Genomic DNA, 144,179 nt, shown 5'->3' on the forward strand with positions numbered 1-144,179 from the left:
CTTATAAGAGGGCTGTGGGCCAGAAGCTAGAGGAGTCTCACTCTAGCCCTGGAGTGGAAAGGGCTAACTGTTTGAGAGCAAGGGACTTGAAGTAAAGCAGTGCTGGGGAAGGGCAAAGGGTGTTGGGAGCTCTAGCCTGGTAAACCCCCCCAAGCTGCAGGCCTTGTGCAAGGCCTATGAAAAGGTACTGGGGCTGCAGAGGGGCAGCTGGGGATAGGCAAAGGCTGCAGGTCCTAACCTTGCCAATGATGAGTGGTCATTGCAGTCTGCCCCAGTGAGCGGGGGCTAGATGGTGATGACTGGCTGTAGCCACTGAGGCAAGGTGGGGATAGAGAGTTGGGGGGTTCCTTTGGGTGGGGAAACCCAGATTTGTGGGTTACTGCAGTGGGCAGAACTCAAAGGGGCATTGCCAGGGGGCAGCACCCCAAGGTGAAGAGGCACCAAGTCTGGGAGGAACATGGGGGGGCCAGCAGCAGGTGAGATGCTGGCCTGCGGAGGGCGTTCTATATCCCAGATGACCAGCAGGAGATGCCGCACCGGTGAGTTGTTGCTTTGTTACAAGGTTTTTAAAAACAGAATTGGACAAACACCTTTCAGGGAAAGCCTAGGTTTATTAGATCCTGACTCGGTGCAGGGGGCTGGACTTCTTGAGGTCCTTTCCAGCCTGACATTGCTTTGATTCTGATTGTGGAGTCAATTGTTTTTAATGCTAATTTCAAATAGCAGTAGTAATACCAATAATTTACAGTTATGACCAAAAGTCTCACTCAAGATTGGGGCCTTATGGTGCTAGGGCCTATACGAACACAGATGGAGACTGTACCCAAGGGCAAAAATTCTCCTCCCTGAGCTCCAGAGCAGATCTCTGCTTCATCTTCTCCCACTGTCCATGCAGCAGGATCTCTGTGAGGCTTTGGACAAGTCACAGTGGGTCAAATTCTTCAGTCTTTCCTTACTTAAGCCAATATCCCAGTGAAGACCATAGAGGAGGAATTTGCAATGACCGAGTAGTCATTGCCAGATCGAGCCCCTGGCTTGGCTGGACCCAAATGCCATTATTGATACATAAGAATCCCTACAATGCCAAAATTTCTGGCTGAGCTAGAGCATCTCCTTTAGATACACCTGGGGGACTATGAAGGAGGAAATGGAGGTAGCCTGTCGCATAAGATCAGGGCTGGGGTGTGTGCCCAGGCACAGAGGGCAGCATGGGAATAAGTTTGCAGGCCCTTGTGGGAGAAGGGAAGTGGAACTGGCAGAGCATAGGGCCCGAGTTGGGGGAAGGGGCAAAGCTGGGCAGAGCCACACAGTTGAGAGTGATGAATTTGAAATATGGGTGCAAACTACCCTCGCAAACTTTGTGCAGGCAAAAGAAGTAATTGCCCAAGCAAACTGGGAACTTGTGGAAATTCACTAATATTTGTATAGTGTTTTGGGATCCACGGAGCAAACATGCTAGGGAAAAGCACAGCACTACATATAATGAATCAAATTTGTATTTTGGCAATTGGCAGCACCTGGGCCTGAGCTGAGACTGGGGCCCCCACGTGCGAGTTTCTGGCTCTTTCCTGCAGGAACAGGGTTTCTCCTACTTCCTCTCTATCCTTTCTCTCCACCCACACAACCTCAAAGCTGCGGCCGTCAGAGAGGCGTCAGCCAATATTGGGGTACCAGGATGCTAAGTGCAATGGATACAGATAATCAGACTATTTCTGCCCTCATGTGATCTAAACAAAGGGATGCAGCGGAAACAAATGCACAGAGACGTGAAGACTTGCCCAGGGTCACAGAGTAGGCCCACCGCAGAGCCAGGGTCCCTGCATCCTAGCCTAATTCTATGCCATATTTCTTCTCAAAGACCACATCTGACTATTCATTACCAATTCTCACAGGCCTGTTCAAAGCAGTGACTTGGCTTTGTTCTTTCTCTGTTTGTGTCCTCCTCTCTTCTTTCCCCGCTTTTCCTTTCAATCTTAATCCATAACACAAAGGTTTTGCCCATCCGTTTGCTGGTGTGAGGCAGGAGGGATCAAAGCAGTGGAGAGACTCATCACCTTAAATGTAATGGAAATATCTGCTAATGAATGAGCCCTCCTTATACCCGTTACAAGGAAATGCTTAATTGACAGCGGCCACCGGATAACAAGGTTTAATTAATAAATCTGGGTGGCGTCTCCTAAACCACAGGAAGGGATTACAGGGGTTAATGTGTCTGTCTGATGGACTTTTATGGAAGAGTTTTGCTGCCTGTCTTTAACCTGCTGGTCTCCCACCTGACATTTGTGAAGGGGAGAGTCAATTGGTTAGAAAAACACAGCGGACTTGTCTGAATGTTTGAACTGGGATTGGATGGCATCTGGGGATGGGGGATTGGACCAAGGGGATATTTGTTTCCCTGACGTGCCATCTAGCAACTGGGTTTCTATGGTGCTGTCTGTTTTAACCACTCACACATCACTGTGTGTTCCACAAACAGTCCTCTCTTGAACTTAACGTTTTAATTTATTGGCTTGTTAACTTCTCGGTGTTGCTCCTAGCATCGGTCACACCAATGCTATTGATGCTTTTGCTTTGGGAGCAATTCGTTAATAAACATGGGCCAGATCCTCAGCTGGTGTAAATTGACATAGACCCATTGACACCAATGATTTACACTAGCTGAGAATCAGATTCTATATTTAATTGCAAGCTGCTCTCTAGTATACTGGGAGAGCTGGAGCCAGATTCACTGAGAACAGGTTTCCATTGCTCCAGATTTCCAAGCTGCTTGGATGTTAGGTCCTTTCTTCTTCACACTGTCCCTTTCCCAGGGTTCTTGGTACAGTGTGAACAGCTAAGGAAAGCCCAAGAACTGGTGACCTGAGTCTGTCTATCTGATCACAGCCTCTTTTCTATATGCCCCAGATGCAACTACACCGGAGACCTGATTCTCCACCTCCTTATATTCTGGGGCATCATTTACACCTCTACAAAGTGGGGCTTATAAGCAAGCTCTTTGGGTCAGGACCATCTTTTTGCTTGGCATTTGTGCAGCTCCTAGCACAATGATGTCCTAGTTCATGCTTGGGGCTCCTAGGTGCTGCCACGATATAAAGAAATAATAATCATACTGAACCTGAAAGATCACATTTCCCACACACTTTGCAGATAATGGAACCAATGGTTTTCAGGTTCTCAGGACCCTTTAAAAGAGGAACAGAAGGCAGCACCAGCATTTGTCCCTCTAATACAAGCAGGTTTCATATGCACAGGTGTATCAGTATAAGGACCAAACCCTCAGCTAGTATAAATTGGCATGGCTTCATTGGAACCAACCTGATTTATACCAGCTGAGGATCTGGCCCATGTGCTTGTTTTCACACTGAAACAAAATGACAGCCAGGCGTTCAGCATGAAAATGAAAACACTAATCCAGTTTTAAGGAGTGCCTCTCTTCAAACAATCTCCCCTGTGACCACGAGAGAAACATTCGTACATACAAACAGGAATATCATGCGGCAATGTGGCATTACCAGTTCTGCTGAAAACAATTAGGCATATGAAACCGCACAGTCATCTCCTTGCCTTTCCTGAACAGCCATCTCTGGTTCACCACCAGAACTTTAATAAATCCATATCCTGACTATTTTGTGCTTTTTGGTTTGATCTAAAAATCTTTTAGCCTGGTGGCTGTGTAAATTAGGGTGACCAGATGTTCCAATATTTAGGGTTTTGTCTTGTATATGCAACTATCCTTCCTCCCCCTGCCCCCCAAACATCCAGGGGAAAAAAGTGTCCTGATTTTTCACACTTGTTTCCCTAGTGTAAATATCTGTTAAAATTTAGACATGGACAAATTCTGCTCCCAGTGACACTGACATAAATCTAGAGCAAGTCCACAGAAGCAGGGCTGTGGAGCAGCTCTGGAGCAGTGGAAATGCAGGTTTTTGTCCGGAGCTGGAGCAGAGCCGGAGCACAGCTCCAAAACCCTGCACAGAAGTCCATGGAGCTAATCTGTCATTTATACTAGTTCTACTCACAGCAGAATTTTGCCAAACAAATCTAGTTAGCTCTAATGATTCTCAAACTTCAGTCTGTTAGGCACTATAGGCCAGATCCTCAGGCGAGCTAAATCGATGGAGTTCTGTTGAAACCAATTTACACCAGCTGAAGATTTGGTCCCAGATCCTATCCTGAGCTTCTTGAAGTCGATGGGAGTTTTCCACTAACTTCAGTGGAAACAGCAGCTGACTGTCATCATTCCCACCTGTCTGAAGTGGGTGGGAAAACTCAGACTGCTGGTAGCATGTTACACCACTTTGCAAACGATGACACAAGGTGCAAGGTACAAAAGAATCTTGCCTCATAACATAAATGTCCTAATTTATGTTACCCATATTCAAAATCAATGGACCATCTTGCACCTTCCCTGTAGTAACTACACATTTGTGAAGTGTGTTCTGTCCTGCCCTAGTCCACATAGGGGATAAAAGCTTACTACTGCTGTCAACTAATAGTTCCTTCTTTGGCTGAAATGAGAGCAGTCTGAGCTTTAGGGCTGAAAGGTCTGGATTCAAACCTTGCTGATTGCCAGAGGGGCAGGAGGTTGAGGAAGTTGTTACACTTCTTAACAACACAATATTGAGCGGGAAATAAATTTGCTTTAGCATGATGATTTTGCCTACTCTGTTTCCCTGCCACCCCCACACAACATCCTGTGTGGCTTCTGGTTTCTTTCCACTTTCCAGGTGCTGGTCTTTCCTTTTATTAGGACTGAATTGCTCTGATCTGACCTAGTCACTTTGCAATCTGCTTCTGTTCTCTTGTGCATTTGTGGCTACCTTCTGGTTTTGGTGCTGTGTGCAAATTTGATTGCCCCTGGACTTCTCCATGAGGAAAAAGACATGAAGCAGCTGGGCAACGTAAAGAGAGGGACTGGCAGAAGTGGTTGTGGTGGAGGCTTAGTCTATTGGGTCAAAAGAGCCGCTGGGAACCCTTTGAGATCCCTGCAATAGGCTATGACTAATAGGAAATGTCATTCCTTGGAGGGGGAGAGAGATTCTTCTCTATTTGACAGAAGTGGCTCCTTGTTTCACCTAGAAATGGCCCTTAAACCTCACCTTGAGAACCCCCATCCCAAAGCTAGTGGAGAAGTATTGTATTTATCTACTGGCAGGGCAAAGAAGAGTGCCGAATAGCAAAGCAAAGAGATGGAAGTGCCAGATTTTAGCCCTTGGATTGGTGATGGTCCTTGCAATGACAGGACCTTAAGTTCTCGCTCTTGCTTTCTGCCTCCCTTCCAGTACAGAATAGTATGTTGTCACTTTGCTTCCACTTTCCTAGATTGTAACCTCTTTGGGGTAGGGACCACTTGTTTGTTCTGTTTGTACAGTGCCTCGCAAAATGAGGTCCTAGTCCAATCTGTGGCTCCTAGGTGCCACCGCTAGACAAATTGTTATTGGTCATAATGGTTAATATCCTCAAATTCCTTTACAGAGTTAAAAAAAATACAGTGATGGGTTAAGCACAGATTGTAGGTATTGTGAGCTATTGTATTGGACTGTCAGCCTCTTTGGGACAGGAACTGTCCTAGCTCAATGGGGCCCAATCCCTGATCAGTGCCTCCATGGGCATAAGTAAGGAGTAGCAAGGGAGAATTCTGCTTCTCCTCCTCTCCTAAAAGTAGGATGGAGTTCCCATTCCTATCCCTGCACACCCCCAGGCTCCCCTCCTCCTTGGCTGAAAGCATCTCTTCCTGTTTCAATTTGCTTTAACCACTGTGCTAGAAATATTGGCAAATTTAGGAATCGGTAGCAGAGAGGGAGAGGAATGGAAGAGGCTCAGGCAAAGGAGGAGACGCATATGCTCGGATGGATTTGAACTTACTGGTAGACTAGGCAGGTATAGGGAGTTCTGGCTACCAAGAGCTGCTCTCGCCCCAGTGACGTGGGGACTGTGGGAAGGAAGGAAGGGGAGGCTGGGGCTACATGAGAGGATAGGAGAAAGATCAAGATGGAGCAGGTCCATGGAGGGTTTCAAAAGCGAAGAGTAACTGCTGATAGGACCAGGTCCGATTTGTAGCTAACCCATGCTGGAAATTGGTTGCTGGCTCCTATTGGCTGGAATCGGGGTTAATCCCCAGCCTAGGTATGCCTGAGACCCATGGTGGCAATAGGAAAGGATGTTGCAATGGCCCAGGCATGAAGAGATGGAAGCCGAGATGAGGCTTTCACGAGAGGGGGTGCAGAGACAGCATAGCCATATTTCAGTGATGACCGTAGGCAGGTCTGCAGGCCCAGGAAAGGTGGAGAAGAGGAAAAGTTCAGGGTCAAGGGTAATGCCAAGGTTATGGACAGTGGAGACCAATGGGAAATCAAGGAGACAGGGCAGTTATGTTTGAGGATGCTCCTTAAGCACATGGGGCTTGGAATTGCCTACCAGTTTAGTGTAATACACCATCCCTTAGCTCAATATAACACAGTGAAAGCTCCTGGGCTTAACCAATGGCACCAGGGCTCAAACCAGGATCGTAACAGCTACATGTATTTTAATGTCCTAATTATGTTCAGTGGCAATTGAGTTGTCTGACCTGTACCTAATTGATACTGAATGCTCTTTCTGAGGAGGTGGGGTTATCCCCACATGGTACGGGACTAGACTCTTGATGTAAACACTTTTCACTAAATGAAACAGGAATGAGCCATATCTGCCAGAGTTGAAAAGATTTCCAGATTCCTGCATTATGCCTTGGGTCCTAGTAAGCAATAGCATCCCATTTAAAGTTGGGAGCCATAGATTTTTCTCCCCTGTCTGACCTTTCTCTTCCCTTCTCAGATGCACCTCCTGACCAGCAGCCTGACCTCCCCTGGACCATGAGTCGCTACACCCAGCCCTTCCAAGGAGCTTCATGCCTCAAGGGAATATCTACCATACCTTCTGCTCCTTACCCCACCCTACCTTGTCCCTCTAATATCCTGGGACCAACCCAGCTACAACAACACTGATATAAAATAAACACACAACCAGCTCCTTCATGTACAGCAGAACCTGGATTTCACAAGCTTACAAACAACCAGGTATATGAACCTTTTTTCCCTGAACAGAAAAACAAAATCGTGCACCATGCAAGTGATGCTGATGAAGAACAAGCTGATATTCCTTTGTGTTCCACTGCCCTCAGTGCACTGGAAATTGCTTTTCAGTGGCTTGAAGGACAAGTAGTACAGAGCACTGCATCATTTAATGAAACTTATGCTCCACCCTACCTGTCATTTTGGGATGTTTTGATTTTTATGAACTCTTCAATCCCCAGTTTGTAAAATAGGCGGTATTACAGTAGAAGCCCTATCTCCTGGGTGCTGGAGACCCAGAGTTTGTACAATAACTTCTGCTGTGTTTTTATTATTTATCTAATCCCAGGGCCTGACTCTCCCCTCTCACACAGGTGTAAATCAGGAGTAACTGCAGTGAAGTGAGTGAATTGAACCAATGTGAGACTTGTGTAAGTGAGGTGAGAAGCAGGACCTTGGCTTTTATACTGCACCATGGAATAAAAAAATCCATAGAGAAATCTATCTCCTATGCACGGTCTGCACAGCAGATGGTCCCTGAGCTGTCAGTGTGGGCAATATGGCACACTCAGTGTATCTTGGGGCAGCTGACTGACTCTCCCTTGGAATGGTTGCAGTGAGATACCTTCTGGCCACAGATCTGGAAGCCTGCAGAACTATAGGGCCTAGAAATGAAGGAGCCTGTCTAGAAACTGGTTATAAATATTGACACTTGATGGCATCAGTAAGTCCCTCTTGGCTTCTTCTCTAAGGAATTTACAATCTGCCATTCTCTTAACCTGAAAGTTCCTGAACCACCACCCACTCCAGTATGAATACACTCCCTGGGGAAAGCCCACACAATTGCAATGTTTTGCAGGTGTGTCTATGGTGATTTGAGACATACTCTTGGTCTATTGGTCTGGATTTTTTCCCCCCTTCTCCCCATTCAGGTAAATCATCCCAAGAAAAACCAGGCAGGTATGATCCCTGTGGACCATGGATGCAGCAGCAGTTACTGAATGTCAAAGGATTCCTATTCCTCACTGCAAAGGAATTGAAAGCACTATCTCTTTAGGCTACCACTCATCTTGGCAGAGATCCACCCAGAGCCAGGCAAAAATTATTAGTCTTGAGCACAGCTGGCCCCAGCTGTGAAACTCTGATCAGTTTTAGGCCATGGCAGAGGTTAAAGGCCAAACCACGGCTAGGGTTTGCCATCTCTGGTGCCAAAATCAGGTAAGCTGTTCTCAGGACATTTCAGCCCCAAACTGTGAGGTTCTAATGATATCAGGTGACTTCTACCACATCGTCATCAAATCTGCATAGACTGCTGCGGAACACGGTGCTGGCCCGTGTGACCATGGTTGATGTCATCACAGCAGGGATGTTCTCCCTGTGTGGCACCTGGTAAGGTCAGGGCAGGCACCCTTTTGCGCATTGATGGAGAGTTTAAGAGCATGGTGTGCCAGGTTTGTCCATCTTGGTGACAAGGCTGAAAAAAGTGCAAGGCCACTCTGGAATATAACGAGTGAAGGAAGGAGGGCCACCACCTCAAGCGCAAATCTCTCCAGAACAGCTCTTTGGATAAGATTTTCATCATCTTATCCATGTCAAAATAAACTCCTGTAGGCTTTGATGTGACCTGGGACCAAATCCCCTCAGAGCATAGCATGAGGGGATGTTCTGGCCATCATATTTGGGAAACAGTACATGAAATCCAGCATGAATGGAGGAGTGCACTAGTAGGCCGTGTTCTTTCTGTGCAAGAGTCCCTGATAAACCAAGTCCCTGTGAGATCCAAAGACATTTGCTTAATATTCATATCACATAGAGGGGGTGGAACCCTAACCAGAGGTTGGCGCGGGACTAAATTTAAAGCCTGACTTGCTGCCTAACTAACCCATGGCTGACCTAACCCGAGCTCAAGAGTCTCACGTCATTGTCAGACCTGACCCAAATCCAACACTCCTCCCCAGATCTGCATCAGTGCCACTGCCTCATCCTTGGGGCTCAGCTTGGTGGGGGCTTCCTGCACCTCATGCCTGTGATCTGCCGCTGGCCCCTGCCTGCCTGGCAGGGTTGGCATAGGGGTGGCTGCATGCCCCACTCCTGCCAGCTGTCACCACCTCACCGAGGAGGGTGCTGTGGAGTGAGAGATGCTGCGACTTGTTGGCACGGTCATCCCACCCCACACCCACAACAGCCAGGCAGGAGCTGGGCACACAGCCACCATCTCACTGACCCCGCCTGCAGTAGGAGGCGATCAGAGCCTACCTGATCAGAGTCTGAGACTGTTGGGTGGTTGCAGGACCTGACCTAACCTGACACTTGTAGCAGGGTCCCAGCGGGCTGGGGTTGGGTTGCAAGGCTCTAACCTGAACCCCTGCACAAAGCATGAGTGAAGGGCCTCTGGCAGGAGGTTCTCTGCTGGGTTGCAAGGATGGAATCCTCACCACCCAGACTGTGGACCCTCCCAGGAGCTCCCCGCGGCTCTTAGTACTCTGCCTCCATGAGGATGTGTTGCTCAGTAGATCCACATAGTTGTGGAGAAACCGGCCATGCTCCTGACCCATCCCAAGCCCACTAGCTCCCGGCCCTCTCCACCTTTCTGCGTGGTGGCACCGAGAAAGTCACCACAAAGCAGGGTTCTATACTATAGTGGGGCCCTCCCTCAATGGGATGGCTGTGGAATCACGGTCATCATCTTTGAGATCTCCTATCTTTCCTTTTCCAGGCTACAGGGTCTGGCCCAAGATACTGTAAGACGCTGCAATGAGGGAAGCAGTAGAAAGGACTGGGCAGAGTTGCTACTGTTTGCGCTCACCTGCTTTGCTAACTCCAGTAAGGCTGCGGTTTCCAGTTCCTCTTTCACAGATTAGCACAGTCCCTGGACTAAACTGGCTGCAGAATGTTATTGTTCAAAATTCAGCTGTTTTACTGGATTTTTTTTTTTTTTTTACTCTAGCGCTGCATAGAAGGCCCCTGAACTCCATCAAATATGTTACGCTCTCTGAGCCTCTCGAAATCTAGCCACAGCCAGAGTGAGAGTCTGTGGGCCAAGTTTCCAGCTAGTCTGATTTCAGATGCACCATCTTTCTATACCTTCTCCCACTCCCAAACAAACTTTACAGTGTTTCAAATTGAAGCTCATTTGAATGATTACCCAGAGCAGAATGCAATGGCTCAGTGCTTGTGCTGCCCCAACTCCCATTGGCTTCACTAGGAAGTGAATTCACAAGGTATACAGGAATGGGCCTGAAGGCCGCAGCACAGATATTATATCATTAGACCAGGCCTGAGATAATGACAGCTACTTAAACGGAGTGGCTAGATAAGCCAAGGCTTAAGTTATTTTCTTCACTTTTATTGCTGTGAGATTGGAGCTGGGGAGGACTCTGGGGTTCTGTTTCCTGGCCTGCCACTGACTTTGGCCACGTCACTTAGCCTTTCTGTGATTCAGGTTAATCATCTAAAACTTGTGGATAATAACTTACCTACCTGACAGTTGTGAAGAGATGCTTAATTATGTGCTGTTCCCAAAGGCCATTAATATCTTTCTGTTTAAAGCACTAATATAATTTCAAAGTATTCATTATTATTATTATTATTAGAGCTCATGGCACATTTCTTTATAGATGTGTCACTGGCTTCAACTTTGTGATATGATGGGAAGAAAACCTTCAGAAGGAGAACCTGATTCTAATCTCACAATCATTTAATTCCACTCTGCATTTTCACTGATGTAACATCAGAATGAGGCCCTGAATGTGTAAACTGGGCGGGATCACCCTAACAGCACCATGCTCTTACATAGAGCTCTTCATGCACAGATCTCAAGGCACTTTACAAAGGAAGTTCAAAGCACTGGCCACTTTCCTCACATGGAGAAACTGAGGCACAGACAGGGGAAATGACTTGCCTAAGGTCACACGCACACCCCAGGTCTCCTGGCTCCTAGTGCATTGCTTGGGCCCCTGGACTATGCTGCCTCCAAGTAGGGATGTGTAAACCACACAATCTTGTTCTTCCTGCAATACATTGTGGGCTCATGACTCCAAGCCTATCTCCAATTTAACTGATCTATTTTTATAACAGGCCAATTTTGGGCCAACTGTAATGTGATCAATTCTGCATGGTTTAGTTCCTTTCCAGGTAGCACATAGTCCGTTCCAGTAGGATCACAGACACGCTAACTTAACAGCTTCCCTTGCTTTAGGGCCCGCTCCCATTGAAATCAAAGGGAGTTTTGCCTTTGGCTTCAGCAGTGGCCAGACTGGACCCTTCAGAGTGCAAGTGCTCTCCTAGACTGCATTATTTTGTACTTCACAAGCTCAGCAGTGGGTGTGCCCTGCCATTATATAGGACACCAAGAAACACACCAAACCGGATAGAATATATCTATACCAGGCGTGTGGCAGGATCACTGGCAGAATTTGAGATGTTTAGAGAGATGTTTATGTGGTGGTGCAGATTTTCCAGTGGGTGTTGTATAGATACCATGTACACCTGAGTATATGCCAAGAAATGTAGGCCTCCTTTTGGCAGGTAAACATTTGTGTATTTTTTTTTCTTGCAGCTGCTATGAGCCCAGAATCAGGATGCATAAGCCAGGGCTGGGGAAGGTGGGATGTACAGGAAAAAAAGTGTATCGGCCTAGACATCCAAACATAGAAATAGGATTTGACATGCAGAATAGCTACAACTGGCACTTTGCACCTGTCTTAGGACAGCAAGGAAAGCAGAAATTGTGAAGAACGTCATGTAAGGCAAATCCTCCTCCTGATCTCTCTGGGCACAGTGTGAGGTGGAGTGAGTGAAGCCAACAGATGTGCTAAATCCACAGCCAGGTGCCAGTGCAGCAATTTCCAGTGGTTTGCCTGCCCAGCCGTTTGCCTCACCAATCATATATTGAGAGAACCTTCTTCCTCCTTCTCCTCTTCTCTCTACCCCTCATCCAGGTTTTAATGAAAAGACTGAAAATAGAGCATCCCTGAAATCATAATCCTCCAAACTGATGCGTCTGACACTTTCCCCACAAAAGGAATTGAACTGGAAATAGAGGGAAATAAATTCAGAGACTTAAAAAGAGCAGCATGGGGTCTTCTGAAGATGCCCTTGGAACAGCAAAGAGTGCAGGGCAAGAAGTGATGTGTTTTAAGGCTCAGAATCAGGCGTAGTCAATGGGTAGACTTGGGGCCAAATATGGCCCACCAGATGCTTTTGAATGGACCCCCAAATCTTTTTATCTACTTATTGTTATCTTTATTGTTATTTTTTTAATTATTATTTTCTCTGGAATCTGGACCTTGACTAGACCTTGCTCAAGAAATTTGGACTTTGCCAAAAATAATTGACTACCCCTGGCTCAGGTGCTTTTGAGGTGAACCAGACAGGTGGCAAAATGGTATTTGCCTTTCAGATCGTTCTCTCTCTGTGTGGATTTTGTGCTGGTGAAGGGAGCTGCTTAGACAGGTCCTTTGGGACTGAATTCCCCTCACTAGCCATGGCAGGGGCAGGGAGAAAGCAACCTTTTCCTCTGTGCTGCTGCACCAGCGTTAGCAAATAGGAGAAGTCCTAGAGTAGACAGGATGCAGCATCTAACCCTTCTCAGAGCTCCTGTGCACTGTCTAAAATGAACAGTCCAGCAGTGCTGGAGTTACTCAAGGTTCTCAGGCCCTGCACCTCCTGCAGTCATTCACAGCAGTGCAAAGCCAGTGCATTATGACTAGATAGCATTTGTAAAATCCACCTGTAAAATGGGGCTAAGAATTCTGACTTACTTTGCCAACTGCTGTGAGATCTACTGATGACAAGTGCTATCTAAGAGCTTGGTATTATTATTTGATACCTGCTCTGCACAGGTGTAAATGAAGGCACAGGGCAACAGTGAGTCAGGCCATTGGTTTTGTCCAAAAAGTCCTACAACTGGACTGAGGTCAGACAACAAGCCGGCACCAGAGCTGGAGACAGAACCCGTGACTGCTGCAGCCCGCAGCACAAGGCCACTCATCCTCTCTCCATTAAAAGTGTCTTTCCGGAGGTGGGTGACTGTTATTTGCACAATTTGCTTGTGCTGCCCTGTCACAGGGATTAGCTCTCTTGTCTTCATCATGAAAGCATATGGACTTGCTTAGCTTCTCGCCAATTTCTTCCCTGATTCTGTCCTTGCACAAACAAAATTCCCATTGGAGACAAGGGGCTGCAGGATCCAGTCCCTGGATTTTTATACACCCACACTGTCCCCAAGTCCTTTCTCCCCCCAGTAAAAGGGCACATGCAGAAGTCCCAACCAGTTGCTGTTATACCTCAGGCTGATCTGCCCTTTGTAGAGTACAGGTATCCATCCTGCCCCCCCTCAAATTACAGCCAATTCCCTCCCCTCTCACACACACACCATGGCATGCATTTCACCTTCCTTCTCCTCCCCCTCCATCCCCATTTCTTGGGAGTGAAGCAATAATAGGGGAGAAGGAGTTACCAGACAGGCAGCCCTGTTTCAGGAGACGCTTGGTGGCTCCAACAGCTGTGCGGGGTTTGAGTCTCTTTGGCAGATGTTTGCTTTTCCAGCCACTTCATTAATGTTGGAAACAAAACCCCTGATTATTCCTGACCAAAGCACTCCTTTTATGATTGACAGCCAGCCTGTGTTTCATTCCACATAACCCATCTTATTGCTCTAACCTTTTTTTCTTTTCTTTTTAAAAAAAATTCTCATTATTAACAAAGTTCGTTTGGGCACTTCAGAGAACTGATCCCATCTGCCAATTCAGCTCGCCCTGGGATCTAGCAGGGGAGTTTGCGGCTCCTGGAGTGGCTGATAAGAACCTGCTGAAGACCCAAGTGTCAGCTCCAGATCTACCAGGAACCAGACTTTCAGATGCAGGAGTGAAATAAACCAGACAATAAAGGACCCAAGTCCTTGAATCAGCTGGGTGTAAAGAGGGACAGCTCCACTGAAATAGATTTCTGCTTTGCAGCTTGTCAATTTCATGAAAGGCTGTTTCACTCCCAGCATCTGTCCTGCACCCTAAAATTAGCAGATGTCATAGATTTCTCTGCTGTGTCTTGTCAGCTTCCCTTAAAGCTATTTCTCTCCAGCAATGCACTCCGAAATGCAAGGGGAAATTGCCCGTCTCCAGCTACTAGCCACAAACACAGAACGCACAGCAAACGCAAGGAAGTGTCATGACGCCATTTCCTTTCATATATTATGGGGTTTTCCCGTTTCAGGATTCAAACCCTGACTTCTTTAGGACTTTATTTATTTATTTATGATCAGCAAACGTTCGCTATTTATTATGACACTTTAAGTCATCGTGAGATATTTTATTTCCATTATTTGTGTTACCTGTTGCATTGAAAATGTAAAAAGAAGAGGAGGACTTGTGGCACCTTAGAGACTAACCAATTTATTCGAGCATAAGCTTTCGTGAGCTACAGCTCACTTCATCGAATGTAGCTCACGAAAGCTTATGCTCAAATAAATTTGTTAGTCTCTAAGGTGTCACAAGTCCTCCTTTTCTTTTTGCAAATACAGACTAACACGGCTGCTACTCTGATACCTCTCATGTAAAAGGTGACTGCTCTCATTCCTGCTTTATCTCTCTGCTAGGTTTTTCTCCTTTCCTAGCCCCCTCTCTGTTCCGAGAACAAGGCTGCTACATTAAAATCAGACATTAGGGCAGAGTGTGATTGCAGAAGCATCTCCGGCCGCAGCTTAAATAAGTGAGGGGGGCTGGGAAAGACAACATGCTTTAGGTTAAAAGAAAAGGAGGACTTGTGGCACCTTAGCGACTAACAAATTTATTTGAGCATAAGCTTTCGTGAGCTACAGCTCACTTCATCGGATGCATCAGTAGCTCACGAAAGCTTATGCTCAAATAAATTTGTTAGTCTCTAAGGTGCCACAAGTCCTCCTTTTCTTTTTGCGGATACAGACTAACACGGCGGCTACTCTGAAACCTGTCATTGAAAATGTAGTTATTAAAATCTGTTTGTTTTCGAATTACAAACTGAGTATTGCTATTATTACTATAAAATAATCTAATCTCTCGAGGTTTGGGGCGGGGGTGGTTTAGCAATTTAAACCACAGTTCTTCAATTTAAAAATACACTTTTTTTTAACTCATCCCTTCCCATTTTAGTTAAATTCCTGTTTACTGTAATCACCTTTAATTTCTCAGCAGCAAAAAAAAAAAAAGTATGTTCCAAGCATAGTAAATAAAATACTATTTATTTTAATTATTGATGCGTTCCTAATCATTTTTAATGAACAAGATTAATGATGTTCTCTCTCTGATTTATAAAAATTGCTGATTGGGGTTTTTAAAAACAGGTATCTTTCCATATATTTTAAAAAATTGCTCTGTATTTGAAGAAAACATCAAAATTAGGTCGTCTGTTTCCCTGAGCTTGCTGTTCCAATTTTTGACAGTGTTTAGAAAGGATATACATGTTATTTTTATGGTTCTCAAAACAGACCGTAAAACCAAACTATTTGCAATGGAAAAAGAAATATTGATCAAACGGAAGACAGTCTTAATAGGATTCCAATATACGTTTTTTAACTGGAACCACAGCAAACAAAAAGTTACCAAAACAAACTCCATGCTAAAGACTCTGAACAGATTGTTTTTTCTCTTTCAAACACAAACAAACACGAAATCTATAATTTCTCAACTTTCTAAAAATTAAAATATATGGTTTGTTACCTTAGAGGTCAACGTTACTTTGAAAATAAAAAAGGGAGCAATACGGTTTTGTAGAATATATTAATGTATTTATTACATCTAATAATACATCTATACTTAGAAAAATTCAGTATATAGCTACTTTCTTAATTAATTTAACAATTGTTTGCATCATTTCGTCGATTCACGCAATTTAGTTAATGAGGGACAGACCAGAATCAACCAACAATTGATGTCAAAAGTAATTCAAATAATTCTTGTGCTGAAAAATTCCTGTTCAAAACGAGGCGTGGGATCATTTCTAAAAGCAATACAAATCCCTATCTCAAGAATGATTCTCCCTGCAAATCGGGAAGAATTGACACAGTGTGAACATAACTGACACAGTGTGAACATAAACCAGAGAAATAAAAATCAGAGCTAAGTCATCAGGAAAGGTTTGGCTTCTGCAAGCCGCAGGAAAATTGCACGAAAGCCCAGAAGGATTTGAAATTAAACAACAAAGAAAAATTAATAATCTTTAGAATTAAGCGAATTGACACGATTGCTTAAAAGGAGACGAGAAAATGAGGAGCAGCTCTTAAGAAGAACAATTATGGAACCCTAAAAAATAGTTTCTGCAAAACACTTGCAAGCAATGAAAGTGACACTATTTGCCAAGAATCTCTTTCCATTTTAATCTGTGTGAGCTTTATACTCCGGAGCGAGGTGTTCAGTACTACTCGTTAGGGGGGAAACCTCTATTTCCAAAGATCACAAAGTTATCCAATAAACAGCGGAGAGAAAACGGCCAGGCAGAAACTCATCTGAAAACAACCCAACAGCAACTAATGCTGCATTAGTGAAGAAAGTGTTTCCAATACAGAACACCTATAGTTTTCTCTGTGTAATACTCCAAGCCCTTGGCTGCAAAAACAGCAAACTCCTTAATTGTTTAGCCATTTTTAAAGCTCTATTAGCTTCAGAACACTTAATTACTTTCTATTTTTTCTCCCTGTACACGGACTGTCGGTAAAGAAATACTCATTTGTGGGTTGGTGGGTGCACAAATATAAACCCACAAGTACATTCCCCCAAACGAGTATTTCTTAGACAGTTCGTGCAAAGGCGGAAAAGTCGGTAGTTAATTGTTCTGAAGCTAAGGAAGCTTCTCTCTCTCTCTCTCTCTGCAACACATTTCAGAGCGCCGGTGTGTATTTGCTCTCGGTATACAATTGTTCCAAAGTGCTTAATAACTTCCTGATGGACCACATTGCTACTTGAATTTTCAAGCCTCAAACTAATTGCAGGGAGGAGTGGTGGTGGGGGGGGGGAGTCACTCTGGCACCTTTCCAGCGTAAGAAGGCAAAGCCGAATTAAAAGCACACTCCGGTCCCTTAAAATAGAGCGCGCGCGCCCGTGCGCCCGGGACCCTCCCAGCCGCGAGCTGGGGGAAGCATGGAGCGCAGGGGATGAGCGCAGGAGAAGCCGCAGGCTGCCCTGATTGACAGCTGAAGTGTCCTAAAAAGGGCTCGGCGAGATGCTTATCGGGAGGTTTATATAGCAGCCGAGCGAGCGCACGCTGGAGAGCGCTCACTCACCCCTGCAAAGCCAGGCGAGCCGCAGAGACCGCGACTGGGGTGGGCCCCCCCCCGGTGGCAGCCCTGCTCCGCTCCCCGGGACCCTCCCCGCTCCCCAGAGAGAGAGAGAGAGAGCTCGCTCCTTTCCCTGGCGTCCTCCAGCCTGGGCCGCTCTTCGGGGAAGGAGGCTGAGCCAGCGGCGGCTTCCACCATGCACTGCCATGGCGAGCTCAGGCTCGCGTCCCCGGGGCAGCTCAAGGCAGCCAGGAGGCGCTACAAGACTTTCATGATCGATGAGATCCTAGCCAAGGAGACCTGCGATTACTTTGAGAAACTTTCCCTTTACTCTGTCTGCCCTTCCCTCATCGTCAGACCCAAACCTCTGCACTCCTGTACGGGTAAGAGCTTGAATTTTCTCATCTCTTCCCCGCGCCCTTCCCCTTCTGCATCTACCTCCCAGGAAGGCTGGATCTGGGGGGGTGTGTGTGTGTGTGTGTCTGACCCTGGCACCAAGCTCCCTGAGATTTTGCAGCACCCAGCCACCACAAGGGAAGGGATTTTTGTCTCTGCAAGAACCCTGGGCACTAGGGTTTCGCCTGGGATTGGAACAAGCAAGTGTGTGGTGGGGAGCTGAGAGGGCACAGAAAAGATTTGCAAGCAAAGCCCTTTTTTTGTGTGTGTGGTGGTGGGGCAATAAAGTAGCTCTATTTCCCAGTGTGGACTCTGCGTGCACAATGACATATTTGTAGCAGGGAAGCTAAGGGAAACCCTTTCCCCTAAACTATCTCCTCTCAGGCCAAAACAGTCACAAATTCCTCAGCCAGTCCATGCATCTTTCCTCTGCGCTCTGTATTTTTCTGTGGTTTGCTAAATATCTAGTGACGCCCTATTTACTTCCCTCTGCAACAGACCCAGCTTCAGCTCTCTCTGGAACATCCACAAATAAATGGTTGGGGGGGACGGGGAAATCCAGAACATATATACCCCCTAGGAAATGGATTAAAGCCCTGATCAAGGCTCATAAAGTCACTTATAAAATTGTCAGTGACATCAGTGGGAACACGAATAAATAATAATAATAATAAAATAATAATAATAGCCCTAGTAATAATAGTTCCACTGTTGTTCAATGGCCTGATCTTGCATTATTTGGATACCCAAATCTCCCATTAGCTTTGGAATAAGTTAGGACATACCAAATGGGAAAATGGAAAACATTCTGTTCATGTTACAAACACAGGGCTAGATCCTATATACAGATTTGCACCAGTAGACCCCTGAACGGTTGTGGAGCCCACTCACTTCAACTGATGGATGCCTTCAGTGGAAGTGATTTGCAGAATCAGAGCCATATGTGCTTTTGAAAACAAATTAGTCTGATGCAGTTTGTTGGGCGTGCACCCAAAATAAATGTCACTCTTCTGATACATTATAGGCAGAAAAGTTTTCTCCTCGCTAAGACACTGTGAAGTTTGCAAGACCGCTAAGCAGTTAGATGGCTCATTGGACTTTTATTCTCCCCAAAAATCTGTGTCCTCCCCACATGCTTTTAGTAGAAACATTTATAACTTTGGAGAATCTAATGATAAAACTGATAATTAAAAAAAAATCCAAGTTATTTCAAAAAATGTTTCTAAAGGACCAATTCCTGGTGATGCAGATGTGAAAAATACATGGCATGTTCTGAACCTGAAAATACAAGAAGTTTCTGCTGAAATCAGTGAAGAGTGGTGCCTACAGATTGATGCCCCACAGTTTGGCTCCTGATTCCTCTCTCAATTACTTGGGAGTAAATGAAGAGGAACCTCACTGATATGAATGAAATTATACTGGTGTAAAACTTGATTTAAGTGATATCAGTCTGACACACAGATTTTTATTTTTTTTAAAAAATAGGGATTTATTTCGTTCATGCAAGGTCTACAGCTCCCCCGCCTCAATACCCCAATTTGAAAATATTATTAATTAAATGTCAGGAAAGGTGCTGGAGACCAATACCATAGAAAATGTCAATTATATCTCCCTTTTGGAGGGAGGGTGATTATAGTGCAGTTCCTATTCATAATAAATTTCCTCGTATTGATTCCTGCTTGATTTTTAACCAACCACTGACATACTTTTGGTGGAAGGGATAGTTATTAATCAAGATCCCACTGGCAAGGGATTTTTTGCAGCTAATCCTCTGCTACAGTTTAGCCAGTGAAACTCCGTCAATAGCGAAAGTGGAATGAAAGTCCCCAATGGCTCCAGTGCACAGCAGAGTACAGGCTTCAAATCCTTACGGAGAGCCAATCCTGCCCATGTTGGTGTTAATGGCAAAACACCCATTAACTCCAGTCATGCAGGAATTGGACTAGACAAACTTTCCACTCAGAGTAAAGATTTTTCTATTTTCACTGTAGGAAAATTCTATTTTACATAGAGGGGAAGTACCATAAAAGACAGTAGGTTTCCAAAAATCCTCCAAGACTTTCAGAGGGGCAATAACCCAGTAATTTACAGGGCTGTAAAAATAGCTCAGCATTATAAAACAATACTTAGCTGCTTATCTGGGGTAAACACTTCTGATTTAATTTTGATGGATGAATAAAGGGTCATTAGCTGTTACGTTATCATCAAGCCCCTGGGAAGGTTGAGTGTATTTTTATGGGTGATTCCATGCCAGCTATGGAAAACATTGGTTTTGCAAGGCTGAGATAATAATTCATAGTCAAATGAACTAACTTAGCCGCTGATCATGGATGATGCTATCATGACACATATGTTCTAATTATTTAAACCCTGTTACTTTTTGTGTTTAGTAGTTCATTGAATTTCCACTAGGGATTCTGCTAATAGCCCCAAATCCATCTGATTTATGCCATGACTAGGTTGATTGAAGATTCTGGTTTCTACTGGAATATGCTTCATAAAGTTTCATTGGTTGAGAAGCACTGGGAGGGATTTGTTGGTGGGATTAAAACCATAAGAGAAGTGGCTACAATAGTCCACACTTTCAAACTGTAAGCCACCGATGGGTTTATAGCTACAGTTAAAAACTTAGGTCATGTGAATCCTTTTAGTATAAGAGAGAGGAAATTCTGTCATTGGCCAAGAAATGGCGTTAAACCCATAAATAAAATAAAGATGAAAGGAAAAAAAACCATAAAGCAAATCAAATAATCACCTACAGTCCACACCAAACATTTCAAAAGAAAAGGTAGCACTGTGGCATTTGCCTTACTGCTTGGCTATCTTTTTACATTTTGATGCATTTACTCTCCAAGCTAGCTAAGGGAGATAGGCCTATAAAATTTGTTTGAGGTCCCCTCTCAGGTTGATGATATAAAATGTCTTGTATCTAAGCAGCGCAGGTATCCAACATCGCCCCTTTCTGATCAGAAGAGAGCTCTTAGAAGCACTGGAAACCAAAGGGAAAACATTTTTCTTTTGCCTACGGTCAAGAGTTAAATATTTAACATGTGCAGAAGAGTTAGCATAGAATGAACTCACCCTGCAGAGTGTGCTAGAGAAGGAAAATGAAAGTTCTGAATCGATTCAACGTATCCAAAAGGGGCAGACTGAAGTTCTGGTTGAGGGGGATTAAGCCTGTTAAAGTCAATGGAAAGACTCCTGTTGGGTTTGGATCATGCCCAGCGTAAAATTGGGAGGGGCAGGGGGGAATAACTTCACTATAAAAGAGACCCATTATGGTATACATAAATTTTCTGCAGAAGTGTAAATGCCTGACATTTGTTGACAAAAAGCAAAGAGAAGGCCCTACAAGTGTATAACTTAGCACAAAATAGTTAGCCAGGTTCAACTATATGTGATGGTTAAGATCCACCATAATCAGATGCCAAAAATGATATATTCCTAATAAAGAGGAATATTTTTTCAGATGGTTGTTAATAGCTCTCTGATGCTAGCTTCTTGGACTCTAATATCTCGGACCGTAAGAATATCCCTGTTCGTTCATTTAATGGCCTTTGCATATTATATAGCAACTAACTAATTAACCTGACTTATTAATTGCTTTAGTTCTATTGTTTAAAGTTTTCTATTTTGGGGGTTTTGTTATTGTATGATTTTGAAGGTCAGAGAAACCTTCAGATATCATTCCCAACTGAGTAGGAATCCATTATCAAAATGCATAATATTTAAAAATCTAAGTAAACAAAAATATGCTTGAATGAGCCTGTATTAATTCTATCCTGTTTATTGGCTTTTTTTTTTAATCTTGATTTCAATCATTAAACTTGATACCTGGTTAGCTCTTGGGGTGATCAATACTGTAAATGTTTGGAAATTAAAGATGTATCAGTTTCTAGGGCCAACCTGTAACTTCATCGTGTTTTCCTGGAATTGGTCCCTTCAAAATAAGTTGGATCCTTTCAAAAATAAAAGCCAGGGCGTTAGATACTTAAAAGCAAAATGTTATCCCTGGAGTCCCTGATATTAAATAGTAATAAAAACAAATAGTATTTACTCTACGCAGCCTCTAAACTATTTACATTCACTGGGTTTGTTGAATATAAAAGAACCCCAAGAGCCTTGTGTCAGGCCTCCATTTCAGTTCATCAAAGCTGACTTTGCAGGGCATTCATTGTGTTTGCCTACTCTATGTATTCCATCTCCCATAACATCTGTACTGTTGCTCATCAGAACTTGAGTAAAGTTTTCGAAATGCCCTGATGACTTAGAAGCTTGGTCTACACACAGTTTTTGTATTAGGATAACTATTTCAGTTAGGGGTACGCTTTTATTTTTTTTTAATTGAAGTAGTTACACTGATACAATCCCTAGCGTGGACGCAGGTTATATTGGTAACAAGGTGCCTTTCGCTGGTATCGTTTATTTGCCTGCCTGTATGGGAATGCTATTCTAGTATAAGCACTTCTATAACTGCATCCACATTGATGGGAGTTGTACCATTTTAGCTATATTGGAATAGTAAAAGTGCTACAACTTTTGTGTATAGACAAGGCCTTAAACTCCTAAATCTCCTTCGGCCCTTTTGAAAATGTCAATCCTCTCCTAGTTATCCTCCTTGATAGATATCAATGGGACAGCATGCCTCCAAAGGTGACTTTCCCAGCTTTATTCTGCTCCCACTGAACTGATACTTTCCGTTGATTTCAGTAGAAACATGACTCAGTTCTATATATATATATATTTTTACCAGAGACTTGAGAATTATGACTCTCTAATGTAAAACCTATTGGAAACTTGAATAGTTGTTTGACATCTTTCCCTAAGGGAGATAGGGAGAGGCCCAGGTTAAAGCTTTCTGGGCTTCTGTTTTCTTTTCTCTCTTTTTGGTATGTGGATTAAACTACAGGGCATCTGTAAATGTTGGATCCTATGGGAAGTTGTGGGCTTATGTAGCAAAGCATGAACTTTGATATTCCTGAACTTCTGTCAGGCTTGTCAACTTTTAAGAAACCACACAGTGAAAGTAGATTTCTTCTGTCTTAACACAGCTCAGGTTATGACCAATGATAGCAGAGCAATATGAAATACCATGTGGTCTGGGTTGAAAAAGCCTAGGAAGGGACAAGCTAACTCCACTTTGAATTTGATCTGGGACACTATTTAAAATCAGGGTGGAAACCAATTGTGTTGGGCTAATGTTTAGCCAGACCTTTTCCTTTTAATTGAAGGGATACTGTTACGGAGTTCCTGAGGGAGAGCAGGGAACTGTGGGAAAGGAAAGGGGAATGGATACAGCATGTGTATCAAAGTGTGGAGAAAAATGAGATCCCCTTCCATCCAAAGCCTATTATCTGAAACATAACAGCTGTATTAATCTAGTTAAATAAAACAAATGTAAAGCTGTGGGTAATACCTTCTATCAGTCTAATTTACACCTGAGTACACCAAAGCTCCTGCCAGTCATGCATCTTCAACAGGGATTGAATTGCCATCATAGGAGTATAACACAACTCTGTCTGTCCAGAACTAAAAACCAGAGAGAGAGGCCAAAATCATCAATTTTGTTAATATAGCCCCAAAACAGCAGCAGGAGCAGACTTCATCAGATTGTCTCGAGTTCAACATCTATAAAAGATTCTGCGAACAGGAACTGATATTGCTGTCACTTTCTTCTTGTACAGTGATGCAAACAAGAAAACAAGTCTCTCTTTTTAAAAAACATTTTATCTGTCAGTTTCAGTTACAACGGCAAATAAAATCCTATTGATTGATGTCAAACAGTAAAGACAAAATTCAAAAGAAAACAGTAACCCTGGAAAAAATATGAATAATTATTTCTCAAGTCTCCAGATCACTCTGGATCTTTTATTAAGATAATCCTAAAAATCGTTCCTAAATATTCCTAATATTAGTAAGGCACTTGAAGAAATACTTTACAATGTAGGGAGGACTGTATGATACATCCATGTTAATATACAGTGAGATATATCAGCATATCCAAACATTGTAATTTTTCTTGAGAAAATCATAAAGGCTAGACTTTGCCATAAGACTCTTTTCCGAACCATCCATGCACACATTGTTTTGCCTTTCAGTAATAACCTAAGAAAAGCTTGAGCTTTGTCAGAATCTCAAAAGACAAACATCTTCCTGTCGAGCATAAATCAAAGTTTGGCAGGAAAAAGTACTGATGCAATTATTATACCAAAGAGAAGCCAGATCCTCAGCTAGTGTAAATCGGCATAACTCTGTAGACTTCAGTGGAGTTGTGTCAACCTATAACGACTGAGGATCAGTCCCTAACAATAATTTTAAAGAGCTTGGCGTGCTTCAGGGTGCCTAGACATATATGTTCTGTATATCTGCAGCAGAAAAAATAATTTATAAAGTGGCAAATGCCAAAATATGACACATGAAAGAAAATAATGAGTTGGCTAATGATAACAATAATTAAATATTTAGAGAAGGGCCTGAGCCAATGTTTCAGATCTGAATACACTCAGCCTTTGACAGTGTCTGAGATTCAAAGCTGAATAGGGGGTCTGCATATTGCAAATGGCCCTTCTCTTTCTGCTGAAACTGAACAGAAAATCCCAGATCTGAACAACTCCAAATTTTGAGGTGTCTAAAATTTGAATCCAAACCTGAATTTTGTAGCTTTAGCCCATTGCTAATAATAATGAATAAAGTAACTAACAAAAGGGAAAACTGCCTGGAATAAAACAGTGCCAAACACATCAAGGGAAGAGGAAATAGGACGACAACATGGGAAGCAATCAAAGTTCAATCCAGTTGTGGTTAAGTATGATTCAGCATTACAAAGGAGCCCTATACTATGTCACTTTTGTGTCACTGTGTGAAAAATAAGCACAGACATAAGTAAGCCAAGATTTTCACTTGGCCAACACGTTTGCTTAAAAACTTGACTGAGTACTACCTGAGCCCACCCAAGGGTATTTTCAGTGTATTACCTTAGAGTCATGTGCCAGTAGGGTGACCAGATGTCCTGATATTAGGGGCTTTGTCTTATATATGCAACTATAACCCCCTGTCCCCCCGAAAAAGTGCCCCTCTTTTTTCACATTTGCTATCTGGTGACCCTATGTACCAGGGATTTTTAAATAGAACATCCCATTGGACTCAATGGAGCACTCTGTTTGAAAACTGATGGTGTGATATGGCACATAGTATTTTATTAATTTTTATTGGTGGTGTTTTGTGGGCGTCTGTAAAATGCAGGCACCACAGAATGAACATCTCAAAAGTTTTGAATTCAGGAAGGACGCGGCCATCAGCCGCGGTGAGGGTTAATTTAGGGGGCTTGAATGGTGGAGAAGGGTTCTGGAATCTGTGATGACTTTCAGATACCTTTGTGTCTTTTGTCCTCATTGAAAACTGTATAAGTGAGGTATGGTTATATGCTATTGCAGGCAATATACAGTAGAAATATAATGTGTAGAATGGGCCCTTGACAATTAGCAGCTGAATACTGCAAACAGATTACTAGATGTATTCATTGTACATGTTTATTAACCAGTGCTGATGCGTGTTGAGAGGGGGGCCACACTCTGCTCATGGTTACTAACTGTGCAGCCTCCTTGATTTCTGTACATTTAGATACAAGCATTCGGCTCTACTCAGAGGGGCTGCATGGGTGAAACTGAGAGCTGAATCTGGCCCACAAAGGGACTGGACTCTGATTTCCTTGCACAGCCCCAAGAGTTCCCTGATTTCCATGAGCGTCTGGGCTGCACGCTGGGTCGGGCCAGGGGTCTTCAAAAACAACCTTCCCATCAAAGTGAAAACATGAAGAGTCCCTCCAGCTGGGTTGTGGAGGCTGGTAGCATATACAAGTGTAGGGAGGTACTGGTTTCACTGAGGGCTGTCGATCTTTACCTGTTTCAACTGAATTAGCTAGAAACAGGACATAGGGCCTGATTCTGCTAACATGTACACCAGAGGAAAGCGGGTCTAAATCGATGGAATACACTACAATACAGTGGTATAAGGGAGAGCAGGATAAGGTCCCATGGAAATGACCTCAACTGATATCCACCCATACCGTTCAACATCGATACAGATGACTGTCCCTCGTGTGCTTTGCTTTTAGTTTCCAGGCCTGATAGGAATGTTTTCATAGAACCGTGTGCTTCATCGTTCACACATGTTGTCTGAGTGTGAAGAATGTGTTTCAGAGCAGGCTTAAGTATAGAACATTATCCTGAGGTCTTGTAAGTGTTTGCATTCAGGAAAACACCAGAGGTGGATTCCTATTGTGTATTTCTGCCTCCGGGTGGCTTTTATTCTGAGCGTGCTTCAGTTCCTAGCAACTGAGCAGGGTCTAGCTGAGAAGCTTCTTGTGGGTCAATGTGAAATTGACTAAAAAGTTTTGTTTTAGTGGCATCTTTGAAAAATTCTAGTATTACGATCTGGGCTCACAAAGTAAATATTTAATATTTTTCTTCTTCCCCTCATTTTACCGTCCATTTTCATTTATTAACTGAATCCTTTCCACCATCCCTAATGGACAGAATGCAGCTCTAAGGAACGCTGGGTAATCAAAAACATGGTATGGTGAGGAGGCCATTTAAGTATTTAGGTGGATATTGAGTTTAATATAGACCAGGGGTCACACAAAGGGTTTGATTTTGCTCTCCGCTTCCCTTGTGTAAATCAGGAGCAACTCCAATAAAGTCAGTGAAGTTACACCAGTGTAAAGTGTAAGCTGTAGCAGCAGGAGGGCCAAGCTCTTTATTTTTGAAGAAATATAGTTGCTTCTTGTGACGATTCCCCTCTCCCTCCAACATGAGATGACAATTCAGAATCTTGCTAAGTTATCTACCCCAAATTATTTTCTTTTAGACCATAACAACATTTATTCTATATGTACCTCCGCATAGCTGTGTGGTGTATGTATATATATATATTGCAATAAGGGAATTTGCTCTCAGTGAAGTCAATGACAGTTTTTCCGGGATACCAGGATTGTGTCCATTATTAGAGATGGCTGGGAAATGATTTGTATTTTCTCCTCTGGAAAAACCTTGATTGAAAAAAATGTTTGTCAGCTTTTCTTTGAAATGTTATGGGTCTAAAAACCACAATCCGCAAATTAACAAAAAGGCTTATTTTCGGGTTTCAAGGTTTTTTTATGAAAGCCCATTTTGGGGGGACAAAAATGGACATTTTCAGCAAAACTTTTGTTTCATTGAAAAAGAGACATTTTTTCACGAAAAAAGTTTTGATGGAAAAATTTCAAATGTTTTTGTCTCTGAGGCTTGGAAAACACCCTAACAATAACTCTGCATCCGATGAAGTGAGCTGTAGCTCACGAAAGCTTATGCTCTAATAAATTTGTTAGTCTCTAAGGTGCCACAAGTACTCCTTTTCTTTTTGCGAATACAGACTAACACGGCTGCTACTCTGAAATCTGAGTGTGTGAGTGTGTGTGTTCTAGTTTGCAGAACTTTACCACATTTGTATTTTTTACTCATGTAATTAGTTGACAGTTTTTACTTGGATGAGCAGTCCCATTAAAATCAATCAGCTCCTACATTTTCTGGGTATGTCATGTAGTGTTGTTACACTATTTACAGATTTCTTTAAAAATAAGAGAGCTTTCAATATAAACCTAGTCCAAGTACAGTACTTCACTCACACTGCTGTGTTGGGGAAGAAGCCCTGCATTTTTAGGGATCCATATATTAATAGAACATTTTATATTCCAGATTACGCATGGCAAAAATAATATGATACTCAGGGCCATATCTTCAAATGATGAAATTCCTTGATTTCAATGGATTCATCCAAAAAATCCTGATCATCTTTAATCTTCACTATTAAAGCAGAAGAGGGAACAGGATTCTATTTCTTTAGGCATACGGGAGCCTATTCCTTGTATACTACACATATATATAATAAAACCTCTTTTAAGTAAACACACAAGGATGGGTTGCTTGAGAGAGGTGTTCTGCAAGGCAAAGAAATGTTTGTGATTACTTAGGAGATCTTTTAAGACTAATAAGGTTGATCCCTGGATACGATTCATTGTACTAACGTACTTATATGGAAGAGCTTAAAATGTAGCCACAAAGCTATATTGAAATATATTAGGAAGATTGTATGTCAGAGTTTGCCCTTATTCACAAGCAATAAAAGATGAGAAAAATCTCATTGAAACCTAGAATAATAATGAATAATCTCCTGTTTTATTGCCGAGCATTTCCATGAATATTTTACAAACACACCTGTCTTTATCCTTCCATCTGTTTTTGTTCAAAACTCCCATTTTACCTTAACACTTGCAATACTTTTTATTTTCTGAGGACTGAATGCTGGAATACTTGATATTTGCAATATTCTATAAAGCAGGAGGGTCATAGAAGGAACTGTAGATAATTGCAGACTGATGTCCTTTTTACTTGCTTTTCACTAGCAGATTTGTTTTAGATCACTTGATAACAGTGAAGCTTGCAGTGTTGGTGTAGCTGTGTTGGTCCCAGGATATTACAGAGAGAAGGTGGGTGAGGTAATATCTATTATTGGACCAACTTCTGTTGGTGAGAGACAACTTCTGTTTGGAGTTTACACAGATCTGAAGAAGAGCTCTGTGCAAGATCAAAAGCTTGCCCGACTCACCAAAAAGAAGTAAGATATTGTCTCACCCACCTGCTCTCTCTAATAGCAAATTTGGCCATTGAGTAGTAGGGGACTGTGTTAGAATTGGAATAGCTGGTTTTGCTTCATTGCAATACATTATAGAACAATAATTAATGACGGAACAGAGTTTGGGATGAGGGTGAAGAACAACTGATGGATTGTTTTATTAAGAATGACTCAATTCCACGCCTACTGAAGTCAATAAAATATGAGTTGGATCAGTGCCTCAATGAGTCAATTTGAATCACGCTTTCATTGTAAACACTTAAGTCACATTATAAGGTAGTTTCACACCTATATTTAAGTCATGTTACAACAAAAGTTTTTATGAAGACTCAGACTGATAGATTAATTTTTTTAAATTTTAATGGACCCATTTTGTTGTTCAGATTTAGACATCTCTTACAGTGCTTGAAACCCAAATGTTGCAGCACTTGGCTGTTGTTAAACAATGTTATAACAAGAAATATTATAACTATGTTTCTATCTATCAAAGCCTATATTGTTGAAAATCACATGAGAACAAGCAAGTGAAGTTGACTAGAGAATAATTTAGAAAGGGCCCAACCCTGCACACCTACTTGCATGTGACTTTACTCACGTAAGGCCATTGAGTTTAAGGGACTACTCATGTGAGTAAAGTTATGCTTAAGCATTTGCAGATCAGGTTCCAGCATGATAAGGATTATATTTTGTTTCCGTTGTCTGAGCTGAGTGAAGTACAAAGTACAAAAGGTATACAACATACATGATAAAAAATGAGGTAGGCTTGTAAATTCTTTCAGGTCTAATAATATAGGTTTAATTGGTTCTACCTTGGGATGGGGGAATAGACTAAATGACCTTTCAAGTTCCCTTCAAACCCTACATTTCTACGATTCTTGTAAGGAGTTATCAGCAACAAAGGTCAGGGCATTTGCTTTGTAAATTATGACTTTTAACCCTGACTTTCTCCATTTCATGTTATGTGCCTTTAAGTAGGAGAGAGAGTTCCTGTTTTTTTTTAATCCAAAATATTGATCCTTTTTATATTCAGTGCTTCCCAAGATTTCTCCGAATGCAATTATTTTCTGCAGAATTCAAAGTATGTTCCCAAATGTGTCTATTTATAGCACTTGAATGCTGACAAGTCTAGTGTCTCCATGCTTGTGTTTGTTCTGAGGGACAGGCCGTGCTCATGGGGTTGTGGTTCCTAGTGCTGTCTCTGTCGATCTGTCAAAAATGTTGGATATTGTGGATTGTGACTGTATAAGTGGGAATGAGTAAGGCTCATTCTTATCTCTCTGAGTGGACTATATTTGTCCTTCCAAAGACAGGAGTCCTTTTACTCTATGCCAAACATTGAAAGGAATTCTGCAGGGTTTGGTGTTGAGGCCTGTTTTATTGTCACGCTTTGTAAACAGCTGTGTCAAAGTGAAAGATGAAGGGCCCGATTCCCATTTTCACTAAGGTCGCTTTACATTGCTCCGGCTGTGTAAAAGGGTCTTAAAGTGGATGAAAATTCCAGAGCAGTGCAAAGGAGCCTTAGTGTAAATGGGATTCTGGTCCAGAATGTTTCCAATGGCTGTGTTCACCTTGTACTACTGCCCCCTAGGAGCAGGTGCAAATGACAAGCAGAAGTTAGATTTTGATTATATTTTGCAAACATTCCCAGATATTTCCATTCCCTTTCATAAAAAGGAAAAAACCCAATGGATAGAGGGAATAATTATGGCCTGATTTTCAGAAATACTGAGCCACCCACAACTCCTAGCAAATTTAGTAGGAGCTCAGCACCTCTGAAGATCAGGCTATCTAACTCTGTAGTCATTGTGGCCTTCTGCTCCATTTTAAAATACAACTAAGGATGTGAGTAAAAATGCTGACAAAAGGGATTGAGGTTCTTTTAGGACCATCTCAGGTCTTTTATTTTCTTTTTAAATGAGACTTTCCACTGAAATAAATGGGAAGCTGCTTATAAATTGAGAGCCCAATTAGCACAATAGCCTTTAAGTTCTGCAACATTGTTTAGCCAGGTAAATTGGCTGTATTATGGGTTTGGCTATTTAGGAAACTGCTTCTTATGAGATCACATTTCTTCTTCTTTTGCTCTATCAGACAGTTGAATTGTGATTTCATCTTTCCTTTTACACCTGCATTCTGTTTTCAGTGCAGTTCCATAAGGGACAAGCCCACTTAAGTGGTCTCACAAGTGTTTTACAAAACACTCATTGCAATTTTATAAACACATGCATAACAGTGCAAAAAAGACACACTCCTGTCTCCCTTTGTCAAGAAGAATGGAATTCCAGACCACCTGGAGAGTTAATGCAGTGATAAGTGCTTTTCATGTTACACATTCCAACTTAAAAATATTTTGCATTTTAATTCTCTATATGTACACTGTCATTACACCAAAAGCAGTCCATATTGTATGGCTTTGTACCACATGTAAGAAGACCTGGGTTCTATTCCTGTAATAGGTCTCTCTGTGTTCTTTTGCTCTCTGTGCCTCAGTTTCCCCTCTGTAATGTGGGCATGATTATACTTATCCTTGGTTTGTAAAATGCTTTGAGATCTGCTGATTAAAAGAATATATAAAACTGAATGTTACTACGTATTTATACATACTGAACTTGTAGACATGACTGGTGTTAACTCACTGGTCATGTTAACCTTGATGCCAGGTTAAAAAAATAGATAAATATAATGTTTTAGCTGTTCGTTCATATTCTCTCACACACACACACACGTAATGGAACCTGGTTATGGTGAATTCACATACAGAAAAACTCCACTGACCATGGCGAACAATGAAAGCCCCAAAATGTTTCCATGCATTGCAATGTACCAGTTGTAATTTGAATTACACAAAACCTCTGCTTAGAGGGAAGTTTTTCTATGAAAAAAATGACATTGCTATAAGAGGCTTCACTTGTGTAGTTTTTATAAATGAAAAAAGCTGCAGTTGAATAGCTTCTCTTGGCACTGAATTATTCTCTTTATTTTATTACTTAGTTAAAAAAAATACCAGAAGAAGCCTAGATTTAATTTTTGGCTTCTGGTGTGTAGGACAGTTTAAGGTGCAATGTGGTGTTATATATATATTTTTCTCAAAATGTTGGCTTTTTCACCTGTGCTCAGGGAAGGATAGTCCAGAGCTTAGGGTATTTGCTTAGGATATGAACAATCCAGGTTCAATTCTCTGCTCTGCCATGGTTTTCCTGTGTGACCTGGGGCATGTCACTCAGCCTCTGGGTCTCAGTTCCTTATCTGTGGATGCTTCCCTAGCTCAGGGGGTGTTGTCAGGTTAAAAAATGTGAAGTGCTATAAGAAATAGGCACGATTATTTAGCTATTCTTAACCCATCACAGATCATTCACCTCCAACAACTGGTACTAAAACTGGAAACACTTGTCCATCTTATGATCAACTAAGGCCATGTCTACATTAGGGGACTATACCAGCATAGCTACAGTACCTACATGGAGGGAAGGTTTTTTTTTTTTTTTTTTCCCCCCATCAGTGTAGTAACACCTTCTTCCCGTGTGATGGTAGGTAGGTCGAAGGAAGCATTCTTCCATTGACCTAGCTGCATCTACACTGGGGGCTGGGCCAGCATAGCTACATTGCTCAGGATGCCCTGAGTGAGGTAGCTATATAGACGTAAATCTTAAGTGTAGACCAGGCCTTAATGTATGTGTCTGGAGAGCTACTACTCCAGTTAGAGCGGGAGCATTTTGTGCTTTGAGACTTGATTCAAAAGTATACAATGATCGCTCTGTCTCCTCATTCGTTTACTTAATCTATTTTTGCTCTACACAAGCATTCTCCACCCAAGCTTCTGGCACCTTACAACAACAAGTCAATCAAAACAAAGACTTAGTTAGCACAGATACTTGAAGGGTCAATTCAACTCATTGGATGCTGTAGACTGTGCACCCTAATTCTTCTTGACTCAACTCTCTGCCCCATTACTCACTGAAGTCAATGGGAGTTTTGGGTGGGTAAGGAGAGAAGGAATTGTGCCAGATATAGGTATACTGAAAGATCCTGCTAAGCTGGAAGCTTGGAACATGCCGCTCTTGTGAATGGAGATCAGTGAACTTCACGGAGTTTTGAGAACTATATAAGAGAGAGCTGAAGGTTTGGAGCTCTGAACTCTTTCCTCAATTCTGCCACTGACTCATTGTGTGATCTTCAGCAAATTACTTCCTTCACCATGCCTCAGTTTCCCCATCAATAAAATGAGACCAGCACTTACCCACCTTTATAAAGGATTTTGAAGTGAAGTGCTAGAGCAGTGGTTCCCAAACTTGTTCCGCTGCTTGTGCAGGGAAAGCCCCTGGCAGGCCGGGCCAATTTGTTTACCTGCCGTGTCCACAGGTTCGGCCGATCGCGGCTCCCAGCGGCCGAGGTTCACTGCTCCAGACCAATGGGAGGTCCTGGAAGTGGTGGCCAGTACATCCCTCGGCCCGCGTTGCTTCTAGCAGCTCCCATTGGCCTGGAGCAGCGAACCGCAGTCACTGGGAGCAGCGATCGGCCGAACCCGCAGAAGCGGCAGGTAAACAAACCGGCCCGGCCCACCAGGGGCTTGTCCCGCACAAGCAGCGGAACAAGTTTGGGAACCTCTGTGCTAGAGAAATACTATCTGGGTTTGTAACGTTTGTTCAAGTTAATGTCCCCATTTTCTTCGCAAAGGTGATTTCAACTAAACTAACTAATTTAATAGCTGGAGAGGCACCTGTGTCATGTAGAAAGGATAGACCAGCCCTCTCCAAAAGTTATGCTGATGCACACAGACAGTATGTACGCTGTATTTATTCTTTCACTGAGTTTCTCATTCCTCTCCTCGGCCCTTTTTTCCTGTTAACCTTTCATTTTCTTTTCACTCTGTCCACTCTCTGCTACCTATTACAAGATATCTTTTTGCTGCATTCTCTCTCTCTCTCTCTCTCTCACCCTTTTTTTCAGTCTCCTAAGGGGAACGTTAACCCGATGACATTCGAGTTCAAGTCAAACTTTCGAACCCATGACGTCGAGTGGATTTGAAATTAGGCAAAACCAGTTTGCCCATCCCTCATTGTAAAAGGGTTAATCCTCTTAAACTATTGAGAGAGAAGGGCAGGGAATTATGAAAGGCGCCCCTGTTTTATAAGCATTTATATTACTTGTGGTTGGATACCAGTAATAAGTAGGTTGCTCCTGTGATTAATGACTGCTCTGCAACATGTTGATGAAGGGTGATATGGTTTATTGTTGTAGAAGCCATTTAAGGGTACAGGCTTCTTATCATGGCAGTGCTGGAAATTAGATCTTAATATCACACAGAGTTATTTGTTTCCTGTGTAAATAATTTAATTAAAGGTAATTTTCTAAAGAGAAGGACATAATTGATTATGTGCACTGTTTTCCTTCCTTACATTTTCTTAAGACTTCCAATAATTTATTTTTTAACGTAGGCTTGTTTTTAAATTAGAAATTCAGCTTGTTTCCACTCTAGAAATCTATATGGACCACTGGAGAACTAGTAAGATTATGACATCATGAATGAAATTTGATTTAGAAGAGAAATCATTCGTTAAAGCTTATTGCTCGTTTTATTTTTTTTGCTAAGACCATGTTAGGGAAGAGCTGGAACCAAAATCACTAATATGTGATTTGTAACATTAGTAATTTCAGAGCAAGACTCTTATTTTGGATTAGGAGTGTTTTATTTTGATTTATTTTAAATTGATCTTTTGCTGACTTGAGTTAAATTGAAATAGGACACTCTTAATCTGAAATAAGTGTATTCCCACATAAATTTGCACTGAAATAACTGAGGAGGTGAATCATAACTGATTTATTTAGTTCAGTTCCGACTTGGGTGTAGACAAGCTCTGGGAGGAAAGACTGCTTTTTAAGAGTTTTACATCCTCATCCCTTCAATGAATGACTGTGTGAGAGCTCCCAGAATACATTTGAACCTTTGGGTAAAATCCTGGCCTCATTGCAATCAATGGCAAAGTTCCCAGGATTTCACCCTGTCTATATTCAATGTTGCGCCAACTTAACTAAAGATATATTTTTAAATTAAGGCTGTCGATTAATTGCAGTTAACTCATGTGATTAACTCAAATTAATTGCGATTAAAAAAATTAATCGTGATTAATCGCAGTTTTAATTGCATTGTTAAGCATTAGAATAGCAATTGAAATTTATTAAATTTTGGATTTTCTACATTTTCAAATATATTGAGTTCAATTACAACACAGAATATAAAGTGTACAGTGCTCAGTTTATATTATTTTGATTACAAATATTTGCACTCTAAAAATTATAAACAAACAAAATAGAATTTTTTCGATTCACCTCGTACAGGTAATGTAGTGCAATCTCTTTATCGTGAAAGTGCAACTTACAAATGTAGATTTTGTTGTTACATAACCGCACTCAAAAACAAAACAATGTAAAAATTTAGAGCCTACAAGTCAACCCAGTCCTACTTCTTGTTCAGCCAATTGTGAAGACAAACAAGTTTGATTACATTTACGGGATATAATGCTGCCCACTTCTTATTTACAATGTCACCTGAAAGTGAGAACCGGCATTCGCATGGCACTTTTGTAGCTGGCATTGCAAGGTATTTAAGTGCCAGATATGCTAAACATTCGTATGCCCCTTCATGCTTCAGCCACCATTCCAAAGGACATACTTCCATGCTGATGACGCTCGTTAAAAAATGATTAATTAAATTTGTGATTGAACTCCTTGGGTGAGAATTGTATGTCCCCTGCTCTGTTTTACCCACATTCTGTCATATGTTTCATGTTATAGAGGTCTCGGATGATGAGCCCATGTTGTTTGATTTTAAGAACACTTTTACTGCAGCTTTGACAAAATGCAGGGAACCAATGTGAAATTTCTAAAGATAGCTACAGCACTCGACCCAAGGTTTAAGTATCTGAAGTGCCTTCCAAAATCTGAGAGGGACTACGTGTGGAGCATGCTTTCAGAAGTCTTAACAGAGCAACACTCTGATGTGGAAACTACAGAACCCAAACCACCAAAAAAGAAAATCAACCTTCTGCTGGTGGCATCTAACTAAGATAATGAAAACGAACATGTTTCGGTCCGCACTGCTTTGGATCGTTATCGAGCAGAACCCGTCATCAGCATGGATGCATGTCCTCTGGAATGGTGGTTGAAGCATAAAGGAACATATGAATCTTTAGCACACCTGGCACGTAAATATCTTGCAACGCCGGTTAGAACAGTGCCATGTGAACATCTGTTCTCACTTTCAGGTGACATTGTGAACAAGAATTGGGCAGCATTATCTCCAGCAAATGTAAACAAACTTATTTGTCTGAGCAATTGGCTGATCAAGAAATAGGACTGAGTGAACATGTAGGTTCTAAAGTTTTACAAATTTTATTTTTGAATGCAGGTTTTTTTTAAAATCTACATTTGTAAATTCAAGTTTTATGATAAAGAGATTGCACTATAGTATTTGTATTAGGTGAATTGAAAAATACTATGCTTTTTGTTTTTTACAGTGCAAATATTTGTAATAAATATAAACTGAGCACTGTACACTTTGTATTCTGTGTTGTGATTGAAAATAAATATATTTGAAAATGTAGAAAAAATCCAAAAATATTTAAATGTATTCTGTTGTTTAACAGTGCAATTAATTGGGTGATTAATTGTGATTAATTTTTTTAATTGTGCGATTAATGGCAATTAAATTTTTTAATTGCTTGACAGCCCTATTTTAAACTGATTTAGTTATACCAATGGAAGAATCCTGTGTGGACACTCTTAAATCAAATGATGCAAAATGCATTTGGAAACTCTTAAATCAATTTGAGCCTCCACACGAGCGCTTTGAACAATTTTAACTAAACTGATTTAAAAACTGTTTTTTAGCTAAGCTGGTGCATCAAATTATTAGCTTCCCGAAGTCATCTAGGAAAGATATGGTGGGAGGATTAGACATATTATGGCTGATATTTCTCGAGGCAATTGAAATGTAAGAGTCCGCAAACCAACAGCAACAAATCCACATTTCAGACCAACTTTGTGCATCACAAAGAACCCATGAAAAGCTCACAATTTACTAACTTGGTATTTTTTCCATGTGCAGGTTGACTTCCAGGGTTTAATTTTCCTTTCATTTGTGCCAGTATAAATATGAAGCAGCCCCATTAATGGAGTTACAATGGTGCAAAACTGGTGTAAATGAGAGGGTAATCAGCTCCTCCGTAGGCAGAACCTGCCTCTCAATGGAGCCTGATCTAAAACCCATTGAAATCAACAGAAATAATCCCATTGACTTCCGTGGTGTCTGGATCAGGCTCTGAATGAAATGCTTGGTTATCACAGACATGCAAAAGGCAAGCCAAGAATACCTGGAAATTCCACATAATTTGCTGTCAAACTGAGAGGATGTATCTAGTGGGGTTCCACAGGAATGTATTCTGCGTCATGGACTATTCCATATTTTCATTAATGACTTGGATAATGGAGTGGAGGTTATGCTTATAAAATCTGCGGATGACACTAAACTGGGAGGGGTTGCAAGCGCTTTGGAGGACAGGATTAGAATTCTAAAGGACCTTGACAAATTGGAGAATTGGTCTGAAATCAACAAGATGAAATTCAATAAAGACAAGTGCAAAATATTTTACTTAGGAAAAAAAATCAAATGAACAACTACAAAATGGGGAATAACTGGTTAGGTGGCAGTACAGCTAGAAAGGATTTTAGTCCTGGGGGTTATAGCAGATCACAGATTGAATGAGCTAATGCTGCGGTGCAGTTGCAAAAACAGCTAATATCATTCTGGGGCATATTAGAAGGAATGCCAAATGTAAGACATAGGTGGTAATTGTCCCGCTGTATTTGGCACTGGTGGGGCCTCAGCTGGAGTACTGAGTCCAATTCTGGGTGCCACACTTTGGAAAAGTTGTGGATCAAATTGGAGAGTCCAAAGGAGAGCAATAAAAATGATGATAGGTTTAGAAAACCTAATCTGTGAGGAAAGGTTAAAAAACTGGGGATGTTTAGTCTTGAGAAAAGAAGACTGAGGGGGGAACCTGATAAGTCTTCAACTATGTTGAGGGCTCTTATGAAGAGGATGGTGATCAGTTATTCCTTGTGTCCACTGAATTTAGAAGAGGCTTAAACTGCAGCAAGGGAGATTTAAATTAGATATTAGGAAAAACTTTGTAACTAGAAGGGTAGTTAAGCTCTACAATAGAATCCCAAGGGAGGTTGTGGAATCCCCATCACTAGAGGTTTTTAAGAACAGGTTAAACAATCATCTGTCAAGGATGGTCTATAGATATACTTGGTCTTGTAGCAGTGCAGCGGATAGACTAGATGACCTCTCAAGGTCCCTTCCAACCCTACATTTCTATGCTTCTATGATTATTGTCTAATAATATATCAGCTGTTCTCAAGACATAACAAACTCCGAGGAGTTGTCTGACCTGGTCAGTGACTGAAATTACAAGCGGGTCATATCACCCGTTAAGCTGAATCTTTGAAAGAGTAGTAAGGGCTCCGGCAATGCAAAGGAATTCCCAATTTTCAGAGTACAGGAGGAAACTGCCAGAACACCAGATCTTTCAGAGTTCCATCCAGACCTGAGATCTGTTTGAGAAGTGTCAAAATATTTGCTTTGGATTTATGCCTTGAAAAAATGATCATGCCATAGAATATGGGAGAGGTGGTTGATGCTTGGCTAAGTATGCTGCTTTCTTTCTCAATTTGAAAATTATAGATATGCACAAAGTGTTTGAAAATTTTGCACAGTGTAAGTGCCTATTATTGGAGGTGGAATTATTATTTCCATAACGCACTGTCAGTTTTGCAATAGCAGCATACAGAGATTGCTTGATTATTAGCATATATATTAATGGGACACTAAGGAATTTCATAATCATATGACACACGAGAATTCTCAGTGTGGTGTTCATGCAATTTACTTATGCAGAAATGGGCGTAGCAAACTGTGGAATAAGAATATCTTTCCTTAGTGCCTTCCATTTGAGGATCTCACAGGGTTTTTACGAGCACTCTGGTGTAGTAGGTACCATCCTTATTTTACACATGGAGAATGTAGAGGCACAGGGAGGTTTAGTGACTTGGTTGAGGTCACACAGGGAAATCTGTGGCATAGACAGGAATACCACCAGGTCTTTCTCTTTCCAAACCTGTATCTGAACTACCAGACCATCCTAGTCTATCATGGGGCTTCTCAGAACCAGAGCAAACTATATAGCTACAGTAATACGCTGTTTTCTATTTCTTTTTTGCTTATACACTTTGTCATTAATATTTAGTTCTCTATAGAGCCATAGGTTTACCTACTGCTTCACAGAACAGCACAATATTAAATTCCACAGTGATTGATGCTTTTGAAAAACTTTAGATAAGTAGATATACAGATGAAAACTAGAAATGGGCAAAAAATGGATGCTTGAATCCAAACCCCTTCAATCATTGAGATGGGGGAAAGTCTCAAGTTTGGATCATGTCCCAGATAGATACAAAACTGCAAGCAACTTATTTTATAGTTCAAGTGTTAATGCAGATGTGACTGAAACAGATGTCCTTGCAAGACTTCAATCCGACATGGCATGAATCTGGTGAGATCAGCCCACAGTATGAGTTTGCAGGACTTCAGCACCACAGATGTCAAATTCAAACCCTAGAGCTAATTAGGACTGAAATCTACTCCAAATCTCATCTGGATCTGGAAAGAGATATTAATACTGTGTCCCCGTCAATTAAAATAGGGGGAAAAGTAATGCATCAAAATCTAACACGAGTGGTGGGTCATGTTCTCTGGAAGTCCTGGATTTCTAAGGCTCACTGACTGGAATTTCTGGCTTCTAACTGATCCGTGGACTGGTGCCAGTCCCTGACACAGGTTAGGAAGGCAGCAAGCTGGTCCCTGGTATCAAAAGATTGATAAATGCTGCTCTAACAGACGTGTGGTGTATGCAGCTATGTAACTGAAGGGAGAGGTTGTTGTAGTGTTTTCTGACTCAGGCGGCATGGCATATTTCTATAGTGCTTTCTAAACATCAAAACTGACATTTTCAAAAGGAGCCACTAATGTGGGGTCCTTTAATTTTTGGGGGACACCTTGACGGCTGATATTTCAGAGTGGCTGAGCCACAATGGGAACTGCAGCGGCTCAGCTGGTTTTGAAAATATTGACCTAATAGTTATATCAAAATGAGCATAGAGCTTGTAAGAGTCTGCACCAACTTAAAAGAAAGATTCCCTAATATTACTAGTCAGGACCCTGGGGCATCTCCTCAAAGGACAGGTAATTTTCTGTTGTTGTTGTTTTGCCGCCTTCTGCATTGTATTTTATACCTTTTTCCTTCTGCACCCTTGAGGATGGTGATGCTCCATCTGTACTGACTTGCTTTTGCAACGTCTTTCCCCCAAGAGAGCATTTGTAGTGGAGAATTCTGGGCAGTGGGAGCTGAACATGTTCCCTTTTTGGGGAAAGGAAAGCAAAACATTTAGGGCCAAATTCTATCTTTTAGGATGTGCACATGGCTGTGATGTAGGAGGGAGTGGGACATGTGCAACTGCGGGCAGAATCTGGACCTTTAAGTTGGAAATCTAAGCTTATGGGGAGCAAACGCCATTCTCTGTTACATCCGGAGTAACCCATTGACTTCTATATGGCACCAAAGTGGCTGTATCTTCTCTAACCTTGGATGCATGGAGTGAATGGTAGCTCATGAGGACTCCTGCACCACAATTCTGTTTCAATATAACCTCGGTGGGAATCCTCTAACCTCCGCCATGGATCAACCCCCTCTGCCTCTGAGAAAGCCTTCAAACTGAAAACAAGCCTCATCCCTATTGCCGAAGCCTCATCCCTTAGGGAAGAAACATGCAAGTCCTGGCCTCCAAAGCTTGGAATCCTGCCATCGCCTCATTTTCACAGGAAAGACCAAAGCCGTCACATGCTAATGTTTTGGGAAGTATTAAGGATGTAGTCCATGTTGTTCAAATGCAGATGGCAAGAGGGTTTGTTCCATGTGAGCACTCTCAAAGTGGCCATCGCTCGTGGCATAGGTCCATCTGCATATGGAGGACCTTGTTCTAATCTCCCATGAGTTTCGATACAGAAGTAACTCCACCAGCTTCAACAGAGCTGCTACTCCTAGTTTCCAAGGTGTGCATGAGAGTAGAATTCGGCCAAGAGGATGCAAACCCGTGGCTATTTTTTACTGTATTAGACGTGCCTGGCCTTATTTTGCTCTCACACCAGAAAAGCTGAGGAATCATTGGGTTGAAATCAGTGGATCCATCAGATCCTCAGCTGGTATAAGTTAGCATAGTGCAGACTTCAATGGATCAACACCAGGTTCCACCAGCCAAGGATCTGGCTCACAACGCGTTTATACCAGAGCAAAATTTGTATAGGTGCGATCAGCCTCGGTGTATTTGTCTATTTATACAGTAGCTAATTATTTTGCCTATTGCTTAACTGATGTTTCCCTTCTGCAGATTAACTCTGTCACAGCTTCTTCTATTATCCTCATCTATCTGCCTTGTTTTGGAGATAAAGGAAATATTCAGTAGCATGGTTTGACATACCCTCAACAGCAGGTCTGCAGAATGAATGCAGCATGTCCTTTCCTTTGCTTCTGGGCCATGGCGCAGGCCAGCGAAATGGATGTGTTGGAACAAGCAGAATGAGAAATTCTGCCTGTAGATTGCAGGTATAACAGTCCTGGGTGTCCTGCCTCTTATGGGACACTCGCATTTCAGTGTTCTTCAGGACAGAAGGAAGGGTCAGTGATAGTGCAACATGCTAGCTAAGACCCTGATTCTGCAAAGACTTTTATGCACACGCCTAATTTTGTGCATTGTGAATAGTCCCATTGAAGTCAATGGAACTACTTACACTGAGTATAAGAATGTTGGTCTGACCCACTGTAGCCAGTCAATCTAGCCCAGGATCCTGTCTTCCGACAGTGGCTGGTGCCAGATGCTTCAGAGGAAATGAACAGAACTGGGCAATTGTCAAGTGATCCATTCTCCGTCATCCCGTCCCACCTTCTGGCAATTATACATATGTTTTTCAGGATCAGGGCCTATGTCTGTCATGTGCCCTTTACTGGCTGGTCTACATAGAGGATAATAGCCTGCTACTGCTACAAACAATGTTACCCCCTTTCACTGAAATGGTACAGGCCTGTGTTTTGGTGCTAAAATTTTCATCAGTGCTAAAAGCCATGTTGCAGCAGATTTTGATGAATTTGATATTAATAAATTTTAGCCATCTGAAAAATGAGATTGTTTTATATGTCTTAAGTCTATTTTGTTGCTGTACGATTAAAACGAGCATGTACATGTGTGTACTACTGCTCTTAATGGATTAAATGAAAATAGCTCATCCATATGTCATAGGTCTTATACTGCTGACAGGTAGGGGAGCGTCTCTTTTCGTTCAAATAGCTGGGTTTGAAGCTTCCTGGGTAGTCATGGACTTGTTACAGTAGAATCTACAGCTTGAATCTATTTGTTCTGAACACATCACATAACATTTAAAGGAAACACAAAACTGACATCATCAACAACAAATGTCAGGACTGGATGAAATCCCTGAGCTAATGGAGTCTGGCCCCAGTCTATACTCCACGTGACTATGGATTCCAGCATGCATGCTCTGGACTTCTTTGAATAACACTGCTGTTGGCAGTATGAGTATCTTTATCCCTGCTGTATGTTGTTCCTTCATTACCCAGCCATGAGGGATTTGTCTCTGTTCTAATTGTCAAACACAAAGGATGAGAAGGTTGGACAAAGCTCACTCATGTATTATTTGCATCCTTCTAAATTGCATTTGTGTGCAGCTGTCCAGTCAAATTGCCCATCGAGTTTATTTTTGTCCCAGATAGGAAATGGAGACGGGTGTTCTCTCTATTAGGGCAGATCCGAGATCAAAGAATCACATATGCAGCTCAGGAGACACCTTTGCTTGGAGTTTTTGGGTTGGCGTGAGATTATAACAGGACAACATTTGAGATTATAACAGGCAAAGTTTTAACCAAAACTCAGCACATCTCTACCAGATTTATACTGGCACCTGTTGAAATGCTCCTTTCATTTCATTCACAGAAAGTGGGGTTTCTTCCAAGAAAGAAAGAATTAAAAACTGGTCACTGGCCCAGGAGATAAAAGCATTTTCCACAAGGCCTGTCAAGCCAATATTAAACGGATCTCTGTTTAGCAATAATTAAACTCTATTTCTTCTCTTGTGTCACTCACCAATTTGGTTTATGCCTCTGAAGCAGGAAGAGGCAGTGACATTTATGGCCAGCTTTGTGTTGGCACGAAAGACAAGGGTGGGCTTGTGAAACCTGAAGAGTGCTTTTGTGTGAGCTGCTAGTCAGCTGTCCAAAGTTAGTGTTTGCTTATGGCTGTTGTGATAACAATTAACAGAACAGGAAATAAAGGACTGATTGATTTACGCACACACAGCATGATGCATGTATTTTAGATACAAACAATGCCATCCAAAGTGGGAGCTGACCTGCCTTTCAAACATGTGTTTCTAGGGGCACTTCAGAGTGTTGCTTTTCAATCAGTAAACCCCTACCAGACTACTTTCCGCCTCACCTAGGGACAATGGGCCCGTGCAAGGGAGAACTCAGCACAGGATGTGCTCCCCTTGCAGCTGGGCATGGCCTAGCAGTCTCTCCTCCTCTAGCACCTTCTGTTGATGGTCGCTTCTTCCCTGCAGCAGTCTGCTTCTTCTTGTGACTCAGCCCTCCAGCCTGAATCCCACCTCTCTCAGGGTAAAAAAAAGTCCAAGCAAATAATTGTCCCAATTCTTATGTCCCGTCTTCAGCCCTCAACTCTGGGGTCACTGTACCCCTCCTCTCAGGACTTTCAGCTGCCCTTTATCCCCTTCTCAGGGCCTCCCACCACACTTGGGTTCCAGTCTAGGGACCCTATAAACCAGCAGCCCAGGCCTGCTCCATCAGACCCCGTGCTGCTACCCCCATACCACAGCTTGTCAGCAGGCCTCTCCCACAACCCCTTGAAGTTTCATCCTTTTTTCAGGGCCACAGCTCACAGGCTCTCCCCTGGAATCCCCCAATAAACCCCCAAACCAAAAGTATAAACTTAACCCAACTTCTGCCCTCCCTAGGTTTGAACTTTTCTGCCTCTGAAGTTCCCCTTGCTCTGTTCCTCAGTTGAACACCTCACAGGGCTCTCTCCCTAAGAGTCCAGATCCTGCCATTTTATCAGGGATCCTCATCACTGGAGCTTGTTCTACTTCCCATGGCTGCTCCATGTCTCTCCTGGCCTTTTGTCAGACTTTGCTATTCAAGAGAGGGTCCCCAGGGCTTCTTCTATGACTCTGCTGCTCTCTCAAATGCCTGGAAAGGGACTGTAGCTCCTTTCCCTCTGTCCTTAGCCTCCTTCTAATCTGTGCTTCTGTTCATTATAGTCACTGCCCAGCTCCATCTTTAATTAGGCCGGGCTCACCCAGCTGGGTTAACTGGCCACTCAGGCCCAACTTAACCCTCTCAGATCTAGTATATAAACTATTACAAGGCCACGGTTATGTCAGAATAAAAGAGCCTCACCGACTCAAGCTAAATCAAAAGGGGCACTTTATTCCAAAGTAAAATCATCTGCACACAGACTTGAACTGAAGGAACAAAAGGTACAGATTCAAACCCTTATTATGGTGCAAGTGAGCATGTCTGTAGACCAGTCCTTGTTTTGATGGCCTCGCGCGGGTGCACTGGCATATCCCTGAGTCTGAACAAAGGGATAGAAAGATTAAGTGACTTGCCCAGCCTCATCCAGACAGTCTGTGGCAGAGCAGGAGGATTGAACCTGGGTTTCCAAATTCTTCCTCAATGCCCTGAGATTTCTTTTCATCTAACTGTCATCTGTGTAAGACAGATGGTTGCTGTGGGCTAATTTTGAGTACATTGAGAGCTGTATCTCCTCCATGTAATATTCCCTTCCTCACCCCCAATAAACAAGACCAGATGCCGTTTGCAAATCATTTCCCCAATTATAAGCATTTGATTCTGTAATCTTTTGGCTACTTTGATTTACTGAACTTGGTCCATAAAACTCTGAAAGCTAGAGCAGGATTTTATTATTGGTAATGGAGGAAATAGTTGGCCAGAACATTTAGCATGACTTAGTTCAAAAGAATGATCTTTAAATTGAAGTTAACTTGCTGGAGCTAAAAGGTCCCTCGATGCAGACATATAGAGCCCTGCAAATCTGTGGATATCCATGACCACGTTTGCATATTGGGGATCGGATGTGGATACAAATTTTATATCTGTGCAGGGCTCAACAGACACAGTAAATGGACTGATGCCTTGTATCCCAGTAACTTTCCTGCGTTGTCCAAATGCTGTGGTTTACAGAGATGTGCTTATATGTATTTCTCTGGGACTGACATACCCTGGCCTTAAAACTCCCTCAGAGTCCAAATGCAAAAGGTCTGGTATAGGAGCTCATACCTAAACCCACCACTCATTTGGAACTGGTTCCAAATGACATGGCTTTAGGCCCATTCTTCTTTCTAGGGGACATAATGGGTGACTCTCTTAGGGTAGTGAGCACCCCCCCCATTCCCAAATAAGTCAATGGGATTTGAAAGTGCCATGTGCCAATTGTAAAGAATCCCGGAAAGAGTCATTTTCTTCAACAAAAAAACTTCAAAAACAGACTCCAATGAGAGACTGCAGAATTGGAATTAATTTGCAAACTGGATACAATTAACTTAGGCTTGAATAGATACTGGGAGTGGATGGGTCATTACACAAAGTAAAACTTTTACCACCGAATGCATCCGATGAAGTGAGCTGTAGCTCATGAAAGCTTATGCTCAAATAAATTCGTTAGTCTCTAAGGTCCCGCACGTACTCCTTCTCACTTTCTTCTAACACTGATCAAGAGACTTTATTAGAATAAAGAAAAGTTTCACCTTTAAAACTATTCTGCCTCTCTCTCTCTCACTGCTTTACTGTATAGCTTCTGCCTAGAACCTTTCCCCACCCACCTCACCTCTGCTGCCTCCTGCTACAGATTTAAAGAAACAGCACACACCTCCTCTAAGATGGCGCTCAGCGCTTTTCAGGATTGGACCCATACGCAGCTATGGAGTATAGATTATTATAAAGGGGCATGTCCTTCCAAGGCAGAGATTGTGGCTTGAATATATGAAGTGGAGTAGATTAATTAGGAAAGCAGTGTGTATTTTTCTTAGAAATGGTTAGTCCAGAGTCGCTCATGCGGTAACATTTGCTACACAGGATTTTTTGAGAGCCAACCTGATGGTTTTCTAAAAAGCTACTTTGAAAAAAAATCCACCTTTATTTATAAATGCTCTTCTCCAATGAGGGTAGAACAGGGCTCTGGAACGCTCTCCAACTTGACAGGGAGCCTGGGATAGAAGATGCTATACATAGCAATAACAATATTTAGCACCTACATCATGCTTTTTCTATCCTTAGACCTTAAAACACTTTAAAAATGTGACTAAGCACTATCATCCTCTGAGATTGGGAAACTGAGGCACAGAGCAGTTAAATGAGTTGCCCAAGGTCAATGGCAAAGGTGGGTCTTCTGACCCCCTCCACCTTCCGTTTAGTGCCACACCCATACTGCTTCCTGAATAGCATAGAAGTACAAAGCATAATTATTATTATAGGCAAGAGTTACTGGCATCCATCAGGGCTCTGCATTCAAGACCTTTATGGATTTTGGACTGTGTATATTAAAGGAGAGTTAGATGCAGGGGGATTAGCTATCTAATGCAGCGTTTTATACTGAGTTACCTTTGCTGCAGTCACCTAGCTGAGCTCTTGCTCTGGGAGTTTCTTAGACTTGTCCCATGTTCTAGGTTAATTAGTTAATGTCTGTGCAGTGCCTTGAAGATGTAAAAAGCATGGCATAAATATTAAATGTAATTATTAGCAAATAAGTATTACTTATCCTTCTGGTTAGTTTTTGTTAAGGCCTCCAAAGCCCTTCAGGCATGGGTGCCTCAATACATTCACACTTATTAATTAGTATTATTATGTAACCATGATACAGAAACATTGAGTTGACAAGTTGCTAATGGGGATGGGCCTGAATCAAAGCCCTGGCTCTCAACAGCTCCGAACTTTGTCCTTCATGTGTGGGTTAACTCCTAAATTGGGCCAAACCCTCCAGAACTTTGGGAAGGTTCAGCTATGGAACTGGATCTGAATTTGTCATTAAGTCCTATGCCTAGTAGATAAATGTATATGCAGTTGATTTTTATGGGTTTATTTACTTGCTTTTAATCTCTGTGAAGCACGTTGATGAAAAGTGATGTTTAATTGCTAGGTATTATTATGATAACAACAACAACAACAACAACAATTAATATTTACACAAATTAGGATAGGTTTCAGAGTAGCAGCCGTGTTAGTCTGTATTCGCAAAAAGAAAAGGAGTACTTGTGGCACCTTAGAGACTTTTACTTTGCGTACTCTGGCATGTACATTGGTCAAACTGGACAGTCTCTACGTAAAAGAATAAATGGACACAAATCAGATGTCAAGAAATATAACATTCAAAAACCAGTCGGAGAACACTTCAGTCTCTCTGGTCACTCAATTACAGACCTAAGAGTGGCAATTCTTCAACAAAAAAACTTCAAAAACAGACTCCAACGAGAGACTGCTGAATTGGAATTAATTTGCAAACTGGATACAATTAACTTAGGCTTGAATAGAGACTGGGAGTGGATGTGTCATTACACAAAGTAAAACTATTTCCCCATGTTTATTCCTCCCCCCCCCCCACACACTGTTCCTCAGACCTTCTTGTCAACTGCTGGAAATGGCCCACTTTGATGATCACTACAGAAGGTTTTCTCCCCCTGCCCCTTGCTGGTAATAGCTCATCTGAAGTGATCACTCTCCTTACAGTGTGTATGGTAACACCCATTGTTTCACGTTCTCTGTGTATATAAAATCTCCCCACTGTATTTTCCACTGAATGCATCCGATGAAGTGAGCTGTAGCTCATGAAAGCTTATTGTCAAATAAAATTGTTAGTCTCTGAGGTGCCACAAGTCCTCCTTTTCTTTTCACTGGTTACTGAGAAGCCCTTTGATGCTTGATTGGATTGCATTTAACTTTGGCAACACTTATCTTCCTTGTCAGGCTAGTAAAGCTCAATGGACTGAAACTGAAACTGAATACGGTGCAAGCTGTCCCTGTGAACTCCAATGGGGGAGCTGTTGGACTGTGCACCCAGTGAGGAACCTTGATGAAAATGATTCTCTGGCACCGGCAGGAATGATTCTATGCTTCTCTCTGAGCACTGACTGCTGCACGTTTCCCTCCAGCCTCCATGAGACTGATGATTCCCATGGCTCTGTGACCTCGGGCTGAGTCTTGGGGTTATTTTTGGAACCTTTCAGAATGTTCCAGGCGTGCCCTTTGCCACTGCACATGTACAGAATCTTCAGCTTAGCTACAGCAGGCCTTGGTGTGCAACCAGAAAGCAGAGAGCCAATTAAAAATCCTGGCTATGAGACCTCTCTTTGATCATCCAAGTGCCTGTGCTCCCATGGACTGATCCCGAGTATAGGAATTGTAACGAGGTGCAGGCCTGCAACAAAGTAGACTCATCTTCAGAATCCCTGTTTAATACATAATGACTAGAGATGGCCCTGAGCTGTAAAGCTGAGATCTGGTTCCAAAATCTGGGTCGGAGGATTTGGATCCAGAGTTTCAGTTCAGCCCATTATACAGATGGGAGTCAGCTGAAAAATGCAGGTCTGGATCAAAATCCAGACTGTTCCTAAGTTCTGGGTTATTAAGATCTCAAACCTTGATCGCTCATCATTAATATTAACTGTCTCATGGCTGACTTCTGAACCAAGTAACTGTACACCCAGCAAGTGTGATTTACCCATCATGAGCCCCGTCTTCACTAGATTTTGTTTGGCCCTCTAATTCCCAACAGGTGCAGCTCCACTGGCAGAAACAGTACTGTGCTGGAGATGAGACACACACAGATTCAGGTACGTCTACCATTGTATCATCTAACCCTGTTAGGTGAAACAATGGTAACAACAGCTGCACCCTCTCTACACCACAGATGCAACCATTGGAGTGAGTTCATCCCTGATGTAAATCCACTCAGGCTCATGGTTTGAAACTTGGGATAGACTTGACTCTTTGTTTCTGTGCTGCGCTGTGCAATGTTTGGGCCAGATCCTCAGCCGGTCCAATTACTTCAATTGACCTACACTGACTTACCCCAGCTGAGAATCTGGCCCCCTATCTTCAGTTATTGTAATCTCCTGGTTCATACTGGTGAATATTTTGAGGGATCCAGTTAGCCCCAGAAAAGCTTGAATATCTCAGGTTTCAGAGTAGCAGCCGTGTTAGTCTGTATTCACAAAAAGAAAAGGAGGACTTGTGGCACCTCTAAGGTGCCACAAGTCCTCCTTTTCTTTTTTGAATATCTTAATTATTCCTCATGTTAGTTGGAATCTCTGTGTGTAACATTGTTGCTGTTATTAAAAAAACCTGATGGGAACTCTTTAACTCTGCCTGGTTTTGGCACAAATATCTGCTTGCTGAAACTAAGGGGGAAAGATATGGCATCCTGGGGAAAACTTAAAATAATTACTGAGAGTTTTTGGACGCAGCAGCAGCAGCTGCTGCTGCCTGATCAAGCATCTGTGAGAGTCTGTTCTGAACATGACAGAAGATACAGCAGGTTTGGTCAATGGTAGCAACTGCCTGAAGACCTGATCCTCCTCTTAGGCCACATGTACACTATGAGTTATGACAGGTTTCAGAGTAGCAGCCGTGTTAGTCTGTATTCGCAAAAAGAAAAGGAGTACTTGTGGCACCTTAGAGACTAACAAATTTATTAGAGCATAAGCTTTTGTGAGCTACAGCTCACTTCATCGGATGCATTTGGTGGGAAAAAAAAATTTTTCCACCAAATGCATCCGATGAAGTGAGCTGTAGCTCACGAAAGCTTACACTATGAGTTATGAGAGTATAGATATGTTGCTGTAGGGTGGCTGCTTTCTATATTGTCAGAAGGAATTTTTCCATTGCTGTAGGTAATCCGCCTCCCTGAGCAGCAGTAGCTAGGTCGACAGAAGCATTCTTCTGTCAGCTGAGCAGTGTATATACTGGGGGTTAGGTCTCTCAGGCATGTGACTTTTTCACATCCCTGAGCAACCTAGCAATTTCAATCTAAATTTTAACTGTAGACAGGCTGGATTTACACTACTGCCCCGCCATGACAATCGTCTGATACTCCAGTAGAACCAGAATGAGTGAGAGGAGAGTCAGTGTCTTAAGTCATCACCTTAAAGCATCCCCTAAAAGTTTTCTTCCAGTACAATTTTGTGCAGACTTTGGTTGCCGAGCAGGGTGACAGGTACCTTGAAAATACTTATGTAGACACAGTCACTATGGCTATGTCAGGACCAGATTCCCATCTGGTTTGCACAATGGCACACGGGTAGCAGATCATGGGTTACAGCTGCCCAGAGTGGGAGGAGAGTAGCCTTCATGGGGCTGTTCTGTTCTATCCTCACACAACTGGGTAGGAGTGGATGGGGAATGGGGAGAGTCTGGGCTCTGCTCACACAATGCACTGGCTAGAGAAGCTAGGTTGGTTTGCTGTGGGAAGTAGCTCCACCAGGTATTGGACCTGGCAGGAAGTACCTCCCCCTGGCAGGGGGTAGCTCTGATTCTTCCTTGGGGCTTTTGGCAAAGCCATGGAGGAGTCTTAAATTTGTCCCTGTGCTGTGCGCGGGTAGAAGAGACTGGAATCATAGAATATCAGGGGTGGAAGAGACCTCAGGAGGTCATCTAGTCCAATCCCCTGCTCAAAGCAAGACCAACCCCAACTAAATCATCCCAGCCAGGGCTTTGTCAAGCTGGGACTTACAAACCTCTAAGGATGAAGATTCTACCACCTCCATCAAAAGCTTTGTTAAAGTCAAGGTATATCATGTCCACCGCTTTCCCCACATCCACGGAGCCAGTTATCTCATCATAGAAGGCAATCAGTTTGGTCAGGCATGACTTGCCCTTGGTGAATCCATGTTGACTGTTCCTGATCACCTTCCTCTCCTCTAAGTGCTTAAAAATGGATTCCTTGAGGATCTGCTCCATGATTTTTCCAGTAACTGAGGTGAGGCTGACCGGTCTGTACTTCCCCGGATTCTCCTTCTTCCCTTTTTAAAAGATGGGCACTATATTTTCCTTTGTCCAATGGTCTGGGATCTTCCCTGATTGCTCACAGTTTTCAAAGATAATGGCCAATGGCTCTGCAATCATATCAGCCAACTCCCTCAGCACCCTTGGATGCATTGCATCCAACCCCATGGAATCCAGTATTGCTAATCCAAAGGTTCAAAAAGCATGAACCTGGACCCCCCTCAAATAATGAAATTTGTCTTAAAAATCAGGAGATATTTTAAAAAGAAATAATACATGCTGTATTCTTTTTATTTGCCCTTTGAATTTTGAGACTTTCGGGTGCATTTGGTTCACTTTTTATAGCTTTTCTCTTCAACCATAAGAGTTCAAAACATACCTTTAAAAAAAACCCGAAAGCTGAGATTCCCATGCCGTCCCACAACTCCAGGAGCTGGGTCTTTAAGTAAAATGCCAAATATCCTGAGACTTGTGATAAAATTGTGTGAACTGGCAAAACTGGGAATACCCATTGCAATTCATGGCTGTACAAGCAACCTAACAACGACACCTGGGTAGCAGGTGTTTGTTTGCTTCGCTTTATGAATCAAGAGGTGCCGATCTGAGCCCCTCTGACAATCATCTAAAATATACTGACAGGTTTCAGAGTAGCTGCCATGTTAGTCTGTATCCGCAAAAAGAGCAGGAGAACTTGTGGCACCTTAGGGACTAACAAATGTATTACAGCATAAATTTTAAAAACAGACTCCAATGAGAAACTGCTGAGCTTGAATTAATATGCAAACTAGATACCATTAACTTGGGTTTGAATAGAGACTGGGAATGGCTGGGTCATTACACATATTGCATCTATTTCCCCATGTTAAGTATCCTGACACCTTCTTGTCATCTGTCTAAATGAGCCACCTTGATTGTCACTACAAAAGTTTTTTTTCTCCTGCTGATAATAGCTCATCTTAATTAATTAGCCTCTTACAGTTTGTATGGCAACTTGCACCTTCTGTGTGTGTGTGTGTGTGTATATATATATATTCTTAACTATATGTTCCATTCTATGCATCCGATGAAGTGAGCTGTAGCCCACGAAAGCTTATGCTTTAATAAATTTGTTAGTCTCTAAGGTGCCACAAGTACTCCTGTTCTTTTTTCTAAAATATACTAATCCCCAAAGAAACAGACAGTATCTCCATATCCTAGAATAACAAATAACCAGCAACACAGCCATAAACCAAATCCCCCTATAGATCACCCCCAACAGTTCCTACTTCTTGAGCAGCACTTCTAAAAAGATGAGCATTCTGCTATGCCCTGAAGATTGACAGATACATGCTATCTCAGACCACTGTGGGAAATACATCCCCAAAAAAAGGGGCCTGACAAGGAATGCTCTCTGCAGGAAGCCCCTTCATATTTATACTGAGTGGGGGACCCAGTTCTTGTATTCCTGCTAATCTGTTGTGGCAGTATGGCACAGTGAGAGAGGTGCTGCTGCAGGTAGGAAGGTCTGAAGACAATTAGAGCTTTCTAGTTCAATACCAATGGCTTACCCTCCGCCCCGAAATGCATAGGCAGCCAGTGCAGATCTTGGAGCACCAGTTGCCTATGCTCCCGGCAAGAAATTCTGCACCCTTAGCAGCCTGCTGTGTCCTGCACTAACTTTAACTTCCAAATGAATTTTCACCTCAATGCCTCCTTCTGTGATGGGAGTGCTCTGTGTCTATATATGTGGAAATAGGTCGTTAATAGACAAGGTCCTAATAGTTGGTGCTCCAGAATCTGTAGCATATTGTGAGGCTGGGAACTATCAAGAGATTTTAAAAAAATAGACAGTACATTTTGGGATCTTTTTATTTGCCTTCCATTGTCAGAGCATTTAGGGTACACGTTTTCCAGCTTTTCTCTGCCACCACAAGGGCTGACACCTTAAGTTTTATTTCTAAATGAAAGCTGAAATTCCAAGGTAGTAACCAAACCAAGACAGTGGGAGCTCGAGCTCTAAGAGAAACAGCGCATGTAGTGAGACTTGCGATAAGTTTGCATGAATTGGCAACACTGTTGTTCACATTCAGACTCCTCTTAAACACCTGCTTCTCCCATGCTCCTTACTGTGAACTAAGCTTATTTGTGAGTATGTGTATTGACTTGTAGTATCATTATACTCCACACTTGAACATAGCCATTATATGAACAACATACCCCCATATCTCAATGTCTGTACTTTGACTCGTTAAACTTTTACCCCCAATCGGGGAGATTGCAGATTATGTATTCCTTACTCCACCCATTCCTAAAACGAATTTCGGACCCCTTGATAATCTGTACCTTATTCCCTGATAACCAGAATCTTCTATGCTTAAACTCTGTACCGTTTTCTTTTTACTTCAACATCATCTTAATAAAATTATTGAATCTGTTGCCTATTTGGTGCAACAGGTGATCTGGGCCAGAGAGCCAGACAACAGGCAATTATATATATTATTGTCATTCCTCTTTCTCCTTGCCTCTGAATATGTGTCTGTGCGTAGATTGTGACCCCTTCTGAACACCATCTTTCTCCAGCATTTGGAAATCACTTGGCAAATATTGGATGCTACCTTGATTACATAATACATAATTATAGAGTGTGCTGGTCCTAATATGAGAACTTGGGTTTCCTTGTACATTTGAATATGGGTCATGAGGGAGAGCTCCTATAAAAATGTAACATAAGAGCTGGGAGTAGATAAGACAGTATTCAGGGGGGCTAGACCAAACAGCTTGAGATTTCTGCTGTCGGCAGGAAGATAGTAGTTCCGTGAGCTGTGCCTGCACGCTGCCCAGCTGTTGCTGCCTGACTGCCATCCTGCCCTGACACACAGCGTTATTGCCATTGTGACAGGTGCATTTGGACAGAGAGAACCAGCCATGGGTGCCTATGAAAAGGCTGATGAAGGACGAGATGAGCCCTGCCTGGTGCTATAGGAAATGTCCTCCTGGGGAAGTGGGACATCATGTGCCTGCCGAAGCCTTGGGCTGCCGAAGCACACCACAAGAGAGGAGAATGCACACAAGGGCTCTCTGAAAGAAAGAGGCATCTACGGATAGTTCTGCAGCTAGCTCCAGTGTGGCTGGAGCAGGGAGGGATACATGCCTGCTCCCCATGCCAATGAAGCTGAAGGGAGAAGGTCAGCACGAGGGACGGTGTTACCATTGCTGCCCTCCATCTTGATTTCTGCTGGGGGGGGGAAGCGGGTGCTTTAGGTTATGTCTGTGGTTCCATAGAAGGCCTGTTGGCAGAGGCTGCTAAGAGTGATGGTGAAGCTGCAAGTCCTATGCTGCCTTGATCATACTACCTCCCTCCCGAGTACTGACCAGTTCTTGGACAACACTAGCCCCTGCAGTGCAAAAGAGAAACTGTGCTATGACATCCTCTCCTCCTGGGGGTTTGCTCTTCAGGGACCCTGCACTAAGGCTTGCACTAGCTTTCCGGCTGCTGGAGCAAATCAGGGTTACTACTCCTGTTGGGCCAGATCCTTACCTCTCACTTCAACAGAGCTTCATTAATTTACACCAGCTGAGGGTCTGGCCTGTGAATAATAAATGCCCTTGCAGTGAAATTCACCTTTATGCAAAGAGCAGGCATAAGGACTATGTACCACCTAAATCTCACTTAAAGGCCAGATCCTTACCTGGTGTAAAATGACTTGGATGCTGATGTGCATGAGCTGAGGATCTGGCCTGAGGAGTGACATAACTAGATCACAGGCTTTGTGCTGATCCTCTGCCCCAGGGTGAATTTCACCCACTACCTGTTTGCTCCAGCACTAACAGCCTCAGTGGGATTTTCAGAAGCACTCAGCACTGGCGTAATCCTGCTCCCATTGAAGCCAGGTGTGCAACTCTGATTTCAGTGGGAGCAGAATTAGGCAACCCCTGAGCAATTATGCAAATGATTTCTATCCTTATTTCTAAGCAAGCCTGGTCCAAAAAAATTACCAGCAATTTTTTTAACAGAAAATTGGATTTTTGATTAAACAGACATTTTTGTGGAAAGTATTGGCTTTCTTAGAACATTTTCAATATTTTTGTTAGAAAAATGAAAAATGACAGCCAAAATTTTTGGTTGCTGAAAACTAATTTTGTTCTCTTTTCATTTTTTTTTTTTTGATGAAAATTCCCCATTTTCTGCTCAGCTCCATATTTAAGGTTTCTTTTCTTCTCTTCGAGGCTAGATCTTTTCTTCCTTCAGGCTGCCTTCACTTTCACCACAGTCTGAAGCTGACATTTCATTTGGAAAATGAACTAAACTCCTCTTTGGTTTCCTTTTGTTTTGACACTTAGGACTGTGCAGATTTATAGACTTTCCTGTGTTGTAAGTTCATTTTCTTCTTTTATTTACCTTTTTGCTGCAGTGTGTTCTGAGTGAGATCACATTCTGCCTCCGAGCTGAGCTGACCTGCCAAAGGGAGCTGATCCATAAATCTTTCCTTCCTTCTTCTTTCTTTCCAAAACAGAATTAGCTGACTTTGCCCAGGAGGAGAAACTGTTCTGCCATTGCTGGAAGTCACAGTGCAATTAATTAGTGCTTTCCCTTTTCTCCCCTAGTTTGTATTTGTCTATGTCAAAGGTATGCAGCATAGATTGCACAGATCCCAGAGGTGGAAGGAAGAAGTTTAAAAAAAAAAAAAAGATTAGTTTGAAGTATTTAATTTTCATGAAACTTTTGAAATGTGATCCGGTGGGGATTGTGGTGGTATATATTGTGTCATGTCCAGTGGTCATAAGAAGTTTAATCAAAACCTTCCAACAGATGGTTGGAGCTGACTTCAGGTCGGTCTCATGAAAAGCAAGTGTTTTCAGTTCCTGTTAGCACATCTGGGCTCAGAAATGGCTCAGGGGAACTTGATTCTCCATTGACTTGCACTTTGTGTTCACGTCCGTGGGAAGTGGATGTAACATGCTGCCATATGAATTTGAGTTATGCCTGAGAAATGAGCCTGCTTTGACTGGTAAAAATTCTCATTCTGGATTAAATCCTTTTGGGAAAATGGGATGATTTTCCTGGTGTTTTCTTGGTGTTCATGATGAAAACCCCCACAAAATATCCTTTTGAATTCTGAGTCTTTTTATATTTTGTTATGAATATTTTACATGCCTCAAACTTGGAACCAGGACTCCTGGGTTCTATTCCGGGCCCTGCCGTAGAGGCAGTATGTAGCTTTGAGCAAGTCAGTTAACATCACTCTGGCTCATTTATTCACCAGTAAAGTGGTCACAGTATTAGTCATTCATCTCATAGGGACATTGTGAGGCTTGACTGATTTCTTTTAAAAACACTTGGAGATGCTCAGACTAAAAGTGCTATAGAAATTCAAAGTATTATTATTATATGACAGCCCGTGGATAAATCGGCTTTAATATCTGGTCACGTCAGGGATAGATACAACTGGACAGTCCAACTATTGCTGGTGTTGGGTACAGTGATATGGGAAAGTCTATAGTCTGTATCCAACTGAAACTGTTCAGTAAGACAGAGTTACCGAGTGGAAAAACAGCTGTCTCAGCTCCTTTATGTTTGAGACCGAACAAGTCATGACAGCACTGAGCAGACGGAGCCATTTGCCAATATTTAATTTGTTGTAGATTAAGAAATTGCTTCATTTCCACAATTACTGTGTCTGTCTAGAGAAGGATCCAAACGCTGTTGAACTCTGGGATGTTCAGAATCTATATTTGGATCCAAACTTAGGGGTGTTTGAAATCCAGAACTGTGTTTGGATTTGAATTGTGCAAATGGCATCTAGATACAATAGTGACTGAAACATTATCAATGGTATATCTAGATAGAACAGGAAAGGCTTTGTATCCAAACACCCCCAATCTTTGAGGTATCTAGATTCAGATCAGTTTGTACCCTAGCTTTTTACTTTATGATCTAGAGCCTAGATTCCTCAGTGATCAATGCTCTATAAATTTATCTAGCTAGTCAGTCCCATGGGGCCTCATCAATGCCTCACTTATACCTGTATGGCTGGGATTTTGGGAGTTGGGTGCCTAACTCTCTAAGGCTCCTTTGAAAGTCTCAACCATGTCACTCTGCTGGCTACAATGCTGCTATTCCTGATTTAAGCCAGTGAAAGAGGAGACCAAGGATCATAGACTTTGGCCCATTTCTGTAACTGTAACCTTCCCTCAGACAGTGCAAGGTAGTTTCAGTTCCCAAGTATCTTTCTGAGTGCTCTCCTTGCTGTATCTCTCAACCATCCTGCATGGTAAATTTTCCTTATTCCTTCAGAACTAGGGATGAGAAATCTGAGAAACCTTGTCAGGTGCTGGAGTGAAGATGAGGCATCTTCACTGAATTATAGAAATGATAGGGCTGGAAAGGACTTCAAGAGATCATCTAGCCCATTCCCCATGCCAAGACAGGACTGAATATACCTAGAAAGAAGCTTAAACATGAAACTTTCATTGGGGCAGAGACCGCTATGTGCTATGTTTTTGTGCTATGTTTGTACAGCGCCTAGCACAATGATCTATGAATAGGACCCCTAGAGGCTATGGAAATACAAATAATTTATTATTTACTATTATTATTAATAATGGTCTGTTAAAGAGATGCTCCTATAATTGTTTGGCCCAATATTTGACCTACAGTTTTTTAAAATATTCCTAAATAATAAATGAATAGAAAATAGTTAGAGCCAACAGCTCTAACAAGCTGCTTACTGCCTAGCACTCATGAGCAGCCTGACAATAGCAAATCCTGAATTGCGACCCAGCACTCATGGGTAACAGACCAGATTTTCCAAAGTAAGTGCATGCTCCTGTATAGAGACCAAAATAAAAAGGTGCTGAGCTCTTTTGAAAATCTGGCTAGAGGTGTCACAACAGGATCTGCTGGGTGCTGAGCACTTTGGAAAATACATCTCTTATTTAGGGGCTTAAATGGGAGTTAAGCACTTAGAAATATGGTCCCACTTGAGGGGACTGAATACTTGAAGATCTGGACCCATACTCTCGTGAAATCTGGTTCCTTGTGCTTCCCAGCATTCGTCAGTTGTCATACATTGTGTCTTATCCTGCACTCCTAACACTACAATAATAAACATACACGTATAGACCAGTGATCATGGTACAAGGAAGGAGATTCCCTTTTCCCCTCTACATATTCCTCTTACATAAGTAGCTTTCGGCAGTCTAAAGAACAATCCCTGATGTCTGAGTTTTTCAGATGTGGCTGCACAGTGGGAGAGCTAGAACAGACATGTGCCACCCCAACCCAAAGAAGAATGCTGATTGCTCTGCTATAAAATACCCTTTGCTAAGCTCCCTACAGGCCACTCCCTTGTAAAAATGCTTCCCCCTCAAGGTTTCAATCAGCTGGAGCCCTTCAGAAGTTTCTGAGCTTGGGTGATTTATTGCTCTTTAACAATTTTGCGGTTTCTTCCCTACTACACTGGAAACATGCAGGGGTGTAAGGGAGAAAGTATCAGTGAGATGTCTGGCTGTGGTCAAAAGTCACCTATGTGCAAGAATAGGAATGGCATTTTGGGCTCTGAGAAAAGATTTGGAGTGTGAGCCCTGAAGTAGAGCAGGGAGGTCTTGGGCTCTGTACCAGGGTTGGGAAGCTGTTAACCAAGACCTCCTGATATTGGAGTAGGAGATGGAGTGGGCCATATCCATTCCTGTGTTGGCAAAAGGGATGGTGCTTGCCCTCTCCCTATCCTGGGCCTGCTGGGGGCTGGTAGGGGACCTTGAGGCTGCCCTATTATAGCCCAGCTGCTATGGCCCCCATTGATCATAGCAGCAGGACAAGGCTTAGGACTGCCACCCAGCCACTCCACCAACATGTCTTTGGTCCCACCCAATATCATCCCTTGTGCCAGGACTTCCTGCCAGGCAGGGAGGGGTAGAGTTGGCCCCATTGTTCCTGCAGAGGGCCTCCTGCATTGGGGGTATTCTCCAAGTGGGGGGCCCTGCAGCTTGTTTGCCCTGGTGTAGCTGGCACAAAGGAGGCTGCAGGCTAGGGACGAGCACATCGCCATTTATAAACCAGTGGCAGAGAAAGATATGGCAGTGGCCTCCTGGCGAGATGGTTCCAATGCAGTGGGCAAGGTTCTGCCCTCAGTTACTCCCATACAACCCACCTGGTGTTAATGAGGCTGCGGAAGTATCAGTGAAGGCAGAATTCAAGACTCTGGGCACTGGAAAGTGAAGGCTGAGTTGTACCTCAACTTACCCTCTTTGTACAGCGATTGGAGGGTAAATTGGGGCAGAATTTGGCCCAGAGAGCTGGTGGATTTGTAAATCACCGTTGTCACGAGGTGCCAAAGGATCCATAGAAACAAAACATCACTGTTTTTCCCTATTATACCAGTTAACGGTTGTTGGTAAATTCTTGCCTTGTCTTCTCTTGGATTTCAGGTTTTGTTTTTGTTTGAAATTGAATAAAGTTTTGATGTGAAGAGAAAAAATAGTGGTAGAGATCACAGCAATCAGCTGGGTTTTGTAGATCGCTGCAGCTTCTGGAGGGGTTTGGATAGCACTGCAATCATTTAGTCAGATATGACTAAATTCTGCCATCTTTCTTAGCACTGCCCTTTTTTAAGACTTCACCACTGAATGCATCCGATGAAGTGAGCTGTAGCTCACGAAAGCTTATGCTCAAATAAATTTGTTAGTCTCTAAGGTGCCACAAATACTCCTTTTCTTTTTGCGAATATAGACTAACACGGCTGCTACTCTGAAACCCACAATGATTATGTAATTTTTGATTATCAAGTTGCTAAGTGCAGGCTTATTCTTTGGCTTGCTCTGCGCTACTCACCATGGGGAGCATGACTGATTACGTCTGACACCCCTGTCCTCTAGCTCAGAGGACAATAATAGAATCTAATCCTGGTTGCATGAACAATGAGATTCTGAAAGGATAATTTATCCAGAAAGAGAGAAACTCACAGGCTTTTAACAGCATTTGTAACGTGATTGCTCATTCTCTGAGCCAGATGGTCAACCCCTTACTTTCAACGGTGAACAGTTGCTCATACTAGGCCCAATGAGATCCACAGAACTGCTTGTGTAAACAGGCGCTCATCAGTAGGAGTAAGAGATTCACAATCTGGCCCAATGATGGTATTCATACCTGGCCTTTCTAGAGCACCATTTGTCTAAAGATCTCAAAGCACTTTACAATCATTAATTAAACCTTAACTCCCTAGGTAAGTCTTAGCTCTGAGGTAAGGATTATTATTCCAGTGTTACTAATGGGGAAACTGAGGCACAGGAAAGTGATGTGACTTGCCCAAGATCACACAGCAAGTCAGCTGTAAAACAGTGAATCGAATCCAGGAGTCCTGACCCAACATTTCTTGTTCCTATCACACCACAATGAAACATAACATTCCCCACAAATTGGTCCAGTTTCACTGTACAAAGGTGTAAGAGGATGCCCTATTTACAGGGCTTAGGACCTGGGATGCTGCTGAAGTAGACTCAAGCCTGGGTTGGGAAGCCTGGATTGGAATCAGAACTTCCACGAGCGTTTGGGCATGTTTGGATTTGATGTTCCAGAATGGCCTCCAAGCCACAAAGATTGGTGCTTGAGCCAGAGCTGAACTGCTGCCTAGTTCTGAGGGTTAGTACAACCCTGATGGTTCAGTGTGGGCCCATTTCTAGGGATTCATTCGGTGCTGACAGAGAAGGAAAGTTCCACAGGTTAAATGACTGACGGGCATAAAGTTTGGTTTGATTTCATCTCTCAGTGAAATTACATGGTAAACTGAACCACCTCTACTGCGTACATCACTCATGACTAGAACTGAGCAAACAATTGTTGTTTTCGGTTTGGTGGCTGAACCTAACAATCCAAAAAAATCAACATATTGGGTTGACCCAAGACAATATTTTGTTTTTTTAAGTTTAGTTTTGGAATTATTTTTTAACCTTTTTATTTACATTTAGAAATTAAATCTTGTTTTGAAATGAAAAATCAAAATGTTTCATTTTTGAAAGTGTCTAAATGAAATGTTTCAGATGTTTTTTAAAAAAACAACCCTGATTGTTTTGGCTAAATCTATTTGCTCAATTTGATCTGAATTTGCAAATAGTTTTGAGTCATCCCCAACTGCATTTTTTTTGGGCTAATAGACTACTCATCTGAAACGTTTGGCCCAGCTCTATTCATGACTGAATAGATTATTTATTAGTTTTATTACAGTCGGACTTAGAAAAGGCAACTAGGCAAAAAAACAGTAGAAGACACCCCTTGCCTCATGGATCTTACAATGTGAATAGATGAGACAGACAAAGCAGGGGGCAGAGGGGAGGTGCGAGGCGGGAGTGGGGGAAGGGAAGGAAACAGAAGCCCAAAGAGGGGAAATGTCTTGCTAAGAAAGTCACACAGAAGGTTAGCAGCAGAGCCAGGAATGAAAACCAGGTCTCCTGACTCCCAGTCCAGGGCACTATCCACTGGACAATTATGCCACTGAACTGTACTTCCCTTCTCTGCTTCCTCCCTCCTAGGGTCCCCATCTCTGAGGGCATATCCTCTCATCTCCGTCATCACCCAGCAGCCCTCTGTGGTCCCTCATCTTGTCCCTGCAGCTCCCAGCTCCCGAGCACTGTCACCCCACTCCTCCTTGGGAGCCACCAGCGCGGAAACACCAGCCAGCGAAACCCATGCCAGCAGCGAGTCAGAAGGGGAGCAGCCCACCCCACGGTTGAAAAAGCCTCGCCGAAGCCGGACCATCTTCACAGAAGTCCAGCTGATGGGGCTGGAGAAGAAATTCCAAAAGCAGAAGTATCTGTCCACACCAGACAGGTCAGAGGAACGGGATTGGGGTGTGACTGGGGGTGAGGCTGGGAAAGTGGCTGCAAGGCCATGACCTTTAGGGAAGAAGCCTGCAACTGTGAGTTGCAAACCCAGGCTCATGCTACAGCACTAAAAATATCTGTGTGAGTGTTTGGACTGGAGTCTGAGCTCTAGGAACGGGGGTAGGCTTCAGAGCTGGAGCCCGAATGTCTACCCAGCTATTTTTTGTGCTGTATTGTAAACCTGAGTCTGTAAACCTGGGCTCTGAGACTTGCTGCTGCAGAATCTTGCTTGCTGTGTAAGTGTACCCTATGACACCGAGCCATCTACAGGGGATTCACATACATGACTCTCAGAAAACCAGAGGAAAGGTAGGTAAAACTCTGAGCTCACAGATGAGAATATAGGGCCCAGTGCAGCCTTGAGCAGGGGGGTGGGGGGGGAGGCTGGAAGCGGCGTGGGCCGAGGGACGTACTGGCCGCCACTTCCAGCAGCTGCCATTGGCATGGAGCAGTGAAGCGCAGCCGCTGGGAGCGGCGATCGGCTGAACCTGTGGATGCTGCAGGTAAACAAACTGGCCTGGCCCGCCAGGGGCTTTCCCTGCACAAGCAGCAGAACAAGTTTGGGAACCACTGATCTAGACCATCCCTGACAGGTGTTTGTCCAACCTGCTCTTAAAAATCTCCAATGATGGAGATTCCACAACCTCTCTAGGCAATTTATTCCAGTGCTTCACCACCCTGACACTTAGGAAGTTTTTCCTAATGTCCAACCTAAACCTCCTTTGCTGCCATTTAAGTCCATTGCTTCTTGTCCTATCCTCAGAGGTTAAGAAAAATAATTCTTCTCCCTCCCCTTGTATCAACTTTTTATGTACCTGAAAACTGTTATCATGTCCTCTCTGTCTTCTCTTCTCCAGACTAAAAAAACCCAATTTTTTCAATCTTCCCTCATAGATCATGTTTCCTAGACCTTTAATCATTTTTGTTGCTCTTCCCTGGACTTTTTCCAATTTGTCCACATCTTTCCAGAAATGTGATGCCCAGAACTGGACACAATATTCCAGTTGAGGCTAATCAACATGGAGTAGAGCGGAAGAATTACTTCTCGTGTTTTGCTTACAACACTCCTGCTAATACATCCCAGAATGATGTTCACTTTTTTTGCAACACTGTTTCACTGTTGACTCATTAAGTTTGTGATCCACTATGATCCCCAGTTCCCTTTCCGAAGTACTCCTTCCTAGGCAGTCAATTCCCATTTTATACGTGTGCAATTGATTTGTTCCTTCCTAAATGAAGTACTTTGCATTTGTCCTTATTGCATTTCATCCTATTTACTTCAGACCATTTCTCAAGTCTGTCCAGATCATTTTGAATTTTAATCCTATCTTCCAAATCACTTGCAACCCCTCCCAGCTTGGTATCATCCACAAACATTATAAGTGTACTCTTTACGCCATTATCTAAATCATTGATGAAGATATTGAACAGAACTGGACCCAGAACCAATCCCTGCGGGACCCCACTCATTATGCCCTTCCAGCATGACTGTGAACCACTGATAACTACTCTCTGGGAATGGTTTTCCAACAAGTGTTTTACCCATCTTATAGTAGCTCCATCTAGGTTGCATTTCCCTAGTTTGTTTATGAACAAATTCCCAGACCTCAAGGCTGAACTGTTAGCAGTGATGTATATGGTCATGTAAATTGCACATCGGAGGCCTGATTCTCCAGTGGCTAGCACTGGGTGCAGTCATTGACCCCAGTGCAAAGTGCATGTGTGACTCCCGTAAAGAAATGTGATCTCCATTTACACACTGCTTCATCGGGTACCTTTAACATTGTCTTTAAATACTAAAGACTGTCTCTGAACTACAGTAGCTTTTCCAAGGCGAGGGGACAGCCAGCATCCTGAAAACTATATCTGGCTCCTCCCCAGTTTACTTCTATTCATTTCGAATGGATCACGGCACAGTGATGCATGGCAAGGGCTGGTTGGAGGGCACTTTGGCCATGACTAGCAAGGGCTTTCTGCACTGAGGGGAAAGTCTCTCCCATGGCATTGTTTATCACGACTACTTTAAAAAGACACAGGACAAAAATGTTCCTTAAAGTGGAAAAAGCAGAGGTAGCAGAAGGGCTGCTCAGCTGTTGCAGTGCTGAGCTCTCTCTAGTTGAACTGTGACGTCTTCTGGACTGAGAGAGATGACTCTGCCATTGGTGGAAGACTTGGGCAGAAGACCGGATTCGATTTCAAGACTAACTTTTCCCAGGATCAAAGGTGACCTGAATAGAATGAATGAATGGAAACCACATACCACGAGTATTATATAAAGAGAGGGCTCAATACATGTGCATAGCAGCATGCATCTATGCAGAGAGATACATGCAAGGAATAGAGAGCAAAGCTTTTCCCCCTGCTTCACCCTTTGAAAGGGCACAGCATGTTTTCCCTCTCCCATGCTGGCTCAGTTCCACTGGCTAGTGCAGGTGTAGGTGTGGGTGTGTAGGCAGAAACCTGCCCATCACCCAACCCCTCTAGAGAAGCTAGTTCCACTATGAGCACTAGACTGGAGCAGTCTTTGCCCTCAGGGAACATAGAGGACTGTGACTGTGACTAGCCCATAAACAAGAGGTGTTATGGGGAGCTGGGTTTGTTGAGCAACAGCCTCACTGCAGCCGCAAGTAGGAAAGGTCACAATCTCTCCCTGAAAAAAGAAAATGAGTACTTGTGGCACCTTAGCGACTAACAAATTGATTAGAGCATAAGCTTTCGTGAGCTACAGCTCACTTCATCGGATGCATTCATTGGATGAGCTGTAGCTCACGAAAGCTTATGCTCTAATAAATTTGTTAGTCTCTAAGGTGCCACAAGTACTCATTTTCTTTTTGCGAATACAGACTAACACGGCTGCTACTCTGAAATCTCTCCCTGAGTGTCTCTTGACCAATAACTGTTTATGTTTGTATTTGGAGCTGGTTGAGATGTTTATACCTTACAATTTTCCCTTTGGAAAATATGGTTTTGGTGAAACTGAAATTTTCCACAGGGAAGTTTTAATTAAATGTTCTGATTTCTGACTGGAAAACGTAACCCCCAAATATTCATTTTGAAATCAGTGTGTTTAGTTTTCCAAAAACTAAAACAAAAACGACATAAGGATATGTGTCAGACCATAGGTCCATCTAGCCCAGTGTCCTGTCTTCCAACAGTGGCCAATGCCAGGTGCCCAGAGGGAATGAACAGAACAGGTAATCATCAAGTGATCCCTGCCCTGTTGCCCATTCCCAACTTCTAGCAAACAGAGGCTAGGGACACCATCCCTGCCCATCCTGGCTAATAGCCATTGATGGACCTAACCTCCATGAACTTATCTAGTTCTTTTTTGAACCCTGTTATAGTCTTGGCCTTCACAAAATCCTCTGGCAAAAAGTTCTACAGTTTGATCATGTGTTGTATGAAGAAACACTTCCTTTTGTTTGTTTTAAACTTGCTGCCTATTCATTTCATTTGGTGACCCCTAAAACGGTAACATTTTAAGTTGAATGAAAATTTTTGTTTCATTTTGAATCGATGTATGTCTAAATGACATGTTTGTTTTCACTTAAAATGTAGTTTCCTTTCAGGTTTGGGAAATAAAACATTTCAGCTGTTCATTTTCAGCTTTTGGATTGGGGGAGTTTTACCTATTTCTCTCTTTTTTTACACTAGAAAAAGGGGGCAAAGGTAAAAAAAAAAGCACATGAAAGTGAGGAAAAACCCACTTTTTACATTTTTAACTGTTTTCCAAAATGTTCACGTACTTTTTTACTATTGTCCAATTGTTTTTCAGTTGGAAAAAAGTGTGAAATTTGTTTATTCCCATTTCACATACTTTTTACTCCACTCCCCCAATTTTCTCAGTGGAAAAAAGGTAGAAAAAGTAATAACAAAAAAAGGGGGGGAGAAGTGTCTGGGTTCCTGATCAGCTCTAGTTATACTGAATTAGGCTTGTTTGACTGTCGTTTGTCTAGAACCCTCACAAAGGAGATCTGAGACTACCCTTTGAGGCAACATGGCTCTGTGAAGTGTTTTCCAATGGACACCTCATTGGTGTGGAAGCCAGGACACTTGAATTCTTTTTCAGGCTCTGTTTCTAGCCTGTTGTATGGTAATCTTGGACAAATTGCCACACTGCTCTGTGCCTCAGTTTCCCTTTTTGTATCTACTGACCTACCTCATGTAAGGAGTTCTGAGGCTTAGTGTATTACTATTTACAAAGTGATTTGAGATTCACATATCATGTCAGCCTAACTTTTCGGGTTTATTCTGTGCCAAATGCGTTACACGTGCCTCTCGTTAGCTAAAAAAGAAAAGGAGGGTTTTTTGGTTTGTTTTAAAGCACTTGAATCACCCATGTGTCGGGGTGTGTGGGGAGAATATTGTTGGTTTAAATTACAGGAGAAAAGGTTGCCAACTCAGATTAATTTTGCAAACCTAAAGAAAGTGTTTGAGAGGTTCACAAAATCTTAAACCCCATGTGTCACCAACCCCTAGTTTAAACTATTTTTAAGGCCCAAGGTTGGAAGGATTAGATTTTTATAAGTCAGTGAATGTTGTTTTCACTGTACACACACAAGCTGACTAAATCCCCACCCTCGCCATAGATAGTAAACAAAATTTACAGACAGGCAAAGTAAGAAAAATGCTGCTTGAGAACTTTTTATGGTTTGATTCAGGACATTTTACTTTGTATATTTTGACGTGATCTTGGCATTTATAAAGCTTTAACTTTTTGAATCTTGACAACATCTGTCATTTAAATTATTATTGTCTGACTGCCCCCTTTTGCCTGACCCTCCCCCCATAATTTCCTGCAACTGTGAAAATTTAAATTGATTAACAATACAAAAAGCTTACAAATAAATATCTGTCAAAACTAAAAAAAATACATATGGAATTCTGCCAAGCCTGCCTCTAATCTATATGCTTATTTTTTTCATTTGATGAATCATGTCACCAAAGCACAGGTTACATTGGGCCAGATTTTCAAACACTTAGCACCCACAATCAAGGACAGGTTTTCAAATGAGTGCAACTCCCATCTAAGCATCTAAATGGGGTCAAATTTTAACTAGCTCCCATTGTGACTCCTACGCCATGGTTTTTGAAAGACCCGAGTACCCAGCATGCTGGGCTCTTTTGATATCTGGCCCATTTGGCATGATTCTATATCCTTAAGGCTCAGGTGTTGTGCTGACTGGCTCAGCACTGCCTCATGTGACTAGTTGAGTGACACCATCAATCAAATCAGCCCTGGCTGCTGAATTAGAGACATGAAGGTTTCTTGACTTTGTACATGACCAAGGCTGACGAGCAATCTCTGCTCCCCTAGCTCTTCCTTTCTCTCTCTCTCTATTTGTTTCTTTGGTTTCTAGGCAATGCCAGTTATGCTAATGCACATGGAGAGAGGTTGTAAAGGTTACAGGTAATCTAGGTGTGACAAGACAGAGGCTTCCTGGCAGGAGTTCGTCAAGCGGACATATTTCCCATGTGAGCTCATGAGCTGGTAACGCAGTGGCAAGGGCCTGGATTGAGATCTGCACTCAGTCTTGTGTCCTTTAATGGGGGCTACATTGAGGAGCATGGTGAGCTACTTAGTTGCATGGCTAATTAGAAGTCAAGGAGTGCAGAAGGGATAATGTCTGGAACCTGTGGGCTTGATTCTGATCTCCCAAACTCATCCATGTAGCTCCTTTGACTTCAATACCCCAGCTATTCAATACGGTGAGTGGTATGAGGAGACGGAAAATCAGCCCCTTTAACTGCAAAGGGGACCCAAAGTGGGGAAAGCATGTGTGGGTTTGTTTGTTAAGGTGTTTGAATATAGGTGTGCGTGACTGTCCCCACTATCTATCCAGTTGGATCACAACTTTTGTTATGAAAAAATCAGCTTTGGAAAATGTGTTTCCAAAGCTGTTTCAGGGACATACAACATGTTGTTTCAGGGGCTACAAAAAGGTCAAAAGAAAGTTCACAGGACCTAAAACACGTTTAGATGCAACTCCATGTTTGCACCTGAACCCATCTGAGTTTTGCATGGCTTCACATTGTTGCAGAACATTTGCCCAGCTCTACTTAGAATTTCTGAATCACACAAGGCCAAATTCATCCTGAATGCAGCTCCATTGCACCACTAGGTCTAGATTTGTTCTCTCTTAAGTGACAAATAAAGGAATTTCATCAGGGATGAATTTGGCCCAGGATCTCCAGATCTCAGGCTTTGTAAAGAAATAAATAGATTAACAGTCATAAAGGAACCACTACAGATTTGGAGGTTTGGCCCGGATAAGTTAGGATAAGCATTTATGCTGCCTACTGTAGCTCCCCAGAAGGCCCAACACACAAATTTATGTATAGGCATTTCTAGAGCTCTCATCGCTGTAATATCAGCAAATTAATAAATTCAGACACACCACACCTTTTTGAGGTTAAAAAGCATCCTTATCTCCAGCCTATATATAGGGAAAGTGAAGCACAATAAAGACAGCCAAAATTTTCAAAGGTGGCCTCTGATTTTGGGTGTCAGTTCTTGGGTGCTGTCTTGAGACACCTAAGGCCTGATTTTCAGAGGTGCTGAATATCAGGGTCAAGTTGACTCCAGCTGGATGACTGAACTTTTGTCCTCATTCACTTGCCCAACAAAACACATAGGAAGAGATGGAAACAGACCAGCTATCCTATCTCCCTATTCTGCGCCACAACCACAAGACCATTATTGCTTCCTCCGTAAGACCATACTTCTTTGGATCCTAAATTTGGATCATGACTTTTTACACTGATTTGTAATTCTCCTCTGAACTGGAGAGAAAAGACAAGTTAGGAGAAGCTGATAGCTATCTTTTTCTGGAATTTACTTCACTGTATGTGAGCCCCCCATTCTCTCTGCAGGATATAATCAGGGATTGGCTACTGCAGTGCATCTGGACTCTACGTTTCCTTTGTCAAGTCTCTGTATCCTTGTCTTCTAGGCTTGACCTTGCCCAGTCACTGGGGCTGACTCAGCTCCAGGTGAAGACTTGGTACCAGAATCGCAGGATGAAGTGGAAGAAAATGGTAAGAGATCAAAAGGTTCCCAACCAGGCCTCCAATCTAATGTCAGAGAGACGAATCCTGAGCTGGAGTAAATCTGGGTGTACATTTGGAAGTCTTTGGCATAAATTCTACCAATGAAGCTATGCTGATTTACACCAGCTGAGGATCTGATCCAGAATTTTAAAGTTCAGTTTGTTACTACTAACTGGTTGCTCAAAAGGCTCACATGGCTGAATGTATGTTGGGTGAGACTGGCCATGGATAACAATGCAGATTCAAAGCAAAGGGATGAAAGGGGGAGGAGCAGAAATGTCTCTCTTTTCATTTTTTGGCAACCCTGGGATCTTTATTGCTAGTGGGAATTGGGGGTGCACCTGGACCATAAAGAGACTTCAACTCAATGAAACTAAGTCCAGCTTTGATAAGTGATGTCCCTGCTTCTCACTTTTAAAGCTGTCTTTAACTCTGACCCTGCCTCCAACTCTTCCTTGTACACCTGCTCCTGCTCCCTAAGGTCTGCCCACATTTCTCTCCTGACCTTTCCCTTTATCTCCTTCATGCACTCCCAACTTCAAGCCTTTTTACCTGCAGTTTCTCAGTTAGTATACATCAAGCCTCCTCCTTGTCCTTCAAAAAACATCTAGAATGCCCACTTTGTCCAATACATCACTCCAGCTACAATAATGACAACACTCTGTGTCTGTCCTGTATTGTATTAGAGGAAAGGAAGGGCAGTCAGGTCCCATTAGTTCCATTTTGGTTCTGTCACTGACTCACTGCATGACCTTAGGCAAGTTGCTTCCTCTCTTTGCCCCAGTTCTCCTGTGTGCAAAATGGAGATAACAGAGGTGGCAGAGATATTTTGCTGACTCATCCTGGTAGGAAGACCAGGTGGGTCTCATTAGTTCCAAAGCAGGAGTAAAAAGGATTGAGTCTCTAAGAGACAAGAGAGAGCTGACGGGAGGAGGAAAAACTCACTTTGGAAGCTCAGGCTGAGGCTGAGGTTTGATTGTTGTTACTTAAGCTAAGAATGAAAAGAATCGCAGTAAGGGAGCTGAATTTTGGAAAATTCAGTACGTGAGCTGTACTGAGAGTTGGGTCTCTCCCAAGTCCTCCCCAGCCAGGTGAAAATGAGCGAGTGAGTGAGGGTGCAGGAGAGCGAGCGACAGAGGGAGGGGGGAAGATGGACTGAGCAGGGCAGGGCCTTGGAGAAGGGGCAGTGCAAGGGTGTTTGGTTTTGTTCGGTCAGGAAGTTGGCAACCCTGTACTGAGACTCCTTTATAACCCACCTTGAACTCAGGACCCTACATAAAGTCTGAGATATTAGTGTTTTCTGGATTTGTGCTTGCCTCCATTTAAATTAATTAAACCCCATTTAAGTCCCACAAGGCCTATGCATCACTTAAGTTCTACTTGAGTCCGGAGTAGGAGGTAAGGGTGCCTAAACCTTGGGCCAGCTCTTTGAACAGGGATAGATTTCATCCTGATGTTAAAAGTACCATCAGGAACTTGGATGGCAGACACCAGTGCAGTTCAGAATGGTCCAAACACTTATTATCTTTGTTCCAGGTACTGAAAGGTGGACAGGAAGCTCCGACAAAGCCCAAAGGCCGCCCAAAGAAAAACTCCATCCCCACCTCAGAAGAGATTGAGGCAGAGGAAAAGATGAACAGCCAAGTTCAGAGGCAGATATTCGAGACATCTCAGGCCCCAGAAGAGCCTGAATTGACAGAGGAGAAGCCTGAAGTCTCCTTGGAGACGGGAAAGTCTCCAGAGCACACAGTGGAGCCCTCCCCAGAGGAGACGACGCCCTCAAGTTAAAAGAAGAAAAACAGGGAAAAAAAAAACAGAAAAAAAAACAGAAAAAGGAAAGAAGAAAAAAAATATAAATAAATAAAAACAAAAAGACCTTGTGTATAAGTCAAGAGCTTGTGCACTTTGTGCCTTTGGGAATCAACCAGCATGGGCCACCGTGGAACAAAGAAACCCAATGCATATGGTGATAGTCTTTCCCTTCCCAACAGCATGTGTAAGTCCTCCTTGTGGATAACAAGGGGGCCTGAGTACTTTAGAGCTATCTTCCAGAAGAGACTGTGTCTAGAAACGCGAGACAGCCTGGAGAATCAGGAAAAGCCCAGGGTTCCTTTCATGGCGCGGGAGGTGGTTGTGTAGTGATATGACCATCTTGGAGGGTTCGGTGTGTTCGCTTGACCGTATCTTTGCCTCTTAAGGTAGAAATGGACAGAGTACTTAGTAAAAAGAAAAGGAGTACTGGTGGCACCTTAGAGACTAACAAATTTATTAGAGCATAAGCTTTCGTGAGCTGCTGTAGCTCACGAAAGCTTATGCTCTAATAAATTTGTTAGTCTCTAAGGTGCCACCAGTACTCCTTTTCTTTTTGCGAATACAGACTAACACGGCTGCTACTCTGAAACCTGTGAGAGTACTTAGTCTGGCCTCAAGGCAGTGACTGCCAGGAACAGGGGAACTTTTACAGCACGATTTCTCATTTAACCAGCACTTATTTCTGTTAGGCATGGGCCCAAGTGAAACAGTTTTTTGGAGGATGCACAGACCCAGGGTTTTGGTTCAACCCATTATAAAGATAGGTGCAAGATTCAGACCCGGGTCATGGTTCAGATTTCAGATCTCTCCTGGAGGTTTGAGGTGATCAGATCTGGGTTGCGGGCAAACCTTTATAAAGATAAAGGCCATTGAGTAAAATCTGGATTGAGATCACGGTTTGGATTTCAAGATGCTCCAGAACTGGGATTTTTGCTTCAGACCCATTTCTAATTATTGTAGGGTTTGTATTTTTTTCCCCCAAGAAGCATTTAAATGTTTTCAGGGTTAGGGGAGAGTAATGGAGTTAAGAAGCGGCTGAAAAAAGTTCGCATTTGTTTTTAAGATCTGTGTGCCAAGACTAGATATGCATCATGTTTCTTAAAGTCTTGTTGAGGGTGCATTTTGCCCGAAGGCTGAAAGATATGTATTAAAATAACCTTTATTTTTTAATTAAAAATTAAATATATAAATAAGACTCTGTGTCATTTCTCTTCCAAATCCTAGACAAAGGATTTCTTCTGTGCATCGCACTAGCACAGGCAGAGTCAGGACCAAGGTGGTCCTCAGGGAGTGAGGGGGAAGCTTTACAGCTGTCTTCACGTTCCTGTGCTGGGAGGATCCTCCACCAGACAGATGCGGCATTTAGGGCCCCATTACACCTCTCCTGCCCTTTTATATGGCAGAAAAGGATGAGGATTTTACTTTTGATCTCCTAACTTGTAACCTTGTGTCCTAATCACAGATATCCTTCCTACTTTAGGGGATGTGCTGAAATTTTTCAAAATTTTTGAACAGGTGCCCATTCCACAAGGTCACCAAACACTCCGAGATGCAAAATAAAAGGAATTGACTATAAGGGTAGAAGGCCAGAAATCTGGTATCTGTCCTATCAGCTAGAATGTAGGCACAATATGTTGTGACGAATTCCTGGAAGTTAAATCAAGACTAGGTGTTTTTCAAACATATGTTCTAATTCAATCACAAGTAATGACTTGTTCTGGTGTTCTTACTACATGGAAGTCTTATGACATGTGTTATGCAGGAGGTCAGACTAGATTATCACACTGGTCCCTTCTGGCCTTAAAAATCTATGACTTCCTAGTAGTCATAGATTCAAAATTTTGTAAATGAAATGTATTCAGATGTCTCAAATCCAATCGTTTTCAGTGAGGACTAGAATTAGGAACATAATTTGCTATAAATAGTTTACCTGATGAATTTCACCTTTCTATTTGCAAAGTGTCTGTACATGTCTAGCAGTTTGTCAAGTTTATTTGGAATTCAAAATCTTTTGCTTAATTATTTTTGATGTGCAAATCATTTGTGGAGCTGATAAAAATAACTTCACAAAAATGTCAGTTATTTCCATTTTGCAAGGTTGAAAATAGAACAATTTTTCCTTTTTTCAAAACTTTTTAAAAATATTTTTGAAAATGCTGAATTTCTAAAATTTTGAAATTTCATTGTCCATCCTTTTTCTGCCACTCAGTGCCATGCAATGAAAAAATGTTCAGGGTGTTTTGTTTTTAAAATTTTCCTCTCCTCAGTCTAACTTCTCAAAGTTGAGGATGGTTTTTAAATGTTAGTGGAAAAAGGAAAATTGAAAGAAAAAAATGACCCCCTCAAAAAAATAAAAATAAAAGGAGAGGGGAACAAAAATATCAAATCTGAAGTTTCAAAAAAAATTTCAGTTTTCAAAAATGTACAACAAAACTAAAACGTCAATTTAAAACAAAACAAAAATTTGTTTGGCTTTGAAATTTCCGATTGAAAAATTGAGTGTAGAAAATGACATTCCTTGCCCCCTTCTAAATTGTTTTGACAAAATGACATTTTTCAATGGGAAAAATCTTAATCTAGCTCTAATCACTGTGAATTATTTGCTGTGAGTATTTAATATTTAACTGCACTGGTTATTTTTGAATGCATCCATAAGTCACTCAAAGTTTCTGTTCTTCTTTTGGATGACCATCATTCTTTGTATCTAGCTTTCCAGTGTGATTTATATTTATGAGTTCAACATTGACTCTACAAATATTTTGAAATTCACTTAAAATCAGTCATTTCCACCATCCTTCCTGCCAGCGAACTCGACCTCTAGAAAGTTCACAGAAAACAAACTCAAAAGAGGAGAGAACACTGTCAAAGCCAGTTAGGCAAAAGTAGTTTAAAGTTTATAAACTAAAGTACTGTTCAGTATTTGTTCAGCTGGTACAAAACCCATGAAAATTGATGGGAGTCTTTCTATTGATTTCAATGGGCTTCGATCAGACACTAATATTCAGAGATTCCACCTTCATCAAGACCCAGTATGAGAGGCAGTGTGGCCTACTGGATAGACTGGAACTCAGGAGACGTGAGCTCTATTCCTCACTCTGCCAGTGGCCTGCTGGGTAACATTGGTCAAGTCATTTCAGATCTAGATCAGATTTAGGTTAGAATTCAGGATTTGGGTTCAAGGCTGAATCAAGTCTGTGTGGGTACAACACTGCCAAAAATCTCATAGAATCGTAGATGTCAAAGGGAGAAGGAGACCTCTTAGAACACCCACTCCATCATCCTGCCAATGCAGGATCACTCCTCACTGAACATGCTTGCCCAGTCTCCCGTCTCCCTCTTGCCCCAGAATATTTCCATCCCTTTCCCCCCCATGCTTTCCCCTCTCTGCCACCACCCTGTTCCATTGCACTCCCTCAGTGTGCCTCATTTCCCTGCACTCTCCTCAGTCTGCCTCGTGCTGTCTACGTTTCTTGGACTTCCTATAGTTTCCTGTTGCATTCCCCCTCCTTGCTGATCCAACAGCTCCATTCCTGACACCTCCACATTATCGTGCCCCTTGCCTGACTCTCTCACAGGGTGTTAAGGGGCCATCATCTTCCTTGAAGGCAACTTGGTGTTAGCCCTATTAGAAGGGCTGGATGGAGGTGGTATCCATTTTTTTGCCCAGGGCAGCCTCAAGCTCAAAGGGACGTGGCAGCCATCTTACTAAGGGAAGAGTCCCACTGGCAGTAATGGAAATAGCAGCCATTTTGGATAAGGGCAAAACGTGATGAGATTGAAAGGCATAAATCAGAAATTAATTAGAACACCCCAGACTTCAAAAGAGAGTTGGCATCACTATATAGTCACACCATAGTCTAGTAGAAGTGAAAATTCGGGGGGGAGGCAGGTTTCAACGTGGAGATTTGAAACCTAACCCAGGATGTTTTGGGGCATCTCCAGAAGATATTTCTTACTAAACCAACAGGAATCCTTCTTTCCTCTCAAGAAGGTGCCTGCTATGAGCAGGAATGCTATCCCAAGCCCCTGCCACACTGCTACTGCAACATGCTTATCTGAATCATTGGAACAATAATGTGGTAGCATAGCAGTACTTGCTACAAAGGAGGCCTTCTGCGGCTGCTGTGATCTGTCCATACCAAGATAGAAAGGAATGCTGATAGGTTGTTGCCAGTCGAACGAAATGAGCTAATCCCCATCCAGTCTGTTCCAGCACATCCATTATCTGCTGGAAACACTGTTTTTGTTTTTTTTTTTTTGTCAAACAACCTAGGGCAGGAGGAGGGTGAGTTGCTCCATAAATACTAGGGAGCTACTCCCAACCTCAGGTGGTCTGGGGCTGACTCAGCTTTTTGTTTTGCTTCCTGTGGTTAGCAAGAATGTTTTAAAAAATTCATTAGACAAAGGAGTTTCCTAGAGAAGAAGGCTGGTGGGAATGCCAGAGTGCAGGCACTGGCAGCAGCAACCTTTGGGTGAATGCTTCCCTTATGTCCATAAAGTAAAAGAAACCAACACACCAGAGACAAAATAGCACCCCCACTTTCCAGATCTACTAAAGTCCTTCCCAAATATTAGCTAACACTCATGTCCAGTAGGAAGGGTAGTAATGAGTTCATGGCCATTTATGCTCTCATAGCTGTCAACCCAATGTTACATGCACTGGGAACTTCATGGCGGCACCGACAGAACTGTCATCTTCCTGTTCCAAAATGCAGGCCCCTGACATTTGAGCTAAAGGAAAATCTTCAATAGCAGTATAAGGCCTGTGACACACAGATGAGCAATTCTGAGTCAGTGGATGTGCACCTGTACCCCCCCGTGCTTTAGGTTGCAGTATTTGACTTTGTTTCTCCAGGGGAGGGGGAGAGAAACAGTGGGGAGGAAACATGGATGTTAGCTGGATATTCTCTCTCTCTGCAGAGAGTAGCACAGCAACTTCGAGAACAGGAATTAAAGACAGGCAGCCCTGTGGACTCATCAGCTGATCAACACAGGACCAAGCGATGTGACGGCTAGATCCCACTCTCTGCCCCACTTTGGATACAGGTCAGCGTTCTTCCAGGTTTATTTACTAGGGGAGCTCTCCATTAGAATAATGTTTGTCCACCATGGAGTATTTTATGGACCTATAGGAAGAGCTGGGGGAGAAGCATTTGTCTTCTCTAGAGGCAACAGAACCTGTGGAACTCACATTGAGCTATCCACTAAGGGTTCTAAAGTGGGATTCTGCCTCAGAGAGAGAGAGAGAATGAGGCAGCACTTAATGAGGGGAGGATTTGTGAATTCTTGTCTGACTTGGCTGGGCTTATGGGGGAGAAGATGGTGCCCTACAGGGTGAGAGCCTTATAGAGATCCAGAAGTGGACCTTTTATATGCTCATCCCAATCTGTGCATCGCTTTGAATACTGGCACAGATTCTGTTTCACTAGCAATTGTGAGGACTAGTCAGCTATTGACCCCAGGGCTGGAATGCTGCTAGCTATGAGGATCCCCAGCCTGTTTGTTTGCTGACGGGGTTCTGGGGTGTGTGAAAGGACTTCAAGCAGTGGCGGGTCCAGGTGACACACCCTAGGTACTATGGACTGGCCATAAAGACTGAGCAGTCACCTCTGAGAGAAGATCAAAGGGGATGTGTTTGGAGGTGTGTGCTGAAGCATAGAACATGTGATGCTGAAACCTTACATTTGAATGTTTGTAACAGAATCAAAAGGGGGAACATCTGCACAAGGCACACCAGAGATTTACTGGTTTTGCTGCTTTTGTTGAAAAGTTATTCGTAGGATTCCAAACGTTGTTTACAATATCTTATACGATTTACCGTGTGTTTTGGGTGCACTATATGTTTGTTTACTGAGGAAGTATATGATGTCTCTCTTTGAAATTGTGTGGGGGCTATTAACATCTATTTGTCGGGGGTTTACATACAATAGCTCTGTGCAATGTTTTCTGAACAGTGCAGGAGGAAGGAGAGTTGATAGTTACACAGAATGTTGCCAGAGCATCCCCTGTCTCCATTACACACAGAGCCAATTCATTGTAATAGTTACCTCATTAACAAATGGAGGCCTGGAGAGGTGAAGTGACTTGTCTACCATCACACAGCAAGTCAGTAGCACTAGGGATAGAACCTAGGAGCCCTGGGGCCTCATTCATCCTCCAGGATTGTCCTGGAGTCTCCAAGAATAAAAGATTAATCTTTAAGTAAGATTCTGTCGTGTGATGAAACCTCCAGGAAACCTCTAGGAATATGTCCAACTAAAGTTGGCAACCCTATATCATTGTTGACCCGTGGCCTCTTTGCGCAGACAGGCTGAAACAAATGGGCCAGTCTGCAGGCCTAGGCCACTGCTTGGAATTCCCCTGGTGCATTCCCCTGGGATCTCTATGACGGGCAAAGAGAGGGCACGCTCAGCTCCACCCTCCGAGCAAGGCGCATTCTGGGGTATTGTGGGCTGGGGGTGGGGCAGGGTTTGGGTCGGCTAGCCCTGTACCTTGGAGAGTCTGCTCCCCTCCAAAGCCTCAGAGGGGCCTTTACAGCAGGTGCACAAGTGAGGGCAGCCCAGGCCCAGAACACAAAGACGGTCCCTATTCCAAGGAACCTACAATCTGAGTAGCCCAAGGATAAGCCTGGCTCCTTGTACCCTTCTCAATCCCCAGGACCATTCTGCCTGCTGAACACCATGTTTACTGTTCATCAGTTTGGTCTCTTTCCTTTTTGTGGGTATACTCGTGAGGTGTTCTAAGCAGCCAGGGGTGGGGATGGGACGACAAAAATGTTTGGTATTTGGATGATTAGTCTATCTAAACTCAGCCAGGCCTCTATCTTCAAATCTCATAAGAGCAAGCTTTCTTGTGGGATTACCTGGTACATCCCGGTTCCACACTCAGAGTCAGAAAAAGACCAAGAACACACTTTCTCGTTGTTTCTGGTTCCAGACTAATCTAAACCCACGGAATGTAAAGCAGTGCAAGAATTACAATAGAAATCGAACGCTTTTCCAAACTTGGAAAATAAAGTTTTGGTTCATATAATTGGTGATGGCTCAAGTTTGCTTTTACCTTATTTCACCCAGTTAGTTAGTCCAGCCCTGTTTAAATATGAAAGGGGTTGAATATTTGCATAGATGTCCATTCAATGGGAAAAAAATTCTAATCTGAGCCCTTTCCCATGACAGCCAGAAGTAGAGTGACGGGTCAGCGGACCTTTCCAGAAATGTGATCTGCATTATTACCCATGAGATACTTTCTAACAAAGTGTAATATAATGGCAATACTGTAGTGTCTCTTGCAGCAGAAAACATCCCATCTTGACTTAAAAATAGTCAGTGATGGAGAATCCACCATGACCCTTAGTAAATTGTTTCAATGGTTAATTACTGTCACCATTAAAAATCTATGCTTTATTTCCAGTCTGAATTTGTCTAGCTACAACTTCCAGCCATTGCATTGGGTTATATGTTTCTCTGCTTGACTGAAGAGGCCATTATTAAATATTTGTTCCCCATGCAGATAATTATAAACTGCAATAAAGTCACCCCTTAACCTTCTCTGTGTCAAGATAAATAGATTGAGTTCCTTGAGTCTATTACTAGAAGTCACGTTTTCTAATCCTCTAATCATTCTCCTGGCTCTTCTCTGAACCCTCTCCAAGTTATCAATATCCTTCAAAGGCGCCTAGAGCTCTGGATGGTTTGGATACTCTTTTAGATTGAAATCTAACTAACTAACTAATTCAAACCCTTGTTTTTCAAGGTAAAATTAAGATTTTTTTTTTTTTAAAAATTCCTAACTAGAACTGGTTGAGAAATGAAAACCCATTTCTCACACAAAATGTTCAAAGATGTTATTAAGAGTTTGAAAGGAACCCATGTTTTGCTTTTTCAAAATGTATCATGATTTTAAATAAAAATCCCTCACTTTTTATTGAAAGCATTATGGAAAGAGTTTTCCAAATGGGTTATTGAACATTTTTGTTTACCAAACCCCCAGCTTTTTGGGTTTTTTATAATGTTTTCAACAGTGATTTTATTTCGGAAAAGATATTGAAAAGAGGGGTTTTATTTATTTAACAAAAATAGAAGCAAAAATTCCAAATGTCAACAATTTTTGACAAAAAAAAAATATTTTAATGGGTCATTTTTCAACAAAGAAAACTTTTGCTCAAAAATTTGCAACTAGTTCTATTCCTAACTATGGTCCCAATCCTGCAATTTCTGTGTGGCTGGAGTCTGGCACTCGTGCAGAGCACCATTCATATTAAGATGGCTTTTAATAAACAAAAACACCCCAACCAACCAAAAACTGCATCTGTGCATGTGACAGGTGCTGTCTCAATGTTTAATCCTTTGTATCAAAACAAGCTTACTAATCTAATAGAAACAATTCTCTCTCTCCTGCAAAGGATTTGCCCCATCGTGAGTTCTCCAAATACTTGCTTAATTTGTCTCAGCATTTTAAAACTAAAACATAATATTTGCCCCTCTGGAACATATCGGGGTTCTATGTATCCCTTGCCCCACCATACCATTGCCCACTTCTCCCGCTGTGGAAGGGTGGACTCACCACTCTTGTACCCCTCGTGGCTGGACATGATGTGGCAGCTCTTTGCTGTCTGGCATCCCCTGCCAACAGTCACTCCAGTCCTCTGGTGGCCTGCCTCTTCTTGCAACTCAGCCCCTCGGCCAGGTCACGTTTTATTTCCACAACTCTTCTGGGTAACTGAGAGGCCAACAAACAAGAGTTCAGTGAATAATTCCAAGACCTTTTGTTGGGACTACCACTGCTGACTTGAGGCCCAGTGGTTCTTACACTCTTCCCTCCGGGCTCTGAATTGTGCTTGTCCTCTCAGGTCAGGGGGCCTTGAGCCACCTTCCCCAGTGGCTGGTTGGGAAACCCAGGCTCTCCCACCACACAGGTTCCAGCCCAGAGACCCTAGGATGAGTGTCAAGGTCTGTTCAGCCAGACACCTTGCCACTGCCTCCTTAACATTAGCCTTTCTTCAGGCCTTTTCCCAAGCCCGTTCCTGGGCTCTTTGTAATGAGCAACACCGTCTGGGCTTCTCCCCACAGGGTTAATCACAGCAGCTTGTTCCAGTCATGTGTCTGTCAGGGATCTTCACTTTCTAGTGCCCTGATAGTGACTGCAAAGTTTTTCCCTCTTCCCTGCAGACCCTCCAAGCTCAATCTGAACGCCCCTTAGGCTTTACCATCACTGCCTCTTGACTTCGCTGCCTCCAACTTCCTCCCGCCTGAGGACAACCAGCCTCTAGCCCCAAGCTGGGGGTAGCCTCCCCTGAGGTAAAAAGACAGAACATGCAGGATGGTCCTGGGCCTTTAAGATTGGACAGCTGGCTGTGTGTTTTGAGCACCTTACAGATTTACTGGACAGCTACCTCAGAAAAGGGATGATCCTGGGAAAGCCTGGACAGGGTGGCAACCCTACTCCAAGCTTCATCACCCCTGGCCTCCTGCTGACTCGGGACCCTCTGGTTCTAGCTCCAGACCACTCTCAGCCCTGCTACCTCTCACACAGGTCTCCCCATAGGCTTCCTCAAGCAGCTTTTCCCCTCCCCTGTGCTTCTTCCCTCATGAACACCCAGCTTCACCCCAACTGGGTTTGATCACCAATTATGCCTGACACCCCTCCAGGTGCTACCCAGTAGCCTAATTAGACTCAGGGTCCTGTTAACCCATGGTTACCTAGAGTGGGGTTTATACACCCTACCACACACCCCCATGCCAGGGCTCTTTGGGCCTCCCATTCCCACCTTTCTCCCCATTCTCCCATATAAGGACCCCCCCATCTTCCCCATTAGGGGTTCTGAATGCCCCTCTTTCCCCCATGGAAGGGGTCTGTGTGGCCTCCCATTTCACTCATGTCCTCCATTCCCCCTTTCCTTTCATGGCCAAGGCTCTGTGTGCCCCATTCCTCCATTCCCCTAATGCCCTCTTTTCCTCCATGCACCCAATTCCCCCTCTCCCCCCCCCCCTCCGCATACCGGATTCCCCCATTCTTCCTCCTGCCAAGGATTCTGTGTCACCCATTCCCTGTTCCTCCCGTTCCAGGGTCTTTATGTGCCTCTCCAATCCTTCTCCCATCATAACAGCTTCCCCTATTCTCCCCCACCCCATGCCAAGTGACCTGTATGCACCTCCATTCAACTCATGGGCCCCACTCTTCACCCTACCATTCTTATTTCTTTTCTTTCTGTCAGGCAAATATGTCATTCATGATGTCAACATTTTAAATCTGTATTGGAGGAAGAGCAGAACTGAATGGGGAGGAGGTATTGTTGTGCTTGAAACTTTTAATGGCTGCCATCCTCTCCTTTTTTGATCTACAGAAAGCAACCAGATGCCAGGGGATCTATGTGTCCCTCATTTCCCCCTCCCAGTTCCAATTTTAACCAAAATCAATATGGTTCAGTCCACTGATGCCTAGAACGGTCCCTGAAATTTTGGAATTGATGGGGTGCGGCATTCAAACATTATTGCATTGCAGACAGATAGACAGAGAAATGCCATTGAGTTGAGTGTAAAACCTCACGTCACTTGGCAAATTAGCCTGTGAAACTTAATGCCACATGATATTATTGGAGGCAAGGATTTAATAGGATTCAGCAGTGGATCACGTATTCATAAGAACAATGGGAGGATCCATGGTTACATCAGACAGGATGAAAAATGCTCTCCTGAGCATTAGGAAGAAACGTTGGTCGGCTATTGGGAAAGAGACATAAGGATCCATCATTATGTTATCTCAACAGCAAGCCAGCACTGCACAAGCTCCAACTCTGTGAATGTAGTTTTGGCAATTCAACAGGGTTGTTTGTGATTCTTCAGGACACAAGGAAGTACAAAGTATGTTATGCCCCACTTATCTCAGTAACCTTCCAAGCAGCTGGCTCTAATCCTTAATGAACAAAATATGAACTTGCAGACATGACTGCAATCCACAAACAGATACCTTGGGCCAATTTTGAGCTCAGTTACATCATTGCAAATCAGACACAATGGAAATGGGTACCTAGACAAGAACCCAGCTAGAGAGAGAGCTATTGGAGCAATGGAGTTACTCCAAATTTACACAAAGTATAATTGACAGCAAAATTCCAAGTATCAACCCAACCCTTTCCCTTTTGAAGCCAAAGGTCAGCCAAGAAGGGACAGGAAGTTGCAGTAATTCTGCACAACACTATTGCAGTCAGTTTAAATGACAATCTCCTTGCATACCTACAAATGATTTTTTTTTTTTTTTTTAGCTCTCTGGCTTTGTTAATTTTTTTCCTCTTCCCCTCTGTTTATTTTTGTTGCAGATTTATTAGGTGCACAGACAAGTGCCATTTAGCTTTGCAGAACTGTCATCGCCAGCACTTTATGAATGGGATCATTCACTGACAAACTATTTAAACACTAAAAGGGGGAAAAATTTACTGCCACAGGTCAACGAGGAGGCCAAGATCAACCGAAACTCGGCTGTATTTCTCCTTGAATATAGGAATGTGAGGAGGACGCTGAGAGTTTTCTTTAATTTATCCTCAAACATAAAATGTAATGTCACTTTGTCTGCAGTGATACTCTGTCTAGAGCACATGCCTTGTTTTTTAGCTGCTAGCAAGCATGGGATCTAAAAATATCAACAGACAGGGAATCATGCATCTGCTAATAAGGGCTGTAAAAATATATTTTCAGTCATGCAATCATGCTCTCAAATAAAGCATGATGCCTGCACCCCTATTCATCCCATTGCTGCTGCCACCAACAATCAGTTCAAGGCAGTGAAGTTGTTAGAAAATGACACACAGTCTGGCGAGTAAAGCAATAAGCCTGCCTGCAAGAGATCTGAGTTCTGGTCTTACATCTGCCCCAGCATTTATATTTGACCTTGCACAGATCATTTAACCCCTTTGTGCCACAGTTCCTCACCTATCGAAAGGAGATAATAATATTTCCTTTCTCCTACCTATTGTCTAGTTGGATTGTAAGCTTTTTGGGGTCAGTGACTGCCTCAACTACTTTTGTACAGTGCCAAGCAGAATGGGGCCCAGTGTCAGTTGGGCCTCTGGGCATTACCATCATACTTCTACTAATAATAATTTCCATAAAATGCCCTAGAATGATGATCTTATGTGGCTGTTCTGGAGAAGTGTTAACAGAAGCCATGTATATTCTCCATGGGCATAAAACACTTGCAATTTTCATTAGAGCAGAAGTTTACCCCAGTGTCTTTGGCCACCATTTCTCCTCCTTGACTGTTGTGCAAGGTAGCAGAAACATAGGAATTAAGGTACTGGATCAACGCAGTGCTCCTTCTCGCCCAGTATCTGGTCTCCAGTGGTAGTCAGCACCAGCTGCTTCAGAGGAAGATGCAAGAAACCCTGCAGCAGAAAGTTATGGGGTAACTTTAGGGAAAGTTTCCTTCTAACCCCCAATATTTAGGGCAGGGGTCTCAAACACACGGCCCGCAGAGTTATTTCCTGTGCCCACCCCCTGCTCCCCTCCGCCTCTGCCCCCAAGCACGCTGTGTCCCCGCTCCTCTGCCTACCTTCCAGCACTTCCCATCACCAAACAGCTATTTGGCAGCGCTTAGGACTTTCCAGGAGGGAGCGGGGAGAAGCGGGTACACGGCGTGCTCAGGGGAGGAGGCAGAGAAGAGGTGGGGCTGGGCTGGGGATTTGGGGAAGGGGTTGGAATAGGGGCAGGGAGGGGGTAGAGTTGGGGCGGGGACTTTGGGGAAGGGGTTGGAATGGGGGCAGGGCAGGGGTGGGAAAAGGTGGGGCAGGGTGGGGCCTCGTGGAAGGGGTGGAGTGGGGGTGGGGGTAGAGGGGCGGCTTTTGTATCTTTGTATGAAAAGGCATCAGTGATGTGGCCCTCGGGCCAATGTACTAGTCCTCATATAGCCCTCGTGGTGATTTGAGTTTGAGATTCCTGATTTAGAGGTTGGCTTATGTCCTGAAGCATGAGAGTTTGCATGCCTTCCAGAACTTTTGCTTTTTGTTTTAATATTTACTATTATAACCTGGAATGTTCTTGTCATCCATGGAAATGTCCAATCCTTTTTATGAATCCTGGTAAACTCTTGGCTTCAATAATATCTTGTGGTTGTGAGTTCCATAGGCTAATTAACCATTGTGTGAAATAGTATTTCCTTTTATTCATTTTAAATTTTGTCCCTTTCAACTTGTTCTTGTATTATAAGAGGCGGATGAGAAGATCCTCATTATTATACCATCCATTATTCTGTACACTTTTATCATATCCTGTTTTATTCATCTCTTCTCTTAGGTAAATAATCCCAATTTTTGCAATCTCTCTTCCTAGGAGAGCTTTTCCAGACCTCGAATGATTCCTGTTGCCTATTTCTCCTATATACTGTTTGAGATGGTGTGACCAGAAGTGAACACAATATTCCAGTGAAGGTTTATTGTTAATTTACATAATGGTGTTCTAATTCAGCACCCGGATACCCCAGAGGTAGCAGCATTTTAACAGTGGGATATACATACCAGCTGAGATTTTGATGGGAATTGGGTGAGCAAATCTCTTTGACAGTTTTGAAACGCTCCGCTATAATTTGTACAGTACTTTGGGACCCCAAAGGATGAAAACAGCTGTGGAAATGCAACATTTCTTGCCGGAAGCCCATTTAAAAAGGACTTGGCAGAGCCCTCGGGAACAGTCTGTAAGGAACAACCCTGAATTGGCCAAGTGGTGAGTAAAGGAGATGGCCTAAGATTTCCCATCTCCAACTTCTATTATGCTATGACCCTATGAATTCCACTGCTTTTTTCCCTAGTGAAAGTTTTCTCTTTACCTGATCCTGGGATATTGCCAGGCTTACAGCTCATTATACATGGAGGATCAAGTTGTATTGTAAAGTTGACAAAAATAACAATTTTATATTTTTTTCTCTCCCAGCAATTCCAAATCACCATGCAAAGCCTCTTGACTAATATGGTCAGATTTAGGGTTAATCCTTGCCTGTTTGGTATATTTGTATGTAGGTATTTGAGAGATTTAAATGGACACCATTAGTTCCCATGGGGCCTCATTTCATAACATACCTTAGAAACACAATCTGATGGAGGAAGATAAGACACAAGGGCTTCTCAGTAGCAATCAGCTTTAATTCTGCTCTCCTTACAGTATGAAATCAATGAAAACAAGGCCTCCATGCCCTTGGCTAATGAAGTGCTTTACAGACATTAATTAAGTTGCACCACACCCTTGTGAGGTAGGTGAAACATCCATTTTACAGCTGGAGAAACTGAGGCACAGAGACATTAATTGACTTGCCTAAAATCACTGAGAAACTCAGTGGTAGAGCTTGTCATAGAACGCAGGAGCTCTGACTCCCAGTTTCCTTCTCTGACCACTGGACAACATACTGTTAGGATAGAGGCAAATTTTTAAAAAATAGTTCAAGTGCTCATATTATATTAATTTGATTGAAAGTCTTTGGCGTGAGAACCAGGCTAGAAATCCCACCAACTCAGGCCTGCTCATAAGTTTTCCTGAATGTCTATGGTTTTGATGTGAGTGGAAGTATGACAACAACCTTTCTGGTAGTATTTTACCACCTGCAATTCCAGGCAAAATCAGCAGGTGCAGAGGAGAGTAAAATTTAGAGATTGGGAACAAGCTACAGAATTCAGATCTGGATCTGGATTTTGAATGTGCAACCGTTTGGGGGTAGTTGGAGTTTGTGGTTTTGGCTCAACCTACTGTAAAGGTAAGGGGTGACATTTTCAAAGGAACCTATGTCACTTAGGCCCATAGCCTCAAAAGTATTTAGGTGCCTAATGCCCACTGACTTCTCTTTAATGAGAATTAGGCACCTAAATATCTTTGAAGATCTGGGTCTTAGCACATTAAGTGCCATTGAAAGTCTTTGTTACTTGGGCTCCTAAGTCACTTAGATTCTTTTGAAAATGTTACCCCAGGGCCATTCATGAGATTTGGATATGGATTCTGGGTTTGATTTCAAAGTCCTGGATGTTTGGGGGTGTTTTGATTCAAGCACTTTTCCAGGGTACCAAACTCTTTTCGGCTCAGACCTACTCACTGTTTTAATCTCAGTTATCACAGGTCAGGCCCTCCCACTACTGTTTTATTGGACTGGTTCACTAGCACCACAAGAGTGTGATCCAAAGACTATTGAAGTCAATGGGTGTCTTTCTGTTGACTTCAGTGGCTTTTTCCTATGTGAACTGGCACTGGCATCTGGTGGTCCCAGCAGAAAATGACTGTATAATCGCAAGTGCTCATTTTTGAATAGTGCACACCTGTGTATCAATGAGCCATGTGCAAACAGAGCTCACTCCTCTTGCACGGAAGCTGCATTTTGGTGTGGCCACACCAATAAGAAGGTCAGAGCAAGGCCATTGTTCAAGGTCATTGTTAAAAACACACTGGCAATAAAATTAGCCAATGAGCAGAACTGCAAATTGTGATTGGAGGCACTGTGTGTGTGTGTGTGTGTGTGTGTGTGTGTGTGAGAGAGAGAGAGAGAGACTAATTTATCCCTCACCAGAAACAGAGGCTGTGACCCTGGAATAAGATGACAATAGTTTTACCAGGTGAGCCAAAGGAAGGCTTCCTATTTCCTGAACCCCAGATTCATCCTTGGTGTAACTCCACTGAGATTACCGCCAGGATGAATTTGGCCCTGAGTCAGTAGACGCCGTGCCATGGTTTCTTAGCTGAAAGTTGCTACAGTTTACATGCTAGATGACTCCATCCCCAGCACCTTCCTCTGGTTTTGGTTGCTAGATGCATCCCTTTCTCTATCTGATTTTTTATTGTTTTTATGGTATGTAAAAAATGAGGCTTGCCAGAACTGACAGTTTTGCTTTAAGTGGCAAGTAAAGAAACCATGTGACCTTTATATTCCCTTAATGCATTCAGACAAACAGATTTTATCCTCAGTTTTTGTTTGTAGATGTACACCATTAGGCTGAGATCTCATCAGAGCTTATAAACTACTAAAATAGAGTTCAGATGGGTGGTGCTTGGGTGGGAGACCAAGATAAACCCAAGAGGTACTGCACAAGGTGGTGTCTGTGAAAGTGGGTGGCATTCTTCCCTTTGAGCCAGACTGAATCAATGTCCTTGAATGTTAAGGGGAGCTGTGCTGCCTTTTGGGTGGGGTCTGAAGCCAAAGTCCTGAGAGTTCACAGTAGTTAATGATCTCATGGCACTTTTAGCACAAGTAGGTATGTTTCTCCAGGCCAAATTCTAACTCTCATTCATTCCACCTATCTAAATTCCAGCTGGTGCTTAGAATGGAAGTGGGATTCTTCACTTCTTGCCCAAAAATACTGTGCAATTTAGGAACAGAGAAATTGCCAGACTGGATCAGTCCTAGGGTCCTTCACCATCTAATATCCTCCTTGTGACAGGAGCCACTACCAGATACCTCAGAGGACGGTGCAAGAAACTTCACAGTAGGCAGATGTGGAATAAATTCCCTTCTTGAAGGCTTCAGCCTAACCTCTAGTAGTTGGCTTAACTCAGAAGCAGAAAGTTTTGTATTCCTTAAAAAAAAAATCTTAGCATTCACTATAACAACCCTGGATATTCTTGTGATCCCTGTAAATATCCAATTACTCTTTGGATCTTGCTAAAGGTTTGGCATCCAGTGGCAATGAGTTCCACAGTCTATTGCTTCTACTTGGCCCAAATGTGTTGCTTCTTTGTTGCTGTGTTCTACCCTGGAGATTTCTACATTTCAAAGATGGGTGACACGATCCTCGTATGGATAGCTTCTTGAGAGCCTTTGGATGCTATAGATGCCTCTCTTACACAGGTGTAATACCATTGTAACTCCTGATTGAGACCTCTGTAACTGATAGCAGACTCAGACCCTAAATGCTGTCAGATTGCTGGGGTGATTATTATGAATAAGGTTCTAATTTTATCCTGGCTTTTGCAAGAGCTACAGATTGGCACAATAACAGGCTGCATATTAAAAATAGAAGAGATTGTTAATGAGATTGTTAATAGTCCTGTTATGTTCAGTTCCATGAGTGGAAGAGGAGAGAAATCTATGTTTGCCTAATGAATTAATAATAATAAATCATTGTTACTGTTATTATTCCATTTGGCAAACAGAAATATTCCCCCTTCCCTTACTGGGTTTCTGATCCATTTGGCAAACAGAAATATTCCCCCTTCCCTTACTGGGTTTCTGATCCATTTGGCAAACAGAAATATTCCCCCTTCCCTTACTGGGTTTCTGAATGGAGCTGAAATTAATATGGTTGTGTCTGTATAACAGCTTCTATTTATAGGGCACAATCCCTTCTTGTGTCAAAATAACTTTATATGTGCACCAGTGCCATTCTCAATGGAGTTAATTAACTTTTGGTACAGAAACAGAAGAGGCAACAAAAAATGAAGTTTGGCAAGATCTGGAGAAGCAATGGCTGGGGCTTTTTTAAATTAAATTATTTTTTTTTTAATTCTGTGTAATGGATGAAGAAATGGAAATATTTTTTTTAAATGATTTCAAACCCCAGATGACTTTCTCCATTGATCAGAGTGGAAGAGTGATGACTGCATGTCTTCAGACTAGAAATAAGGCCCCGTTTTTTTTTTAAACAGGGATGTTAATTTAACAGTGGAACATTTTACCAAGAACTGTGGTACATTCTCCATTACTAGCAATTTTGAAAATCAAAGATAGGCTGTAGTTCAAACAGGAATTAATTCAGGGAAGTTCTCTGGCCTATGATAAGCAGGAGGTCAAAATAGATGATCACAATGGTCCCTTCTGGCTTTAAAATCTATGAAAATCAAATAATGCTCTTGGGAACACAGTGACCCGTTAATCCAGAGTTTACAAACTGGAGGTCGGGACCCCTCAGGGGGTCACGTGGTTATTACATGGGGGGTCGTGAGCTGTCAACCTCCACCCCAAACCCCGCTTTGCCTTTATAATGGTGTTAAATATATTAAAAAGTGTTTTTAATTTATAAGGGGGATCGCACTCAGATGCTTGCTATGTGAAAGGGGTCACCAGTAAATAAATTTGAGAACCACTGTTAATCTGAGGTTCTAGGACTTTGCCTATAATCCCTGGAGTTGACAAATTCTTTACACTGAGTTTGGTTGGAAGGTAGGATGACTTTAGCAGCACACAGCAGGGAGGAAATGTTTAAGTGCTTGACTAGGGATTGCCAGCCCAGTTCTGCTCAGCATGGCCCTGGCATGCCACACGTAAAAGTTCTCAACTGGCAGCATTTGGAATTGTTGCAATGCAACGTTAGTCTTAATCTGGACTTGGCAATATGTGCATGCAGTTACCCAGCATTCCTTGCCAACAATTTTGCGTTATAAATAGAGGTAGCAGAATGCAAAAATTAAAGTGAGGAGGATTTAAGGTCCTTTACATGGTATCATCGTGCATGAATTTATAGTGCATGAGGCATGGATAACATTCAACTTCAGAGTGCTGTCTAATCAGAGGTCCCAGTACCAATCTTTCTCCTGTCTTTCTGCTCCTTCATACCCTTCTGTCTCTATTAGCAGGCATTCAATAATAAGATGAATTCTTTGGGAAAAGAGCTGAGAGATGAAGAGAGAGAGTGAAAGCGCACACACACTATTCTACTTCCATAGCATCAGTTGGAATAACAGAAAATGATGCATCAATTTATCTAGTGATCAAAACAAAATTATTCCATACCGTACGTTTTCTGATGTTTTGTCTAGTCTACTTTTAAAATGATCTATCTTTGCACCTAGTTTCTAAGCATTTCTAGTGATCGCATCACATCACTGTTATACTGAGATGCCACATATCCAGTTAGAATACAATGAGGAGTATCGTTTGCTGGCTAATTCTCAGGTGACTTGCACTTCCTGCAGTCCCCTGCCTTGTTCTCTATTAATATTATTATTTATTCTTTGTACTAATGTCGCACGTACGAGCCCTATTCATGGATCGGGATTCTATTCTACAATCACTGTACAAATGCAGACCCTTCCAAATTCTAGCGCAAATGAGGCAGTGATGCTACTAACAGCTTCATTCACCACACAACACTGATTCATTCCTTAAACACCTGTGCACTGAATGAGGCAGATGTCCTGTGAGAAAAAATAGTATGTATAGTTAAAGACCGGGGACCAGATTTTTAAAGGTATTTAGGTGCCTAACTCCCATTGATTTTGTTCACCTAGTGTAAAACCCCATGTGGGCCCTCAAACCAATTTATACCTGATTTATTTTAATTTAGCTGAACTCAGTTCTTTGCCTACTTAAGCTTAACCAACAAAAAACCAGAATCAGAGTTCCAGGATGAAATTCTGTGGGCTGCACCATGCAAGAGGAAAGACTGGATGATCATAATGGTCCCTTCTGGCCTTAAAATCAATTACATAGATTAAAGAATGTCTGCACCGATGTATGCTCTGTTTAACGAAATCAGACATTAATTAAACCAGTGCAACTTTTGTGTGAAGACAAGCTCTTAGACTGCAAGAGGCTGCTTCTAAATTACACTATGCTCACTATTGCTGTGAAAAGTGGGGATCTTGTTAATGTACATGAGAATCAGGTTCTAAGAACCTGGGCCCAGGGTCTGCCTTTATAGCCACACCTTGCACAGCACACCCTTGGTGCTTAACATATACATAATTATTATGGAAGTGCGAGTCACGCTTCATAGTTAAGGCTGAGTTCCACTTTGCACATAAAGCAAGGATTCAACCTCTTTGTTGTGTGTGAAAAGTACAGCATATCCTCCCCAAATGTACAGCATTCATTCATAGAATGCAGACTGAGTTTTCTTAGATCTAACGAGTAACCCCATTAATTAATTTATGAGTTAAACTGATTTAAAAGATAATATGCGGCGTGCTCTCCAAAGGCATCACGTAAAGAGGACAATAATAATCTGATGCAATCTTTGAAGGATTTCTTTTATCCTGAAAGTGCTTTACAAGTAATTTAACTTTAACTATTATTTTATTTTAGTTATTATTTGAATAGCTATTATCGATATTTTGATTGAATTCAATCTGAATACTCCTCTTTCTGTTGATACCAACTCCAGGGATACTATCCCCAGTGCAGTCTTGTCTTACATGTGCAGTATTATCCGCACAGTGCAGTGTTGCTACCTGCCTAGCATGAAGAATAAGGACAGGACGGTGATACAGTGCAAACCACTCCAGGAAACACTTGTTCTGTCGAGCACCTGACAGAGATATTTTCTCACTTAAAAAAAAAAAGGAAAAAAATGACAGGTTTTTTTGGTGGGGGTGAAAAGAAAACAGCCATCACTCTTCTCACCTGTCATACTAGATAATTTGAAATTTGCTCTCAGGTAAAACAGCTGGGTTCAAATGACGGTCACATACACAGCATTATCCCCTGCAAAGTATATATTAGGGTCCTATGTTCGCCTGCTGTCAATCAGCATGGATCCATTTACAGAAGCTGAGAATCTGGCCCTAAGTGATCCAAGATTTACAGACAATATGGAGTCTTTCCCCTTTAGAACACAGGGCGAGATCTGCAGTCTTTGGAAGGCTACTTGGTGTTGGGTCAGCTTCTGTGAAGCAGCTGAAGAGCTGTCTTATTCAGCTAGTGGAGGATATCACTCTGTGCAGGGGTGGAAGGGCATTGTAGCATCTCCTGCATCTCTCCCCTTTTGCCCTCCAGAGCCAGCGATCTGACCAGGAGAAAGGGAGGCCTTATCCTGGCTGCTGGAGGCTGTGGGCAGCTGGCATAATTTAGAGCAGCCTGAGGCCTGTTCTAAGCTATGTCAGGGACAAGTCTAACCCCTGGCAAGCCCCACGATCTGGAGGGGATGCACAAAGGTAGTTTATCTTGGGCATAGTTGGGGATCTATCCCACATTTTACAAATGGTTCCTGTTACTACTGTTTCCAACACGGTTTCCATTGCTTCCCTTCCTAGGGGAACAGAGAGGCTTGGAGAGCAAGACTGCCCACAGTCCCAGGGAGCAGGCAGGCAGGGAGAGCCCCATGTCCACTCTCTCTGCCCCTTGCTTGACTGGCTCTTAGCCACTTTCCTTCACTGGCTCTCTCTTCTTCTCTAAACCTAGGAGCACTGTTTTAAAGCTCTGGCTCTGCTCTCTGTTAAAGGGCCAGTGTTAGCCTGTGACAGAGGGGTGGCTGGGTCGACATACAGCAAAAGACAGACCCTGCCATAAAGGACTTACAAGCTAAATGCAGTGGTATGTCTGCCATCTTTTGATAGGGAACATTGTGTGTTCCTCTGCTGACTCATTGTATGGAGGGTGGGGGCAAGCAGGCCATGGTGTCTTCTTCATCTCACCTCCTTTGGGTAACACTAGTCTGGAAATGTGTATGCACTCACGCACTGCAAGGGCTGCCTGAAGCTGCGGATGGTCCCTGTTCAGAGATGTACGTTTGGGTAGCAAAGGGTTCTTTGCACTGGGTCATCTGCAGCCTGGCTTGCTCCCTGGTACAATTACACTGTGAGGATACCTACACAGAGGGGCTGACACTGGGGAATCATGGGAGCCTTTGATTACAAGTAGACACGTGGGAAAGCCAAACCAGATTCTTAACCAGTGCAGCAACTTGTTCCATAAACTCTGGAGGGGAGAGAGGAGAGAGGAATAGCTCAGCCACTACCATGGGCTTTTTCACACCAGCCCTGATCAGACCTGGCAGTGCCAATGCAGGCCTCTCCCACCTGCTGTCTATCAGACCACACAAAAAGAGATGAGAAAGAAAGGAAAAGGTGGAGAGCACATATACAAATTAATTAATGCTCTCCAGGCTCCTTCCTCTTGGTAATCTTAAACCTTTATGCCCAGGGATTAAACACCATGGCATTTTATTTGCCCCTGTAAAACAAGTGAGGAAAGGAGTCAGGAAAACAATTACATCCAAATCCTTACCCTCTGGGCTAGAGATGCAAGCCAAAGGCTGCATCTAACACAAGCTGTTAGATTCTGCTGAGGTTGGATAACACTCATCCCACATTATAGTGTAGTACCCTGTTGCCGCATACATAGAGACACAACTGTAGTCAGCAAGGATTGAATTGGGACCCTTCAACACCAAAGCCATAAGCTCCCGTCACTTGTGCTCAATGAGAACTCTGGCAGCTCTTGGTAAATGGTAGCTGTAGTCTCCCTGGGTGCGTCTACACAGCCCATGGCAGCGTGCCTCCCAGACAGACCCAGGCTGGTGAAGCTCATGCTAGCAATCTGAAAAAGCTGTGTAGGCAGGGCTTTGAAGTCACATTTCAGGCTGGAGCTTGAGCTCTGAAACCCTCTCCCCTTTCTAGGCTTCAGAGCCTGAGTTCCAGCCTGAAATGTGACTTCAAAGCCCTGCCTACAGAACTATTGTTAGTGCACTAGTGCCCTACTAATCCAAGTCTGTTGACCCAGGCTGCCACGAGCTGTGTGGATATTGTAGACACTGCAACCAGCCACTACCAGAAGAAATGCTTAAGGTCACCAAGACAGTGTATTACAACATTACCCTAGAGCCAGGATTCTCCTTATGTATAGGCCACCTCTTTGTGCATCCACCTGATTTCACTGGGAGATTGTGTCAAGAAATGCAAGACTGGACCCTATGAATGCTCAGATGCAGTATTATCTCATGGATAGAGCAGACGACAGACGTGACTGTGCTCTGTTGACTAGTCACCCTGCAACCTAGGGCAGGTCACTTCTGTTCAAAGAGTCATAGAAATGTAGGCCCGGAAGGGACCACGAAAGGTCATTAAATCAAGCCCCTTGCACTGAGGCAGGACCACATAAACCTAGACTATCCCTGACACGTGGTTGTCCACCTGTTCTTAAAAACCTCCAGTGATAGGGGTTCCACAACCTCCCTTGAAAGCCTGTTCCAGAGCGGAATTACCCTTCTAGTTGGAAAGTTTTTCCTAATATCTAACCTAAATCCCCCTCGGTGCAGCTTCCATTACTTCTTGCCCTAACTTCAGTGGGCATGGAGAACAATTCATCACCGTTCTCTTTATAGCAGCCCTGGACATATGTGAAGACTATTGCAGGTCCCCCCCTCAGTCTTCTTTTCTCAAGACCAAACAAACATTTTTTTAACCTTTCCTCATAAGTCAGGTTTTCTAAATAGTTGATCATTTTTGTTTTTCTCCTCTGCACGCTCTACAATTATCACATCTTTCCAAAAGCGTGGGGCCCAGAACTGAACACACTATTCCAACAGAGGCCTCATCACAGCTGAGTGGTTGAGGGACAATGACTTCCTACGTCTTACATTCAACTCTCTTGTTAATATGCCCCAGAATGATATTAGCCTTTTTCTCAACTGCATCACATCATTGGCTCATCTTCAATTTGTGATCCACTCTAACCCCGAGATCCTGCGGTATGACTAGCCAGTCATCTGTTCCGTTGAAGTCAATGAAGCTATGCTGATTTACACAGAGGATGTGGCTCATACAGTTTCATTTCCAACAAATATACAATTTTACTAATATATTTTCTATGTCTACAGCCCCAAACAGGGATTTAACCCCCCAGTTATCCTCCACATACACCAGGTTCCAGTGATATCCTGCCCTACTCTGTTATGATGCACTGATAGCTGTCTCTATATAAGTGGGTGAGTGAGCACTCACAGCATTTGATACCCAGACATTGACCAGTACATATTACTGCTTCTTGGCTGCCTATGAGTCTGGAAAACCATGATGAAGGGAAGGATATGAGATTTCTCCATCTAACCTACTTCCTCTGCTCAAGGAGCTCATCTGAGGAGGAGAAGAGAAAGAGGCCAGAGAAAGGAGGTTGTTTTGGGATATTGGGATAGAACATAATGGGGAGATAGTGGATGGCTGCAGCAAGAAGGATGGAAGGTAAGGAGAGCGGTGAGGAGGAGAGAAGAAAGGTGGTGAAGGTTTGGAAAGGCATAGCTGGGAAGTGGTGGAGGGAAGAAAACCAAAATAAGGACAGTGGTGGTTGTTGAAGGAGGGGAGAGAAACAAATGCCTGTGTGTAGTTGTGCCTTTGCCTGCCACTCAGAGACAGAAAAAGCAATGACATTTCCCCAGTTATGCGTCTGGCTTGCACCTGGTAACATTGTTATAAAATGCTACCATTCCTTTAGTTCCAATTCTCCTCCCCTGCCACCACTGCCTACGGCTTCCAACCCTTAAATTCCCTGCACTGGCATTCAAGTAAAATTGGGCGAGAATTGTAGTGTATAAAGGTTCCCTCCTTAACATGTCAGCTGCTAATCAGAGGGGCTGCAAAGCTACGTACTCTTCTCATCCAACCTTCCACACGTAGGACTGACATTTGTTTCCTTTGCAGAGATTATTGCTGCTACCTGCCCGGGGGGTGGAACACTCTCTTCCTTGAACTCTCAGGTTAGGCCACATTGTGCCTGGGGGGTTTTCACTGCAGAGAGGTTCTGTCAAAGCGATGACACAAGAATTTGTTCAGAAACAAATACGTTCCCTCCCGCTTGCTACTTCTCCCCTGCCAGGATTCAAAGGCACCCAGGCTCAGGAAGCTCTAGTGAAATGGGAGGAACTCTTTGTGTTAGGGTGCATCTGCATGGCAAATAAAGGTATGATTGTAGTGTAGGTAGTTTCCAGCTAGGCCTCCCAGGGCTGCTGCCACAGAGCTTGGGGCCTAGCAACACTCAGAGCCCTATAAGCAGCCTGAAGAAATCTGCCTGAGTTTCAACAAACATTTGGCTTGAGTGCAAACCATTTGGCTTGAGTTAATCAGCATTTTTCAATGAAACTAAGTTTTGTTGGAAAATTTCCAACCAGCCTTAGTCCCACTGGCCTTAATTGAAACTTAAGCTCCTAAAGCCCAGATCTTCAAAGGTATTTAGGTACCTAACTTCCATTGATTTCCTTTTGACTCAACTGACTAGTGTGATAAACTCAGGACAAACAGCTGCAAAGGTGGGGTAGAAAACAGTCCCAGAAGGGTAAAAGGCCCTCCTCCCTATCAACTGAGGAAGGGTGACTACAGGTCAATCAGTTCAGCTGAGAAGGGGTTACCAGAGATCAGTTAGGATCAGATGAGAGGGAGTTACCTGAGGGCAGTTAGGATCAGCTGATTCCAACTAAGGGCTGCATGAGACCTTTTTAAACCCTCCCCGCAGGGGGGAGTCAACCTGCCAGTAGGTGAGGAGCAGCAAGCCTCACCAGGAGGGGAGGCTGTATTCCCTCCCATAAGGGAGAAACACCAACCTAAAGACTGGCTGAGAGAAGGAGCAGACTGCTTCTGTGCAGCCAAGAGGTGCTGTTTTACCCCAAGACCGTCTCACCAAGGTTAAAAACAGCTGAGGCTGGTAAGACTGAGAAGGTGCCTTGCCACACTAGCCAAAAATCTGGGGTCTTGTAGGAGAAATGGTTGACGGTTAGGTATTTCTTTGATGCAGTTTTCTTTATTTACAAAGAATGTATAAAGTCCTGTTTCCCTGAACACAAGAGGACTCAAACAGCAGAAGCGTTGCTTTGTTTGCTGTCCCGAGCCTGCCTTTCCAAGCAGCTCTCTGTACCTACGAAACTTTTTCTCTTAGCTTTCTATTACTGTCTGCTTGGCTTTCTCTTTCTGCTTCAGCTATGCTGGGTGTCTCTCTCCCTTTCACACACACATAGACCAAGATAATTCTACCAGTTGAAGCCCAAGTGCCTGCATCTGAAACCCCTTGGGCCACATGGTTCAGCTGCTACATGTGCCTATATTTTGGGTGCTAATACTGTTGTTTACAATAGGCCCCAATCCCTATTAAAAATGGGACTGGGGCTTCTAAGTCCTTTGGATGCTTTTGAAGATTTTACCTTAAGTAATGTGGCCATGGGTATATAGGAAATCTGTGGCAGAGTGGGGAGTTGACCCTAGATTTCCTGCATATGTAGTTAATGCCTTAATCACTGGATCATACTCATTCATATAGAGGAAGGGTAAGAGCTCTGCCTGTGAGAATAAGCCCCCTTCCAGGAGTCCACTCCTGATAGTGTGTCTCTGTCATGTATGGAGCAAACAATTCATTTTTCTCCGGTAGCAAATGATACATTAGGGTGATGATTTATGGCTCAGCAGTTAGTGTTTTGCTGGTAGACGTGCAAGGCTTTTTAAATATTGCCTGGGGTAGAAATTCATAAAGATGAGGGAGGAGTCTCTGTGCAGGTAGCACAAAAGGTGTTTTGTTTTTCTGAACACAAACATCAGCTTGTGAAGCTGCCTGTTTTTTCTCCATCTCCCTCTCCCCCTTTCTTTGGCATAGGGTGTGCAAATAACTAGACACATTACTAAATGCTTCATTCCTCTAGGTTTACACGTAAGCAGCAGCTGCTGCCTGCAGTAGCCTCAAGCCATCGATGCCAGAGAGTGACTGCAGACGCTCAAGTGAAGGATGGCGGAATTGAGGGCAAAAGTAGATTTCCCAGAGTGCTCTGGGGAGAAATGTGTCAAGTGCTTGCAATATGCTGGCAAAGCAAGTGACATGTCCCCTCTCAGTGGCTGGCTCCCCTGGAGGATAAAGTCTATTACTACGGAATGCTAATGGAGTTGCTCCAGTGGTAGCAGTCTGTGTTTCTGATACTGGATGTCCCAAGCCCAAACCCTCCTGATGTCCTATGTAGCTGAGGGTGTTACAGGTGCAGGGTTCAGAAGTACATTTCAGGGGCTAGAAAATTTCAAACCATTGCCTCCCTTCTTTCATCTCTACTTTCTGCCTCTCCCTACTCTTTTCATCCTTCCTTCTCCCCAAGTCTCCCTCCAGGACTCAACCCCCCAGTTCTATACGGTTCTGCTAATGCCCTCCATATCACCCCTCCTCAAATCCCTTCACAAGCTCCACATATTGTGGGCAACCTCCTTGTCTTTATATTTAAGCTCTGCCCAGCTCCATTGCTGCTGCATCTCCGCTCTCAGGTCATTCCACAAACCCGCTTTTCACTATCTTGTCTCCTCACTGACCCCTTCGTCTCTTTCTTCCACTCCTGGCTTTCTGCCTTTTTCCATGATATCCTTAAATAGGTGCTGAGCACCCTGCCTTTATTATTAGTTATTTCGTGTAAGTGTCCAGCATGTGCTCAGCCCTTTCCAAACTCAGAGGAAGCCACCACAGAGAGCTGCAAGCCCACTGCCTTCCCAGCATCTTTCCAGACCCTTTCTTCTTCAGCTTCTCCCAGCACCTGTCTCTCTTGCCCATCATGAACAAATACATGTATTTATTTAGATTAAGAACAATGGTGAAGAGGGAACATATCCATAGGCTCTAGGTGCCCTTGACATAATTTAAAAATTAATCACAAAAATGAGTTGGTTGGAAAACATTTTCTCCCTCCACTCCACTCCCCCCAAAATTTAAACTTTTTATCGAAAATCCAAAAAGTTTGCAGCCAAAACACAGAAAAACCTACCAAGGGAAGCAGAGACTTCCTGTGAAAACGTTTGCTGACGTGAAAACCCAATTTTTGGTCAAAGCCGTTTCAATGGAAAATTTTCCACCAGCCCTAATCACAGATAATTCCTTAAGTGCAATAGTGCAGTTTAATATAACCCCCTCTTGGTTAGCCAAGCAATTACAAAACTTATCTCCTTCTCCCCTCATGCACACCCTGTTTTCAAATGCCTGGGGGGGAAAAGGATGAATTGTGCAATAAATACAAACTATCCAGCTCAGAAAGAAGTACCACGTGAGAGCCCTGATAATCATTCTGTTTTGGAAAAACACTTGAACACGACTGCTTAGAAGCACTTAGCAGAGCGGTTCTGTGCTGATGTCTGACACACACAAGCATTGGGAAGGCTGGGAGGGGGCGAGGTGTAGCCTGGAGTATTGACTGGAGTCCTGTCCCTGCAAGCCAGTGGGAAATCTCTGTCCCTATCTTTTGCCAAGAAAAGGAAATGCCGGATTCTCAAGACCTCATCTCCTGAGAGATTGGCAGCAGCTGGGAAAGAGACTCAAACATTAAACTGGTCCTGTGGGAGAAGTAAGCAACACGAGTTAATTTATTCTGCTTTCCTATTGGCGGTGCCAATACAGCACAGCAGTGAGGGTCTCAGATAAGAATGTATGCCAAGCAAACTGCCCTTCCTGGGCCTGGGATTCAGACTGTGAGGCAGGTTTGAGTAAGATCTGCAAGTATTCACTCTAGGCTACCACTTTCCCTGCCTCATTCTACTCCTGCTCACGTTCTCTTGGCTGCACTTTGCAATATGCTCCTGTAGCTGCCATATATGATCATAGCTGACCTCAATCACCTAGGCTGTAGCTCATTCAGAAGATACAATCTTGATGCAGGTTTCAGTGTGGTAGCCGTGTTAGTCTGTATCAGCAGAAAGAATGAGGAGTACTTGTGGCACCTCAGAGACTAACAAATTTATTTGAGCATAAGCTTTCGTGGGCTCAAATAAATTTGTTGATCTTGATGCGGGAGTTATTGGGAAAAATTCTATGGCCCATGTTATGCAGGAGGTCAGACTACATGATCATAATGGTCCCTTCTGGTCTTAAAATCTAAGGGTGAAATCCTGGCCCTATTGAAGTCAATGGGTGTTTTGCCATTGACTTCAATAGGACCAGGATTTCACACTGTGGAGCTCCTTTAGTGGAGCTTTAACCTTTAGTGGAGCTCCATCAAAGGCCTGGTCTACACTACAAAGTTATGTCGATGTAAGCCGCCTTGAGTCGACATAGCTGTGCAGGTGTCAACACTTAAATTTGTCTCTCACCAATGTAAGTATCCCGTTGCAGTGACACCACCTCCCCAGGTGGCGCTGAGTCATGGTTAATCTATTGAGGTCAACACAGCACGAATGTACTCACTACGTTATCTGTGTCGACTCTAACAGTCCTGCAGAGGCTTTCCCACAATCTCTGACACTGACCATTCTGGTCAAGATTGTGAATCCTACAATCCAGATGTCACAGGGACTGGGCAGGCTGCCTTTTCCTGATTGTCCAGCTTGGTGCGCATACCTAGCAGCTCTCCACTGTTGGATGCAACTGCCCAGCTGATCATGCCGGCTACATACTTTAGACATCCTCCGGCTTGGAGTAGACAGGAGATACTGGATTTCCTGGGCCTTTGACAAAAATGTTTTTTTAATTTTTATCAAAAATTTTGAAGAAAATTTTGATTTTTTGTCAAACTATCAAACTCAAATATTTCAGCCTGAAACCAAAATACTTCAGTTCAAAATGGTGCTGTTCCATCTCCTGAGAGTTGTATTTTGGGTGCCTTATGCTCCCATTCTCCTGTATGGGCTGGGGTCTCTGGTCTTCATGTTGAACACATCTCCCCTGATACACCCGCTTTCTCCTCTCTTGAGGAGGTGAGAGGGTGTGTCATAGAAGTCCTAGGCCATAGTGAATTCTGGGAGATGTAGTCCAGTCAGAGAGTCAGGCCCATAGAGTAGACGGGAAGCATAAGGTGACAGAAATACAACTTCTGTGAGGCACCGCAGAGTAATATTGAACAAAAATATTTTGGGTTTTGAATTAGATAATTTGAACATTGAAGTAATGAAAGTTTCCCCCAACACAGGCACTTTTATGAAAAAAATTCATCAAAATCCACGTTTCCACAGAACAACAGTTTTGACAGAAAATTTTTGACCCGGCCCTAGTGTTGCTCATCCCCATAAAAACATGGCAGTATGGTACACTAATGTTCAAATCTCACAGTTTGCAATCCTATTACCACACTTTTTAGGGCCATTTCTGCAGAACACTGCTTTATTATTTTTATTATAATTAATTAGTTGTATCATGGTAGCACCTAGATACCCCAATGAAGATTGATAGATTTTTTTTTTTATGGCCAGAAGGAACCACTATGACCATCTAATCCAACGTCTCGCATAGAATTTCATCCAGTGATTTCTATGTCAAAAGATCAGAGCCCCACTGTGCTAGCTGCTAGGTACTGTACAAACACATACTGTCCCAAAGAGTTTCCATTTTAAATAGATGAGACAAAGGATGGGAAAAGAAACAGAGGCACCAGAAGGTAAATTCACTGATCTAAGGTCACACTGCAGGACAAGAAATAGACTGGGCTCTCTTGAATCCCAGTCTAGTGGGCTACCCACTAAATCATGCTGTCTCTTTTCATTTATTATTTTTTTTTTTAAGTGCAAGGCCAGCTTGTGCCTCAAAGGAAATGTGTGTCTGTAGCAATGTGAGCATCAATTTCGTCTTAGATTCTCCCATATCAAGCCCCACATTCCAAGCCTGTGTTCATCAGAGGCTGGACCTGAGCCAAAAAAAGGGCTGCTTTCCCTTAGGCATGGAAAGCTTGATCAGAACTCTGGCCCTGCCCATACTTGGATGCTTTATAATAATAATCATATAATATAATATTTTAATAAAAGATCTGTCACTCAAATATTTCAGGATTATTAAAAAAAAAAAAAGAGTAATTAGAACCCCTGAGCCAAAAGGGATAATGTGAAAAAAATGGAGTGGGTGAGAGACCCCAAACTTTAGCTGAGAATCAGAATTCTTCTGGGAATTTGTTGATTTCCTTGACAGAATTCAAGAAGGCTTTTATGATTCATACATTAATTACATCCTGCAGTGGCAACTGCAGGGTGAATGAGGCACACATGGATTTTCAATTGAGATGTTAAACTCTCTCGCACGCTCTCATCGTCCCCCCCGTCAGGACCAGCACAAGACACTTCAGGATGAGATTTGAACACTGGGAGGGGTTCCAGGAATGAGCGAAACGACTTGAAATGGAGCTGATGGTTATATATAGCCAAACCTTACTTGGGCAAGGCTTCCATTGACTGCAATGGGAAATTCAGTGCTGCCAGCTCTTGAGATTTTTATTTTGGGCCTCATGCTATTTTTTCATAAAGCCCCAGCTCCTGGAATCATCTGATTATAGATTCATAGATACTAAGGTCAGAAGGGACCATTATGATCATCTAGTCTGACCTCCTGCGAAAGGAGTGGGTGGGTGAGATTCTGTGGCCTGCGTTGTGCAGGAGGTCAGACCAGATGATCATAATGGTCTCTTCTGACCTTAGTATCTATGAATCTATAATCACATGATTCCAGGAGCTGGGGCTTTATAAGACTCTCAGTATTCATGTAACAATAAAAAATAGGCAGCTTCTAGTCCTTGAAGTGGCAGGGAAAAGGTTGAAAATCTGACCGCCCTAAAGGCTCAGAAAATCAGAAGGACATCAAAAGAACCCAACATTTATTATTTTCAGATATCTCATGATTTTTCAGCCAATCTCATTATTTGCATCAGTGAAACATGATTTTTTACTGCTCGGGGCTGACAGTACTAGAAATTTCATGCCAGTAAGGATGGTGGGATTTATAACCCGGTCCTGACATTGGTCACTTTCTCTTATCCTCCCAAAAGAGATGTTGTCACCTTGAGTTAGTAGAAATTTACTAATTTTTTAAAATCAATTTTATGATAGAGCTCCCTCAGCAGAGTATGTCTTGGCTTAATATTTTCAAATTCCTTAAAAAGAGGAACCTTAACAAGACATTTTCCTGGTGATATTTACAAGTATCTTTTCAGCACAGGGGAAACTGGCAATTCAGCTTGTTATCATTCTCCTCTTTTGGCTGGAACTACTATGGTACAAACAGTATATAAAGATCATTTTATATGTAGCTACATCTATAACCCAGTAATTAATCAACATATTAAACTGCACGTTGTTGGGTACTACTGTGTGATGAGCCTGTTTCACAGTCGCTCAATAATATACTCTGTATGGTATCCAAGCTAAATACAAAGTTGGGTGGGGCTTCCTTTTTCACCCCTTTGATTGTTCCTTTGAAATCCCAAGAGGTTGGAAACGAAAAACGCGTTGGCTTGAGTAATGTTCTCCACATAAGTAATAGGACACTGGGACGGTCCAGGGGCAGTTTTCCACCAGGTGGGGAAGAGGGTTGTATCTCAGCCAAGCTAGCCGTCCCTCAGACAAGCACACGGGATATGATGCTTTAGTCATTTATTTATTTTTATTCTGAGATTTAAAACAATAAATCACTGATGTGGTTGCCAGTCTCTCATGCTTTGTATTCCATCCCTCCCTCCAATTAAAATGCCACTGCTGACTCAGGACTTTGATTTTCTGTTGCTCTGCCCCTTGTGCAGACTTTTACAGTGGTGCACAGTGAGTGTGAAACACGATGGGCTTGAATCTCATTTACACATTAATGCAGTATAAGGAGGCCTTAACATGACAGTTAATTAAAGCTACACTCACATTAAGGCCCCTTTATGCCATCAGAGTGGTGTAAAGAGGCTGTATCATAAATGAGAATTAAGCCTGTGTCCTCATTTATATAATGCAAAGAGGATATTAAATGGTTGTACTTCACAGTCATTTTGCACAGGTTTAAGTGACAATACAATGTGCAAGGCAGGGAAGAATTAGCAGGCAACAGTGAATCCAGTTTACAGTATATGAAAGCAGAATTGTGCCCTAATTAATTAGAATTTTTATGGCAAAGACAGCATTTCTCATGTATTATCCCAAAAAGCAGAAGCATGGAAAATGTAATTAACAAGTAACATACTTTTTTGAGTTGGTAAAAAACAGAAAAATAAATTTTGTGAAATATTTTGAAATTTCCAAGTTTTTTCCACTTTGCAGGGTTTGAAATAGAATTTTTTTTTCAAAAAAATTTCTGACTTTTTCCATTTAAAAATCTTGAAATTTCAAAATTTCATTTCCCTTTCTCTCTCTCGCTCTCTTCCCTCCCCTCCCCCCAAATGCAATAACAGGAATACTGTCCAGGATTATTTTAAATCCTTTTTTCCCCACACTGTAATTTTTCAAAACTTACTCAACTTTTGAAAAGTGAGTGAGTGGAAAAAGGGAAAAAGGAAGAAGTGTAAATCCCACCCCATCCCCCTGAAGGGAGACATCTTTAATTTTATTTCATTCAAAAAGGGAAATGGGGAACAAACAAAAATTTGAAATGTCTAAAATTGTTCACTTTTTTCAAAATCCAAACCGAAATGAAAATTTCAAAGCAAAAATTCTCTTTAGTTTCTTTTCAAAAATTCCCTTTGAAAAATGGAAATATCTCATCAAAGACATTTTCCTGTGAAAAAAACCTGGCTTTTGATGAAACCCCATTTTTGGTGGGAAAATGTTTGGGTTGCAAATATTACTGATGTTGAACCTCTTGAATGATTTGTGGTTCAAGTTGTTTTCTATTTGATTGCAACCATTAGTATTATTTAACATTTATATTGCAGTAGCTCCTAACAACCACAACCAGACTGGTGTCCATCATGCTCAGCAGTGCAGAGATAACAGATAAATAAATAAATAAATAACCAATCCCATACCTAGAAAGAACTCCCTGAGATAATGAGGAACTGCATAGATTCCACCCCCTGGAAAAACAAACAAAATACCTTCAGATACCTCCTGCCATAATGTAGGGCTTGTCTACACTTAGAAGTTTACCAGTAAAAATTCCAGAATAATTATTCTCGAATAGTTAGTTTGCTGTAAACCCCCATGTGGAGTCCCTAATTTTGGGATAGCTATCCTAGTAAATTTCCAAGTGTAGACAAGCCCAGGTGGCGCTACACACACACACACAAATTCTTTCTTCCTCTACAGTATCTTCCATTTGAATATCTCTAATTACTTTACAAACACTTCACAACTCCCTCAAAGAGGTAGATAAATGTTATTTATCTCCATTTTACTGATAAATAAACTGAGGCACAATGAGATAAAGTAGCTCAAGGTCACATGGCAAGTCAAGCTGGGAGAAGAAGAACCCAGGAGTCCCAAGGGGAGCAAGGTAATATCTTTTAAGGGACCAACTTCTTTTTAGTGAGAGCCACTGGCTTGAAAGGTTGTCTCTCTCACCAACAGAAGTTTGTCCCTATAAAAGATATTACCTCGCCCACCTTGTCCCTCCAATATTGTGGGACCAACATGGCTATAACTACACTGCATACAAACCAGGAGCTTCAGTCACTTGTTCCAGCCACAGCTCTGAACTTCCTGTCTCTTTCTCTCTCTTGCACAGCACATCCAGCTCCTCCTCAGGAGAAAGCTGTAGTCAAAGCTACTGATCTGATCTCAGGATGTACAAACTTCATTGACATTGAATTGCACATCCCTTTGGAGTGTCTATACTTCTCTGACAGGTTTCAGAGTAGCAGCCGTGTTAGTCTGTATTCGCAAAAAGAAAAGGAGGACTTGTGGCACCTTAGAGACTAACAAATTTATTTGAGCATAAGCTGTCCTGAGCTACAGCTCACTTCATCGAATGCATTCCCCTCTCTCTCTCTCACACACACACACACACTCTCTCTCTCTCTCTCTCTCTCTCACTTGATCTGCCTGACTTGCTTTGCCTAATTGAAACCTCAGAGTTTTGTTGTAGTGCCTGTTGCTATAAACACTCTGGCAATTTGCATAAGTATGTGACATTGTAAAAGTTCCTGAAAGATTTTATCTAGTTGATTTTGGCTCCAAGCCCCATATTCATATAGAAATGCCAGGTAGAAAGACAATGTGTGTGTGTATATTTTCAACTTCCTAAAGTCCATCAAAGTGGAAAGGGAGTGGGTTTACTTAACCCAAACAGTTGGAGACAAAGTAACACAGAACAAACCTTTTCTTGTCTTTTCTGAATGTTTTTTGGTTGTGCTCACTGTATGGCAGTCAGGGAAATATTAAACAATCCCTTATATCTTTGGGTTATTTGGACAATTTTTTAAATATTAATTCATCTATAGAAACTCTTAAGCTGTCAAAGCTAAAGAATTGTGCAACATAACATTACAGTTATATAAACATAGTTGCTTTGGAAATATTTTTGTCCAAAATACACATTTGTCATCTTAGCTGTAAAAACCTTTCTTTCTTTTCTTCTTCTTTTTTTTTTTTTTTTAAGAAACGAGCAGTGAGAAATATCACATGAACTCCTGGCTTCATTGAAGTTAATGGGAGTTTTGTGCACTGAGCACTTAAGTTTTCTAAATAAAGCCTACATGGGATGTAATAGTGCCTGGTCTTTGTGCTGGTGCCTCTGTACAAGAGTGAATATCACTGTAAAATTAGTGGGGAAATATGGAACTGGGTGGTTCAGCTGATTAATAAAAGACTCTAAAGTCTTTTCTCTCTAGGCAGCCATTTTGCAAGGAATCCCCTCTTCCAGTATCTTTTGTGGATAGACACCTATTCCCTCCATCATGTGTGGGGTTGTTTGAAAGCAGTTCAGTTTCCTAGATGCTTGCAAGAAGTGTGTTTTTTACAAAAGTCCCAATTCAGCAAAGCACTGAAGTATGTGCCTAATTTTAAGCATGTGAGCAATCCACTGAAGTTCTGAACTGCTCCTATAATTAAAGTTTCATGTGGCTTAGTGTCCCGTCAATTAAGGGCCTAACTAATTAATTCATTAAATCTTCATCCAAAAAAAATGAGGATCATTAATAAAGAACACTCTATAAACAGTTGTTGCATTACACTTTATCCCATATCAGATCAAAGTATTATCTTTTTTAGATTTAAGTGCCAGAAATACTCAGTTTATTTCCCTCTAGCCATTTTCCTCCTCACACCCATAAGATGTACCAAGGCCACAGCATATTAACTGATTTAAAAACACTTAGTACCTACCAGGCAGAGGTGATAAATCAGGATTGCAAAGTAATCAAATGGAACTTATAAATCATATGTGAACTAAGCATTTTAATTAATGCTTTTAAGTATGGGTGCAAAATAATATTTCAGGTTTAGATCAAATGTAGAAATTGGATGACATATCAGATTGTGGCTAATAAAATATCAACAGTGGATACAACTCTAGCAACCAGTAATCACTGAGATCTAAACATTTTTGTTGCACACCAACAGATGGCTATTTTTGTAATATGGTACGTAATGTTATTGCAAGGGGATTAAGACTGGTCATTATATCTTCATGCTCCTGTAATAGTGGATTAATTTAGAGGCAAGCAGAGTTATCTCCCATGAATTCATCACATGCTCAAATATGCAGATGGATAATGATGGATAATGACTCAATAGGCCCAATTCTCTGCTGCTCTGGTGTCACTTACACCAGAGTGTGAAGTGGGGTGTGAAACGTTTACATCAGAATGGCTGGTTTCAGAGTAGCAGCCGTGTTAGTCTGTATTCGCAAAAAGAAAAGGAGTACTTGAGGAACCTTAGAGACTAACAAATTTATTTGAGCATAAGCTTTCGTGAGCTACAGCCCACTTCATCGGATGCAGTGAGCTGTAGCTCATGAAAGCTTATGCTCAAATAAATTTGTTAGTCTCTAAGGTGCCACAAGTACTCTTTTTCTTTTATTAGAATGGCTGTGTTTAACATCTACTTTGCCTGCACTTTACACTGGTGCAAATGACACAAGCTGAAGAGCACTGAAGAATCAGACCCAGAATGTGTGTTTTGCAAAGATATGAACAAAGCACCATGTTTTTAAAGGTGTTCAGATGCCTAAAGATGCAGATAGGGACCTAGTGGGGTTTTCAAAAATGCCTAGGCACTTAACTCCCAAATCCTTATCTGGAGAACAAATTTTGCTACCTATAGCAGGTAAATGTTGTTTGTTTGAGATATTTATCTTTTGAGGTATTTCCATTGCAGGCATGGAAAAGTATGAGGTGTGCCTGGTATTCCCACCCCCACGTAGGTAGGCAGGAAGTGGATGGAAAGGGGAAGGGAGTGGGTGGAGTAATGGCTCCATCTCCCCAAAGTGCCAGACAGCACAACTGATCCAGAATGAGGAGCAATAACCTACTACTGCAAAAGGTCCTTACATGGGTCAAGTTGTTGAAGACACTCTAGCCCTTTAAGTCTCAGGTCTGGTCTACGCATAAATGTTAGGTTGCAATAGCGATGGCATTCAGGGGTGTGAAAAATCCACACTCCCTGAGAGTTGTAGCTAGGCTGATCTAATCCCGGGTGTAGGTGCAGCTAAATCAATGGAAGAATGCTGATGTCGACCTACCGACCGTTGCTTGGGGAGGTGAAGTTCCTACAGCAATGGAAAAGCCGCTTCTGTTGAAGCATCTATGCTATGGCAATACAGTGGCATAGCTCTGGGGCCATATGTGTGCCACTGTAGTGTAGACATGGCCTGTGACACACCAGAACACTGTGGCCCTAGGCTAGCTTTCCACATACCACTTTGTCAATGTATATCAATTCTGAGCCCCAGAACTCTGCTGTTTTACATGGGGCCGTTCTCTTGAGCAGAGCTTTTATCTCTTTCTCCAAAGAGCCCTAGAAAGCAGTTGTTAGCTGTGACAGACTGACAGTTTCCTGAATGAATGTTATTCAATGAAGCTGAACCTTACTGAACTAGGTTTAATACTTTGGGGGACCCAATGTATTAAAAATGCAATTGTGTATCTGTTACTGTAGAATTATATGTACCTTCTCTAAGAGGAGGGAGATGCTCATGTAATTCCTCTGTTATCAACCCTTTGAAGTTACCCCCAGAGACCTGCACGTGTAACTAGTTCAAACGGACAGGTTTCAGAGTGGTAGCTGTGTTAGTCTGTATCAGGAAAAACAATGAAGAGTCCTCGAGGCACCTTAGGGACTAACAAATTTATTTGGGCATAAGCTTTCATGGGCTAAAACCCATTTCATCAGATGCATGGAGTGGAACATAGAGTACGGAGGTATAAATACCTCTAAAACCCCTCCAGCACATCATCGAGGATCTACAACCCATCCTGAAGGACAACCTCTCACTCTCACAGACTTTGGGAGTCAGGTCACTCCTCACTTACAGACAGCCCCCCAACCTGAAGCAAATACTCACCAGCAACTACACACCACGCAATAAAAACACTAACTCAGGAACCCAACCCTGCAACAAACCCCAGTGCCAACTCTGTCTGCATATCTATTCAAGGGACCCCATCATAGGACTTAACCACATCAGCCACACCATCAGGTGCTCATTCACCTGCACATCTACCTATGTGATATATGCCATCATGTGCCAGCAATGCCCCTCTGCCATGTACATTGGCCAAACCGGACAGTCTTTATGCAAAAGAATAAATGGACACAAATCTGACATCAGGAATTATAACATTAAAAAAAAAACAGTAGGAGAACACTTCAATCTCCCTGGACACTCAATAACAGACTTAAAAGTGGCAATTCATCAACAAAAAACCTTCAAGAACAGATTCCAATGAAAAACTGGTTTCAGAGTAGCAGCCGTGTTAGTCTGTATTCGCAAAAAGAAAAGCAGTACTTGTGGCACCTTAGAGACTAACAAATTTATTAGAGCATAAGCTTTCGTGAGCTACAGCTCACTTCATCGGATGCCTTTTCTTTTTGCAATGAGAAACTGCGGAACTGGAATTAATTTACAAATTGGATACCATCAAATTAGGCCTGAATAAAGACTGAGAGTGCATGGGTCACTACAAAAACTAATTTCCCCCTGCTGATACTCACACCTTCTTGTTAACTGTTTGAAATGGACCACCTTGATTACATTGGCCTCATTAGCCCTACAAAAGTGATTTCCACCCCTTCTTGTCAACTGTTGAGAATAGCCCACTTCCACCTTAATTGAATTGGCTCATTAGCACTTATCCCCCACTACACAGTATTTTCCACTGAATGCATCCGATGAAGTGAGCTGTAGCTCACGAAGCTTATGCTCAAATAAATTTGTTAGTCTCTAAGATGCCACAAGTACTCCTTTTTCTTTTTTGCGAATACAGACTAACACGACTGGTACTCTGAAACATCTCCCAATAGGTAAGACAACTCCCTCTTTTCATATACTGTGTATTTATACCTGCCTACTGTATGTTCCACTACATGCATATGATGAAGTGGGTTTTAGCCCACAAAAGCTTATGCCAAATAAATTTGTTAGTCTCTAAGGTGCCACAAGGACTCCTCATTGTTTTAGTTCAAACTGGAATCTCCAGGGACCAACTGACAAAGAAAGGGTTTTTCAATTAAGTAGCCTGATTTCAAATTGGCTCAAGGCCTTCTTCCTATTCCAGCAACCAGACAGAATATATGGCTCATGGGGGGGCCCCAATCCTTAAGGTAGGGTTGGTAGAACTGGGACCCCTGAGCCTCAATAAGACTGGATACTTGTTAGGAGCTGAAGATGTGATGAATTTGTGACCGTAAAGGAAATCCCTTGGGTGGGAATTGAAGGACTGCTCCTGCCAGGACCCATACTGGAGTTGGGGTGAAACCTGGTAAGCTTATTAGCATGTATGTATGTTTTTAATATGTTTTTTCTGTAGTGCTTTTACTTTAAGAATAAAATAGTCCGGCATAAAAAAGAGTGGTATGGTATTTTATAACTGTACCAATTACATCTGTTAACTGTCTCTGCAGAGAAAACAAGCAGGTATTCTTGGGCAGCTTGTCTCTGCTGGGAATAACACAATGAAGGCAGGGAATTGGGCAGCCTAGAAATACCCTACTTAGAAGGGAGTGAGATGCCAAGAAAGGCAATGGCTGGCAAGCCAGAAGCCTGTAGGTGGATAAGCTTTCTGGATCACTGATGGGAAATATAGGTACCTTAACCACATGGAAACAGGCAAGTTTCCCAAGAATTAAAATGGTCTAGAAACCTGTTTATAATCTCTTAACATTGAGCTCCCATTCAGCCAGTGTCACAAGTGATAGAACTTTTCATCAAGATGGCTGCCACCAGCATGAGTTTCATAAATGTCCGTGAATTTTAGATAAGAGCTTACATTAGAAATGCAACTAAAAATTTGGTTGGGTCTTAAGTGTTGCTCACCTCAAGCGAAACTCTACCCAATGCAGAGGGTCCAGCACAAGGTCCATGGACTTCTTTAATCCCATCTAAGGCCTCAAAACAGGGCTTAATTGGTGGCTAGGCCTTATGGGTCTTAAATGGCACCTAGCTGTTTTGCTGTCTTTCTGCCCTGAGGTGTTTTCACTTCCTGTGAAACCCAGGATGCTACACTGAGTAATGTGGGTGCTGATTTAAACCAGATTCCTTAATTCAAGATGGCCAAGGTGATGGGATGTACGTTTGGCTCTCCATCTTTGAGTGACACATCCCAAATCCTGAACCCCCTTCACAGGCTTCTTCCGGTAACAGTAAATCACCCCCTCCTCTGAAAGAGAGCCTCTGGAGTGGATTAATGAATGCAAAACACTCCCTTAGCAAGTGTGCATTCAGGGAGGCAAACAGCCACAACAATCTACCCTCATTTGTTTTCTGATTGCTACACAGAGTAGTGAGAAAGGAATATGTTCCAGAGTCCACAAAGAGATGAACAGAAAAAGGAGCTCTTGTTCCATCTGGGATTTTTAGAATCCCAGATTCTAAAATGGTTGATATTTTTTTCAATGAACATTTTTCTCATCAAAAAATGGCCTTTTTAAACAATAACAACCACTACTTTTTGGAAGCAATTGTCAAGCATTTTAAGTTCACACAAAAAATGTGCCTTTCTTTCCACCTCAACCTCCCAGAAATGTTTGATAACATGCTTGAAATTTTTCATTGACAGAAAACGTGGCTGTTGTTAAAAAAAAATATGTCAATACCATCATTTATATTCCCTTGTAAAGTGCTTTGCAATCTATGAATAAAAAGCTATTTGACTCCTATGTATCATTATTACAAAAAGCTGATCAAAAATGTTCTGACAGAACAGGGTTCCATCAGAAAATGATGATTCAATACATTTTGTGGGAACGTGTTGATTCCATGGACGCTGTCAACAGAAATCAGGCAGGCCAGTTGCACAGCTCCCTGGCCACATGGCTGCTTGGCCAGCTACCCGACTCCCCAGCTGGCCAGTGGGTGGGCAGGCAGCTTGTTAGCTGTATATTATATTTTATTATAGTAAAAATAAAATGTTTTGACTTTATCGAAACAAAATGAGAGGAGCAAAACAAAATATTGCCTGGATGTTTTCCAAGCAAAATTTTGGCATATCCCCTGTAACAGGAATTCTGGGTTCTGACCAGCTCTCTGGTTATCGGATGCATTCGGTGGAAAATACAGTGGGGAGATTTAAATACACATACAGAGAACATGAAACAATGGGTTTTGTCACACACACTGTAAGGAGAGTGATCACTTAAGATGAGCTATTACCAGCAGAAAAGAGGGGAGGAAGGAGGAAAACCTTTTGTAGTGATAATCAAGGTGGGCCATTTCCAGCAGTTAACAAGAACGTCTGAGGAACAATGGGGGTGGGGGGTTTGACCAGTTTGACCAATGTACATGTCTCTACGTAAAAGAGTAAATGGACACTATCAGAGGCTCGTTCACCTACGCATCTAACAATGTGATGTATGCCATCATGTGCCAGCAATGCCTCTCTGCCATGTACATTGGTCAAACTGGACAGTCTCTACGTAAAAGAATGAATGGACACAAATCAGACATCAAGAATTATAACATTCAAAAACCAGTCAGAGAACACTTCAATCTCTCTGGTCACTCGATTACAGACCTAAGAGTGGCTATCCTTCAACAAAAAAACTTCAAAAACAGACTCCAACGAGAGACTGCTGAATTGGAATTAATTTGCAAACTGGATACAATTAACTTAGGCTTGAATAGAGACTGGGAATGGATGAGTCATTACACAAAGTAAAACTATTTCCCCATGTTATTTCTCCCCCCCACCCCACCCCCCACTGTTCCTCAGATATTCTTGGTTTCAGAGTAGCAGCCCTGTTAGTCTGTATTCGCAAAAAGAAAAGGAGTACTTGTGGCACCTTAGAGACTAACAAATTTATTAGAGCATAAGCTTTTGTGAGCTACAGCTCACTTCATCGGATGCATTTGGTGCAAAAAACAGAGGGGAGATTGATATACACACACAGAGAACATGAAACAATGGGTTTATCATACACACTGTATGGAGAGTGATCACTTAAGATAAGCCATCACCAGCAGCGGGGGGAGGGGGGGGAAGGAGGAAAACCTTTCATGGTGACAAGCAAGGTAGGCATTTCCAGCAGTTAACAAGAATATCTGAGGAACAGTGGGGGGTGGGGTGGGGGGGAGAAATAACATGGGGAAATAGTTTTACTTTGTGTAATGACTCATCCATTCCCAGCCTCTTGTTCATACTCTGACCTATTCATGATGAGGACAGCACCTCCTTTGTCAGCCTTTTTGATTATGATGTCAGAGTTGTTTCTGAGGCTGTGGGGGATGGCATTATGTTCTGCACGGCTGAGGTTATGGGGCAAGCGCTGCTGCTTTTCCACAATTTCAGCTCGTGCACGTCGGCGGAAGCACTCTATGTAGAAGTCCAGGCTGCTGTTTCGACCTTCAGGAGGAGTCCACCCAGAATCCTTCTTTTTGTAGTGTTGGTAGGAAGGTCTCTGTGGGTTAATATGTTGGTCAGAGGTGTGTTGGAAATATTCCTTGAGTCGGAGACGTCGAAAATAGGATTCTAGGTCACCACAGAACTGTATCATGTTCGTGGGGGTGGAGGGGCAAAAGGAGAGGCCCCGAGATAGGACAGATTCTTCTGCTGGGCTAAGAGTATAGTTGGATAGATTAACAATATTGCTGGGTGGGTTATGGGAACCACTGTTGTGGCCCCTTGTGGCATGTAGTAGTTTAGATAGCTTATGCTTATGCTCTAATAAATTTGTTAGTCTCTAAGGTGCCACAAGTACTCCTTTTCTTTTTAGATAGATTAGTGTCCTTTTTCTTTTGTAGAGAAGCAAAGCGTGTGTTGTAAATGGCTTGTCTAGTTTTTGTAAAGTCCAGCCACGAAGAAGTTTGTGTGGAAGGTTGGTTCTTTATGAGAGTATCCAGTTTTGAGAGCTCCTTCTTAATCTTTCCCTGTTTCCTGTAGAGGATGTTGATCAGGTAGTTCCGCAGTTTCTTTGAGACCAACATATTTTAACCTAAGAGTGGCTATCCTTCAACAAAAAAGCTTCAAAAACAGACTCCAACGAGAGACTGCTGAATTGGAATTAATTTGCAAACTGGATACAATTAACTTAGGCTTGAATAGAGACTGGGAATGGATGAGTCATTACACAAAGTAAAACTATTTCCCCATGTTATTTCTCCCCCCCATCCCACCCCCCACTGTTCCTCAGATATTCTTGTTAACTGCTGGAAATGCCTACCTTGCTTGTCACCATGAAAGGTTTTCCTCCTTTCCCCCCCCCCTGCTGCTGGTAATGGCTTATCTTAAGTGATCACTCTCCTTACAGTGTGTATGATAAACCCATTGTTTCATGTTCTCTGTGTGTGTATATCAATCTCCCCTCTGTTTTTTCCACCAAATGCATCCGATGAAGTGAGCTGTAGCTCACGAAAGCTTATGCTCTAATAAATTTGTTAGTCTCTAAGGTGCCACAAGTACTCCTTTTCTGTTTACGAATACAGACTAACAGGGCTGCTACTCTGAAACCTGTCATTATGTATCCAGACTCTTATTATATGCTATTTAAATACTAATGAACTGTAATTTATTAAAGAGTAAACCGTCCCTAAAAGGCATCTCTTTACTCGCATATCTATTACACCACTGTTAAGCCATTGTAAATACATTTTCAGCTAGCACAGCTCCCAGTTGGAGGAAGCTTAACTTCATACTGAATTTTCTCCTTGCAAATTGAATTCTTTAAATTCTTGAAAATATATTTATCTAGATTTATGATAATGCTAGAAAAAGACCCCTATCTATTTATTGATCTAGATGCCCTAAAACACACACACCTTACATACAGTAGGATACTTTAAGATAACCCACCTCCAGTGAGCTAAGCAACTTTAAAAAACTCAAATTCCATTCCCACTCCAGCAAGTCTCCAACTTTGTCTCACTCTCATCCTCACCCCTACTTTTCAAATGCTGAAGTAGTCTGAAGCTCATGTGAAGGAGCAAGTTCCAAAGCAGCGGGCCCCTGAAAGAGAATGTCCTGCAAGTAATCTCATTGGTCATGCCAACAGGACTCCAGCTTGGGTGCTTCTATTGAGCTCAGTTTCAAGGGGGTGGCATGAGGAGGCAGGTATTATGTCCAGTGGGAAGATCCTGAGCCATTTAAGGCTTCTTGGTTGGTGTAACTTGCCCTCCACTCAGATACATACAAGTTGCCAGACCAGATCCATGTGGTTGTGGCAAAAATATTCCATCTCCCAGATGGACTGCTCCAAAATCAGATAAGACACACACACCTGTGCTTGTATTTTGATAGCAATAGAAGTTTGATAGCACCTTTGAACAATTCCTTGTGAAGCTTCTCATCCTTCTTTTTCCTTGCATTGTTCTCTTTAGGTGTAATCCTTAATCTGTGTCCCATTAATAATGGTTCCTACAGGATTCCCCAACATTATTCCACACTGTTAGACCTTAATACAAAATGCACAAGACATTGTTTGATAGGGTTTATGGAGCGGGCTGACAACTTGACCACAATTAGGCTTCTGAGACCACTGCCTCTCATGCTAACATTGTCGCATAGTTTTCTTGTACTTCCACCAGTCTGTCTGTCTCCATCCATTGTCTTTTGTTTTATACTTAGATTACAAACTCTTTGAGGCAGGGAATGTCTTTTTTCCATGTTTGTTCAGCACCTAGCACAACGGGGTCCCGATCTATGACTAGGGCTCATAGGACTGCAGTACAAATAATTAATAATAATAATGAGGGTATGTGTCTTATACCAATGGAGGGATGGATAGGAGGTGGTCTGTGTATCTGGCTGGTCGAGTTCCTGTTTGGAGTGATTACTGAATGCCACTGGGATTTTATTTTATTGTGTTATTAATTGTTAGGGCACCTAGAGCCGTGGATAAGTGTCGTCTTCTTATTTTAAATCCAAACAAAGAGAAAAAAAACTATTATTATTTGCATTAAAATAGCACCAATAGGCCCCAACTGAGCTAGGTTCCTGTTGTGCTAAGCTCTGTACATAGACATAGAAAGAGATAGTCCTGCCTTAAAGAGCTTACAATCTAAATAGATGAGAGCAACAAAGGGTGGAACAGGAATCCGGGGACTTGCCAAAGGTCACACCAATAGAATTTCTGTCACAAGGATAAAGGAAGGATTATCACGCCCATTTACAGACGGGGATTGAGGCACAGAGATTAAATGACTTGACCAAAGTCACACAGTGACACTGTGGTAGAGTCAGAAACGAGATCTCTTGAATCTTAGACCAGGGAGTTAACCACAAGGCCCATCCTTTCTCTGCAACATACTCTAGCTTTTGTTGACTAGAAGCTTCAATTCCCATAATCTGTGCCCTCTTGAAATCTAATATACTTGTATTGCTGCAATCAGTGATGCCATTATTATTTGCTATTGGTATTACAATAGTGCCCAAAGGGCACAATCAGGACCAGTGCCTCTTTGTGCTAGGTGCTGAGCAAATACAAATACAGGCACTGCCCCAGAATTACAATCTATTCCTTACTTGGTTAAATTTAGTATCTGTGGTGGTTGGTAACAACCTTATTTTCTCAATAAATCCATTCTTATTGTGAAGAAGTAGATGGCTTCTGCTCAGATTAAAGTCCCAGTTTTCTGGACTATAACATTATATTCTGTGTAAATTAGGATCCTCTTTGAAGCTTGTTGGAGTGTGTTTGTTACTTATATTTTCCATACACAAAGAGCAAAGCATATATTTCTCCCTCTAGGTGACTTTTATTTCATATTAAGGAAAACAAAGAAAGAAAGAAAGAATGAATATAAAGTCTCCATAAGAGACAGAGAGTGAGAGAGCATACAACGAGTCAATCTGTAACACACATTGGAACTGAAAAACAAAATGACAGCTGCTTCACACCTCCTTTTGCCCGAGGCAGGGAAACTCTTCTCTAATTAGGTGTGGAACAGAATGACAACAGCTCTCCTTTCAATTATACCTCCACACACACTCCAGATATCAATGTAATTAAAATATTCCATGAGCAAGATGCCCTAATGGGGACTGTTCATTCCTGGTCTTTTCTCCTTTCTGGTGAGTAGCAGATGCCCACTGTTGCTCCTACTTTTGTTTTTTGTTCCTTCTACATGTAGCCAAAGAGCATAGTCATTTATTGTACCATAGCTCTCTGGCATTGCAAATGCTCTGGACTTGCAAACTGGCAGGAAGGTCATGAATACTGTGTGATATCACACATCAAAACTGCCTACAAGGAGAAACAATGCATCCAGTGACATATGTCAACAAGCATCAGCCCCATAAGAACTTACGTTCTTATGAGTCTAAGAGGTGTCATAAAAACATAAGAATAGTCATACTGGGTCAGACCAACGGTCCATCTAGCCCAGTATCCTGTCTTCCAACAGTGGCCAATGCCAGGTACTTCAGAGGGAATGAACTGAACAGGTAATCATCAAGTGATCCATCCTCTGTTGCCCATTCCCAGCTTCTGGAAAACAGAGGCTAGGGACACCCAGTTTTGTGAGATCCCTTTGTAACTCTTTGCAGTCTGCTTTGGACTTAACTATCTTGAGTAGTTTGTACCATTGGCAAACTTCGCCACCTCACTGTTTATCCCTTTTACAAGATCATTTCTGAATATGTTGAATAGAACTGGTCCCAGTACAGATCCTTGAGGGACACCTCTCTCAATTCTGAGAACTGACAATTTATTCCTACCCTTTGTTTCCTATCTTTTAACCAGTTACTGATCTATGAGAGGACCTTCCCTCTTATCCCATGACAGCTTACTTTGCTTAAGAACCTTTGGTGAGGGACCTTGTCAAAGGCTTTCTGAAAATCTAAATACATTATATCCGCTGGATCCCCCTTGTCCACATGCTTGTTGACCCCCTCAAAGAATTATAGTAAATTGGTGAAGCATGATTTCCCTTTAAAAAAACCACAGTTAGTAGTTCTGCAATTTCACATTTGAATTCCTTCAGAACTTGGTGAATACCATCTGGTCCTAGTTTTTTATTACTGTTTTAATTTGTCATTTTGTTCCAAAACCTCTTCTAATGACACCTCAATCTGGGACAGTTCCACAGATCTGCCGCCAAAAAAGAATGGCTCAGGTTTGGGAATCTCCCTCACATCCTCAGCTGTGAAGACTGATGCAAAGAATTCATTTAGTTTCTTCGCAATGGCCTCATCTTTTTTGAGTGCTCCTTTAGTATCTCAATCGACCAGTGGCCCCACTGGTTGTTTAGCAGGCTTCCTGTTTCTGATGTACTTAAAATTTTTTTCCTGTTACTTTTTGAGTCTTTGGTTAGCTGTTCTTCAAATTTTTTTTGGCCTTCCTAACTATATTTTTACACTTCACTTGCCTGAGTTTATGCTCCTTTCTATATTCCTCAATAGGATTTAACTTCCACTTTTTAAAGGATGCCTGTTTTTGCCCCAACTGCTTCTTTTACTTTGTTGTTTAGCCACGGTTTTTTTTGCTGCTCTTACTATGTTTTTTAATTTGGGGTATACATTTAAATGGAGCCTGTATTATGGTGTCTTTAAAAAGATTCCATTCAGCTTGCAGGGATTTGATTTTTGGCACTGTCCCTTTTTAATTTCTGTTGAACTAACTTCTGCATTTTTCTGTAGTTCCCCTTTCTGAAATTAATCTGAATGAAATGGGTCAACGCACAGTCTAAATTATGTCCTGCTACTTGATATGTAGGTTATATAACTATGATTATGCCAACTCTGTTGCATAGCAGTGAAGCATGGGCACTGAGGAAGGCTGGAGAACACTGGACTGATGTCTTCAGTTCTCATCATCTTGGTCAGTTGCTCCAGATTCAGATGCCGGACAAGATCAGCAGTGAGGATGTTTGCGGCTGACCCCAACAATTGCCTTCATCAGCACTGGTTTGATTTTGGCAGCTTTCACGGCACAGACATGTTATTAGCATGAAAGACCAGCATATTACAAAGAGCATTTACCAAGGAATGCTGTTATGCAGCTGGCAGTCATGTTGTTGCTAAAAGTTTTGGTAGCATGATAAATGTCCACCAGTGATGGACACAGACTGAACATGCAGACAGACTACCTAAAGACCTGGCTAGAAATTGATCTGCAAGGGATTTGCCATGATGATGATGATGATTATAATGATTTGACATGCAGGATGAAATCCTGGCCTCATTAAAGTTAATGGCAAAGCTCTCAGCAACTTCAGTAGAACCAGAATTTCAAATGTGGAACTAACTCAACCCTGAGGTAGCTCCATTGGCTTCACAGGCTCATTCAGTGAGGAATGATTTCTTTGCAACAATCTTTACCACAGAAGATGTTGGGAAGATACCTATACCCTTTTGATAAGGTGTTAGGAACTGAGATCTCAAAGGAAAAAGTCATCTGTTTTCCAAGCTGTCATTAATGTCCATTACCACATCAGGACTGCTTGTGTTGTACACATCTTTAGACGGGGCACTGCTCTGATCCAGTATGGCAATCAGCATTATTTGTATTAGAGTGCTGCTTAGGCTCCTCAGCCAAGATCAGGGACAGACTGTGCCACGCACAGTGCACACATACAGTAAGAGACAGTCCCTGCCCTGAGGAGCTTACAACCTAAATAGACAAGATGTTATTATTGTCCCTAGTTTACAAATGGAGAACTAAGAACATAATGGCCATACTGGGTCAGACCAAAGGTCCATCTAGCCCAGTGTCCTGTCTTCCAACAGTGGCCAATGCCATGTGCTTCAGAGGGAATGAACAGAACATCCCCTGTCACCCATTCCCAGCTTCTGGCAAACAGAAGCTAGGGATACCATCCCTGCCCATCTGGGCTAATAGCCATTTATGGACCTATCCTCCATGAACTTATCTAGTTCTTTTTTGAACCCTGATATAGTCTTGCCCTTCACAACATCCTCTGGCAAAGAGTTCCACAGGTTGACTGCATTGTGTGAATAAATAGTTCCTTTTGTTTGTTTTAACCTTGCTGCCTATTGATTTCATTTGGTGACCCCTAGTTCTTGTGTTATGATAAAGAGTAAATAACACTTCCATATTCACTTTCTCCACACCAGTCATGATTTTATAGACATCTATATCCGCCCCTTAGTCGTCTCTTTTCCAAACTGAACAGCCCCAGTTTTATTAATCTCTCCTCGCAAGGCACAGACACATTATGTCACATGTCCAAGGACACAGAGTGAGTCTATGGGGTATGTTGCAATCACACCTCCAATGCAATGTAGCCATTCATAGAATATCAGGGTTGGAAGGGACCTCAGGAGGTCATCTAGTCCAACCCCCTGCTCAAAGCAGGACCAATCCCCAATTAAATCATCCCAGCCAGGGCTTTGTCAAGCCTGACCTTAAAAACTTCTAAGGATGGAGATTCCACCACCTCCCTAGGTAACGCATTCCAGTGTTTCACCACCCTCCTAGTGAAAAAGTTTTTCCTAATATCCAACCTAAACCTCCCCCACTGCAACTTGAGACCATTGCTCCTCGTTCGGTCATCTGCTACCACTGAGAACAGTCAAGATCCATCCTCTTTGGAACCCCCTTTCAGGTAGTTGAAAGCAGCTATCAAATCCCCCCTCATTCTTCTCTTCCACAGACTAATCCAGCTCTCCTGAATCTCAGTTAAATGCTTTAACCACTTTGGTTAGGCCGGTCAGAGTTGGGAGCCTGACTCCCACATTTGTGCTTCTGAAATTCTCCCCCTTCCTCTCTCAAATCCAGAGGCAGTTCCTAGGAGATAGACCCACTCTGCCCTGCTCCACTTTGACAATATGCTTACATGGGAACCTGAAAGTGTTGCCAGGAAAGGTGAATTCTTTACAGTCGCCTTTTGCAATCACAAAGCTGCCTTGTGTGAGATTCGCTGGATAGGTGGAAACCTCCTGAAGGCGGAGAGGTTAAATCATTTTTTATCAAAGAGCTGTTCTGTCAGTCAGTCTAGAGTGCCTAACCACCATGGAGATTGTTTTGACAGCACGGACAGATTGGACTCGTAGAAATACTGACATCAATATATTTCCCCGTACTCCCTTTTGCTTTATTTATTTATTTTCTCATTCTGGTTCTTCAGAGCTGCTCCATCGTTCCTCTTGCCTCGGGGCAGATAGGAACACTTAAGCATTGTGTGGTTTCCAAGATGACTGTCAGGGCCCCACTGGGATTAATGTTATTTGGCTGGAAGGGAAAATGGCTTCGAAAAAAGCAAATAAATATTTTCTCCCTCACCTGTTATAACTTTGTTTTGTTTCTTAATAGGTTGTTCAGAGCGAAGGCTGTTGCTTGCTTACTGCTCGTCTTGCCTGGGGCAGTTTAAACATTAGCCTCATTTTGTGGTTATTCTTTCAGCTTTGATTGCAGTTGCTGGGTGAGGAAAAGGTGAACATTCCACTGGGCTTTGATAAGGCTTTGTGGGGAGAGGGAGGATACATGCATCCTGTATCTGAATGGAGCTTGTCTTCTGGGTTCATTACCCACCTTGATTTATGACTTTTGAGTGTGATGCTATCATTTGGGCGGGTCATTCCACTGACATTTTGGATACAGTATGAGAGTTGGGGCAGTGGGTAAGAGTTAATGTACTTGCAGCCTGTCTGCTCCTAAGGCGGCATCGCCAACGCTAAGCATTCAAAAATCATGAGTTTGGTTTAAAAATAATGAGATTTTAAAAATAAATTTGGGCTCTTTTTGTTTGCTCCCTGGTGCTTGAGTCTTTAGGGGTCACCTTCTCAGACTTTTAGCTGCACTCATGAGGGCTAGAAACTTTTTTTAAAATGAAAGCTGAGATTCTCACATTTTCATTGTTCCCTTGTGCGTCTCCATCTGTCTGTCTCTCTTGTTTTATATGTCAATTGTAAGCTATTTGGAGCAGGAACCCATCTTTTTGTTCTGCATTTGTACAGTGCCTAGCACAATGGGGTCCTGGTCCATGACTGAGACCCCTAGGTACTACTGCAATTTAAATAACAATAATCACATGACTCCAGGAGCTGGGACTTTCAGGAAAACACTAAATATAACAATACTTGTGACAAAATTATGAGAGTTGAAAACACTGCTACTAAGAAATGTGGTGGGGCGTCTGAATCTCCTTGATGGTGCATTCCAGAGCCTCGTGCTGAGTTCTCATCTCTCTTATTTTCTATTTGCATCCCTTTCCTCTCCCCTCTTTTTTTTTTCCTGGTCACTTCCTTTCTTCCTCACTCATCTGCTCTGTTTCCTTTACTTCTACTGCACCTTTGCTTCTATGTGCAGACGGAGCCACAAAATGAAACAGAGAAAAACTAGTCAGTTTTACTCTGCTCCATGAGTACAGCAGGGATGTCAAACCCACTGCAACTTGTAAGTTTGACTTTGCTGCTCCAGTGGGAGAGGTAAGGAGCCAGAGGCTCTTTAGGTGTCAGGACAGAAGGCTTTGTATGCCATCCTCTAGCATGTTTGTTGGCAGTTACCAACCCCTGCCTCAGATACTCAGCCACCGGCTTGGATATATGACGACCTCCAGCATAGGTCATCAGCAGGGTTTGAACTTTCAGCACTGCAGTACAGACTTCTCCCATGTGAACCAAAAGAATAACTCCCTGACTAGCAGCAATAGTAGACTGTTATCCTCAAGTAGATCAGCACCACAGAGGGATACAAGCCACACTTTGCCAGCATGTTACACCTAGTTTGCACTGTTTGACTTATTCACTCTGCTACAGGGCTGCACAAGGCATCTCACACTATTAAATTGTTCTTCTCCAGAACTATGTAATTTACATCCCATGGCTAAATTATGCTACTGCATGGTTACAGAAATCACCACTCCACACTGTGCTGTGGATTTTTGTGCACTGCCAGTGGAAAACAAAGAAAAGCTGGGACAAATCCAACCTTGGTACACTGAGTGAAGTGATTATTACTCACTTATTTCTGCTGCCCAATCCCACTTCCCTCCAGGCAGATGTGCTGAGACATCACCTGCAGCATGGAAAGTTCTGAAAGGCCTAGACTAAAAGCTGGCAGAATAGCAGTTTTAATCTTAATTACCTTCCTTCTCATCCATTTGAATGGGATCCTTATCATTGTTCACATAGCGCTCTGTATTTAATTATATTTGGAGATAATCCTTCATGCATCAAGTGCATTATTAAGTAACTTCTGAGATAAATAGTTACTGGATTTCCCATTATGATTAGATGGTGACAACCAAGCTCTTTCTCTCTGTCTCTTCCCTGGGTAATCCATGCCAAATGCAGAGAAATCAAGTAGGTGAGTCACAGGGCCAGTGTGGGATGCTGCCTTCGAAGGCAAAGTTAAATATAAAAGTGAGAGTTTATGGTGAAAGCTATAGATGGTGATTAAGATCGTTGCAAGGTGAGTGCTGTCAGTCCCAGGGGGTTGCTGTGTGTTTACTGGTGAACAGCATGAATGGATGCATTGGGCTTGAAGTTTGTTTAACCCACTAGTGACTGTGTGTCACATATTCCCCTCTGTGCCAAATTCACAGGGTATCCAAGCCTGTTAGAGTTCCTCCTACAGAGCTTGAGCAGCTCATGTGCTTAGTTCTGGAGGTCCCTGGTTTAATCCCTGGTGTGTTGACCAAAGCAGTGGCTGTCACATTTGCAACTATCGCACATTGGGATGTGGTGACGTAACAGCCCTGAGTTGTGTGGTCCTACCGTCTGTTAGCCCGATCTGGGAGCTGAGGGGAGGACACATTGGCTCTCCATGATTGTCCTGGAGGAACCTGAATTCTGTAAAGATGTGTCCAGCATGCACAGGGGAGGAGGGGGTCATGGCTGCTTGCCTCCTGGTGGCAGAGAAGGGTCTGGGCTTTGATCACATGGCTATAGAGCTCCAAGGCTCAGAGTCAAGTGTTCCAAAAGAAATATATCTGCAGCTTATCTGGGGAAGGGTAGAGACTCAGCCCCCACCTCTCCTTTTCTCTTCTAGAGGAAGAATAAATTCTGCTATGACTGTAGGCAGTTGGGGCCTGATTTAGGAAGGGATTTAGGTACAGGTTTTTTTTTTCAAGAGCACCTACTCAAATTAGGTGCCTATTGCCGTTAAGACAGAGTTAGGTGCCTGTATGATTTTGAAAATCCCACTGGGCTCTGATCTGCATCTTTAGGCACCTAAATATCTTTAAAAATCTGACTCTTGATGCCTAGAGCTGAAGAAACAGATGTAGGAAGAGAGTTGAAGGAACTGCTGCCAAGTGCAGCTCTAAGATTCCTCTCTTCATTCAGTCCTTAGTAATACAATGGAGATCTGGGCCCAGCATTTCTGAAACAACAAGGCTTTTATACCTGGCTAAACTGAGAATCTCCTATGAGGATAAAGAATATGGGCCCAGTCCAGAGAACCCACTCACATGAGTAGTTTCACTTGTGTGAAAAGGGACCTGATTCTCTGTGATGCTGCATTTACACCAATGCAAAGCCTGCATAAAATGCCACGAGATCAGAATTGCATGCGACACCCACATTGCACACAGTTTGCACAGGTGTCAATGCCTAACCAGGTGCAGTGCAATGGAGAGTCATGCCCAAGGAGTTTTGTCCAAGTGAGGTGTGCGGAATTAGGGTCTTACCTTGTAAGTACAAAGCAGTTTACTCATATTGAATAGGAGCACCACCTCTCTCTGGTTTAAACTGCTCACTGAAATGCTGTGTATATGGTTAAATTTGCAATGTTTAGTTTATGTGGGATTATCGGTGTGTCAGAGGAAAGTTGTATATACAGATGCACTGCCATTAATCTTACTTGGGATTATTTATTTGTTCACAAGTTTCTTGATTTGTAAGGTTTATTCTAGTCTTCTTGGATCATTTGTAAGTGTTAAAAAAGAGCTATGGAGTCTACTAGCAAAAATACTGGATCAAATTAATCCACAGTGTAACTCCATTGATTTAAGGGAGTTATACGAGGAATGAATTGGACCCAGTATATCTTGGATATTGTGCTGTAAATTTCTTGCTTACAAGTGAAGCTATGAAAAAAATGCAGATTGAGATTTTCAAAGAGGAAATTTTTAGACACAACTCCTGTCAATCATGATTGAAGATGTGTCTAAATCCCTTGGATGGCTTTACAAAGCTATGTTTCTATGTTGATAAACAGCTATTCCCAGATGTTCTGGATCTTTTGAAGAGCTCAGATTGGACTATTGCCTTCAGAGCTGGTAGATTAATATGTGTGAATAGTTTATTTGCCAAATATCTTCTCTCAGTGCTCCAGCAAATTATTGACAAATAATTTTCTACTTGATCATCTCCATCAATGATCAAACTGTATTGGTCATATGTATATGTTATTTGTGCCTGTTTCTATCACTGGATGAACAATCTACTTGTCAGTAATCCCCCACATTTTTCAGTCAGCTACTATGAAGCAGCAGTGAGCTGGAACCTCCAGGTCAATGGGAGTTGGGTGCCTAACTCCTTCAGGCTTTTTATTTTTGAAAATCCCAGCTGCAAACTCTGGAAGCCACTGGAAAAGGAGCAGTGTCTGGAACACCTGGTGAAGATGCAATGAGCTGGGTGTCTCACATGCATCAGAAAGAACAGTTTGGAGGGACACTCAAAAACAAATGAGCACCAAGGCCTGAAACATACTGAGCAGGGATGAGGTGGGTGTGGGAGTGGTTCGAAGCAAAGCATGGGTCCTTCCCAGTCAATATTCCCTCTTCATTTCCTACATTTGAACAATATGTGTGGACAGTTAGAAGCCACCAAAGTGTTTTATGAAAGCTCTCCAAGTCCAGAGCATTTCAATTTACTGAAGCGTGTCCCTATTTTCTATTGAGATGTCCATGTTTATTGCTTTCAAAGGCTGACAGGCTTCCCCAGTAAGAATTTAGGTAGAAAGAATGTGATTACCCACACTGGCATTTGGACAGAATACCCTTATTCTCCCCATTTACTACAAATAGGTAGGCTATGAACAGGAACCCCATGGGAAAGAGGGTACCTTTTGCAGAATAGCATACTAGGACGGATGGCTCAAGACTGACTCAGAGGGAAGATCACCACCCACACCACTTCCTGTAGTACCTTGTATTTTCCTTGGAGGCTTCCCACCTGAGTACTAGCCCAGCCCAATCTTGCTTCGTGTATGAGAGCTGACAAGATCACAGCCTGAAGGGGTTTGGCTACACATTGTATCATTGCTACAATATAATGGGGCAAGGGATTATGGGGATTATTCCTAATGCTGCACAGGCAAATGCTGTTGGTAAATGTAATTGAGAGGGTGGCTTTAGAGTCAATAAAAATGTATTAACCAATAGATGGATCATATTTCACCTCTTTCAAAACATTCTTTAAGCACTTACCAGAAAAACAAATTTTGTTGTGCAATCTGATTTACCTTGCATGCCATTTGCTGTCTCAATTCTTTTCCTTGAGATACAATGGAAACAGATTTCTTTTTCTTTTGACACACTAAAAAGGTTATAATTACCTCCCCACTGGTGTGTGTGTATGTGTGTGTGTAAAGTGATAGCCTACAACTCCAAGTGTGTAATTGCTAATAGATCTCATAAGGAACTCTTTCATCCACCACCCAAACTTACCTGGCGAAAGAAATCTTTAATCAGAGTTGGTTACAGGAACTCTTAACCTTAACTTTGCAATATACATTATCAAGTTAATTACATAGGGACAGATCCTTAGCTGGTATAAATGAGTGTATCTCCATTGAAATCAACGGAGCTGATATACACCAGCTGAGGATCAGGCCCTGAAGAGCTTGTAGGGCCAGATATTCAGCAGAGTATTAACTGAGCCTTCATTTTTGTACTTGCAAATAGAACATGTGGGGCCTCATTTGAATCAGAGTTGTGCTGCACAGGTCCAGTGCTCAGTGTTTGCAGATTCCAGGACCAAGACCCTAACCACCAACTATCTGATTCGGGGGTGAAATCTGGTACTTAGAGATGGGCATGACAAAACTGCACCGTAAAATAAATGCACGTGCAAACTACAAGCACAAACCTCCAAGAGCCATAAATGGCACCTTTAATCTTAACTCTGAAAACCTCTGCCACCCCAAAGAAGCATGCAGCCGGGGTCTGAGGATAGTGCTGTTGGAGCCCCATATGGCATGTGACAAGGGCCCTGGATTGCCTTGATCTCTAGATTGTGTGTGTGCATGAGCATGTTATCTATAATTAGCTTTTGGAGGTGCCTCAGTAGGGAACATTCTTTTAGACTTTGATTATTTTAGTAAGCTTCCTTTCCCCATCTCTCCATTTTATTTGCCAGCAGCCACACATCACAGATCTACCTATAAGGAGAGATCTTCCCCTCTATCTAAGCAGAGCTTTCTAGGGAGGCACCCTGCGCAGAAGCAGCACTCTCACCTGTCGGTGCTATCTGAGAGCTCAATCATCACTCCCTGCTAATGAAAGAGCTGTGAGCTGGAGGAGCATTCTGGGTATTATTGGCATGCAAATCAGCATGCTAAGCACCTCTCTTTGCTTCAGACGGAACAACAATAGCACGGTTGTGAAAGAGCATGCTGGGTAATGAGCTGTAAAGCGAAGAGAGTTGGCGTGTTCATTTGGGTGCCAATAATAACTTATATATAATAATACCTTCCACTTCGATGGTGACTCGCCAAGTGCTTTGCAAACATTAATTAATCAAAGTCTCAGAGCATCCCTGTGATTTAGGGAGGTGAATATTTTTATGGAGAGCCTTACATCCCAAAGTCTGATACCATCATGTTGGTTAAGCACGATGAAAATGAAAAGCTTTCTATAAACTGACAGTATTAGTACATGCACAGAAAGGTGTTTCATATGAAAATGAAGGACATTCATTGAGGAACTCACATTTAGATATGATTCAGACTCTGCCACGGACTTCCTAGATCACCTTGGGAAAATCACATAATCTCTCTGTGTCTCTGTTTCCCATCTGTAAAATGAGCATAGTAATAAGAACACTTCTTTTCTCCCATTCTGTATTGTCCATTTAGACTGTAAATTCATCAGGGCAGGGACCATCCCTTACTATGTATATGTACAGAGCCTAGTACAATGGGGCCCTGATCTCCTAGGTGCTGCTGCACATAAATATTAGTAACAATTTAGCACAGGACATGACAATATTATACAGAAGCTGCAGGTAGGAGAAAATTAGAGAGGCAAGATTTAATTACCTAGACTGGAATTTGGTGAGGACATCAGGGTAGGGCTTGTCCTCCTACTCTTGCAAAAAAAACAAGGTCATGGGATCTTTAGTTGTCAACTAGCAGCCTCGACTGGGTTTTGATATATTGCCCAGTGGATAGCATCTCCAACAGCAGATTGCTCTCTAACACTTAATTGGGAAACTACATCATTTTTGACTTGGGGAGAAAATTGCCAACTGCTCTCTGCCCAGCCCCATGACCCGCAGCATGTAGGTTTTCCTTGGAGGGCTCTCATCCAAGATTTTGGGATGGAGTGTTGTCTAATGGTTAGAAGAGGGGAGTGGGAATCAGGACTCCTGGGTTCAATTACTAGCTCTGCCACTGAGTCACTGTGTGATTTTGATCAACACACTTGTCTTCTTTCCCCATCACCAAGAGGAGAGGCTGATCTTGATCCACCATTGTGACATCTGCTGAAAGTATCCTCTGTATCTGCACACCCTTCACTGTTATGTCTGAGCACAAATCTGACCTGATCAGAGCAGAAGATATGGCTACAGCCTATACTCAGAGTGCTCTTCCATTCCCCAGCTCCAGCAGGGATCTTAGTGTCTGGGATATAAGGGAGTTCATGTGGCTTCACCCAGTCCTTCCTGCATGCCAGCTAAAATATCTGTAGAGCTTCAAGTCTATCTTATGGCCCCAGAGGAATCTAGGAATGCAGGCAGCATCCATGGTCTATTCAGGCTTTCCTCTATTGATAAATACTTCCCATTCCCATGCTGGATTGTGCATGCTATGTTAGGAAGAATCAATGTTTTGCTTTTGATCTGGAATCATCCTCAGGGAAAATACAGCCCAAACCCAGGCAGTTCCCCTGTTCCTACAGTTTTGCAGCATCAAAGAGCATTAGGTGTTCATGCATCCCCAAAGCTTTCAAGTAAACAATTGGATGAAAAAACAAACCTCGTATCATCAGTTTGCTGAGACCGTCCTTGGGCTGACAGGTCTGACCTGGAGGCTTTAACGAGGCAACGAAGCAAAATAGACCCTTGTATGTGAGGTTTAATGGGCCACAAAACATAGCATGAAAGCTCTTCTAGTGCTTTCTCTGGAACATCTTTGCTTTGGGCTTGGAATTCACTTTGGCCTGGCTTCTCAACTGTATTTAGACACGTAACTCCTATTGATTTCAATGGGACTTAGGTGCCTAAATATATTTGATGGTCTGGATCTTTGTGGCAAACAATACACCATGCCAGTGATTCTTTAATTATTTTATTAGGAAAAATGGTTTGAAAGGAAAATTGCAATGGAACCAAAACCAGTTTCCTGCCCCTGGATCTAACGTACATCATGGGGAAAGGTAACATTTTTGAAAGCACCTAACTCACTTGAGGGCCTGAGTCCCATTTTCAAAAATGACTTAGGCATTCGGGAGCCCAAGGCCCATTGAAAGTTGATGGGACTTAGGCACTTTTGAAAAAGTTACCCTAAATAGCTATTCCTTTCAACATTGTTGGAAGAAATCAAACTGCGTGTGGCTGCAGTGATGACAGCTGTGTGCAAACAAACAGAAAATCACTCACCATGCTAGAAGGATAAAGAGTGCTATGTGCATAAACACTGCAGCACAATAGACCGGGGCCAACTCTCCATTGCTCTACAGTTTCTTATGCTGGCAGTATAAAAGGGCTACTGAAGAATTCCTTTTGGTGTAGGGAGATTTTCTAGGTGGCAAAGAACCAATGTAAGGACCCTAGCAGCTCTGGTATAATGTTGGGCTAATGGGGCACAGCCAGAAGGCTGCTGTGCTCTGGTTATTCGTGGCTGCAGGAATAGCCCTTTGGGGTTTGTTGCCCTAAGTGTATTTTTGACTCGCCACAATTCTGACATTGATTTTTAAAATTAGCGTAGCTTTTTCTTTGCTCTCTAACTGCTCCAGGGTGTGTGTCTGAGGAATAAGATATTGCAATAATACACTGGACTTACATAGCAGTTTTCATCCAAGGTTTTACAGAAGCTTCTTTGCACAACATTTAATTAAACTGACCACACACCATCCATCAAAAGTAGGAAGTCGTAACATACTGATTTTGCGGTCGGGCATGCTAAGGTGAAGCAGCTCACACTGTGAATCAGTGAAGGAACTGGGAGTGGGGCCCAGAAGCCTTGGTGCCCTGTCATCTGCTCTGACCTTGAAACACAATTCTTCCTTCACACTGGTTGTTGGCTTTTTGACCCTCAGAGTGGAAAGATGCTAAAGAAGTTATTATGGATTCATTCAAGATGAGTTAGCTCCCATGAAAGCTTCTAACACTGAAAACCACCAGTCTGGCTTGGATAATCTGATCAAATTTACAATAGACTTCCAAGTGTTTTTTTTTTCCTTTTAAATTCTCTCATTTAGAAGGACTTGCTCATCATAAGTTACACCTAAAAAAAAATTAGGCCAGTGTTTTGTATTGTTTCCCGTTGATTTAGAACATTTAATATTCTCTCCAATTCAAGCTTTCCATAAATCAAGCACAGATGTCAACTTTGTGTCAACATTTCACTCCATCCGCAAGCCACAGACAAGTTGGAACAACAGATATTATGGAGGAGGTCGATATTTATTTTTCCTTCCCTTGCCTTCTTTCCCATTTTGATGAAACAATATGAAGGTGAGGCTGGCACTTGTCAGTTATTTCTGAGTCACACTTCATTAGGTCTTTTTCACACACTCTGAAGAACAGTGTTCGAGGCAATGCCATCCAAACAACACATGTTCCTACATGTGCACTTCTGGGTTAGTGCAACAGCTACCATGGAATTGCACTTGGAGGCTGAGCAGGTGTCTGAAGTTATTGGGCCAAGACATGTCACAGTTTCTCGTCAGATCTTATTCTGGCAGAATTCTCATCTTCTTCATTGAGCCTGAGTAAGAATATAGGGTACATTTTCAAAAGCACCAAAGGGTGGCTTTTCTAAAGTATTTACGTGTCTAACTCATTGATTTCAATGGAAGTTAGGTGCCTAACAACTTTTGATGACGTGGGCCTTCAGACCCTAAGTCCCATAGACTTTCAATGACATTTAGGCTCCTACATGCCTATGTCACTTTTGAAAATCCTACACAGAGTAAAAACTGAGCATAGATTTTGCACAATGATATTGGAGAGTGCCGTATGCATGCTTGGTGCTTTACAGACATATCTAGGAAGGTAAGTTCCCTGCCCCAAAGACCTAACAATATAGATACCGTAGGACAGCGGTGTCCAATAGAAATTCGATGCTAGCCACACTGCTAGCCACACTTGTGGTTTTGAATTTTTCTTATTAGCTACATTATAAAAAAGCCACGTTAAGCCACATTATAAAAAAGCCACATGCATTAGCCACAATTCAATAGCCTATTAGCTACATGTAGCTAGTGGCGAACGTATTGGACACCACTGCCGTAGGATTTAAAACAAAAACCCAAGAGTTTGGAAGGGCTATAAACCTTCTTGCATCAAGGGAAAAGCCAACCTCTTGAATCTTTATTGAGACCAATCTGCCATTCTGAGCTGGGAGTTCTCTGTATATTGCTTAGCATATATATTCCTCTGACCCAAAGGACCTACCCCATGACCAAAAGTCACAAACTCTGTGCTGAAACCAAAACAAAGTATGAAAATTCATCCTGAAAAGTTTCAGTCTTCCCTGGGATTTTTGCTTTTGAAGAAGGGGCTGTAGAAGCAGAGCCCCAGATTTGACACTAGGGTGGGGCAGATTGATCTGAAATCCTAGACTAAGCCCCATATAAAAATGAGTGTGTTAGTTTCTGCCCAGACCCTAGGGATATTTATTCCTATAGTCCAACTCCCTTTCCTTCTTGCTATCCTCCAAACATGCACACACTAATCAGGACTAGAGTAGCAGGAAGGCTGCATGCTAACACTAAAGTGCACTGGCAGACATAGGTGTGTGTCTGTGGGGAGGATATCTTGCATAATTACTGCCTACAGGATGCATGACTCTAGGCAGCTTAGCACTTTCATAAGCTTGCCCAATTTTAATAACAAAACTCAATAAATATATTTGTAATGATCAGATGCCTCTAATTAACAATGCTGAAAAAGAGATGTCTCTCATACGAGCTAATAAAGCAGGCCATTGCATAACCTCACTCATTACATACATTCCATTTGATTATTATAAGAAAACGTTTATTAAAACAAATGCAGACTCGGATATGCATCTGCTGTTACATAATGGTAATAAGCGATTGACATTCAAGCAGCTATAAGGTATTTATGGCCTCCATGTAAAATAGTCTCCCTGTTTTTCCGAGGCAAAAGGAGATCTTTCAAAAGGTAATAAATAAAATAGACTCTAGGTGCTTTAACAAGGAGCATGATGAGTCCTCTGGATTAGCTGTGATTAGTGTGTTGCTAGTGGCAGGGACATTTGGCAGCTGGCCATTAATTCACCTAGAAAACATAGAGATAATTGGAAAAGCACCTGTGAGGAGGTGTAGCTCACCACCTGCATTTTAGTGAAATAAAATAAGCCTACATAACTGACAACATTACATACTGATGTTATGAAATCACCTCCAGGCATTTTTATTATTATTTTTTGTGTGTGCAAACTTTTATAAATCAAACTTTTGTCTCTCTCTCCTTCCTTAGAAACCCCAGGATTTTGCCTCGGTATCAAAGGCAATGCATCTCTCTTCAGAGGAGACTCTGGAAACCTAGTGCTGCCCCAGATGGGAGGCAGGAAGAAGAGATCGATGCCTATCTGCCTGTTCTCCCCAGCCAACAAGCTTCTTGAGGGTTGCCTGCATGCTTCAGGGGCCTAATCCAGTGCCCCTGTTATTCGATGGAAGTCTTTCCATTGACTTCACTGGGCTTTGAATCAGTCCAGGGGTGAGCAAGCAGTCATGACTGCAAAGTTATTTGCTAGCCCAAGCAAACTGGAGCACCCAAAAACTTCAGTGGACTTCACTTGGAATTGTGGCTGCTCTATGCCTCTCGCTTAGTAGCCACATCTGAAAATATGGGCCATCCAGTCCCTGCCCCGAGGAGTTCCCGATCTAATCTGGAAGGGGATGCTGCAAATGAGTGGGACAAACAATAGCAGGAAGGGGAGGAGAGATAAGATCATGTGGAGCTGCCCTTGTATTTACACCAGCTGAGGATCTGATTGAGAAGTTTGCCATATCACTTTCTCTCCCAGTAAGCCATCTGCCCCGCCATCAGTATGAGCCCCCTTCCTCTATCTCTTAGCTGCCTCTTGTGCACCCCACCCTGACAGCCCCCCTGCCCCTGCACTGCTCCCTCCCTGCTACAGCTGTCTCAGTTTTTCCACTTGAAAATCTGGTCAGCACATGCAGGCGACAGTCAGTGAACCCAATCAAATTGCTTACTTGCCCTATGGCCTTTGCAGCAGTGCTTTGGCTTCCCCAGGGGCAAAGACAGAGAGCAACATGTTTCCGAGGCAGAAATGTATATAACAATGCATGATTTCTTATGCCATTGCAAAGGCACAGAAAACCTGTAAGCCATTGCAGGCAAAGTGCACAGCAGTTACTTCAACCATTCTTCCCACAACCCCTCTGAGCTGCCTGGAGATGTGGAGTCCCAGCACTCAAACCTCTGTGCTAATCTAGACTCATCCATCTGAACCCAACTGCCACCTTGTATTTCCTCCCTTTCAATCCTTTGCACTTATGTATCTCTTTCATCTAAAGATCTCAAAGTGGTTTATAAGCTCCTGGAAAGGTTCCCAATTTTACAGATGGAGATAGAGATTAAACTATCTGCCCAGAATCATGGAGTGAGTGAGCAGCAGAATTGGGAATAAAATCAAGGGGCCAAATCCATCCCTGGTTTCACATTAATGACTTGACTTTTGTCCACATTGCAAAACATGTCATTTTTAGTCTCTATTTTTTGTGCAGAAAAATATAAGGCCATTTTTAAAGGTGAAAGAAATAGTATTTGCAATTTAAATAAGAGGGTGAAGGATGCATGATTATTTGTAATATGTATTGTTTATTAATTATTATTATTATTATTATGAAAGGTGCTATTGGCTGCCCTCAAGAGGGTCTTGAATCCAAAGACCTTGTTACAGCCAATGGCTAGGCCAAGCACTCTCTTTCAGGCTCAATGGAAGGTGCAAGTTTCTTTATGCAGTAGAACAGCTGCAGACAGAGGCTATTGCCTAAGGCACTGGATTGCATGGCCAGGCCTGAACAGAGCTAACCCAAACACAGGGGCTGAGCTATATACTGGAGGCAGAAAACCTGGAGGAGCAATTGTGAGAATGACTCAGAAAGGAAGCAGAGATTGCCTCTTGGGCACAGAGCTTGCTAAAAGGACAGACTCAGGGATTTCTGAGCAAGGAAACCGCCTGTTTGTTTTTCCTGTTCAGGGAAAGAGGCGTTTTCATACATGGTTTTGCAAATGCACAAGGTTACCCCAAAATATATCGGACTCGTAAAATTGATTTCTCATCCTAATGGAAGGAACCCTGCAAGACCCTGAATACTGACTAACTGCACAGACAAAGGGATAACACTACTATCATAATTTATGGCAGTGGCAAACTATGGCCAAGATCCTTAGAGGTATTTAGGCACCTAATGCCTAATGAGAGTTAGGCACCTAAATACCTTTGAGGATCTGGACCTACTTGCTAATTCTCTCCAAACAGTCCAAAGGTTGGACTTTGCTCCCAATAACTCATCATCCAAGGAGGCTCTTGCAGAGAAAATTATGAACTTTTGCCTAGGGGCAAGTACAGAAAGTCAGAGCTGCACAGTTGGAACATGCAGAAGATAGAGGGTGGCTGGACTCAGGGGATTTGGGTCAGCTTATTGTGGAACTAGCCAGCTTTGATTGATGCAGATCAATCTCCCCAGATGGAAACATTGCAAAAGCTGCATCTGGAACTAGATTCCCATGAAGTTCAAGAGATTTTGTATCCAAGGTTTGGTTCTGGTCCATCTGTAGGGAACACAGCTGTGATTTCCTGCTGTGTGGAATGTCATCCTCCCCTTCTGCCCCAACCAGAAAAGAAAATCACCAGCCAGAGATTTCCCAGTCCTCATGGGAACATGAAGACTTGCCACATGCTGTACGTAGCCCTGATGGGCGCGGGGCCCTCCTGGGGTTGAAACCTGCTCAGTCGAGTCTCCTGGAGACATGCCCAGGCCTGCTGCTCATATCTGCTTCACTTTACCCAATCACTGGAACCCCAGCTGCCTGCTGTGTTTGAGGGCAGGCTGCTTGTCTAGCCAGGCCAGTTGCATTGATTGTTCTCCTGAGGACCAGGTTGCAAACCAAGTCACACAGTATTGCTGCTGTAAACGTGAATGTTTGCATTGGCCAATGTTCTCCCTCTTTTATCTGTGCTGTTCATCGATCCTGCAAGCCTCTTGCACAAGGCAGTGGGATGGGGCAGATGCAAAGGTGATGGACAGGGTGGCCTATGGGGATCTATAGGCTGGGACTAGATTTTGACCTCAGTTTTGCTGGTGTAAATCTGGAGTGCTGCCACTGGGCCAGACCCTACCTGAAGGAATGGTCACTTTGCATTGCAGCATTGGCACCCTGAAACCTGCATAGCCAACCTTCAGTGGCACAGATTTAGTGCAGGAGTCCTTGCCACCCTTCTCTGCTGCTGCTGAAGGGTATGGAGGGGGGGGGGGGAAGCATGTGGCTGTGGAGGTAGCCTGGCTGCTGCAATCAGTTTCTTGGGTTTATTGGCAGCTGATGTAACTTAAAGCTACCTTACCACAGGGCACCAATCCTGCATGCAATAGGCTCAGGACTGCGGGAGTGCAAACTCTCGCGCACCCCTCCCCTGGTCCTCCTCCAAGCCGCAATGTGTGCAGCTCGGCTAGACGCCAGGCACTGGCTCAATAGCTGAGACATGCTGGGACAAGGACACCAACAGGAGTATGGCTCAGGGGATGGTAGCTTTGAAGCTTAATAATGCCCACTGATGGGCCAACATTGTTAGCTATTCCCCTGCTGGCAGTCGAGCCAGAACTACCCAGCTAACATGCTTATCCAGCATGGCTGGATCCCTGTGGAACTGCTATGCCCTGATACCTCCAGCTGCAATGGAGAGTAAAGGAACAAAGGCTGCAAGATCTAGATAAGCCAATAGTCAAATATTGAAGCAGACACTCTCTTGATTATTCAGAGAAGTGAGAGGCTTGGTGCTGTCTACAATCCTAGGAGCTAGGTGTTGCTGCAGACGTCAGCCAAAAAGAATAACTCTTCCCATTTATCACTTGTCACGTGACAGTTTTCAAGGCACAACTGGAAACTGTTCTGATGCAAAGGAAAGACAGGAAGAATAGTAAGAGACCAATACTGGTCCAGCAGAAGCTTTTTAATTACCTGAAAATCAAAAAAGAATCCTACAAAAAGTGGAGACACGGATGAATTGCTAAGGAGGAGTGCAAAAGAACAGCACAAGCGTGTAGGGACAAAATTGGAAAGGCTATGGCACATGATGAGTTACAGCGAGCAAGGGGCACAAAAAGCAATAAGAGGTTCTTCAAATTCATTAGGAACAAGAGAAAGAAGAAGGAAAGTGTAGGTCCTCTCCTTAGCAGGGAAAGAGAGTTAGTAACTGATGACATCAAGAAGGCTGAGGTGTTTAATGCTTATTTTGCTTGTCTTCACTAAAAAGGTTAATGGTGACCAGACAACACAATTAATAGTAACAAAAAGGGGAGAAAAGAACACATGCCAAAATAGGGAAAGAACAGGATATTTAGATAATTTAGATGTATTCAAGTTTAGATAATTTAGATGTATTTCAAATTTAGATAATTTAGATGTGTTCAAGTTGGCAGAACCTGATGAAATTAATCCTAGGGTACTTAAGGAACTAGCTGAAGCAACCTTGGAACTGGAACCATTAGCGATGATCATTGAGAACTCATGGAGGATTGGTAAGGTCCCAAAGGACTACAGAAGGGCAACCGTAGTACCTATTTTTAAAAAGGGGAACCAAGAGGACTCTGGGAATTATAGACGACTCAGACTAACTTTGATACCTGGAAAGATACCAGAACAAATTAATAAACAATTTGGAAGTACCTAGAGGATAATAAGGTTATCAGGAATAGCCAGCATGGATTTGTCAACAACAAATCATACCAAACCAACCTAACTTCCTTCTTTGATTGGGTAACTGGCCTGATGGATGGGGGGAAGTGCAGGAAGCAGTAGATGTGATATATCTTGATATTGATAAGGCTTTTGATGTATTCCCACATGACAGTCTCATATGCAAACTCGTATGTGCAAAAAGAAAAGGAGTACTTGTGGCACCTTAGAGACTAACAAGTTTTCCACTGAATGCATCCGATGAAGTGAGCTGTAGCTCACGAAAGCTTATGCTCAAATAAATTTGTTAGTCTCTAAGGTTCCACAAGTACTCCTTTTCTTTTTGCGAATACAGACTAACACCGCTGCTACTCTGAAACCTAGGTATATGTGTTTTACTATGGTATAAGATGGGTCCATAATTGGTTATAAAATTATACTCAAAGATTAGTTTTTAATAGGTTCACTGTCAAACCGAGAGGATGTATCCTATGGCATCCCTCAGGAGTCAGTCCTGGGTCCAGTACTATTCAATATTTTCAATAATGACATGAATGACGGAGTGGAGATGATGCTTATCAAATCTGTGAATGACAGCAAGATGGGAGGGGTTACAAGCACTTTGGAGGACAGGATTAGAATTCAAATCAACCTTGGCAATTGAGAGAGTCGGTCTGATTCAATAAACAAGTGAAAAATACTACACTTAGGAAGGAAAGATCAAATGCACAACTACTTAATGGACTAGATCGCATTACCGCTGAAAAGGATCTCGAGGGTTAGAGTGGATCACAAATTGAATATGAGTCAACAATATGATGCAGATGCGAAAAAGGGCTAATATCATGCTGGGGTGTTTAACAGGAATGTCATAGGTAAGACTTGGGAGGTAATTTCCCTGCTCTACTCAGCAGTGGCAAGACCTCAGCTGGAGTACTGTGTCCAGCTCTGGGCACTGCACTTTAGGAAAGATGTGGATAAACTGGAGAGCATCCAGAGGAGAGCAACAAAAATGATAAATGGTTTAGAAATCCTGACCTCTGAGGAAAGGTTAAAAAAATCTGGACATATTTAACAGTGAGAAAAGAAGACTGGTGTGTGTGTGTGTGTGTGTCCTGACAACAGTCTTCAAATATGTTAAGGGCTGTTATAAAGAGGACAGTGATCAATTGTTCTCCATGCCCAATGAAGGTAGGACAAGAAGTAATGGGCTTAATCTGTAATAAGGGAGATTTAAGTTAGATATTAGGAAAAACTTTCTAACTGTGAGGGTAGTTAAACTCTGGAATAGGGTTCTAAGGGAGGTTGTGGAATTCCCATCATTGGATGTTTTAAAGAAGAGGCTGGACAAACACCTGTAAGGAATGGTCTACTTTTATTTGATCCTGTCTCAGCGCAGGGGGCTGGATTTGATAACTTCTTGAGGTTCTTTCCAGCCCTACATTTCTATGATCAGTGTTCAAAGAGCTTTGCAGACATTGTCTAATGATAATTAATCCTCACAACCCCTTGGGAAGTAGGCAAGAAAGCATCATTATCCCATTTTGCAGATGTTGAAATTGAGACCAGTTTTCTGCCGCCCTGTGTTGAGAGCTTGAAAACCTGTCAAACCGAAGATGTAAAGACAGCCTGGTAGGAGGAAGAGCCACTCTCCAAATCCAGATGGACATCCCATCTGGAGGTCATGCGGCCACAAGAAGTGTCTGGACATGTCCTGCTACTACTCTGCATAGTCATTGGGGAATCCTCCCGCTGGAGCCATGCTGCCAGGAGGCAGGAGCAGGGGGAACTGGAGCAGCAACACAGAGGGCCACTCAAACCTCTGTTTATCCGTGACTTTTCCTTCAGGAAAAAATAACCTATGTTAGAGCATGATTTGGACTCAAGAGAACTGCTCAGAGCTATAGTGAGAGGTGGCTCTGAGCTGATGTGAGAACTCAAGGCTGCCTCTTAGACCTGTGTGCAACTCACCACGCCACACCTCTCTCCTGGTGGTAATGTTTCCCTGATTACTGGGAACATCTTGCAGGAAAGCCCAAGTCTTGATGATCAAGAAAGTAGCTTTCCACTTAATGGAACGTGCCTGCTCTCCATCAGAGACGGGGCCAAGCTGCAAAATCCAGTTCCAAAACTAAACTCCCTCAAAGTGCAGCTGCTCCCAGGGCCATCTGTACACAGAATTCATTAAAGTTCCCAAAGAACTGTGCCAACAAGGGCTGGGGCCACTGAATAGCGTGCGATGGACTCTTGAGATACAGACTCTTCAGACATTCAAAAGTCCTGGCTAAAAATTAGAGATAAAACCAAACCAAAACTCCAGACCCCAGAGCTTGGGGTTTGGATCAGAATCTGGATCCAAATCTCACAACTCAGCCCCTTTCTAGTCAAGCTACCAGTCTTCAACCTCTCCAGGCCCCTCTCAACCCTTGCAAGATTAACAGTTTTGCCATTTTCAGGCAAAACTGGGTGAAATTCAGCTGTTTTGACTGAGTTTCCCTTTAAGATATTAGGTTTCATCTTAAACTCACAATGAAACTTGTGGATGGGAGGGCAAAGGGCCATGAAACCCATGAACACTGAAATCAGAGGAAAGATTCATGCATACAACCTGCTGGTGCGTCTTGTCCTTCAATAATCAGGACACCCAAATAGTGCTTGTCTCCTCTTCAGTGTGCATCAGTATGGGCCAGAATCTGTTATACTAATGTAAGAGTGTGACCCAAGAACCAGCTTGCAAAAGGGCACAGAAGGGGTGCATAGAGGTTATAGGTATCTTCTCAGTCTGGCATGTGCATTCTAGTGCATTGAAGAGGGCCATGTGAGGTCATACTGATCCTCATAATCATTGCAAAATGTATGTACAGATGGTTTTTAAGGGGTTGTGTATAAGTACTGAAAATATGTTTATAGTCTGACACCCACCAAAGAGGAAAACAAGTTTTCTTCCAGACAAGAAGTAAGATGTGTATCTTTCGGATGAAAAGTAAACTGAGCTTTGTAGCCAACGGAAGAAAGGAGCACACAGGAAAAAACAAGCCATGGGGGTTAGCCAGGCTTATGCAACGACAATGAACTTTGGGGGAGTATATATATAGGAGGCAAAGGAGACACCCTCTTATCCAGCTCTTAGGAAGTAACCAGAAAGTAAATATTCATGAAAACGGGAGCTCAACAAGGCTTGGTTGAAATCCTGCAAAGGGTTTTTGGGGTAAGTTAAACTTTAGACAGAAGATTAGCCTGTTAATTGCAGTCTCTAAAAACTGTGTTATGATTTTTGTTTTATATGTAACCCTTTTGTTTCCATTATCCTTTCTCACTATTTCGCGACACTTTGTTAATAAACATATTGTTTGCATTATAAAGATAACTCAGTGCTGTGGTGTTGTACAAGGAGCCAATCCTGAGTTGAATCGTTCATGCTGGTGTGTAGACTGTTCCTTTGGGGACAGCAGACCTGGTATTTCTGTGAGTGTTCAGTGAATAAGTGGTTAGACACCACTGGGGGAACGCTTCAAAAAGACGCGGCTATCATTAATCTTCAAGGCAAAGGAAGGGCTGGCATAGCCCAGAGGAGTTTGTTTGGGCGGCTAAGAGGCTGGTGGTGGCAGAAAGCTGAAACCCAGTTCAACACCAGCAAGTCTCTCTGTCAGTGGAGACAGGGGAGTAACAAGGTGACTCACAGTCCTAAACCCCCCATGAACAGTTAAAAATGGCCTGACCCCAAACCCCCAGAAGTCATTGGGAGTACCACAATGGGCAGTGGTTCAGATGCTAAGAGTTGGATTTGAGAAATCTCATAGGGTAGGCACTCCCGCTGGGAGTTAGGTGCCAAACCCCCACTATAAAACTCTAGAGTGCCTCCGCTGTTCTTCCTTGAGATTTATGCTCAGACCTCCAGATTATGTAAATCAGCAGAGCTCATTTGGCTTTCATAGGGCTACAGTGATTTACAGCCCTTACTGCAGTTGTAACTGAGATCAGAATCTGTGGATCAGACTCTAAACCGAATCCACAACTTTCCAGAGACTGATTTGTTTTTCCTACCACCCCGAAGTACTTTTTACACTTTCTCTGATTATATTTTAATGAACCTCTGTGCAAGGAACACTATCAAAGCTGGAGCTCGGATTACCAGAGTTACTCTTTCACTGCGTACTGAGTGATATATACTTTCCCCCCTCCCTTTTTGCAGAGGTAGCAGTTCAATAAATAATTAATGTTTCTTAATACTTTGGCTATTTCTCCTGTTGTAAAAAATTTAATTTGTTTTTCCATCATCCATTTCACTGTAACCTGAAGATATTTGGCCTAACATTCTTGCCCCTGCTTAAACATGCTTTTCCTAATCTTTCTCATGCCCATGGTGCAAAACCTGGAGTACGAACAAACCCAAGACGTTGCAGGCACCTCCAGGAAGATTTAGTAATAACAACATGTTGTTCTTATATAGCACACATCCGTCTGGGTATAATTAAGCCTTCCCACTCCCTGGTGAGGTAACTATTATCATCGTTAATATGCAGACTGGTAAACAGAGTCACTGCAAGGTTAAATGACTTGCCCAAAAGACCACACAGCAAGTCAGTAGCAGAGCTGGGAAGGTAAGGCGACCGGTCAGCTGGGCTACACTGCCTCTCTGTTGCCTTTGAATACAAGCCAGAGGATTCAAGTGACAAACAGGAAGGGTTGGTCTGTTGAACTCCACCTCAGGGAGGTACCTCATGGTTAATTAACTGTGATTTATCGATTGTCCCCATACTATTCTTGGAAGACTCTCAGTTATTGACACATTCGTCTCTAGAATGTCAACCCTTATGTAACACCAAGCATGACTGCAGATTTAAACATGGAAGAAAGGAGTGAGACAATCTAAAGTCCATGCAATCCCAGATGAGCCTTTCAGTTTGTTCACTGGCAGGGGTATGTTTCAAGCAAAAGCTATTCCAGAATGACCTGTCTACTGTCTCTCCCATTTCTACGCTGACTCTGTTCAACACAGCCATGAACCTTTCAGGCCACTCAGCAATGACAGAGACCATTCCGTTGTGTGAGTCCAACACGGAAATTAGAGTACACTGTAGCAGGGTTCGTGTATTGAAGGATAGTCTCACACCCTGGTTTGCTGCACGCGTAGACAAGCCCCAAGGTGGCAAGTTAGATGTCAGTACCAGAGACAGGAGCTGCATTTGCTATCTTTGTGGTTTCTTTCTCTCCCCTGTTATGTGTCTGTCTGGTTTTGTCTTCAGGGAAAAGGGTTTGGACTTGCACAACAACAGATCCAGCCCACTCACTCGCTTTTTCCTCTTTCTCCTCACAAAAAAGGACAGTTAATATAATCTTTAATACCGTCTGAATGGTATCACACAGAGGATTTTCCTTATAAAAACTCCCTAAAGGGAAAGGGAACAAGGTCTATTTTTAAAATAAAAGCCTTGCTTAAGAATTTATATTGCAAACGGCTGGAAGGCGAAGCTAAACATTTTTTAATAGTGAGGACAATTTAACCACTTGAACAACTTAGCAAGTGTTGTGGTGGATTCTCCATCACTGGCAACTTTTAAATCAAGACAAGATGCTTCTATAAGCTCTGTTCTAGTTCCAAAGGAATTATTTGGGGAAGTTCTCTGTCCTGTGTTAAACAGGAGGTCAGACTAGATGATCACAATGCTCCCTTCTGGCCTTGAAATCTATGAAATGCTTTAACTGTATTTCCTTTTCCCTGTATCTTTAATAAAAGGATCACATGATTTTAATGACAGGTTTCAGAGTAGCAGCCGTGTTAGTCTGTATTCGCAAAAAGAAAAGGAGTACTTGTGGCACCTTAGAGACTAACAAATTTATTAGAGCATAAGCTTTCGTGAGCTACAGCTCACTTCATCGGATGCATTTGGTGGAAAAAAAAGCCATTTTCTCTAAGGTCTCTAAGGTGCCACAAGTACTCCTTTTCTTTTTATGATTTTAATGGTGTTTGCCATGTGAATCAGCAGGCTGAGGTCTCTATATTCAAAACTCTGAACCAGGTTGACTTGCCCAGTGTTATACAGGGTCACTGCAGAAGAGTTGACTCACCACTGCTGCGGCGCCCCCTTGTGGCTGGATGTGTCATAGCCGCTCCCTTATCTCTAGTGCCCATTCCTGATGGGTTGCTCTGGTCCCAGCGTGATCTGGGTCTTCTCATGACTTGGCCTTTCAGCCAGATCACACTCTAGTCCCACCCATTCTGGGGTAACAGAAAGCCCAACAAATAATAGTCTAATGTCCTTACAAAAGGGCTCTGGCCCCAGCTCTAGGCCTTATGGTCCTCACTTCTTTCTCTCCAGGCTCTCAGCCATCCTTTCCCCCCATTTCTGGAGCTTCACTGTGCCTTCTCCAGTGGCCAGTTGGGGAACGCAGGGTCACTACACTGGATTCCAGTTCAGGGAACCTATAACCAGCAACCACAGTCTGCTCCGTCAGACTCCTTGCAGTGGCCTCCCGGACCCTGGACTTCTTGCTACTGTCAGCAGGCCGCTCCCACAGCTTCTCTAAGCTCACCCTTTCTGAGGGCGAGGACCATCTCCCCTGGAATCCCTCAATAAAACCCAAACCAAAAGTATAAACTTAACCCAACTTCTGCCTTTCTTGGGATTGTCCTCTCATTCCTCTTGAGGTTCCGTTACACAGTTCCTCTGTTAAACACCTCCTAGGGCTCTGCTCTGAAGCCCAGATCCTGCCTTTTTATCAGGACTCCTCACCACCAGAGTTTACTCCACCACAATGGCTGCTCCAGATCTCTCCAGGCTTTCTCCCAGACTTCTCTATTCAAGGGAGAATCCCAGGGCCAACTCCCCCCTCCAGGTTCCTCCTCAACCACTTGTATCATCTCTCCACTCCCTAGTATCCAGAGAGTAACAGCAGAGTTCTTCTAATATCTATTTCCCGCAATAATCACCACCCAACTCCTTCCCCAGCTGGGCTTCATTTTTAATTAAGCCTGGTCCATCTTCCAGGTGCATCCAGATAGTATAATCAGCCTTTCAGGCCCATTGCAACCCTTTCATGGCTTATTTTGGGGTACACACCCTAGCGTAGTCATGTTAACATCTTTGATTCTCTGGGCACATTAACTCCATTAAAATTCACACAGCAGCACCACGAACCCAGTCCTTTTCTTCCTCGTGTGTTCTCTTTAGGCCACATCCTAATTTCCTTGTAGTCAGCAACAGGACCAGCAGTTGGCCTACTAAAAGATGCTTCCTTCTTGCATTCCAGAATCTCTTCATTCTGTCTCCAGGCTCCACTCTGTGGGATGATGTCCCAACTGATCTTCTTCGCTTCTCCTTCTAGCTCGCTCCAATGACCTCAAGACAGGGGGTCCTGATACCCCCGCTAGCCAGTAAATCATTCTTCCTCAATCTCTTCCCATGTGCAAAGCTTGGAGGGAGAGCTTGCTCCCCATACTCCCCTTCCTAAATAAAACACACTGGGTATGTTGTTGACAGCATTGACGTTGCATTGCTGCTTGTAGCAAAGTCAATAGCTGTGCGTTCATAAACATACTGTGCATGAAAGAGTTAACCCAGAGAGAGTTGGGAGCGAGATCAGCCTGTGGTAGCCAGCAAGTATAAGCATTTTCTTAATGTGCGGCTTTGTTTAATTACTTCTGATGAAGGCTTCAGCATGAGCTATCCGTGCAAATCAAACTTCTGGAGCAAATTCCTTTCCTTTGATTTGTAATCTGCTACCATCCCTACCAGGCACTCTTGTAAAAACAGCCCTACAAGCTATACATT

At 42.7% G+C, this 144,179-nt stretch overlaps 1 protein-coding gene and 1 long non-coding RNA gene across 2 annotated transcripts; both read left to right on the top strand.

The window, feature by feature from the left end:
- Positions 1-213: 213 nt before the first annotated feature.
- On the top strand, positions 214-12,371 carry LOC122457231. The gene is made up of 3 exons (XR_006276696.1): positions 214-539; positions 6,814-7,055; positions 11,608-12,371. It is a non-coding gene; the product is annotated as an uncharacterized LOC122457231 (long non-coding RNA).
- Positions 12,372-17,127: 4,756 nt separating this feature from the next.
- On the top strand, positions 17,128-70,689 carry BARX2 (BARX homeobox 2). Its single transcript, XM_038380808.2, has 4 exons — positions 17,128-17,678; positions 61,080-61,377; positions 68,384-68,468; positions 70,017-70,689. Exons 1-4 carry the CDS (start codon positions 17,492-17,494, stop codon positions 70,266-70,268), a joined length of 822 nt encoding a protein of 273 aa, XP_038236736.1. The 5' UTR covers positions 17,128-17,491; the 3' UTR covers positions 70,269-70,689.
- Positions 70,690-144,179: the final 73,490 nt, after the last annotated feature.

The sequence above is a fragment of the Dermochelys coriacea genome, chromosome 22 (assembly GCF_009764565.3).
Source record: "Dermochelys coriacea isolate rDerCor1 chromosome 22, rDerCor1.pri.v4, whole genome shotgun sequence".
Classification (NCBI taxonomy): Eukaryota; Metazoa; Chordata; order Testudines; family Dermochelyidae; genus Dermochelys; species Dermochelys coriacea.

What these genes read in the sequence shown, in the direction of transcription:
- BARX2 (XM_038380808.2), top strand. Translation starts at nt 17,492, where the DNA reads ATGCACTGCCATGGCGAGCTCAGGCTCGCGTCCCCGGGGCAGCTCAAG. An exon ending in ACCTCTGCACTCCTGTACGG is followed by an intron (nt 17,679 to 61,079) that starts GTAAGAGCTTGA and finishes CCTCCCTCCTAG; the next exon opens with GGTCCCCATCTCTGAGGGCA. An exon ending in GGATGAAGTGGAAGAAAATG is followed by an intron (nt 68,469 to 70,016) that starts GTAAGAGATCAA and finishes TCTTTGTTCCAG; the next exon opens with GTACTGAAAGGTGGACAGGA.